The following is a 142,287-nucleotide window of genomic DNA, read 5'->3' on the forward strand; positions in this document are numbered from 1 at the left end:
TTATTTTGTTAAAACCACCAACCAATAATTTCCAAATTGCCCTTAATTATTACAGCAGCCGATTAGACTCGGCCGATGCAACAAAGAGTGAAGCATTTGCCTACCGAGACATCAACTCTAGCTTTATTGTCATAATGTCAGCAACAAATATTTATTAGTACTGTTTTGAACCTCGAAGCGTCAGAGTAAGTATAAAATGTCCAACTTTCAAGATACGTGAGGTTTAAGTGTGCTAATAATTATTTAGTGGCAAGTAATTCTACTAATGACTCTTGATTTTTTTTTTGGTAAGATTTAAGTTTTACAAGAGTTTTATAGTTCAATTGATTGACACATTTTAATATTTTTAAAACATTTAAGGTTCAAATTCTTCTCCCCATTATAACTATTGAATTATAAAACAAAAAAGATCAAGATCATGTCAATGACACTTTGTAAAGCTCAAATGTATTATTGTATTAATGAGTGATGTTAGAATATTAAAAATTGGACTATTAACTTAAACTAATGTAATTTGTGATATACATTTTATTACATATTATTGTCTTACGATTGGGGCATGTACATTTTGCACACCAACACAAAATCAGAGTATAATATATATGTGTAGTTTTCCAACTCAACAATCAAGAGTACGCCATAATTATTTTATTCAATTATAAGTATCTCAACCATTTTTTAATATGGGCAATAATATCACAATATTAAAAAATCAATATTTCAGACTTTAAGTAGGATTTGATATTTTATTTTTTATTTTTTGTCAAGGATATTTCGAAAATGAGTGAGGGTTTTTATGTTTCCCCCAAAAAAAAAAAAATAACTGAGGGTTTTTATGATTTGGGCATAGTTGGGCCCTAACTTATTAGTTTCGGACTAGCCCAGAAAACTCGACCAACTTCACCTTTACGTCCTGGAATTGGAAACCTTAATCAGACACATCTGTCTAATTCGTCACCCAAATGTCGGATTGGAAAATTATGGGGGTTGGTGTCAAATTCATATGGAATGATTGATCAATTAATATCACTCATTCCGTTTACTTTTATTGTTTTGTTGTAATTGTTTTTGTTAATGGCGTCCTTCCTCCCCCAGATTCCAACAACAATTTAATGTAGTTAATATGCTCTACATTCAGTCTATGAAAACCACTTTTCATTGACTTAATTGTTAAACAAACTATGGTTCATGTCATTGAAAATATAATTATAGTTCCCTGGACATTTCACGTAGCTTTCTAATAAGTCAAATATCCTAGAACTAAACTTATATTTTCTTTTCTTTTTTTCTTTCTTTCTTTTTTCAACTTAAGATCCTCAAGGTTAAGAATGGCAATGGGACGGATCAAATTAGGGGTGTTCGAGTTCCTTTCTCCTTTGAGATAGAGAAAACCTGCAAAGGGCGGAAGCAGGGAAGGCCAAGAACAAAATGGGTTTGAGGTATTTTGCCATCTTATGAGGTAGATTTGATATTAGGAGGTAAAGATAAAAAAGAAAAAAGAAGGGCAATTGAGAGAGTGCTTAAAGAGAGTGAAAGCAATTATTTTGAGAAATGGTTATAAGATATATAGAAAAATAAATAAATTGAACAAGATATGTATAAAATATTAAAAAATTTAAATATATATTAAATAAAAGTATATATATATATATATAAACATTTAGAATTAGGCAAGATAAGGTAGAGTAACAGTTGTACCTCTTTGTCATTTCACATTTTTTGGGTTAGGAAAAACTCATGCAGGGTGGAGAATTTTCGTCATCCCATCCCAAGGGGGGATTAAAAGGAAGGAACATCTGCATTAATTAAATTATTACAACCTTAAAGTAGTCAATTTTCCATGTAAGCATTGTTGTCTATATGGGAATATACAAATATAAGTTGTAATATATATATATATATATATATATATATATATATATATATATATATATATGAATGATCTTACTTTGGAAGCAACAGAATAAAGAGAAAAATTAAAACTAAAAAACAAGGTTTAAGTGGTTGAGGCCTGAGGCTCGCTTGGACGAGGCCACGGTGCAACTCGAAGTTTGTTACAGGAAACCAAATACATAGATTGAGAAATAGAACAGTATTATAAGGACTTTAGGGAGCCCAGTTGAGTGAGGCTTGAGCAGATAATGAGTAGACCATATGTGCCATTACGAGCCAGTGTGAGATAGTTGTATAAAAATGAAAGAAATGAGACCTGTTATTATCTCTAATGGCTAGTAACAATCAAGACAAGTGTTTTGAGGGCTTGTATTGCCCAAAGTTACTATTCATTAATGCGCTTTCAAATAGGCCTCTTTGTTATTTATTGGCTTCCACCTTTCTTTTTCTTTTTTCTTTTTACATATTTTGCACATTTGAGAAAAATTCACATAATTCTTCAAGTTTGTTGCTTAAAGAGTTATAGCTTCACTACAAAACACGCAGGTCTATAGCCACGTTTTTAAGAAATGCGGCTATAGACTTAACTTATAGCTGCTTTTTTAAAACGCGGTTATGAATTAAGTCTATAGTCACGTTTGTAAGTAGTTTTAGCCACGTTTTTAAAACGTAGCTATAGGTTAAGTCTATAGCCACGGTACAAAACATGGCTATAGGTCCAGCTAAATATATACTTTTTAAGTGAGGACCTATAGCCACATTTTTAAAAACGTGGCTATAGGTTAAGTCTATAGCCACGTTCATGAACGTGGCTATAGGTCCAGCCAAATATATATATATATATATATATATTTTAAAGGAGGACCTATAGCCACGTTTTTAAAAACATGGCTATAGGGAAAAAACCCCAAACAGGTTCACTTCAGCGTAAACAAAAATGGAATATGCCATAGAATATTCTATGACATATTCCAAAATGTTCCATAAAAAATTAAAAAAAAAAAAAACTAGCTGAATGGGTTGACTTCAGCGTAAACAAAAAATGGAATATGCCATAGAATATTCCTAAAATATTCTATGGCATTTTCCAAAATATTCCCCAAAAACAAAAATCTGAAGATTTCAAATTATGAAATCTCAGACTCTCCCTCTTGTCAAAAGAAAAAAAATGAAAGTTCTCTCAGTCACTCAAAAAATAAATGAAAAAGCTCTCTCATATTAATCTTACAACTCTCTCAATCTCTCTCTCATATGTGCATGCTATCATCGATCTATGTTGCTGGAGATCCAAAAAGTGCTGACCCACACTGTTAATCCCTCTTTCCCACTGATGTTGTATGAATGGGTTTGTGAAAATATGGGGTTTTGTTCATTGTTCTTTGAGTTTTGTTCATTTTTGTTCCCTTTAACTTTGTCTCTCTTTGCAGTAGATCTGAAGGTTGAGTCTCTCTTTACTATAGACTTGAAGATTTTAAATCAATGAAGCTAAAGTGCCTCAAAAAATTATCTCTGTTTGCTTTATTTTTCTCTAACCCGTGGCCAAAAATTATTTTCTTTTGTTTGATTGTGTTTTGATTAATTTTGGGTTTGAGCATATGGACTCTTTTTGGTTGTGTTTCTGTTATAGGGATTTTTGTATTTTTGAGCTTGTACTTTTGTTGAAGGAGATGTTCTGTTTGTGTTCTTGCACTGTTTTCTTGTATTTTAGAGCATGTTGTGTTTGTATTGTGGGCATGTTATGTTTGATTAATTTTGAAATTTTCTGGGCTTTAGTCTGAATTTGAATTTGCTGGGTTTGTATTGTTGTTTTGAATTTCTTAATTTAATTAAAATTTAAATTTTAAAGTTTGAAAGCATTAATTTTAAAAATTTTAATTTTAATTTTTTTTTAAAAATTTTGATTACCGAAAATTAATTTTTGGTAATCAAAATTAAAAAAAAAATATATATATATATATATAAGGGTCTATAGCCGCATTTTTTAAATGCGGCTGTAGGTTGAGGATCTATAGCCGCGTTTAAAAAATGTGGTTAGAGTATGTCTTATAGCCATGTTTATAAAAACGCGGCCATTGGGCCGGTCCTATAGCCGCATTTGAAAAAATGTGGCCATAAACCCCTCAAGCCTATAGTTACGGATTTGAGGCTACAGTTGAAAACGCGGCCTAAAAAAACGCAGCTATAGGCCAAATCGAACTATAGCCGCGTTTTAAAAACACGGCTATTGAACGTTTTTTTTGTAATCTAGAGACAGATTTACCCATAACTTTTCCTTTTTTTTTTTTTTTTTTAGAAAAGGTAAATCCATGAGGTTTTATTAAAACACAAACTGAAGGGATTACGAGTCTGTTTGGATACAGCTGAAAACTGAAAACTGAAAAATACTATAACAAAATAATTTTTTAATGTGTAAAAAACACTATTCACTTGAAAAATCACTATTCATTGTTCATGGCCAATGAACAATGAGAGTAGCACGTCGAGCAAAAAAAAAAATTTTGAGCTAAAATGCAAACGCTGGGCATTTCAGCCCCATACAAACATACACTACATCAATGTGAAGAGATTCCATCCACACTAAAAGAGGAAAAGATTTATTTGCTCTCCTAGCTAAGGAATGGGCAACCCCATTGCCCTTTCTTTTAACATGAGAGAAAGAACAGGTTTTCAATAAACCCATTATAGACTTACAATCTTTTATAATATGACCAAAACTTGATCGATCTAAACCTTCTCTTGATAAAGCTTTAAACACAATTTCTGAATCTCCTTCAACAACACACTGTTGAAAACCCAACTCTACTCCCAACTAGATTGCTCTTCTAGCTGCCATGGCCTCTATAGCTTCCACCCCTCCCGATGGTTTGTTCACCTTCTCAGAAAAAGATGCCATCACCTCACCCCTTTCATTTCTAATCACAACACCAATTCCTGCTTCCTCTGACTTCGAAAATATTGCGCTATCATAATTTATTTTGTAGGTATCCTTTGGTGGTGGTTGCCATTTGGGCACTGCCAGTTTCAAGTGTGTAGTACCAGCGGCTACTTGCCCTGAAACTCTGATAAGGACTTTAAGGCAGCCTTAAGAAGCTTGTCCACTGGTATGCTAGGCTGATTGAAGTGACATTTATTTCTTTTACACCAAATGAACCAAGCCATCACCGTGAATAGCTCCACGTTCCTCCCCTCTTGTCCAAGTCTGCGTATTAGGTCCATCACTGTCAATGGTTGATAGGGTAGTTTCCATAGGCTATTGAAGTTAGGGCCCCATGCTGTGTGGATTTTTTCGCACTCCCATAAAGCAAGGAACACTGTCTTGTTTGCCTTGCCACATGAAAAGCATAAAGGCAACTCCTAAATTTATCTATTGTATAGATTCTCTATTGTCAGAAGTGCCTCGTTGCAAGCTCGCCAACAAAAAAATTGCATTTTCTTTGGAATGTTGAGCTTCCAAATGCTATTCCAGAAGCTTCTCTGTGCGGACTAATCTGAAACCGAAGTTGCTTCTCTATTTTCCATCTCGCTGAGGAGCTGATACCCAATTTTCACCGTGCAGTTTCCATCACTACTTCGTGGCCATACTATACAATCATCCTGACTCGTCTTACACAGAGTTATGGCCTTTATTCTTTGCACCAGAAATGGAGAAATGAGTTTATCAATCAGCTACCCGTTCCACTCCCCTATTTCAGCATCAATGAGGCTAGAGACCATGCTATCATCTAGGAATTCTTGGCTTCTAGCTGCTTCTTTCAGTGGGAAAACTCCAGGGATCCAATTATCATGAAAAATCTTGGTTTTTTTCCATCTCTAATTCTCCATATCATCCCTTTCTCCACCACTTGTCTTGCCTTGAGGATACTTTGCCAAGCATAGGAGCCTTTGGCCATCTTTGCATCAAAAATTGAACTTGATGGGAAATATTTGGCACTAAACACCTTATACAACAATGATGTTCTAGCCATTGCTAACCTCCATACCTGCTTAGCTAGCATTGCTTCATTGAACCTCACCAAATCTTTGAATCTCATTCCTCCATTGACCTTCGTCTTGCAAAGAGTTGCCCAATTTTTCCAATAAATTTTTCTTTGACCTCTACGCTCACCCCACCAAAACTTTCGGATTTGCATCTCAATGTCTTTACAAAGACCAACTGGCAACTTGAAGCAACTCATGGCGAAAGTAGGGATAGCTTGGACTATCGCTTATAGCAAAACCTCTCTTTCGACTTAGGATAAGAGTTTTTCCTTCCATCCTTGTAGTTTGCTCCACACTCTCTCCTTTATGTAATTTAGGCTTGCCTTTTTTTTCCTCCCCACCACAGCTGGCAAACCAAGATATTTTTCATATTCCTTAATCTCCGACACTCCTGGAAAAGTAAGTATCTCTCTTTTTGTTTCTTTGGTGACTGCTTTGCCGAAAAACAAGGTGGTCTTGCCTTGGTTAATCTGTTGCCCTGATGCTTTTTCATACACCAATAGAATGTTTTGAATCATTTGTAAATCTTCCATTCTTGCTCGGCAGAATAGCAAACTATCATCTGCAAAAAAATAGGTGAGTTATTCGAGGTCCATTCTTACATAAAGAATACCCTCTTATGGAGGAATTTCTTGCTGCTTGTTGAAGCAATCTGTTCAGTCCTTTGGAGCACCAAAGAAAGAGATATGGGGAGAGAGGATCCCCTTGTTTGATTCCCCTCGTAGGGTAGATATTCCCTTTTGGTTCTCCATTTACAAGAATAGAATAGGAGACTGTGTGGACACATTCAATGGCTATCCAAGATTCACAAAAACCCATCTTTCTCATAATTTCCATCAAGAACCTCCATTCAACTTTGTCATATGCCTTTCTCATATCCAGTTTTAAGGTCATAAAGTCTGCCTTTTTTTATTTCTGAGTCTTCATCTAATGTAGCAACTCAAAAGCCACCAAGATATTATCTAAAATAGCTTTATTTGACTGAAATGCACTTTGTGATTTAGAAATAATAAAAGGTAATACTTTTTTAAGTCTATTTGCAACAACCTTAGAAATCAATTTGTAAATAATATTACAAAGAGCAATAGGACGAAAATCTAAAACTCTAGATGGATTTTTAACTTTTGAAATAAGAGTTATAAAAGTACGATTTATAGTGGATGGGATGGAACCTGAATTAAGACAAGTGAGGACTGCTTGTGACACTTCCTCCCCAATAATCAGCCAAAACTTTTGGAAGAAGAGTGGAGGAATTACATCTGGTCCGGGTGCTTTTAGAGGATCCATTTGCTTCAAAGCTTCATCAACCTCCTCCTTCATAAATTCCGCACTTAACATATTGTTTAGCTCTGGTGTGACCATTGTAGGAATAGCTAACAGAACATGCTCAATATTTTCTGGGATGGCTGAATGGAACAGTTCTTGGTAGTGGGTAATTAAAATTTGAGCAATATCCTCTTCTTCCTCGCACATCTCTCCTCTAGAATTTTGCAGCTCCTCAATCTGATTCCTCTTATACCTGTGTGATGCTTGGTTATGGAAAAAGCATGTATTTTGGTCCCCCTCATGCATCCACAAAGTCCTTGACCTTTGTCTCCACATTTTTTCTTCTTTGATCAGTAAACCATTTATCTCTCATTTCAATTTGCTCACCCTCTCCACTGAACCACCCCTAATTGCTAATTCTTCGGCTTTCCTTAGCTGCTCTTTTTTTTTTCCTTTTAACAACTGAGTAATGTTTCCAAAACTCAACTGGCTCCATTGAGTTAGTTTTGCTTGGCACTCCTAGATCTTACCCTCCACTTGCTCCATCAAACCCCCTACCATAATTCTGCCCCAAGCCGATTCAACAATCGGGTCCTCTAGCCACATTTGTTCAAATCTCAAAGGCTTCATTCATTTCTTTTGAATACCTTTTGGCATGATTATTATAGGTTTGTGATCTGACGAACCACACTCCAAATGAACAACCTTTGTAGCCGGAAAAAGCTCAATCCAATCCGTAGTGGCCATTGCTCTATCCAACCTTTCCCAAATTATATTATTCTCTCCAGAGCTTCTGCACCAAGTATATTAATCCCCTACAAAACCTAAGTCTTTGAAGCCACACTCATCCATCACATCTCTAAATGCTTCCATTTGTCTGACCGGCCTTGGCCTACCTCCCAATTTCTCATGTGCCTTGGCGATTTTATTGAAATTCCCCGCACACACCTACGGGATTGAATATTTGTTCTTCAATCTTCTCAGCTTTTCCCATGATTCATGTCGAAGGTTTGTATCTAGCTATCCATAGAAGCCTGTAAATCTCCACTCGTTTTCCTTTCCCTTATTCACAATAGCATCTATGTGATTAAAGGAGTATGTGTCAACTTCAAAATTGCACTCTGCCTTCCAAAAAACAGCCACACCCCCTCCTTTGTTTACTCTTAACACTTCAATCATTCCACCAAATTTATATCGGACCATGATAGTTTCTAGCCTAGCTTTATCGAGCTATGTTTCGGCTAAGAACATGACTGAGGGATCTTGTGCCCGGATCAAATCACCAAGCTCTTGCTCTGTCTGTGAGTTCCCAAGCCCACAACAGTTCCAACATAGAATATTCATCTTCTCTGGCAGGGCTAAACATCAACCTCTGCCAATATGATAAGAGTTTTCTGATCATCATGTGAAACTGATTTCTTCTTCTTCGGTAACTCATGATCATCAATGTCTGAACCAATCCGCTTTAATGTTGATGGTGATAGGCTTTCAAGGATTTTTGGCTTTTTTTTCCCAAGGAATTCTTTTCCATGTTGGAGCAAGGATCGTGGTACCCACTGTAGCATCTAAATTAGGGTTTATTTGTGTAAGTGGCACTTGAGACTCAACTAGCTTAGTGTTTTTGTTCAGATAGAGCACGTGATGGGTATGCTCACTTAACAGGTCATGTGATTCCAAAGCAGGTTTCACATTTTCTACTTCTAGTGCCGCCTCATTAATCCTACACCCCAAGCTCTTTAGTGCTTTAGCAGTAACGGCTTCTCCAGATAAAAATTCCTTTTACAAATCAAATTTCCTTAACTCCTGATCAATCTCATTTATCTTCTTTGTGAAATACTACCCTTGATTCTTGGCTTTGGCCCCAATTGACTGCAGGTCCAGGCTAGCATCTGTTTCCTTATTGATTTCAATAACACCCGTACTTAGTTTTTCCTTTAATGCAGGATTTTGTAACTAAAACTCCTTAATTCTGCCTCCTTGGGTCCCACCCTACGCCACCGTTGTTCTTGCTTTTGAACCAAAGCTCTCTTGCTTCCTTCCCTCCTCCTCAAGCTCCTTCTTTTTTGCTTCATAGTATCCTGGGACTATGATCATAGAGTTTTTGTGAGTGGGCAATGGAGCAGCACGTAACCATGGCCCATACTCTTGATCTTTCGGCTGCAAGGTTCCATTACTATGTATCCAACGTTCACAATCCTTGTCGAAGTGGTTCAGACAGCCACACCAGTAACACACATTAGGAAAGCGTTCATATTTGAAAGATACCCAACCCTTTACTCCATTCTTTCGTGTGAAAACTCTACCACGACATAGGGGAAGATTAACATTAACCCGAACCCTAGTTCTCATGACTTTGCCTTATTCAACTTCCTTTTGACTCACCTCCCTCTTGACTTCTCCCACAACTTCACATAGCTTCTCAGCTACATCCCGACTCAGGAATTTGATTGGTATATCATGGACTTGCACCCACAACGAGACCTTGTCAAAGACTAAATCCTTGACAGGTATGCTATGATCATTTCGTTGGATCATCACCAAGTGTTTGTCAAAACTCCATGGTTCCCCATTGAAAATTTTCTCAACTTCTTCTTCATTATCAAATACAAATAATAGTATGTGGTTTCCAATATTACGTACCTTAAACCCATTTTTTGACCTCCAAATGGGATTGAAGGTTCTAATAATAGCCTCTGTATTCAACACTCGTCTTGTGAGGAATTTTGTTGTGATAGTGCAATTTGACAAATCTGTTTCCTCCTCAAATTGAAATTCACTACCTTCCCTATCATTCAAAGACATATTCTCCCAACGTTTCGTAAGCATATCCATTATCATTCAAAAGCAAAATTTCAACAACACTCAGTAATTCTCACAACCCCAAAAAAGATTCCCAACAAACCTACAAGCAACAGTGTTACTTAAGGGACTTAAAAACCTTACACGATGGGAAACGGCTAATTCTACGAACTAGGACAAGAGAGGAGCTGCTTTCCTTTGTACCGAGAAAATTATTTACCCATAACTAATTAGCAAACTCTTTGAGTGGGAACAAATATCGTATTATCTTAAAAATAATGAATCATTTGTGTCTTTAAGTCATTCCATTGGGTTCATTACCATTATTTTACTCCTATAATTCCCAAACAAGTGTGCCATACCAACAATTAGAAAGCTCTCTCTCTCTCTCTCTCTCTCTCTCTCTCTCTCTCTCATGCCTTTTTTCATGAAACAAATCATGGTTAGTATATTTACTTATTTAGACTAAAACAACATAACAAAATACTAGTTGACCAATTATTTAATTTATAAAAAAATAAGATATCATTAAAAAAGACTCCAACTCTATTTGTTTCACTGGAAAATCTTTTGTAAAGATAGTTTTCCATATTTTCCAGTGTTTGGTAGCACAAAAAAATCTGGTCAATGGAAAACTATCTTTGGTCAACGGAAAACCCTAATAAAAATAAGGCTTAATTTCTATAGGTTTTTTTCCAAAAAAGAATTTTGGAAAACAATCTCTCTCTCACGCGTTGCATCTCCTATAAATATTATCTTCATCTATAGCCGTGGGAAACATAATTTGTTGGCCCCTTCTCTCTCTCATGGTAAGTTTTCTTACTTTTTCTCTTTTCTCTTTGCTTTTTCTCTCCTCACACCCTCATTGTCACTAACTCTAGTCTCTCCTCTTCCCATAGATCTCTCTCTCTCTCTAACTATCTCTCTTTTCTCCATGTTTCTCTTCCCCTCTGTAACACAATTCTCTGAGTAGATTTTTTTTCCCTTCACTGATCGATCAATGGCTCCAACTTGCAAAGGAGAACAAATTTGCAATGGTAATTATTTCATTCCTCTCTACCAACATCCAAATTCTTTGTTTTGAATTTCAAGTTCGATTTTCTTTTTTCTCTAAGAAATTTTCGGTTTGATGGATTCCAAGTAGAAGTTACTTCTTTTTCGTACATAAAGTGCAAAAAAATAAAATATAAAAAGAAGAAGAAGAAAGAATGAATGAAGTAAAATATGAAAATTTTAAACATAGTACCTATATTGCTCTAAATTGCTTTTACATAGGATAATCTTTACCGTGGACTAATAATATTGTTATATAATGAATGATAATTGTTTAGGAGAATTGCATTTGTTGGCAAATACTTTTTTTGTTGGTAGATGCTATGCAGTGATGATATATTATACAGTACATTATGTAAATACATAATTTAGAGTAATATTGAAGACTTTTGATTGACCATAGTAGACAATTAGTATACCAACAAAAAGAGACAATTAAAAGTTATTATTATTTATACTTATTGAAAATGTATTCCCCTGTCAAATTTATATATATAGACAAATGGTTGATATATGTGTGTGTGTATGTACGTTGCTATCTATATATATGAGCAAGATGAGTGGTCGAGATCATGAAAATTTGACAACTAATTAATTTTGATTGTATGTATTGTCAAAATTTTAGTATGAAAACCAACTTCATTCTTGGTTTTTTATTTATAATGATTACATTAGTTAGTTTACATAATATACGTGTTTTAAATTATTCAATAAATATTTGAAAGAAATTGAATGCCAAATACCAGAAAACATTCTCAAGCTAATTTTCAAGGTTGTTGCCAAACACTAGAAAATGAGACAGTTTTCTAGAAAATGCTCTTTGAAAAAAAAAACTATTTTTCAGAAAATATTAATGTTAAAACAAACAGAGCGTCCAATTATAAAGTACATGTTGTATTGCTAGGTCTTATCAAAATTGATAAAGAAGTTGCTTATGTACCAATCAATACCATCAACTTCCCATAAAATAAAAATAAAATCAATAACATCAACTTAAATCTTTTTAATTTTAATTTTAATTTTAATTTTAATGTCTGTTTCATGTGGATTGCTACATCACAAATAATAAGGTGATGCTTGCCTGAAATCATTAGGAAGCCATTTGTGGCCGAAGCTCGTGGGAGGATGTTACCAATTTTTGGGTCATTCGGTATTAATTTTAAACTGAGTAGCACTTGGAAAGTGAACCCATGCGAGTGAACCCATTGGGCAGGCCCATTAGTAGGAGTTGGGCACATATCATGCGAGTGAACCCATGGACTGCTTCATTATAGTAAACCGCAACCCAGCTTGATTGGGTTTGGACTTTGCATAATAACAAATAGATCCGGTTAACGGAGCTGGTTTTTTTTTTTTTCCTTTATTTTTAGATAACAACAAGCTTCTTCTAAGAGTTGCATAATGATTTTTTCTTTAGAAGAGAGTCACATAACATTCGGTTTATTTATGAAATATGTTAACAGGTGTACAAATGCACTCCTCTTGCTCACTGTAATGGAGGGAAGTATAAAAAGTAAATAAACAAAGAATTTTGTTAATGGGTATATTCGTGCATATGAATCAACTACAATAGAAAGCAAAAAAAGTAAGTAAATAAATAAATATTTATTATAATAAAAAAACTCAACATTAAGCACTGCCTTTAAGCATTCAATAACCCAAATCATAAACAAGTATCAATTGTGATAAGATTTTTTTTTTTTTTTTTTAAGAGATAGTTTCAATCTTTACCAACACTTCCACACTTCTTAATTGGACCCTTTTTTTATTGAGTAATGTTATCTACATAATAAATTTGACAACTTTTTTCATATATGTTTAGTCAACAAACTTTCACTGATTTTCACCCATCAAGTATAAAAAGTAAATAAACAAAGGAATTTATTAATGGATACATTCATGCATATGGGTCTACTACATTGAAAAATAACAAAAGTAAATAAACAAATACTTAATATAACAATTAATAAATAAATAAAACCCAACCTTAGTCGCTGTTTTTTAGCATTCATTAACCCGGATCATAAACAAATATCACTTGTAATAAGAAATTTTTTTTTTAGAGATAGTTTCAATTTTAACCAACACTTCCATAGTACTTAACTAGATACATAATAAATTTGGCAACTTTTTTTTTTTAAAAAACAAATTTGACAACTTTTTTCATATATGTTTATTTTTACAGAGTTTAAACTTATGACGTATACTCCTAATGATAGCTCTTTATCATCATACTTTTTTCATATATTTTGAGTTGATAAACTTTCACTGATTCTTTTATAAATCTACCAAAAATTTCATTTATTCACTAATTGTGTATCTATTGTCTTTTTTGCCAAACAACATGATTTTTTAAAATATTTAAGAAAAGAGAAGTGGATGAAACTTATTTAGTCATGTAGCATGTTTTTTGGAACTCAAGTTTGTCAAACTCGAGTTCTAAGCATCATGACAATCCAATCAAACATAATGCTTGGAACTCAAATTTGGTAAACTTGAGTTTCACTTGAAACTCGAATTTGACAAACTCAAGTTTCAAAAATATGTTACATAATTAAATAAGTTTAGCCAAATACTACTACTAAGCAAAATTTTCGAGAAAATTTTTTAAATAACTATAAAAACCAAACTATATTATTAGTTAGCTAAGGTTTGAAACTAATTTGGTATATAACAAATCGAGTCCAAATGACTCGATTTTCGAATGCTAAATCAACTACTTTGAAGTCGATTTCAACATCGTACGTAGTTGACGTGGAAAGGTGGTCCACGTAGACATAGAACTCGAGTCCATTGGACTCAAATTTTGTCAAATAGAAATCAAGTCCTTAGGACTCGATTTAATTTTGTTCATCATCTTCTCCCTTCGCTCTTTTTTCTTTTTTTTTTCTCCATTTCAGGTCCTGTTCTCTTCTTCCCTTCTTTCTCCATTTTAGGTCTTGTTCACATTTTCTTTCCTTCTGCCAAGCCTCCAAAAATCCCAAACCCATTTTTCTCAAAATCCCAAACCCATTTCTCAAAATCCAAACCCATTTCTGAAAATCCCAAACCCAAAACCCATGAACAAAACCAAATACAAAACCCAAAACAAATCAAACAAATCAACGCGTTCTTCTTCTCCACTGGAGCGGCGGCGGCAGCGAGAAACCCAATAATCACGATTTCGTACCGGAGCGCATTGGTTTATCTCTTGATTTGTTTTCTGTTTTTTCTGGGTTCGCCTGTCTCGGATGGAATATTTTCTGTTGTGGTTTTGTGTTTTTTGGGTCTGTTAGTGTTTTCTGGGTTGATTAACTGGGTTTTTTTTTTTCTTTTCTGGTTGGCCTGCTTTTCTGCATGGGTCTGTGTTGAGTTTTCTTTTCTGGGTTGTTGTAGAGTTTTCTGCGTGGGTCTGTGTTGAATTTTCTGGTTTCTGGGTTGCTGCGAATTTTCTGGTTTCTGGGTTGCTGTAGAGTTTTCTGCGTGGGTCTGTGTTGAATTTTCTGGTTTTTGGGTTACTGCGAATTTTCTGGTTTTTGGGTCGCTGCAGTTTTTCGAGTTTCTGGGTTGCTGCACATTTTCTGGTTTCGTTGCTGCATTTTCTGGTTTCTGCATTTTTTGCATTTTATGGTTGGGGAACTCAAGTCTTAGAGACTCGAGTTCCGCGTGGATTTTTTTGTCCACATCAACTACGCACCTAATAAAAAATTGAGTCTTTAAAATTCGATTTGCTACAGTAAAATCGAGTCCCATAGACTTAAATTGTTAGATACCTAAATAGTTTGAAAACGTTGCTAATTAATAAAATAGTTTAGATTTTATAGTTATTTTAAAAAAAATCCCGACTTATCTACTCTAGGGACTCTCTTTTTTTTCTTTTTTCTTTTTTTCTTTTCTTTTTATAAGTATTTATAGACTTTCTCTTGTTTATTACTTTTGGCTGGTTTTCATTTTTCAATATAGGGACTAAGGAGAGCCGTTGGATTCCTCCCTAATTAGGCACCGGTGAGTGATGTTGTAAAAATTCATTCAATTATCCTTTATTCCTCTTTACTCTTATTAACTGTCTCTGTCTTACATCATGTTACGACAGTGTTGGACTTGGACCCATCCGCTAAAAGCTGAGTTGGTGGATGCCAACTCCAATTTTAAGCTTAAATCGTGACTTTCAATAGAGTCTCATCGGATAAACATGGCATCACCGTCGGATCACAAGGCCAAAATTATCGACGGCAAAGCCATCGCTCAAACCATTCGCAATGAAATCGCCGCTGAAGTCCACCAACTATCGCAAAAACACGGCAAGGTATGCACTATGTTTTTGCCTTCAAAAATTACCTAACTTTGATTTTGGAACTATATTTCCATCTGGGATTTTGCCATTTGTGATTTTTGTCTATCAAATTAGGAACCATTTGTGCAGTTTTTTATTTCTGGGATTATTTTATTTTATTTTTTTCTTATTTTTGGTCTTATTTCCTTATGAAAATGGTGAATTAGTGCAAAAAATAATGTGCAAAGTACTTGAACTCAGGGGACAAACAAACGGGCCCTAAAGATTCTGACTTGCAAAACCCAGAATGGCTTGTATTGAAAGAGCTGAGGGAATTAGTTTAACTTTAAACTAGCCTTAATTTGTATGTGAATTGTCTAAGATCATTGATAATTGCGTATTAATCTGCTTATGGAAACATGTAGACCTGGAAGCAGAGATGAGAAAATAAGAACAAGGTCTATATTTTACAAAATTTGACAAATACATTAAAATTTAAAACCTTTTATACTATTCATGGTTGGCCCAGTTCTGTGGTTTGGCAGATACTCCGTAATGTTGTACTAGGATGAGGTTCTGTTGTAGCTCAACTAGTACTTGCTAGTGTTTCCAATTGAGACATTCAGGATTCAAATCCCGCCTCTCCAAACTATTGAATTATAAAAAGGCATTTCATGATAGATTGTAAACTGGGATTTTGATAATTGATACTTCTCTTACTTGGTATGGTCAGGTCCCTGGGCTGGCTGTAGTGATTGTGGGCAACAGGAAGGATTCTCAAAGCTATGTGAATATGAAGAGAAAGGCGTGTGCTGAAGTTGGGATTAAGTCGTTTGACATAGACCTTCCGGAGCAAGTTTCTGAAGCTGAGTTGATCGCTAAAGTTGATGAGTTAAATGCAAATCCTGATGTACATGGTTGGTCAGTTTTTAATGTACATGCATGAATTCGATGTTAAATCATCTTGAACTTTGTGAAAATTTATTATTGATTTTGTTCGAGTTAAATATATGATCAGTGAATTAGAGTCGATAGTGTATGACTGAAAACTCTGATCTGGGGACCTTTTGTGATGACAACATACAAATACACAAAACAAGGAGAGAAAACCATGTGTCCTCTGCTATAGGTTTTTTTTTTCAATTACTCTCATAGAAAAGGATATTGTAGGAAATCATAAAATAAGCTTTTATATTTGAAACTAAAAATATGATAAGTGGAATCATACAAGTGTTTCAGAAAGGTACTAAGGTATACTAAAAATTATTTTTAAATCATTACTAGATTAGTTCTTGTTTCCTACTGCACAAGAATGCATTAGGTGTTTCAACCAAACTATAAAACCAGTTGAGGATTGAATATTACTATGTATGTTGGCTCTTTGATTCATTAAATCTGCATGTTTATCCTAGATACTTGGTTTGTTACATTGTCAGGAATATTGGTTCAACTCCCATTGCCAAAGCATATAAATGAAGAGAAAGTTCTGACTGAAATCAGCATTGAGAAGGACGTAGATGGCTTTCATCCGCTGAACATTGGCAAGCTTGCAATGAAAGGCAGAGATCCCTTGTTCCTTCCTTGCACCCCTAAGGCAATATACTTAATCTGAAAAAAAAAAAAAATTAAATGTGTATACTTGATATATTTTCTTTACCTTCTATGAAAGAAGCAATACATTTGGTGAAGACATATTTTTTGAGCAGGGGTGTCTTGAACTTCTGTCACGAAGTGGTATAACTGTAAAGGGAAAGAAAGCAGTTGTGGTGGGTCGAAGTAACATAGTTGGATTGCCGGTTTCCCTGCTACTTCTGAAAGCAGATGCTACAGTTACCATAGTCCATTCACACTCTCAAGATCCTGAAAAAGTCATTCGTGAAGCAGACATCATTATTGCAGCGGCAGGGCAGGCAATGATGGTAACTAGAGACAGTTTATAGATCTGTTTTTCTTGCTTCATAATAACTTATTCCCATTTATGTGCTTGCATCATGTATAACCCTTTTCTGGTTTCCTTTGAAAGGAGAGCAACATCATAAAACTTAATATCTGGTTGTTCATGTACACTAACCGTCATAAAATCTACCAGTTGAAAGAAACATGAAGCGAATTTGAGCTAGAGGTTGTATTGTTGTAAGGACAGAGAATGTCAAAATGAATAAATCAGCATTAGCTTTTAGAAAATTGAAAACATAAATTAGAAATCCTTCCCGGGAACCTTGCTTTGTACATTAGTTGTAAGTTGTTATGCAACAGCATTAATAGTTCTGCACATTTGGTAAATTTATATGGTCTATATATTATATAGCATTCTCTAAGAAGCCATATAATTACTTCATTGGCTTAAATCAATTTGCCTGTGGTATGAACACAGTTTTTGATTTGTAAACAGTTCCTTGTATGGATTCAGATTGCCTGTTGGCCCTGTTAGGAGATATGTTTTAACTTCATTTATTTAATTAACTTCCTGTGGCCGACCCTAACTAATATTGTTAAGAATCCTTAGCTGGCCCAAAAAAATTATGATGCTAAGGCTATGTTGTTGTTATTGTATTTACTTAATTTTCAGGTCAAAGGTAGTTGGATCAAACCTGGTGCTGCAGTTATTGATGTTGGCACAAATGCTATCGATGACCCAAGTAAGAAGTCAGGCTATAGGCTAGTTGGAGATGTTCATTACCAGGAAGCATGTGAGGTAGCTGGATGGGTTACTCCAGTTCCGGGTGGTGTGGGACCAATGACTGTTGCAATGCTACTGAAGAATACTTTGGATGGTGCTAAGCGTGTAATTGAGCATTAAATCCATGTCTTTGTTCACTTTCAGAATAAGATGTTGCCTATGAGATACAGTTTTGAAACACATTTTATTCGTATCATCCAATAAGAATTTTGCTTTCCTGTTACAATTCACTGTTGAATTTTGGTTTTGCTGGTATGAATTTATAAAATCGCATAGTTTTGTAAGTGCCAATGATGCAGGAAGCATGAGTATGAGGACAAATTTATTTTAACTATTGATTTAAGAAGCAATTGTAAGACAAATTTATTCAAGTTTAGTTTTTAATTAGCTAACTAGTCCCAGACCCACTTGATGTGTGGGGATATATAATTTTTTTTTAATATGATATAATCCATAATTTATTTTCTAAAATTTATTAAAGATAATTTTCTCCTACAAAATTGAACTATTTCTAAAAGAATTTTCCAACTTTCTATCTCTACAAACATATCGTTCTATTATTTGAGGTTTTTTTTAGATATGATATTTGTAACTTAATAATGGAGGGACATGCCACCACAACCTTAAACTTCCTATTTTTCTTCCCATGATGAGATTGTATCATATTTTAATTCTTCTAAATTTTCAGGTGCAATCTTCGTACAAGTTGCTAAATTCTTAATTCCTGAAAGTGATGTCTAGTTAGTTGCCAACAGAAAAGAATAAGACGACACAAAAAAAATGTAAAGTGAAGTTTTGTAGGTTAGAATCATCATGTACAAAACATTATTTACAATAAGGCAAATAAATAAAATACATTTTAAATAAACCTTACTTCAACAAAATGATCAAATTTATTAGACCCTCACTTATACTAATTTCCATCAAAGATCAACTTGTCATATAGTAATGTGTCATTGATTCCACCCATGTCCACTACAAAAATTTATCAATGTGTCCATATATAATCACCCACTTGCCACTACATTCATTTTATCAATGTTCTGAATTTCCACAAAAAATCAAAATAGTGCATATACAAATTGTAGGTAAGTGAGTTACCTGTATTGCCAAGAAGTGGTCAAACTCTATCGGAGAATATGGCTATTAGCATTCCATGTTACGAACTTTAAATGGCTATGAGAAATTATCAGATTATATCAGTCGCTATGCCCCAAAAATAGCAATTACTTATGCCTTCGCTGGAACACATCAGCTATATCTTATTATCTTTAATAATGAAAGAAATAGTATTGTTAAGTTTTGTCTAAAACTCATGTACATAGTATTCTAGATATTCAAGAAGAGAAAATTCTAAAAAGAAAATTAGAGTGCTGAAAAAATGACATAATTCAATATTAAATCTAAAACTAAAACCCAACTATGGTTCATGTACACAATATTATAGATAGATATTTAAAAATCAAGAACCAATTAGTTTTTCCATCTACACAACAATTAGCTTAAATCTAGATACTAATGGAATTTAAAAAGAATTTAGTTCTTTGAATTTCCTCACTCCTAAAATACGAAAAAATTTCTCATAAGCTAAACAATCCCTAAAGTTATTTGTCAACCAAACAAACTAACTAAGGTCCCAAACACAAAATTCTAGCCACAACACAACAGTCTACCTTTTATTTTTTTAGGAACACACAACAGTCTACTTAAGTTGATGTACTTTGAAGAATTAGAGTTTGCTTTAAAAAATTAAGATAAAAAAATTTAAACTGTTACAACCCAAGTTCCATAAAAATTAAGATTCAAATTCTACTCTCTTTTTTCTTCTATTTTCCCATAATTTATGGGGCACCAAACTGTCAAATTATACAATAAACAAAAAAATTTTAGTATAAGGAAATGAAAATCTATTCTGTTTTCCTTCAAAAGGTTCTAAATAAAGAATGGTTATCGATTGATTGGTATGACCTTCAATAGAATAAAAAGTTTCCAGTGATTGCGAGGCTTCATCGTTGACATCTATCGGGGAATTGACAAACGAAACAGAGATAAAAATGAAATTTAGTTTAGCATATAAGAAGATAGGAAAAAGAAAACAACAACAATTTCTCCTTGATGAAAATGAATAACACTCTTATGTGGCGTTTGGTATGAGATAATGTTTTAGGATTTGCAGAAATGTTGAAAGATCTCCATGTTTGGTTGCAAATCACATCGAGGAATCAGCTGCCATGGGTCTCTAGATTCCCCCTCAACACCCTTTTCGTAAGAATGTGGATTCCCTTTAAAACATGTATGTATCTAGATTCTCAAGATTAAAGAAAATTGTATTTTGTATAAATTGACAATTTTAACCCTTTTTTCCTTATCACTTAAGCAATGGAGATAAAATATAAAACAAATCATCAATATCTTTTCCTTTATCTTTATCCCTTCCCGCCAAAACAACATAAATAGAATAGACCTGAAATTTTTTTTAAGGGAACCTTCCATTGTTTCCAAGTATTCACTTTTACTGTTGTATGTGTGTGTTGCTCAACAAATTATTAATAGATCTATTTTCATGGAAATTTGTTAATGTATCTATTTGTATCTTAGATCTTGGTTTTGTTTAGTTGCTAGAAATATAGATCCGATTGGTGGCTTCATTTTTTTTTTTTGGGATCAATGGCTTTTTTTGGTTATACTTCAGAATTTTTGAATTTGCTGTTGTCAAATGCAAGTGAGAACTTCCAAAATGCCTAATTTAGCATCTGACAATTTTTTTATAAAAAATATTAGCTACAAGTTTCACATGATTATGGTGATACAATACTCGAGATACTTTGTTTGACATTATTTATTTGGGGGAAGATTTAAAATAAAAAAGACTTGATATTGGATTTACAAATATTAAGATAGTATGGAAAAAATAAATAATTCATTTAAGATTCTTAAGAATAAATCAAATATTATTATCTCACATTCTTAGGAATCTTATTAGATTCTCAGTTACACCAAACATAAAAATAGTTACATTCCTAGGCATCTAGATTGCAAGGCATCACATTCTCAGTAATCTAGATGCTATGAGTAATGTGGATTCTCCCGTACCAAATGTCACATTACTACAAAATGAAGACCAAAACGAAAACATCACATTGAAGTTAATTATCAAACATTATAGCAAGCATATTGAGAGTAACATTCCTACGGTCTAGAGAAAGGGAACCATAAAGCAATTTATAACAAACATAATCAAATGCCCAACTCAAATCAATTTTGAAAAAGGAAAAAAAAAAATATTTTTTAATAGTTTTCAGACCATGAAAACTCAATATCGCTCATCATGAAATCCAAAAATTGAACTACGCTTTTTTTTCTAGTAATGAGATGAAAATAAATAAATAATAAGAATAATACAAATAACAAAACTCATTTTGAGTTTATACCTTTTTTTGAACCTGGGCTATGAATTTTCTTCTCTCATCTGCTTCAGTTTCGTCTACAAGCTCTAGATTCACTCTCTATCTTTTGCACTCATTTGATTGGGTTTTGGTAGACGAACTTGAGCCATGATTGAAGAACAAAAAAAAAAATACTCAAGAAACTATTCCATTGAAGGCCATTTCGATCAATTTGTGAGAGAGAACAATTAAAAATTTATAGAGGGAAAAAAAAGAGGTGAGGAGGTTGCAATCTATTAGTGATTATTAGAATTCCATATATTAAAGGTATCTGAAGAGTCTGGGTTAATAGAGAGACACATGATAGAGTTGAAGATAGAGTAACATCTGAATTTAATAAAAAACTCAATAAATGTCAATCAAGAAATTAAAAAATAAAAAAGAAAGAAAGAAAATAAATGATGATATGACGCTGATGTGGCTTAACTGGAGCGTAGCAATAATAAATGTTACACTTCAGCTTTTAGATATTATATATATATATATATATATATATATATATATATATATATATATATATATATATATATATATAGATTGGGTTATTATAATTTTATTTAATTATTTAAAGTCAAGGATATTTGTAAATTAAGTATTAGTCTTTGACCTAAGCCAATCAGGATTAGGAATATAAGCATGCTATCCACTTCTTTAGATGAAGCAGTCCTCACTTTTAATACTATTCGCTAACATTTGCATTAAGTTAGGAGTTTTACGAAGGTGGCAAATTGTTATAGATGGGAAAAAGTAACAATAGTGATATGCCCAAATTAGAACAAGGATTTGTTGTGAATTGTTAGATATAAAACATTTATCTTCATGTGCAGTATGAAAGGTGTTGACCAAAGTGGACGAAAATCGATCAAATGGATTGAATTGAACTGAATTAGATTGAATTGAATGTAGACCGAAATTGACCAAATGGACCGAACTAAACTAGAATGGACCGAGGTGGATCGAATTAGACCGAAGAGGAGCAAATGGACCAAACTTGATTGAATTGTCTGAAGAGATTAAAGTGAACCAAAATACTACATTGATGTAGCTCAATAAGAGCATAGCACTAATAAATATTACGAAATAGCATTTAGATATTATATATATTTCTTACTTTCAAAATAATAATAATAAGTTTTTGATGAACAAAATTTCAATTGGAAATTTGTTTGGCATAGATAAACACAATTTTTCAAGTTCATAAATCATACAATTAAAATTGATTCACAAATGTAAATTTATACCGATCAATGAGTGTGTAGAATTCTCTATATTTATATTTTGTTAAAAAAAGAAAAAAAAAATCCGTTCATTTGATATTCTTAACAAAGGTCTTTGAGTCAAGAATTCTGTCAATAAGCAGTGAATTGCTTATGTGATGATACGCGTCCATATTTAAAATTACATGTTCACATAAAACGGTGCCATGGAGACATTGAGAGATTAGCACCCAAAACCTAGGTTCCACATTGTTCAGGAGAAACTATATAGGTATTATGTGTTTTTTTCCCATATATAATCAAGCTTGTCAGTTTGTGGGTTGGATCTCTTTTGATTGGATAGGAATGTTAATGTCCCCCAAGCAGACCCACAAGGAAGTCTATCATCCTTTTACAAGTCTCAACTTATGTTAGAGCATCCACATCCGTCCATGGATAATCTTGCAAAATACAAAAAGTAGCTCTTTTTACACATTTTGACCAAAAAAGCACCCACATCAGTGAGGTGTAAAATTGTGCAAAATTATGTATCAATATACAAGAGCTACAGTAACCGTGCATATATACACGGTTACTATAGCTCTTCTATATATTATTTTAATAATTTCTAATTTCGCTCCTTTTTTCTCTCTCTTCTCCAACTGCAAAATCAACACCCTTATCATTTGCTTCTTCCTTTGATACACACTCCCACAGACAAAATCAAAAATCAACCACAAAAATAAAAAATCAACCACAAAATCAACAACAAAATCAACCACAAACACCACAAAACCAATCACACCCACACACGAACACACTAATGGAGACAGAGAGAGTGGATCGGTGCTTGTGGCGAATCGGCGTGCTTAGATTGGAGTTTCATATCAGCGTGCTTGGATCGGAGTGCTTGGATTGGCGTGCGTGGATCGACGTTCTTCTCGCCATGCTTGGATCGGAGTTTCAGATTGGCGTGCTTGGATCGGCGTTCTTCTCGCCGTGCTTGGATTGGAGTTTCAAATCGACGTGCTTGGATCAGCGTTCTTCTTGCCATGCTTGGATCAGAGTTCTTCTCGCTGTGCTTGGATCAGAGTTTCATATGGAAATTTCAGATCGGCGTTTGAATTTCAGATGAAAATTTCAGCTTGGATCAGAGTTTCAGATCGGCGTCATGCTCCCTACTTGGATCGAAATTTCAAAGAGGAGTTTGGAATAGAGAGGAGTTTCAGAGAGGAGTGAAAATGTTGGAATAGAGAGGAGTTCTAGAGAAGACTCTAGAATAGTCTCGTGAGTGGAGAGAGAGGGTTTGAGATAAAATAATAATAATAAAGTGAGAAAATGATTACTTAAATAAAACAGCTAATAGAAATATAGAATAGATAAACTGATGTGGGTGTTTTGTAAAAGCGAGTGTGTAAAATAGAAAAGTAAGCTTTTAGTGTAAAAATAAGTGTGTAAAATACACTAACTAATGTAATTGCTCTAAGGACTTGTAAATTGTAAGATAATATGGTTGAAATTAGACAAATTATCAGTCAATTATTCAGCCAAAACAATTATCAATCAAATTTTTCTCAGCAAATTACTTCTAACTACATTAAAACGATAAAATGTAAAAGGTAAAAATGCTTAAAAATCAAACTCTAAAAAATCAATTTTTTGCAAGTAAAAACTTGTCCTTTTTTTTCTTCTTTTATCACTTCTAAGAAGATTTGCAAGCCACAAACTTGTAGAGAAAGAAACTCAGAGTCATTGTCCACATAATTACACATTGTCTTTTATGAATCACACACATAATTGCATATCTGATCTGAAAAGCACTTTAAGACTGTATAGTGTATATAGTCCAGTCCTTTTACTCACACAATCCGTGCATAATCAATTATGAGACAACTGAGCAGTCTTAATCACAATTGTCCCATGGTGTTTCTCATGCCCATTTTTGTTTATTCATGTTTTTTCAAAAACTTCATAATGTGTGTCATGCATGTGCAGTTGTGCACAGAATGTGCCCTTCGACGTGGCTCGCAGTGAGCCTAATGCTTCTGCCGGCCAATTGAACAAGTTTTGTAAGGTCATTTTGATATAGAGTACTGTGTATGATTTGGATGTGAGTCATATGACCCATCTACTTTTTAATGCATAGCAATAGGAACTTTTTTTTAATTTTTTGGAGGGGGGATTAGAAACAGAGTTGTGAGGACATCGCCTCTCATAGTACATGTCCAAAACTAGCACAATAAAAGAAAAATACAAATGTCTTGAGGGAGTGTATCAAAAACAACAAAGTCCTGTCTAAGATGAGAGGTCATTTTCTTGTCATTGCATTTGTGCACTGATTTGTCTCGCAGATGCAGTGCTTCATCTTAACTTGCGGAATCTAACTAAGAAGGTTTCTGCGATTCGTAATAAGAGTAGCCTGATTTAAATTGTTGCTATAAGGTTTAGAAATCCAGTCAAAAACAACCTTAGCATCTATCTCAATTTATACAACCAAAAGATTTTGTTTTAAACACATTGACAAACCGTATATACGGTCAGACCTTAAGCAATTTATATCTTATTATACGGTCTGACATTGCTTAAATTGAGGTCTGACAAACCGTATATACGGACAAACCGTGTATACAACCATATCTTATTATACGGTCTGACATTGCTTAAATACAGTTGAATGTAAGCAAGAAAAAAAAAATGTTGAGACTTCACAGTTTACTTTTATTAACATATAAGAATAATGATATATAAATATATAGAGATCATCAAGTGCCACACATGTTGATCCTTATGTCTAAAATAGTTTTACAAGAAGAGAATATTAAGATTCACCAGCTATGGTTTTCAACTCGTACGTTAGGTGGGCATGATTTGAAATTATGGTATACCGATTTAATCTTTATACTATTTTTTTCAACATTTTATTATCTGTAGCTTAAGTCTAGACTCTGGAGTTAGAGTTCTCAATCAACAATCAACAATCAACACCCTTCATATCCCAAAAAAAAACAGTCAACAGCCTTCATAACCATTGCCGAAATTTCATGTAGACTAAGGCCTTTTTTAATTTTTTTTTTTTTTCATCACTCATCACTCTTCACTCAATTTTCTTCACTCATCACTCATCACTTAAAATACCTCAATTTTCTAATACCCACCCATTTAGTTTTTGTTTTCACTTCACATCACTCAAATTTTTTTACCGTTTGTGGGACCCATTGCTTGAGCACCATGTCCAAGAGTATAGTTAGCCTTCTCGCCTCCCTCAACTCTTTTCATTTCATTTTCTTCTCTTTCAGTCACCATTGCCCTGTTACTCTCTCTCCCAACACAAACCTGAACCCAACTAAGATAGAAGATGATTGGCGTAGCAGCGGCACCAATCATTGTTGATCCTTCGATGTGTAGCGGCATTGATCGGCGCCAATTTCCCACCTTCTCAACCCAGCGCCGATCTCCACGTTTTTTCGGTGTTGATTTTTGAAAACCCCAAGGTGGTGGATGGCTTTCCATGGTGGCCGCTGATTGGTGGGTTTGGTGGTGCGATGGGTTTGTGGTGTTGCTACTGAAGTGTGGCTGTAACCGACGAAGATTTAAGTTTGCTTTTGAGTTTGCAGATGGGTTTGTTGGTGCAAATGGGGTTATTGGTGCGATGGGTTTGTTCTGGAAATCTAGGTTTGCAGATTTGAGTTTGCTTTCTTTTTTTTTTTTTTATGATTGAGAACTAGGTTTTTTAATGTTGTTCTGGATTTCTTTTTCACTTCTATTGGTTTTTTTTTTAAGTTGGGGTTTTCTGTGTATTTTGAAGATCTCCATTGGTCTGCGAGAAAAACTGGGGAAAAACAAAGAGAAAAGTATGGATGAAGAGAAAAGCAGAGAAAAAAAAGGGGAAAAGGAAGGAAAAAAAGTAGAAGAAAGAAAGAACTGCAGTGAAGAGTTCATGGGTTCTGTGATGAAGAACAAAAAAAAAAAAACTAGAAACCCAAACTCACCGAACCCAGTGAAAGAAGAAGAAAAAAAAAAAGAAAAGAAAGAAAGAATTGAATGAAGTGCAGTGTAGACCAGAGAGAGAAGAGAGAAAAAAGAAAATGTCTGTGGAGAAGAAATCCGTTGAAGAGACCATCAAAAGCAGCGCCTCACGTGTGTTGCATTGATAGTGGGCCCATGCATGTGTGTTTAATTACAAAAATTCCATTGGAAACTGAAAACACCTAAAATGTGTTTTCAGCTTCCATAACTCATCACTCAAAAATCAGAGAATTGAGTAATGAAAACAATAACTGAAAACAAAATCCAAACAAGCTTCACAGTCATAGGTCCTACCATTTTTGAGTTATGGGTGATGGAAACCGAGTTATGAGTTATGGAAATATGAAATCCAAACAAGCCCTAAGCTTGGCCACATGTTGTGAATTTATAGCGTCCGTTTGGTTAGAAATTTCTAGCATTGTTGTTTAAGTGTTGTAGAAGTACGTATTTCAGTGTAGACACTAAAAACTGTTATTTAAACATTTGGTCATAATAAAAATATTTTCCCATTAAAAAAAATGATAGATATTTTACTTTGATATACTAACTGTAAGGACAGGTTTTGGGATCCCAAGCCTAACAGGTGAAAGGATTAAGGCCCAAAGAGATCAATACAAAGAATTTGTAGAGAGTGGGCTAAAAACTAGACTTCAATGAATTGAATAACGCTCATAATGGATTAAAGATGGTAAGAAAGCAAAGAAAAACAAGTTTTATGCAAAAAAATCCTTCCTCGACAAAGTCCAAGGAGAGTAGTTATTGAATATATTTCTTTTAGAATTGATTACAATTACAGTTCTCAGTGTTACAGTGTTTTCTCTATAGATTTCCAGATGATCCCCGTATAATGGTGTCTTTCTTCCTTAGATTCCCTTATTTTGCTTCATCTCCACCCTCCACGTGTAAGTCAAGTTGCTTGCTTTGATCCTTGTTCCATCAGCACATTCCTGAAGTTTTTGGGAGTAGCTGTAAGGCTGAATATCACTGTTCAAGTATCACCTCCACATTAATGCGGTCAGAGAGTTAGCTGCAGAGCATTTAATGCAGTGGTAGCAATTTTCTCTTAGATATTTCTTAGCTTCCCTTTGTCTTATTCCCTCTTGATGTTTATCCTTACCAGTAGAATTGTTCGGAGTATTGCCCTTGACAACAGATCAAACTTGTTGACCTCTGCTTTGCCAAATCGAGGATGCATTTCTCCTCGGACTACCTTCCTAAACCCTAATGGCTAGAACCTTCCATAATTCACTGATTTGTACTTATTCACTAACATCTACTTGTCTTTGGACTACTAAATGTCCTCAGACTACTAAATGTCCTCAAACAAGGCTCACGGCCCAATGTACATTCCTAGGCCCTCTATCCCTACACTAACTACTAATGTCACAAAGCAAGGAGCCAAGGACCATAATTTTTTGTTTTTTTTTTTAAGAATTAAGGACCATACATTTATTCAAACTCTGTGTTTGCAGAAGAAAGAATTTTTTTTTGAGTAAATAGTAATACTTATTAGAACACACACGAAAATAATAATACTTAGTGTTTTAAACTGGATTTATTATACATTATATAACTAGAGTACAGCTACAAAAGGGCCTAACATTTATAGTTGTAGATAGAAGAAGAATTAGTCACAATAATTTCATCACTAATCTCCCTTGTTGACATAAAGAGAATAAGGGTAAAACTTATACAAAAATTCCTTAGGTGTAATAAACTAAATTCCTTAATTAAATTTGAACAGATAGATGCATTGAATTTAATTTTCCTTAGAATTTTTATTGGTAATACAACCATGTGTTTAAATTTATTTATGGTACCTAATACATGTATTACATTTAAGGAACTATTTTTCCACTAGTTAACTCGATTAGTAAAATTTATTGTCGTCAAATAAGAGATCTGAGATTCGAGTCTCAATTACACAAAAAAATAATTGATATCTTGATTTGATGATATGAACAGTCATAAAAAACGTATGTTATAAATTAAAAATCATCTCTCCAAAAAGAAAAAAAAAAGTTATCTCTCCAATTCTTCCACTCCTAAGAGTTACTCTTTCTCCTCCTTAATTATGGTGGTGTCCCTTACTTTACAAGATTAATAATATTTCTACTATCGCTCACCTTTGGTGCGGTGGTCACTCTATAAGTATAAATGCTTGTAGGGTGTGAAGAACAAGATGTCAGGTTCAAGTCTCTAGGAGGAAACTTTACACATATACACTTAAATTAGAAATTCTATTTTGTATATATAATAATAATAATAATAATAATAATAATAATAATAATAATATTCCTCCTTAATTAATAATTATTGGTAGTAAGCACTTTACTACTTTAGCCTATGCCTTTAAGATTCCTATTATGTTTAACAGAAAAATTCGGTAATAAATAGAAAACATAAACTTTAAGAACAATGGGCCAAAACACCAACAGCTTGAAATCATCCAATCAAGATCAAACCAAAAATAGGTCGCTTTCACAACCAAAAATAAAATAATGTCGCTTTCACAATCATGGACCATTCAACAAATAGGCCGCTTTCACAACCAAAAATAAAATAATGTATTGTATGACATGACTACTACTTGTTGTGTATAACCAAATTTTAGTGTATTTATTTTGCACAACATGTGGATGGTTCAAATCTCCATTCCCCCATCTATGCTCTTATTTTAAATTCTATAAAAGCTGAGTTTATGTGATTTAATTTTTTCACACAATTTTAAAATAATTTTGGTTATTTTATTTTTTACTATATATTTTTTCAGTTTTAATTTTACTTCTGGAAAAGTTATTCAGTTTATACACAAAATTTTGATTAATCATTCCATCGCAAGAACATAATATTAAATGTAAAATAAATATTTTTTCATGATTTCCTAAGATCTTTAGACGAAGTCTCAAAAAATAACTAGGGACTCTCTTTATTTATTTATTTATTACTATTATTATTTTTATAGAGGAGACTGGTCCAGCTCTTGATTTTAATCATGAGATGGGGGAAGACAACTAGACAACTGTGATCTATGAGGCATTCGCCATGCTGCCATGTAATCTAATCTGTCCTCCATTCGATACACTTATCCAAGATTATTATTATTTTTCTTTTAGAAAAAGTAGATTTCATTTATCTATACTACATATAAGAGCTTTCTCAAAAAAAAAAAAAAATATATATATATATATATATATATATATATATATATATATATATATATAAAAGAGGATTCCCTTCTTTTAACTAGACTTTTTTGTGGTTCAAAAATACCCTCATGAATGAAGTGTAATTTCCTTTAGAAATAGAGTCACAAATGTCAAATAACAAATTTCATTTTAAATTCAAAAAAAGAATTCCCAAAATTTAGGATTTTTTTCCCTTCACGTTTAAAAAAGAGATTATAGCTTATCTTTAAAGTTTTTTTTTTTATTTGTTTGAAAAATAATATAGATATATATTTCTAAATTATGATAAATACAAATTATTAACCTTTACAAAAAAAAAAAAAGTCTCTGAGCATGAGCTCACGAGCACGCACGTAAGAACGAGCTCATGAGCACGCGCGTGAGTGCGTGCTCAGAGGTTAGTTTATTATACTATAATTGAATTGATATCATCCTGTACAAGAAAAGAGATGGCAGACAGTGTAGAATTTCTCAATACAATTTTTAAAAAAAATATAAAAGTTCATATTCTTTAATCCACAGTTCCACATTGACTTTGAGTTTTATTATTATAGGTAAGACTTAGGTACATTAAGAAACAACATCTAAGGTATTGCACCTAAGTTTTGTCTTAATATTATTGATATAACTGATTTGGAGTTTTGAGTGAACATTTTATGCACAATGTAGTCAACAAATTGTGAAATATACATAAAATTTTCATAAAATTTGATTTGTATCTAAAAATGTTATTTTCTTTATTTTATTTTATATATAAATATGAAATTTGGACATTATGATAACTTTTAGTATTAAAACACATCTATTTTAAGTTTTTAACTGTATTTTATAAGAAATATATTAAATATGAAATTTGATACTTATGAACTTACGGTACTATTTATTATTATGATTGTGTTATTATATGAAACTATTAAATATAAAATTATAGTAGTTATTAATAAATATTTATTATTATGTTTTGATATGAAATATGAAATATGAAAATTTATAATCATGGTATTTGTAAGGACACGTTTTGCACCTAAGCCCAAAATAGGAAGGGGATAGGCCCAAAAAGCCCAATAGAATGAATTTGTAGAGAGTGAGTTAGAAATCTAGGTTCTAATGAGTTTAGATAACAATGACAATGGGCCAAGATTATAGTATGATGAAGATGAAATAGTTTGTATAGTGTAAATTAAGATGGAATAGTTTGTATAGTGTAAATTATCTTCAGACTCAAGCTGAGGAGATTAATTCTTATATTTCTTTCTCTTCGGGACAGATTACAGATATTCTCCTTAAATCTACTGTGTTTCCTTTCATTTTTTCTCCTATCCCCTTTTCTGAGTGTTTCCTCTACCTCTTATATCATTCTTTCTCCTCTCTCTCTAACCTCCACGTATGGATCAGCTTGTTCATTCGGATACTTGTCCCATCAACCCCTTCCTGAAGCCTTTGGAAACAGCTGTAAGGCTGAGCCATGCTACTCAGATATCACTTCTTCATTAATGCGGCCAGAGAGTTAGTTATAAGGCATTTAATGCGGTGGTAACAACTTTCCCTTTAGATATTTCTTGGTTTTCTTTTGTCCTATACTTTGGGGGTGCATATCCTTATCAACAGAGTCCCATGAGATGTTGCCTCTAGACAACACACAATCCATTCCAACCTCCGCTTAGTTGAGCCGAGGAAGTATTCCTCCTTGGACCACATTCTCGGATGATCATGATCAGACCTTATCTCCCTATATACCAACACGGACCCTTAGTAAGATATTTATCCATCCTCGGAATGCTTAACATCCTTGGATTGGGTCTCTAGCCTAATATGTATATAAATACGTACTCCTGAACCTATCTCCCCCACAGTATTTAATAATAAGTATTTATTATGATCATGTTTTTATATAGAAATATTAAAATAATTATGGTAGTTTTTAATAGATATTTATTATAAGTATTTTCATATTTTATTTAGTCTAGTCATTAAAACTGCAACATAATGGGATTTTTTCTATCTCTTTAATTTTTATAATATAAAATTTGATAATTATAGTAGTTATGAATATGAATTTATTTGAATTGTGTTTGTATAAGATTTTATATCTATTCTAGTCATTTTATTGAACTTAACAATAGCTTTGAATTCCCTCAAAAAAAAAAAAAAGAAGCTTTGTAGACAACACTAGATGAAGTGATAAACTTGACAAATATGTTAAAGTTGAAGGACCATAATGGAAAAAAAAAAAATTTAAAGTTTAAGGTTGAAAATAAATTTCACCCAAACTGTTTTTATCAGCACACAAACTTAAAATTGTGTAATTTGAATTTTAAGATTTTTTTCCCAATAATTATTCCACCCCTGAAGGTTACTCTTTCTCCTCCTTAATTATGGTGGTGTCCTTTATTTTACAGAATTAATAATATTCCTCCTTAATTATTGGTAATGGCGACTTTAGTACTTTACCCTTTGCCTTTAGGATTCCTATTATGTTTAACAGAAAAGTCAAACTTTCATTAAACATATTTTCAAGAAGAGAAATGATATGTTCACAATATTTTCACAATATTTTTACAACAAATTCTAAGTAACAGGTTGTTACAGGTTGTTATTGTTGGAGCAAAATAGTAATCCTAGTGTTAAGTTCAAATTTAAACCAATAACAACTAACCACCTGTGATTTGTTGTAAAAATATTGTAAAAATGTCGTGAACGTAGCACCTCTTTTTCAAGAATACTTTTCCTTTAGAATTTATTAAAAAAAAATCTAATAACATTGGATAAATACTTATTATCAATAAATTAAAATTAAAATTAAAATTAAAACTAGAGTAATAAATAAAAATCATAAACTTTAAGAACAATGTGCCAAATCATAAAGTTAAGGGTGAAAATAATAATTCACTCGAACTATTTTTATCAACATACAAACTTAAAATTGTGTAATTTGAATTTTAACATTTTATTCAATAAATTTTGAGATAATATGTTGGAATATAGAAAATTAAAATAATATCACTAAAGTATGATGATACAATATAGTTGATAGATGATATGCCATTGTCTACAAGTATCTATAAGAAGGTAATGAAAAACGAGAGAATTGTCAAGATTATGTCAAGCAAAAACTCTATAATACTTAACTTAGCCAAGTTTTTTTCAAAAACTAAAAAAGAATGGCGGGGTAAGATGATAAGTTCAATAATTTTATGAAGATCTCAACTCCTGCCCCTTCCCTACTCCCTATATGCCTATTAGGGGGATGGAATTCTTCATAATTGTAGTCTAAACCTTAAATCAAAATTTGCAATATGTTTCGAATATGATCTTGAAATGGTAAAAAAGATCCAATAGAATCTTGGTGGAGATACTAGAATTAAACATGTTTTATTATGGATAATTGGTGGGCCCCAATGTTTCCTATCCAAATAAGCTTAGTCATGTCATCCTGTCGAATTATCACGTCAACATCGTTGAGCTTACTAATATAACACATCATAATTTAACCCATCAATATATTTATGAAAAAATAAATAATCCACAGTTTATCCTAAAAAACAAAAATACCACCTTAGCAAAGTTATACAAAACAAAATAAGAAAAATAAAAAAGTTGGTTCTATTTAGGACAAACTCCAATCTAACAAAGGCATAACCAATTAACCATAAAATAAGCCACCTACAGTTGTTGCTGTTATTGTTGTTGTCCATTTCCACGCGCAAGCTAGTTAGAAAGAAAACCTGGTACGCGAGTAGTAGCTGTAGTACTACTCAACAATCTCTCCGATGAGTCCGCGAGATTCATGCGGATTTTTAAAAATTTACAAAAAAAAAAAAAAAAAAGTAGAAAAAGGAGAAAAAAAACATGGCGTGAGAGAGTGAGACATACCGACTTTAGCGGTTCTCCTCTTTCACTTTTACCGGATTATTACACACACACTAAACAAATATAGAGAGCGAGAACAAAGAGATAGAGTCATAGAGAGAAAGAGACATCCTTAACCTTTTTACCAGAGATAGACACAAACACAGACACACACACACACTCTCTTTTATCAACAAAATAATAATAATAATAATTATTATTATTATTAAAAAAATATATACAATTCATTTTATTTATTGAGAAAAAAGAGAGAGCTAGAGTGGCCGTTGAAACGGCTTAGCTCCACCTCACACTTCTCGTTGGCGATCAACGTGTTCGTAGTGATCAATTCAAACCCAATTTCCCATTTTCTCCGGAAAAAAACCAAAACCCAACAATAAAAAAAAAACACAACAAAAAAAAAAAAACACAGAATCCCAGAAAATCAAATCCACCCATTTGTAATTCTCTTTTCTTAGCCTGCACCACCACCACCACCACCACCCCTTCTTCTTTTTTTTGCCTTCTTTTTCTTCACCCCATTCCCAAACGGTGGTGTCTGCACGGCTTAGGCTAACAAGGTACAAATTTTTCTTCTTTTTCTTCTATATATATATAGAATTTCATTCTCTGTATGTGTTTTTGGGTTTGAGTTTTTTTAATTTTCAAAAGGAAAAAAAAAAGGGAAATGCAACACAATATATTTACAACAATGCGTAGTTTGAAAATCATGGAAGGGTGTAAAGGCACACAAGTGTATGCGTTAAACCCATCAAATCCACCTCCTCCTGGTGTAGGAGATAAACTTTTGCACCATCTTCAAGACCATTTAAGAGCCAATTCAATTCGATCCAAATCCAATCGAAATTACCCACCACCTAATATGACAGTCCCTAATGTTGTTGTTGTGTCCGATGATCTTTTACGATGTGGGCTTCCTGGGACGGATCTACTCGAGCCCCAGATTGAGCCTTGTCTTAAATCTGTTGATTTTGTGGAAGCCCTGGCTGATGTGCATCGTAGGATTGAGAGTTGTGACCAGTTTGAGAAATCAAGGTTGTATCTTGAGCAATGCGCGATGTTTAGGGGTTTGGCTGATTTGAAGTTGTTTAGAAGGAGTCTTAGGTCGGCTAGGCAACATGCGGTGGATGTGCATAATAAGGTGGTGATCGCGGCGTGGTTGAGGTATGAGAGGAGAGAGGATGAGTTGATTGGGTACTCTGCGATGGATTGTTATGGCCGGAATGTTGAGTGTCCTAAGGCTAGTTTGGTTTCGGGGTATGATCCTGAGTCGGTGTATGATTCGTGTGATTGTTATCGGGGATGTAGGGAGGATGTTGAGAATGATGGAGTTTTGATTGAGGGCGAGGAGGAGTGTTCGACATCTGAGGAAGATGGTGATTTGTCTTTTTGTATTGGGGATGATGAGATTAGGTGTATACGGTACAAGATGGCTTTGTTATCAAGACCATTTGGTGCAATGTTGTATGGTGAATTCAAGGAATCCAGAAGGGAGAAGATAAATTTTTCACAGAATGGGATTTCTGCGGACGCAATGAGGGCTGCAGAGATTTTTAGCAGGACAAAAAGGTTAAGTTGGTTTAATGTGCATATTGTTTTGGAGCTTCTTTCTTTGGCAAACAGGTTTTGTTGTGAGGAGATGAAGCATGCTTGTGATGTTCATTTGGCGTCTTTGGTTAGTGACATGGAGGACGCGATGTTGTTGATTGAGTATGGATTGGAGGAGACCGCATATCTTCTAGTGGCAGCTTGCTTGCAGGTGTTCTTGAGAGAGCTCCCAAGTTCAATTCACAATCCTAATGTGATGAGATTTTTTTGTAGTTCAGAGGCTTGCGAAAAATTGGCTACAGTTGGGCATGCTTCTTTTGTTTTGTATTATTTCTTGAGCCAAATTGCCATGGAGGAAGACATGAAATCAAACATTACGGTGATGCTTCTGGAAAGGTTGCAAGAGTGTGCAGTTGAAGTTTGGGAGAAGCAGCTTGCATTTCACCAGTTGGGTGTTGTGATGATTGAGAGGAAAGAGTATAAAGATGCACAGTGTTGGTTTGAGGCAGCGGCTGAGGTGGGTCATATTTATTCATTAGTGGGTGTTGCAAGGGCTAAGTATAAGCGTGGCCACAAGTATTCAGCATACAAGCAGATGAACTCACTCATTGCAGATTATACACCAGTTGGATGGATGTATCAGGAGCGAGCTATGTATTGTGTTGGGAAGGAGAAGATGACTGATTTAAAAACTGCAACTGAATTGGATCCAACTCTCTCTTATCCATACAAGTATAGGGCTGCTGCACTGGCGGAGGAGAAGAAGATTGGAGCAGCAATCTCAGAAATCAATAAAATAATTGGATTTAAGGTCACACCTGATTGCCTTGAACTGCGTGCCTGGTTTTCCATTGCTCAAGAAGATTATGATGGAGCTCTAAGAGATGTCCGGGCACTTTTGACATTGGAACCAAATTATATGATGTTTCATGGGAAAATGCATGGTGACCACTTAGTAGAGCTCCTCCGCCCTCATGTTCTGCAGTGGAGTCAGGCTGATTGCTGGATGCACCTATATGACCGATGGTCCTCTGTTGATGATATCGGCTCTCTATCTGTAGTACACCATATGTTGGCAAATGACCCCGGAAAGAGTCTCCTACGCTTTCGGCAGTCACTTCTTCTATTACGGTAAGTATTAAAAGTGGTACATAAGTTTTATCTCAGTTTTATACCGCTTTTTCTTAACAACAATGTTATAGCAATGGCTCTATTAGGCCACTCAACATCCTTCTTGAGCTCTGAATTTCTGACTAGTTTACTCATTTTATAATGTTGTGTCCTATCATTAACTTTCTGCTTTAAAATCTATCCATTTGCTGTGGAGCTGTAGCAGCCAAAGTTGACATCTTGACGTCTACAGAGATGTTGATTTCAATCTTTATTTAAAGAGTAGTACATATCTTATTTATCAATCAAAAAGAAAAAGAAAAAGAGTATTAGATATCTTTCCCTACTGGTTCTTGGTTTCAATTTAGTCTTATAGAAAATGAGCCAATTTCATAACTTTATGCTGCAGTAGTTATTACTGTTAAGATGGTGCAGCATGCATCTTCATTGAAGTGAACTAGCCATTAATAGTGGGACAATTGCTAGCATTCAGCCTCATTGAAGTGAATGTCAAAACTATGATAATTACCAATGGAAAATGATTATTGGTGTGTGCATAAATGAGCTCCCTTGCCCCTCTCTGTCGTCTGTGTGCTTGTGTGTGTGTGCGTGTGTGTGTGTGTGAGAGAGAGAGAGAGAGAGAGAGAGAGAGGTGATGAGGTTATGATAAATGCTGAGAGCTCTGGGCTTAGCAAAGTCTTGTGTGTGATTTACCTAATAACTTTTAATCTCTGTTTGTCCTTCAGTCAATTAAAAACTGAGCCAGACTTCAACTTCCCAACTTTCTTCTCTTCAAGTGAGAACCCAACATGTGGGTAGTTTTGGACAACCATTTTTGTCTTTAGTCAGCTGGTGAATATTTTTGCAACTGAGGTCATCTTGAAATTTTCTTGTAATTGAGGAAAATTTTTCCCGCTTGGCATATTAGAACATTCAGTATTGGTTTGGATTCACAAGTTATTTTTATTACCATTAATGTAGGCAACTTATGACTATTTGTTGTCATGAGTTGTGATATCTATTAGGCTTTTTATATGAAATTATGAAATGCTAATTACACAATATGCTTCAGGTGCAGGTCATAGATGATGAATCTATCCACCTTACATACAGTTATTTTACTTTTAGCAGACTTGTTCTATTTGTCTAATATGAAAGTTTTATTTTTTTATTATTGTAGCCTAAATTGTCAAAAGGCAGCTATGCGTAGCCTCCGGTTGGCTAGAAATCACTCTTCTACTGAGCATGAAAGGCTTGTCTATGAAGGATGGATACTATATGATACTGGCCACCGTGAAGAAGCATTAGCTAAGGCTGAGGAGTCCATTTCTATACAGAGATCCTTTGAAGCCTTCTTTCTTAAAGCGTATGCTTTAGCAGACTCTAGTCTTGATCCCAAGTCTTCAATGTATGTGATCCAGCTTTTGGAGGAAGCTCTTAGATGCCCTTCAGATGGCCTTCGGAAAGGACAAGTAAGTTTCATCCTTAGAGTAATCCTAGTAAATTGTCTTATGCACCAAAATAAAGTATTAAATTTTGGGTGATTCTGCTATTCTGCAGGCACTAAATAATCTAGGGAGTGTCTATGTAGACTGTGATAAGCTGGATCTTGCTGCTGACTGCTACATGAGTGCACTTAACATCAAACATACACGAGCACATCAAGGTCTGGCACGTGTATATCATCTTAAAAATCAACGCAAAGCTGCTTATGATGAGATGACGAAGCTTATAGAGAAGGCCCAAAACAATGCATCAGCTTACGAGAAACGTTCAGAATACTGTGACCGTGACATGGCAAAGAGTGATCTTAGTATGGCAACACAATTAGATCCCCTGAGGACATACCCTTACAGATATAGGGCAGCGGGTAAGTTCCATAATGACGTTTCTGGTTTCTTATTACACTTTGTTTGCATTTGGAAGTCATTCTCCATTTTTACTTATAAAGAAGAAGAGCAAAAATTTCAATTTCAAATGTTTCAAAATTTTCTGCATCAAGGTGAACATTGTGTTGCACTTGTGATATTTCTGTTATTGTTAAGTTATAAAGATGTTTCAATCTGTAGACTATAAGTGGATGTTAGATCCCTGACTAGTCTGTTGAGGGTGCATAGCTGACCCCAAATTTTGAGACTAAGGCTTTACTATTGTTTTTGTTGTATAAGTGGATGTTAGATTTTGTAGGTCATTGTCAAGTTTAACTTTTGTTCAGCCCCACTTTTTGAGCTACCAATTTAGCCTTTTAACTCAAGTTAATGGAATCAACTAGCATCTTATTGATCATGGTGATCATATTACTCCTAAAACAATTTTAGTGTGGTTCCCAAAGAAAGACATGGGTATCAGTTTCTTTTATTCAAATAAATATAGGAAGAAGTCCTCTTAATTGCTGCATTTTCTTTTTCTTTAGGAGGAAAAGATTGCCTTATGGACCAAAGGGTACTTCAATGACCAGGACATCCTGATGTAGGAGGATTAGGACTTCCTCCCTTTGCTTGTTATACTAGCTTATTGCACCAAAACTCTCTTTTCAGACCTTGTTTCTACTTTTTGTAACAATTTCCCTGCCAATCCTTTATATATAGATGCTTGTATGAATTTCAACTGAAAAACTTAATCGGCACATGGGTTTCATTTACTACCCCATTTACTTGCCTCATCTTTGATCTACATCACTGATGATGTGACTGCTATAATTGTTGGGGCTGGAGCAGTTTTCTGGTGCATTATCTGTTGAGTTTAGATTCACGCTGCAAATTCTTTCACTTATTATGGTATATTGCAATTATTTTTTATATTCTTTAGTCATGAGATCATAAGTTGCACATTAAATTATGCATGTCTATTCCTTACCTTGTTGGGTAAGCCTTGTGATGTTTGTTTGTGGTAAATGAGCCACAATACTGCGTGATTGGATAGGTTGAAATTGCAATGTAGTTGACTTGAAAAGAGTCATAGACCATGGACCTTATAGCCATAGGATTAAATCCAGTCATTGGGTCTGTTTGAAATCTAAAATACATTTGATTTCTCTTTTGAAAGGTTTCATTTAAAAATGGTTTACATGTCAATTTGTGTAATAATTAATTCTGGAAACTGTTGCTTTGCAACTTTGCGTTGGTATGGATTGCTTTACAACTTTGCATTGGTAGATTGGGTTGGCAATCAAGCCATTTAAAACATAAGGTAGAGCTGCTTCTGTAAGTTGAGACTACTTGCATTGCATTACATGCATCCAATTGCAAGTCTTGCTCCTGAAGCAGAGAATGGAACCATATCTTTATCCTGTCCTTTATGGTCTAGGATTCTTGCAGAATATCGGTGATACTTACAGAAATAAGAGGAAAGACAACACCTGGATTTACAATTGACCAAACTTATAGTTAAAAGAAGGAAGTGGTTAGTTCAGTTTTCCACCCACTCCCCCATAGTTTTGATATTTTGGTGGAAATTTTCATTATGTCGTTGATTATCAGCTTCATATATACACCATGAATCATAAAAAGGAAGCGGATAGTTCAGTTTCCCCTCATCCTCCTCACATACTTTGATTCTGATGGAGTTTATCTCATTGTCAATGGCTATCAACTTCATATATATACGAAAGTGTATGCATGTGTAGACTGCTTTGTTAACTACTAACATGGGAGTTATGCTCAACCAGTTTTAATGGATGACCACAAAGAAGCTGAAGCCATATCAGAGCTTACAAGGGCCATTACTTTCAAGCCCGACTTGCAGCTGCTACATCTTCGAGCGGCATTTCATGAATCAATGGGGGATTATGTCTCCACCATCCAAGACTGTGAAGCAGCCCTGTGTCTCGATCCAAACCATTCTGAAACTCTTGAACTCTATAACAAAGCAAAGGAGCGGGTTAATGAACATTGAATAACAAAAGTGAAGATCAGAAATCTCTAATTGTGTTTCTTTTCTTCATTATATTTATGGGTGCAATCTTAGTCCTGCCACTGGTTCTTTTCTACAATAAGGCCAGTACTCTGTCCATGCAGCGCTACATATATTTTTCGATTTGTTTCAAGAAACATTCAACTACCAAATTTGGCATGGCCTTTGAGATAGAAGGAATTCAGGAGGAAAATGAGAATTTTGTTTTTTGAAAAAAAAAAAGGAACATAGAGGAGCAAGATAGTATGTAAATATGTCAACTGGGTTATGGATTGGATCAAGTGGTGATACATGTGGTGCAGACTGCTGCTGCTGTTTAGTATACCCTTTTGGTTGAAATAGTTGTAAAATTACTGACGGTGGAAACAAACTTGTACATGAAATGGCAGCTTGTGGTTTAAGTTTGTTCAGTTTAGAGGCTTTACATTCACTGTTTCTTGGCTGAGGGATGATACATATCATAACATTTTTCAGATTGTTGTCTCAAATCTTATATTAGCTTCACAGTTTTCCCTTGTGGGAAACCAAAAAAAGTGTTCATTTTTCCCACAAAAACTTACTTTCTAATTTCTTCCCTCTAAATTTTTTTTTTCAATGAAGTGCTTTAAAACCTGAACTGAAGGACCCATGAAGCAGAATTCGAAATTGCTTCTAGCCAATAGACACTCATCTGGATTTGAGGGTAGGTTTCAAGAAAGGAATTTAAGCAATGCAAGAATAATGACACAATAGAAACTGTTATTCCAACTACCATGGACTTTTTTATTTATTTATTTTGCAGGATGTACCATTGACTTTAATCGGAAAACTAGCATGGCTAAGAAAATGAAAATACACAATGACAAGTCACTATTGAAGACAGCGTGTCCTTTTGGCATCAAGTCTTTGATTCCCAGCTGCAAATAGATGATTCTCAAAATTGGCCAGTCGTTTTCAAGCCTGAAATAAATAGATGATTCTCAAATAGATGTTGCAATCTTTGTGGTTGATACCATCCTTTAAGAACTACATCATGCAAAGTCAATTGATTTCTATATTGTAATCCAAGTCAAGGGGAAATCAAAAAAGCAATTGAGTTCGGTGCACCACTTGTTTCTTCATGCATGGTTGTTGTTAGAGATAGTACAACTCCTGGGTCTTTTCACCTCACCTGTGACCATTTCTAAAGAAAAATATCGGTTTTACTTTTAATGGGTTGCACGAGAAACCCATAATTCCAACTGTTTTTAATAATTTCACCCAACTGCCTCATAACATTTCTTCCCTTATCACCACCTAAATCTCAAGTTATCTTCCATCTCCATTTGCAAGATAGTCTGTATGGAAAATTAAGAAGCTATGAATTCAAAATATCCCAGAAAGCTGAACTTTAATGCACCACTCCTTTCAACAAGGCGTACTGGTGGTTACACTGATGAAGAACAGTCTTGTACGAATTCACAAGGCGTGTTGGCGAATGCAAGTGATGATAGGATCCCATTTTCATGGGAGCAAGCTCCAGGAAAGCCTAAGGACTTGGATAGAGGTGACACATCTGAGGTGGAAACGCCACGTCCGAGGCTTCCACCATGTCTTTGGCATCCTGATATAGAAGCAATGAGTAATGATTATCCTCATGATGCTAATGATGATGATGCAGTTGATGATCTTGATGACCTTGACGACGGTTGTGATGGTGATGTTGATGATGACTACAAGGATGATGCTGCTTTCTCAGATGCTATGGATGTCTTCTCATTGTCTGAGGCAATTGACATTGTGACAAAAGCCGAGAAAGTTAAAGAATTTGATAGTTTGAAGTTAAAGCTTGCAGAGTCTAGAGGCAATGAGTCACCTAATTTCATAATTAGGCGCTTTCTTCCTGATGCCACAGCATTGGCTGCATCATCTGCTTTAGCTTTTTCCAAGAGTTTCAACAAGAGACCTCCTAGAGAGTGCAACATCCCTGGAGCTTGTGAGTTGAACCCAGTTATTGGGCAATCATATGCTTCACCAAAGGGTTGTGGCCTGGAAATTCTCTTCCCTTGGCGCATGAAGCACAAGCTTTGTGGTGTAAAGAGCCCTATCCGGCAAGACTCTCTAAATGTGCAGCCTCAATGTAGGGAAAAGCCAAAGAAACATAGTTCATCCTCTAGTAAGCCTTTACCGATGTAGATAAAGATACTTGAGACTAATGAAAATCTTTTTTTTTTTTTTTTTTTTCATTTCTCCTTCTCTTATTTTTGTTGTTTGAACTTCTTTGAGCATATACAGTAATTATGATATACAGTAATTGTGATTGGCGTCATTTAAGAATGTAATAAATAAATGTTTGAATTACTTTTTAATGATTTGTGACACTTCAACTTGTAAGGCTTATGTAGTGAAATTTATAGCATCCTAGTATCACTTTTGTTTAAATGGTATATCTGCAAGAGCTAGGATTGGAGAGAGTTTCATCTTAATAGTGCGAAATTCATAACCTATATGACTGTTGAGAATTAATAGTTGTCATGTTGGCATCTGTAGATGAATTGGTGCTTGGGCCATGAGAGATTGCAGAGGTACGATAGGCAGACATTAGAGCATGCATACTGCAGAGTTTTTGTTTTTGATGTTGTCTTTTGACCCTGATGCAACCTGGGCTAGCTGGTTTTTTGCAACCATTCCCTTTGTACTCATGCTCACACTGCTTTTCCAATTGGTAATGAAAAGATGAGTTGGAGATCCCCAAAAAAAAATATTGGTTCTTGTGCCCAAATAATGAAAACTATTTCCAAATTCATCAATTTTAGGATACAAACTGCCAATATAGAAATTTTGATTTGGTTGCTATTTACCTTACAAGGTGGAACATCAAGATTGAGAGAATCAACAAATTCAAAGTACTAATACTAACCCAAAAAAAAAAAAATCCATTGAGTCTAGGGATTTGGATTCGGTACAATACTTAGGGAATTGCACCAGGTGCAATTATCCTATTTCCAAACACATTAATTTTTACCATTCTCATTTTTTAACTCTAAGTTTTTAACTATTTTCAAATTTTCTTTATTTCAATGGTTGAGATTAAAAGTTGATTTTTTTAACTTTCAATCTTAACCATCCATTGTTATTGCATCACGTGCACTTGATCTAAATCCGCCCGGCAGCTCGTAACCACAAGTCATCGTTGGTGGGTTCATATATTTAGATATTTTACTTATTTGTCACGTTGCTTTTATGCGTGTGAATGAAATGGAAAGCTTGCTCTTCATGTTTGCCTTATTTCTTTAGGATGTTCATATATCGAGTAGCTGTCTTATAAAAACAAAATTGGTCTCAGCTTCATATAAACCACTTTATATTGGGTTTAACCTCAAATTTGATAATTATGATGACTTTGATGACCACTTTATATTGAGTTTCACCTCAAATTTGATAATTATGATTTATGACTTAGACAACTAATAGAACTTTAAAATCTAACTTCGTGGTTACCAATGGAATTTTAAATTATCATCCAAAATTTCATGTATGACTCGGGTAGCAACTAGCAGATAGAATATGGAATAACTTCTAGACCATGATTGCAGACCTAGATATATAAACTTCATTGGAGAGAACTGTTGTTCAATCCTCTCTCTCTCTCATGTTGGTTTTTATTTTATTTTTTACATGTGTGTCACATGAGTGGGCGTTAATTGATTTAACGGCATACTAACAAATGTATCAATTTTACAAATGTGTGAACTTCATAGAATAAATTGATTAAAATAAAGTTCAAGAGATGTAATAACTATTACCTCAAAATTCAGGGGGTGTCAGAGCTTCTTCTTTTTCATAAATAGAATAATTAATCTAAAAAATGAATCATCCAAATGAGAAATTATTAAGTCTATCAAGAGAAGTGCTAACGTGGTCCTCCTTGTCCTCCCAACCAATAAAATATTGTTATTTATGCAAATGTGACATCATTTGGTAATTTTTTATTTTTTATTCCCTATGCTGATTAGGAAGTTTACTCATACATTTGCATATATAACATCGTCTTATTAGTTTGGAGGACCATGCCAGTAGTCCTCTCGATAGATCTAATAATTTTTCCAAACAAAGAGCCATAATGAAAAAAAAAAATTAAATGTAAAAGCCTTATATAAAAGCAATCCCAAACTTTATGGATGAAAAATGCACTTTTATTCTTTATTTATTTTTTAGGAGATTGGTCTTTGAATTTCTAAGCATGAAAAGAATTTTTTTAATAAAAAAAGAATAAAAGTACCATAAAATGATATAAGAGTAAGAACAAACAACATTTTAGAGTAAAATACTATTTTGATCCTTAAACTTTGTAAGTAGTTTTTTCAATAGTTTAGAAACAAAAATAGGGATGAGTAAAGAATAATTTAGGGATTTAAAACAAACTTTTAGTAAAGTTTAAGGATATAAATAAAACTGGCCGGCCTATTTTTCATAGTTTTTTTTTTTTTGAGAAAAAAATTTACAATAGTTTAAGGACAAAAGATAAATTTTTCAATAATTTAGAGATAAAAAATAAACTTCTTAAAATTTAAAAATAAAAAATAAATTATTAATAAAGTTTAAAGATCAAAATAATATTTTCCCATCATTCTATCAAGGAAATGGGCCGAAGAACTCAACGGTGATATAAGGACTTTGAAGCCCAACAGTTAAAACGGATAAGGGCAAAAACCAACGGTCGGCTTCACACGTACAGAGGTTCCACACACGTGGGAGATTTCAAACTAAAAATCAACTAGGGTTTTTTCCGAGGCGGTGATCCCGGGCAGTCTCGGGCAGCCAAAAAAAGAACCCTGCCCGTTGTTTTTTACGCTTTTTTATTTTATTTCCAAATTTTAATTTAATTTCTCACAACACTCTCTCCCTCTCTCTCCCGCTTCTTTCTTAGCATTCGAAATACAGAGAGAGAGAGAGAGAGAGTCACCAAATATATAAGAACTCTCATCTCTCTTTCTATCTCTCTCTCTCTCTCTCTCTATATATAAACACCCAAACACTCACACACAAATCAAATCAAATCATTTCTCGTTTTCTCTTTCTCTCAGAGCTCAGAGTTTAAGAAGCCGATTCTCCAAGTGAGGGAGAGAGAGAGAGACAGAGAGTGTGAAACCCTAGCTTCGTATTTAGGGTTTTGGAGGCTCTCTCCGATTTTTAAGGTACTTGTACTTGCTCTCTCATCTACGGTTTACGCGAATAGATCTATGAGTTTTGTGGCTTCGTCTTTTGTGTTTTTGACTGAGTTCGGTGTTTTAGGGTTTTTTTTTCTTTTTCTTTTTTTGGATTTTGTTTTTGTGATTATGCTTTGTTTTTTAGGGTTTACTTGTTGGTTCTGCTTGGATCTAAGGTTTAATTTGTTCATACCGGTTTTAATTTTTGAATTGTGCATTGGATTGTTGCGGATTGTGTGGTTTTGGTTAGAATGTGTTTTTATTTTTTTAGGGTTTTTGAAATGATTGAGTTTGGAGGTGAACGAGTTGATTAGCAAAAGAAATTGTGTGTTTGGTTGGTAAGGAATTCTGGGAGGGCCTTGTGAGAATTCAGAAACCTGATTTTTTTTGGTTGAGAAGTGTATACAGAATGGAGTAATTTTGAATAATTTATGCATCTATGATGAAAATTTTGCATGTCAGAGTGCAAACATTTCCTTCTGAAATATTGGTACCTGATACTGTCACAAATTTTTATGGGAATTGCTGTTTGGTTCTTCAGTTTTTGGTTTCGACAAACTGGTTATTCTTTGCGTGAATTGCTGGTATTTTCATGGATATAAAACCTACCAACTAAAGTTGTTAAACATAATCCATAGCCTGCTATATGTTATGTATGGTTCAATATCAATATCGCGCATGTACGTGAAGTAATTTGTGCACGGAATAGATTGCATGCACTTATCCCCTAACCATTGTCTTGTTTATTAAGTTTTCAAAAGCCTTGTTTAATTATAATTTAACTCTGTGTAAAGGTCAACCAGTTTTTATTCAATAACTTTTTAATTTTTTAGGCATGGTTCAATATCAATATCACACATGTAGATGAAGTATTTTGTGCAAGGAATATTACATTCACTTATTCCCTAACCATTCTCTTGTTTATTAAGTTTCCAAAAGCCTTGTTTAATTACAATCTATTGGGTGTAAAGGTCAAGCAGTTTTTATTTAGTCACTTTTAAAAAAATTTAATGTGCTCTTTTATTGCAATTTGGTCAGAATGGCTTTGGAGATCACCCAGTTCCTACTGTCTGCTCAATCACCTGATGCAAATGTCCGTACTGAAGCAGAGGCCAATCTTACACGATTTCAAGAGCAGAACCTTCCTTCTTTTCTTCTCTCCTTGTCAGTTGAGCTTGCAAACGATGAGAAACCAATTGAATCCCGTAGACTTGCTGGTATTGTGCTTAAGAACTCATTAGATGCTAAAGATGCTGTTAGAAAGGAGCATCTTGTTCAAAAATGGATGGAAATTGATATTTCCATTAAATCCCAAATCAAAGATTTGCTCTTAAGAACTCTTGGGTCAGCTGCAACAGAGGCAAGGCACACTTCTGCACAAGTGATTGCTAAAATTGCTTCTATTGAAATTCCAAAGAAGCAGTGGCCCGAGCTAATTGCATCCTTGCTTACCAATATGACCCATCAAGATAGGCCGGCCAGTTTGAAACAGGCAACATTGGAAACTCTTGGATATGTGTGTGAGGAGATATCCCATGAGGATCTTGTGCAAGATGAAGTAAATTCTGTTCTCACTGCTGTAGTGCAAGGGATGAACCTTGCTGAGCACAGTCCTGAAGTCCGTCTTGCAGCGACAAAGGCTCTATATAACGCTCTAGATTTTGCGCAGACCAACTTTGAAAATGATATGGAGCGGAGTTACATCATGAAAATGGTCTGTGAGACGGCCATTTCCAAGGAGGTGGAGATCCGGCAGGTTGCTTTTGAGTGTCTTGTTTCGATAGCATCAACATACTATGAGAAGCTTGAGCCTTACATGCAGGCTCTTTTTGAGCTTACATCCAATGCAGTAAAAGGAGACGAAGAGGCTGTTGCCCTCCAAGCAATCGAGTTCTGGAGTTCCATCTGTGATGAAGAGATAGAGCTTCAAGAGTATGAGAATCCTGAGAGTGGGGACTCTGAGCCTCCTAATTCCCATTTCATTGAGAAGGCTCTGTCATCTTTAGTTCCTATGTTGTTAGAAACTTTACTGAAGCAGGAAGAAGACCAGGATCAGGATGACAGCATTTGGAATTTATCCATGGCTGGTGGGACTTGTCTTGGTCTTGTTGCGAGAACTGTTGGGGATGCTATTGTGCCCCTTGTGATGCCTTTTATTGAGGCTAACATATCAAAGCAGGATTGGCATTGTCGTGAGGCAGCTACATATGCCTTTGGCTCAATCCTTGAAGGCCCAACCATTGACAAGCTCACTCCCTTGGTCCATGCAGGTCTGGATTTTATGCTTAAGGCAATGAAGGATGAAAACAACCATGTCAGAGACACTACTGCTTGGACTCTCGGTCGTATTTTTGAGTTATTACACTGTCCAGCTAGTGGATTTTCTGTGATTTCTTCTGAAAACATTAGACAGGTTCTTTCAGTATTGATGGAAAGTATTAATGACACCCCAAATGTAGCAGAAAAGGTCTGTGGGGCAATTTATTACCTTGCCCAGGGATATGAGGATGCTGTACCAAGTTCCTCTCTTCTTACACCATTCCTTACAGAGATCATCACTTACCTTATTAGGACTGCTGATCGTACAGATGGTGGTGACTCTAAGCTCAGGTCATCTGCATATGAAACCTTGAATGAAGTGATCAGGTGTTCAAATGTTGCAGAGACATCTCGCATCATAGAACACCTGCTCCCTGTCATTATGAGTAAGTTGGAGCAGACTCTACAGCTTCAGATTGTCTCAACAGATGATAGGGAAAAGCAAGGTGACTTGCAAGCTTCTCTCTGTGGTGTTCTTCAGGTCATTATCCAGAAACTTAGCAGTACAGACGAAACCAAGCATATAATACTACAGGAAGCAGATAAGATTATGACATTGTTCCTGAGGGTGTTTGCTTGTCGTAGCTCTACAGTGCATGAGGAAGCAATGCTTGCAATTGGTGCGCTTGCTTATGCCTGTGGACCAAATTTCGAGAACTATATGCGTGAGTTCTACCCATATTTGGAGATGGGACTGCAGAATTTTGAGGAATACCAGGTTTGCTCCATCACTGTTGGGGTGGTTGGTGACATTTGTCGTGCATTGGATGACAAGGTCTTGCAGTTTTGTGATGGGATCATGAAACACCTTCTCAATGATCTCGGCAGTAATGAACTCCACCGGTCTGTCAAGCCTCCCATATTCTCTTGCTTTGGGGACATTGCACTTGCCATAGGAGAGCATTTTGAGAGATATGTCTCTTATGCAGTAACAGCGATGCAGCAAGCTTCCCAAATCTGTGCTCAGATTGATGTCAATGACGAAGAGTTTATGGAGTATGGCAACCAGCTCAGGCGTAGCATCTTTGAAGCTTACTCCGGTATTCTCCAAGGCTTTAAGAACTCAAAGCCTGAGGTGATGTCGCCATATGCTCCACATCTCTTGCAGTTTATAGAACTGGTCTTCTTAGACAGACAGAGGTATTATTTCTTTTTTTCATTCTTTTTTGTCTCTGTTCTTATCTTTGTTTCTTTAAAAGTCTCATGGTTTTGCTTTCATATTTTGCAGAGATGAGAGTGTGACAAAGGCTGCAGTTGCTGTGATGGGTGATCTTGCAGATGCACTTGGTCCGAACACAAAGCTCCTGTTTAGAAATTGCGCATTCTATATTGAATTTTTGGGCGAGTGTCTTCAATCCGATGATGAACAGCTCAAGGAGACTGCAACTTGGACCCAGGGGATGATTGGACGTGTCATGGTTTCATGAGATGAAGCCAAGCCAGCCTGCGTTTGCAAGTAGAGAGGTAGTCTGTTTAGTAGTGTCTTTAAATATTTGTCCTTCTAAACGGGCCTATTTTTTCCTAGTCTTGGGTAAAGTAAAGCTTAAGGGTATCGAGAACTTGAACGAAGTTGAGTTCATCAATGTGTCCTGTGTATTGCGGATTTGAGTTTTTGAATTGTGAGAAACTTCAAAAATCCGCTGTCAGTGGGGTTAGGGAGGGAACGTTGTTAATTCCATACTAGATGGGTAGCCTGCTACTGTGTTATTGAACTTTGGTTTAGTTCAATGCGTCCACTGATCAGTGGTTTGTTGAGTTATTTTCATGTATTTCATCCTCTCTTTTTTAGTGCTTTTCTAATTCCCCATTCAACTGCCTCATGAGTCATGGCTACACATCTTTATGACATGATAATATGCATGTATTGCTGATCTTTGTGGTCACATTTTCTTTACAACCAAAATGGGTACTTTCAGATGCATAAAAAAATTTCCAATGTCAAAGGAATATATTTACTTCAAATTTTAAATGGTCTTTTGAGTAATGAATTAATCTAATGGTGGAATTCTGTGAAGTATTTTTCGGTTCATGATTATAATAATCATCATGCAAAAAGCCAAGACTTTGTTGTACCTAGTCCAAATAATGGGGGATTAATCAAGTCGTGCGATTCGGTGAAGTTGTTTTCGGTTTCCCATTATATTTATCATCATGCATGAAGCCGAGACAAGACTTTACTGTTCTTAGTCCAAATAATTGAGAATTAACCTAATGGAGTATTTCTGTGTAGTTGTTTGATTATCATAATGCATAATGCCGAAAAAAGTACGGTTCATAGTTTAAATATTTGGGGACAGCTAATGAGCTGAGGGATTAACATAATAAAATCTATAGTTAATCGAGAATGATGACTTTTGTTACAAATGAATTTTAAACTTGGGGTTCAAGGGATATTTTAAGAGTAAAACTTAGGAAGAGTAATTAGGTGTTGTTTTTTAAGTTCTTCTCAGTACTTAGGTTTTTCTAAATTACTGTACTTAAATTTCCCCTCCACCCCCCTTCTATTTTCCTGTCTTAAAAAATAGGAAATTTCGAACATAAGCAGACTGGAAGATTTGATTACTCCAGGATGTACAAGAAAATATACCTCAAAAAATGGAAAGTTTTGAAGCTCCCTACTATCTACCAGCGTCTATAGAACTGGAAGTGATGTCTCCAATGCTTGATGAATGATACGAAGTTGTGGTCATATAACCAGAAATTACTTCTAAATTTCTCGAGTTCATTGCACTGACACTTCGAAAATCAACTGAGCCCCAGTCAACCACGGCAGGAAGTGGGTCATCCCCACTAAGATACCGAGTCACTTGTCTCATGGTAGGCCTAGCTTCTGGTTTGTGATGAGAACAAAGTAAACCCAATTCCAAAACCAACTCGGCCTCATCAACCATGTAAGTTGAGTTCAACTTTGGATCAAGTGCATCTAGAATTTGACCCAATTGATGACATTCCATAACCCAGTCAACCAAAACGAAATTGCTCGAGCCAATTGGTCTTCTCCCAGTAGCCACTTCAAGGAGTAAAATCCCATAAGCAAACACATCAGAACTTGTAGATACCTTACCCGTGCGAGCCAATTCTGGGGCAATATATCCAATTGTGCCAACAACTTTGGTGGTGTGTGACAATTTGTCATGATCAAATAGCCTGGCAAGACCAAAGTCACCTAGCCTTGCATTCAGTTCAGCATCTATCAAAACATTGCTGGACTTCACGTCTCTGTGGATCACAACTTGCTCCCATTCTTCATGCAGATACAGTAATCCTGCAGCAATGCCTTTGAGGATATTGTACCTTGCGTCCCAAGTCAACACAAAGTTGTTTTTGGGTTTGAAAATCAGGGAGTCTAGGCTACCATTTGGAATATAATCGTAGACTATAAGGAGATCATTTTTACGCTTGCACCATCCTTGGAGATTGACCAGGTTCTTGTGTCTTAACCTTCCCAAGCTTTCAATCTCTGCTTCAAATTCTCTCGTTCCTTGGGTTGAGTTACGTACTATCTTCTTTACAGCAACTTCGCTTCCAGTGGCAGGTACAATACCTGTTAGAATATGATTAAATTAGTAAATTCATATTTCTAATAGATTAAATTTTTAGAACAATTAGTAATTTATTATAATATGAGAGCAGGTGGAATCAAGTTCGATGTCTGTCTCATTTCTTCGTCCCGTTTAAAAAGTTGAAAAAATCTCATACATTGGGTCCCAATTATTAAGCAAGAGTCTGGACCAACGCATAAGGAGTGTGTGATAGTGAAAAATGAAAATTGTATATGAGATTTTATAAGTATCAATCCCAAATCCTTCTTAAGATGAACCATAAGTGTACCAAAATGGACAAGAAACAGATTGAATTGATTAAAATACTATGCTAATGTAGCTCAACAAGAACATAACAGCAATAAATGTTATACTTCGAGTATTATATATTATATAAACTGGTAATTCATTCATACCTTTGTAGACTGCACCAAAGCCTCCAACTCCAATAACTCCAGTCTCCTTGAAACCCTTTGTTGCTGCATAAAGATCCTTGTATTGAAACCTGTGAGGACAATCCAACTCCCAGTCCTCAAGACTCTCATGCTGCACCATCTTTTTGTAACATGTAAAATAGAACAGAATCCCCAACAGAATGAGGGTGATAGCAGCAGATAAACTGGCAATGACTACCTTCACTTGGGGTTTGTAAGCCGATAAACTATTTTCCATTGGAGGCAAAGGAAGTTGAGAAATATTGAGTGAAGGAGCAGTTATATTCGTTGAAAAACTCCATCCTAAAATGTAATGAAAGCTTGTTTTTTGGCCTGTTGCAGCAGAGAAGCCAACATACATATTCTTCTCAAGAAATGGTGTCAAGTCTTTCGGAAAGGAAATGAGGGGTTTAATTGGTTTGTCTTTCTCTTTCAAGAAAGGAGATATTGTAACATTCACAACTTTTTTCACACCATCATATTCAATCCAGGCACGAATAGGATCACCGCTCTCTAAAGTCAGTTCATTGAAATTTGCATCATTGTCATACTCATAATAACCAGCAGCCCAATAGTTAATTGAATTCATGCTATTGATGTTGACTCCCACATGGTTTCCTTCCCTATCTGAGTTCTCATTGAACCCTTTAACTGTATCGAACTCAACTGCAAAAACATGGTTTGAAGCATTTCCATCATTGGAGGAGTTGAAAATTCCAAGGTAATGCTCAGGCTGAGCTCCAGGGAATTGCTTGGAGGGTGACAAAGTGAAAGCAAGGCCATAGCCACCTGGGCTAGAGGTTGATGGTTTTATTGCAAAAACAAATGATGTGCTGAAAGAAGAAGCATTTGGGTACAAAGAAGAGTTACTGTACATATCAATGGGGTTTGTATAGAATGCCTGGCCTATAACATCGTTTGATGCATTAGTGAGCTTAAGTGCACCACTAGGCTTGACAATAGAGGCTCCCTCTAGGCTGATGCGAGACATTTCACTACCATTGAATCCATTAAAAATGAATTCAGTAGCTTGAGATTGAAAAACAATAGGAAAGAAGAGAAGGAAAGCAAAAGACATTGCTAAGACCATTTTTGGTATTTTTAAGAATTGACAAATTGTAATAAGATGAGCGCAAACAAGAACAAAGATAAGAGCTTTAATAAGAGAAAGTTGAGGGGCTCTTAACCGAGTGATTTTGAGATGGTAGACTTATAAAAGTCAGTCCAAAACACCTTGGTGTACTGTGGACAAGACAAAAACGACTTGGCCCTTGAGAGTTGGGAGTCACAATCCCACACCTGTCTAATATTAATATATGTCATATTCATTACAGCAAGACCATGAGAGCGAAGGAAGTGATATTTATTTAATTTTCCTCCTCATTATCTTCTTGCCGTAGTGGAGAGGAAATTTGAATTTCCAGTTCATTTCTAGAGCTATAGTTGGTTCGGTATTGACCAATTGATCATGTCGTCAAAGAACAAGAACCACAATCATTTCCCAACACTCCCCAATTTTGTGTGTGTAATGATTACTTCTGTACCTATATAAGACCGCCATTTAAAAAAAAAAAAAAAAATTTATCAGAAGACCGTAATTGGTGACTACCTTTGGAAATAAATGAGCCATTTGGCCATTTGTATGGAAAAACAACATGGCGAATTTGCAGCAAATCTTCCTCTACATGGGTTCATGCACGGAAACTTCTAATAGTAGGCCAATGATGACGAGATAATCGTCGTTTACCATTTGATCAAGAAACCAATAAAAAAAATTTTATGTAGACAAAATTTGATCACATGTCTTAACAATAAAATATGTTATTAGGTAAACTAAGCAAAACTTCGCAAGACTCCATATGACGTCATGGGAGTGCAACATAGCAGTCAAAAACTTTTGGGTCTATTTATTTCATTCTTACCATTTATTTTCTTTGTGAAAAGGTTAATGCATGTTCACAATCATCTAGCTTTTCCCTATCCAAACGTGGGGTTCCATTCTATCTCTAGATTTTTCTTCTTCTTTTGTTTTTGTGCGTCCCTAAGTTACAATCCATATAGTTATTAATTCTGAAAAATATTGTATACTTAATTTAAAAAAAAAAAAATTATTTATGAACTTAAAAGGATTGTATAATATCAACTAAAACATAAAAACAAAAAACAAAACAAACAAACATGTAGATTGGGCATTGCATCCTTAAACTTGACTACTATTGAATCCATCCTTAAATTTCTTTGTAATGGAAAACACATTATACATTGGGCATAGCATTTTTAAACAAAATGTGTTTTGAATTTGCAGGTAATAATTAAGCCTACACGTGCAACATGTGAGGACTACATTCTACAGTGATAACCTACACTTGCAATACTTTGGTAATAATCATCAGTGGCAGAGCCGCAAAGGATTTTGTGAAAGTGAAATAAATAAGGTGAAAATGATGTGTAGAATTTTAATCTTCATAAGACCTGATCAAAATAACAAATTAAAAAAAATTGACCAAAAAAAAATCTGATCACCAAATTTTTTTTTTTTATTAAAATGATGGACTTATTGACCGAAAGAGAAAAATCCATACCCAATAAATAAAATAGTACAAGGCTGGTAGACCAATTTATTTTTATTTGGTTTTATCTACCATTATATGTGGGGGTGTATATATATATATATATCATCATTTATTGGCCATTATTGACTTTGACCCAGAGAACAATCAATTAAATTTAGGTCTTGTGAGGAAGCTCAATGGTAGAGGGACTCAACAAAATTTCAAAAATAATTTCACAACATTTAAATTATCATTTTGACTCATACATGGGCTCACCACAACTCCTAATTTAAAATTTCTGATATGCTAATTTAAAAATGTTGTGAAAATAATGATTCAATAATAAAAAACAACACCAACAACAACATTTTTAAAAAAAATCAACAACAACTAATTTAAGATTCAGTTATGAATTCAATAGACTAATCAAAGTCGATTGCGCACCCCTATATTATTCTATCATATCTAAAATAAAGAAAATTAAATAATACTATATATAAAAAGTCACTTATTTTGCAGTTTTATTTTATGTCTGTATGTCAACATTTTCTAGATTGATCCTCTCAATTCAATAATACTAATGCTTGCCTGCCTATATCTTTTTTCTCAACTTCCTTATAAATTCTCTTATACTTTATAGTTTCATTGTTTGAAATTTGTCTATAAAATGATGTTCATAGAACCTGTTTAATGGTCATTATTTCAATTTCCACAACAATTGAGTTAACATAATTGTTATTTAAGTCAATTTTGAAATTACGAAAGAAAAACAAAAGCATTATTTAATATTGAAATTGGAAAAAAGGAAAACAGACATTTGGGCCTCTGGCTGCCCTATCATTTAAGTCAATATTGAAATTAACAAGAAACATTTGGGCCTTTAATGGCTCGAGATAAAAGATTTTGCAATATTATTACTGTGGGTGTCAAAAAATAAACACTGAGGCCAATTGCAATGACTAAGTAACTGATTTGTACAATTTATTTATAAGAAATACAAGGTAAAATTTTCATAATCGGAGATCTAAACAACTAATTAAGAAGAAAGGAAGGATGATAAGATTATCCTTTGATATATAAACTGCTCTCCTGAGATACAAAGAATTGCATAAAAAGCTAATAAAAATCTTATCTCTCTTCAACTGGAGCAATTTTCTCTCTCTCGTTCTTCGTTACACTTTTCTCTTAATATCTCTTAACCCCTTCTCTGTTTCACCCTCCTCCCTTTTTATAGACATTTTTCCTTCTCCTAACTCCCTAACTAGCCTGCCTCCAGTTGGATTTTTAGGATACTTGTCACATCATTCCTCTGTTTTGCCCCCCTTTTCATCATGAAATAGGACTTTTGGGGCTGTTTGCACTGTTCAGACTAATCTATATGCATTTAATGTGGAAGAGATTAGGTAGAGAACCTCTTATTAATGCGGAGATGACTACCTCTGTAATTCTTATCCTTTCAGAGTGTTTCCCGAGGCAAATCTGATGGCGATGGCATCTTAGATCAAAAAGGGAATCGACTGCTTGTGGTCCCCTACGTATCCGTTGAAGGACAAGCCATGCATGTTACCTCGGATGTGTACATATAAGATTCGTAAAAGATAAATCACACGATCACGAAATAGTGTAACAAATTATCAATTTATATTGATTTGTATATATGTGAGTACAATCCTCTGTATAACTTTTTACAATGAAAGAATACAATAGAACTCCTCTGATTCGATCTCCAAAGAACTTTACGATCCGAAGGGCTATGAAGCTTGATCTTGAATTGTACTTTGATGTCTCCAAGTTGGATGTGTGGTTGGATGTATTTTAGTTCTGATTTGAAGTTGAGGCCCGTTGGCTTGATCTCGATTTAAATTGAAGGAAAATCCCTACTTTGATTTGAAGAAGTAGGAATGAGCTTGATTTTTCAAGGAGCAAGGGGATTCTTTTGGACTTAGAGATGACTCTCTATTTTGACAAAATGTCAGTAGGGTTTTTCTCTCTAAATTTCTCGCTTTTTCACATTTGAAAAGCCTTTATTTATAGGCAACTCAATAGCATTTGATTTGGAATATTCTCTCAACATTTATTGAGAGTTAATTACAAATTTGAATTTGAATTTAATTTGGCTTTTCATTTAATACGAACTTTCCATGTGAGTCTTTTATTTTGGCGTTGCCACATGGCTTTCTTCATTTAATGCTGCCACGTGGCTTGGACACGTGTCATTTATATGTGAGTCATGGTAACTCAAAAACTTGACATATGGCTTGATTTCATTTGCTGATTGTCCACTGTTGACACGTCATCAAATGCAAACTAATTTGACCACAAGTATTTGATCATGATCAATCAAACGACTGTAAATACATCATAAAATTTTGATGTCTACAGTGGCTAACTCAAATCTCCGCGGGACCTGTTTTGGGGAATTGCCCTTTATTCCTTGGGCAGTCTTGCTCCTATCCACATTTTTGGGCTTGGTCTATCTCTTAAAGTATGACTTTCTGGGTCTTTGGGCCTTAGCCCAGAATCAAGCTCAACCCCCCCCCCCCCCCCAAATTACTATTATTTAATTTTTAGAAAAAGGATTAGGATGTTTTTGAGCCTCAGGTTTGAAGCCTGTGTTAGGAAAAAAAAAAGGTTTCAAGCATGTTTAGGGATGCGTTATCTTAGGTGAAAACAATAACAAATTTGTGCTTGTAGCCCCTTCTCAAAATGTGGTTGGTTGTAAGTGGGTGTTTAAACTCAAAAGAAATAGTGATGGTTCTATCAACAGGTATAAGGCCAGACTTGTTGCCAAGGGGTTTCATCAATAGTTTGGAGTGAATTTTGAGGAGACTTTCAGCCCAGTCATTAAACCTCCCACTGTGAGGATTATTCTTTCTCTTGTTGTGCAATTTAATTGGCCACTTAGACAACTTGATATCAGTAATGCCTTCATACATGGCTATCTTCAAGAGGAAGTTTACATGGTTCAGCCCCTAGGGTATGTTGACCCAGCTCATCCCACTCATGTGTGCAAGCTTCTTTAGTCTCTTTATGGTCTCAAACAAGCCCCTAGAGCTTGGTTTGAGAGGTTCTCCACTGAATTGTTGCATCTGGGGTTTCATGCTTCCCTCTCAGATTCATCTTTGTTCATTTTCAGACAAGGTTCTTTGGTTGTCTACCTTCTAGTTTATGTTGATGATATGGTCATGACTGGTAACAATCCTCAATTTTTATCCTCCTTGATTGCCCAACTCAGTTTAGCCTTTGAGCTTAAGGATTTAGGTCCTCTTCATTATTTCCTTGGACTTCATATTACTAGGTCTTCAAAAGGCTTATTTTTTACTCGGACTAAGTATGCTCAAGATTTACTTCTCAAGGCTAATATGCTGAATTCCAAGCCTACTTGTACTCCTTGTGCACCTAATGCTAGGTTGACTCCTACTAATGGTACATTGCTTTCCAACCCTCATGAGTTCAGGAGTATGGTTGGATCTCTTCATTATTTAACCTTCAAAAGACCTGATCTGAGTTTTGCAGTACATTAGGTTTGCCAATTTATGTCTCACCCTACTGATGCTCACTTAATTGCAGCCAAGAGAATTCTTAGGTATGTGAATGGTACCTTGCATTATGGTGTTTTTCTTCAGCCTGGAACTTTCTCTTTGTCTGCCTTCTCTAATTCAGATTGGGCAAGGGATCCCTTTGATAGGCACTCCATTACTGGTTACATTGTTTATCTTGGTTACAATCCCATCACTTGGAGTGCTAAGAAGCAAGATACAGTCTCTCGTTCCTCCACTGAATCTGAGCATAGAGCTCTAGCCACCACTGCTGCTGAACACTATTGGCTTCGCCAAGTTTTGAGAGATCTTGGCATTTTTCTTCCTGTTCCTCCTAAGATCTGATGTGACAATGTTGTAGCCCTCGCTATTGCCTCTAACCCTATCTTCCATGCCCGCACCAAACATATTGAGGTGGATTACCATTTTGTTCGTGAGAAGGTGTTGTGCAAGGATTTTCAGATTAAATACATTGCCATGGGTGATCAGCTTGTTGATGTGTTCACCAAGAGTCTATCCACTTCTTGGTTTGCTTTCCTACGCTCCAAAATCATGGTGTCTCTTGACCCCATGGTTTTGAGGGGGGATGTTAAAGTAAGTAATGAAGAGGACACTCAACAATCCAAGTCCTCTGTGCAAATAACAGAAGTAGTCTTCAACGACTAGTTTCTTATTGAAAACAATGTGGTATAACTTAGCCTATTTTAAATGAAATGGATCGTTTTGGTCTTAGTCTATTTAAGCTTAAATGAAACGGATCGTTTTGTGGTTGGTGTCTTCTGTTTCGTCTTGCAATGCTCTGCCTCTCCTAGAGTTTGAGTTCAAAGATGGCTTCAGTGCACAGTTGAGTTGATTGAGCTATAACTACCTTCTAGTTGTAATAACTACCTTCCAGCTGTAATCCCTGGAATTACGAAGCATAATTTGGAGATTAGTTATATTCAGTTAGGGAGGTTTTGCTTTTGGAATGATCTCAATGTAATTATGCTATATAAACTGCTAGTGGCTATTGTATTGATTAAGCTTAGTGAAATACATTTTCATTTTGTATTCTCTCTAGAAATTTCTCTCTCTCTCTCTCATATTTTATTGTTTGCTCTTATTTCCGCCATTGTTGTACACAATCACAAGCTTCAAAATCTTTCAATTTCATTAAGAAGGTATTCTCCCAAGTTTGTGCTAAGCTTAACTTTTCATCCATAAAAAAATTAGAAAATTTGATAGCTAATCTACGTGTATTATGACCATCACACCAATCTTCACAACAAAGTTTCATGAAAGTTTATTAACTCTTTTGGTTTGTCCCTTTCTAAATAGAAAATATTACTGTAACCACAAAACCGGCTAACTAGAGGTCAATTTTGTTTTAATTATTTTTATTTTTAAATAATATTTATACAGATAAGTGTAATTGAATTAACGGGTCGCAAGGGGTTAGTCTTTTTCTACCATTGAAAACTTTTGGCACGTAGAAGACCAAATTGATAGACATATAATTTTTTTTTAAGTAATGTTAGGGATATTATAAGTGTATAGACTTTACAAATTAATATTACATCTTTTAAAAAATGCAACATAAAAAAAAAATACTAAACTTATAAATTTAGTACTTTTTTTTATAATTATTGATGAGGTACCAATCACATTGATTACCATGATAATCTATAAATCTTTTATAATAAAATTCTTAAGTTTTTAATATATTCATTTAATGTTAAATTTCTTAGGAAATGAAAGGTAATTACAGTGAAATGACATGAAAGTTTATTCAACGAATCTCTTGATTAAGATATGCATGAAAATAGTGATTGCATGCATGATGCAACATAAACCAGCTCCAACCAAGAAGCTGCCAAGAAAAGAATTAGAGATCAAATGGGAAACTTGCCGGAAATAAACTCTGTAGGTGAGAGTGATTGGTTATAAATCATTAAAAAAGAAAAGGATAGGGGTTTATACCATTTGGTACCTTTTTATATTCTGTTTTCACTAATCTATCTATACATTGTTCAACTTCTATATATATACATTTATATGTTTAGGCTTGCCATAAAACTAAACACTCCCAACACAAAGTTTCCTTATTGGCCTGTAGAAATCATCAAAAAGATGTTGCAGTCTGAGCTAATCATGGATTCAATTTTTGACCAGGTTGAACACCCTGACTTCAACATGGATTGCCTTGTTGATTTCTATGACTCTGATCAGATCCCTACATTTTTCACCGCAACAGATGACTATCCGGGGCTATTTTCACTCCAATTTTCACCACCCAGGTTCACTACAGGGCCAACTTAAGGTATTGTGGGGCCTAAAACAACAACTTTAAATGAGATCTATTATTATATTTTGAATATTATTAGAATATTTATTTAAAAAGCGACAACTTTAAGTGAGATCTATTTTAATATTTTGAATATTAATAAAATATTTATTTAAAAATTGATTTTTTTTATTTAAAATCTATTTTTTAAGAAAAAAAATTACAAATTAAAACAAACCTATGGCATTACTCAATGACTATAGAACTAAAATAAACACTAGTTATTGAATGAAGTAACTAAATACTAAAAAAATATGATTGAAAAGTTTAATAAAGTTATATATTTGTAATTTCTAAATAGAATTTGAGTATAAATTTATTTACTTTTGTAAGATTGATGAGTTCTTTTAATATTTATGTGTGAGAGATTAAATGATTGATCCATCCAATGAAAATATTTTTCTTTAACTGGTTTTTCTTTGATAAAAAACTATTTTTTATTTATTGGTGAATATTTAAGACTTAATTAATACTTCTATTGGTATAAGAACATCTCTATTGGTAAAAATTTAGGGGCTTTTTTTCATTGGGGGCCTTAGGCGGTTGCCTATTTGGCTCAATGGTTGAGCCGGCACTGGCTTCAATTGTGATGACTTCATAATCACAACCGAGGAATCTGAATTTTCTTCAATCCCATGTCCCACTTATGATGTTTCCCAGCAAATCTTTTTGAATGATGAGATAGAGAGTATGTATGGAGGTTTGGAAGACATTTTCCCCACAGAAGTGGGAATTTTGTTCACTGGACAAGACCCTTATTATAATTGAGGAACCCTTTGCAATCCTTGCCCAGTGAAGGAGAAGATAGTTTCAGTCCTATCCAGTCCATGAATTCTGAATCATTATTAACAGATGTAGTGTCTGTTCAATCATCTCTAACATTGCCAGGAGAAGACATGGAAATAGATAACCAATTGGGCCTTTTTCATCTACTTAAGGCTTATGGTGAAGTCTTTGAGAAGGATCAAAGAGAGCTTGGGCAAGTTATTTTGAGACGCATCAGTGTGAAAGGTAGCCCAGTTGGCAAAACATTGGAGCACCTTGCTTTCTATTTATCTAAAGACTCTGAGATTAATCAAGGTGAGAATTTGAAACAAGAGTCCTTGAAGAACTACAAAGCTGCATTTCAGGCACTCTACCAGGCCTTACCTGATGGGAAGTTTGCTCACTTCGCAGCAAACTCTGCGATTCTTGAAGCTATCCCAGATGATGTAGAGACAATACACATATTGGACTTTGACATGGGAGAAGGTGTTCAATGGCCTCCAATGACTGAGGCCATTGCACACCAACACAAAACATTAAAATTGACATCAATAAAATGGGAAGAGGAGGATTGTAATGGTGCTCCGTTGTGGAGGTTTGAGGAGACGAAAAGGCGGCTCTATGATCAAGCAAGAGCTTTTGGCCTAAAGTTGAAAGTGGAAGAGATGGGAATTGATGATTTGGTAAGTGAACTAAAGGCGAAAAGGGGTGGAAGGAGAGAATGGTTGGTCTTTAATTGTATGGTTGGGCTTCCACACATGGGGAGGGGAAGAAGTAGAAGCCTTGCCATGGATTTTCTAAGGGCGGCTGAGGAATTGATCGCTATTTCTGCCAATTGTAGCACTATTCACAAAGGTATTATAACCTTTGGTGATGGAGAAGCTTGTGAAAAACTGAAAAATTGCTCAGATTTTGGGTCATTCTTTGAGGGATATTTGGTGCATTACAAAGCCTTGTTAGAATCTTTGGAAATGAATTTTCCACTTCATTTTACAGAAGCAAGAATAGCCCTGGAATGCCACTTTGTGGCACCTTATATCTCTTCTCTTGCTTGGTTCCAAGGATGGAAGGAGATAAGGGGAGGTTGTCATCTTGAGGCGGGACTCGGGTTGGTGGGTAAGAGACTGAGCAAAGAAACATTCATGGAAGCAAGAGAAATGGTAGAAGAAGGGGAAAATAAATATAGGATAAAGATTGAGGGACATATTGGAAATGAGATGGTCTTAGAATGGAAACGAAACACAACAGTGAGAATTTCAAACTGGACAAATCATAGCTAAGGGGAAGACACTCAACTCTTAAGAGTCTTTTTTTTTTTTTCTCCGGTCCACATAACTGTAATTGTATAAGATTATTTTTGCCAATATAGCAAAAAAAGAATATTGGATCCTAGCTATCTCGGTCCTTCTAACGTCCAAAGCAGATGAGTTAGTTTGGGTGCTAGACTCGAAGGGAGTTTTCTCAGTAAAATCAGCTTACCTTGCTTCAAAGCCCCAGTTCAACACGCCAGTAAGCCCATATGTGAACTGGAAGAAGCTTTGGAGCATAAAAGCCCCAGAAAGGTTAAAAATGTTCCTTTGGAGGTTATATGTCAATGCCCTCCCCACCAGAGATAACCTTATCAAGCGTATGAATATTGCTGATACAACTTGCTTGCTCTGTAACGAGTCTGAAGAGAACCCTTGTCACCTCTTCCTTCGCTGTCCTGTTGCCAAAGCCCTATGGTTTTCTGCGTGTTGGGTTTTTAAAGCCGAGGATGTCACTGCAGTGTCATCAGAAGACGTGGTCAACATTGTACTCAACCCACCTAATGCTCTCTACAATGCCGGAGAACAATGGAAGGTCTCTCTAACCATGGCCGCAACCTTAGAGGAAATCTGGTATCTCCGAAACTCTGTGCTGCACTCAAATTCTCCCTTGGACCTGCATGTTTCTGTTCAACTGATTCAGAGAAGATGCCAAGAATATATGGCGGTGTGCCCCATATCCCCTACCCAACCGGTGCCTCAAGATCCTTCACGATGGACTCCACCACCACCGGGATGCATAAAACTCAATGTTGATGCGGCCTTATCCAGCTCCAAGGCAGCCGTAGCAGTTGTTGCAAGGGAGTGTTCTGGCCACATTTGTGGTGTTTGGGCCAAAACAATCTCCCTCCGTTCACCACTCCAAGCTGAAGCTGAAGCGATCCTGTGGGCTGTCCAGATTGCTTTAAAGGAAGGTTAGACCTATGTTTCTATTGAAGGGGATTCTAAGACCTATATGGACTCTCTTTCTCCTCTTAAGGTTCAGCTAGAGTGGTCCATTCGAACCACCATTTCCAACGTGGCTGAGTTAGCAAAGTCTTTGGCTAGTTGTTCATTTGTTTGGGTTAGGAGGTGTTGTAATGCTGCAGCACATGTAGCTGCTAAATTTGCTTTAAGTTCTTATTTGTCTTTCCTTTTCTTCAAGGATTATCTTCCCCCAGCGATTTCTGCTGTTTGTAAGGAAGAGTCCCAACTTTGTTCCTCGTTTTTTTTCCAGCAATAGATTGAAGCTTATCAAAAAAAAAAAATATATATATATATATATATATATATATATATTATACCATGTTCCGAGAGTTACATTACATAGCAGTTGCTATCACTATTATGTTTTACGTAATTGTCCCAAGTCCCAACTCCTAGGTCATTGTCTTAAAACTTAGAAGTCAACTAACATTGCTCCCACTTTGCATTACTTGCACATGAATTTCTATTGGTTCCAATAGCAAGAATTTAATTCAGGAACCCACTGATTTAACTTGCCTCCATTCAGAGATTGACTGGCGAAGCGACCAATAAGTTGATTGCCACGAACCCCTATGATTAGTCTTTTATAATCATTCAACCATTGTCTCTATTTGGTTCATTGTTATCATAGTGCAATATTTGTAGAATATGAAATGATTAAAGGAGAGAAAATGGTCGTTCTCGCGGCTTAAATGGGATCACATTTCAAGCATGAGCTCTAGTACAAATGTTTTCTGAGCCAAAAATAAATCCAGAAATGGGGCTAGTATTCTGCCCCAAATGCTTGACACTAATAAGTGATTGGATAAGGCAGTCCTGAGAGGATTCGTACCAAGCGGTAAACATGGTCAAGAACAATATAAAGCGGTGAAAACAGGAATCACATTCACCTAGAAATGTTAAAATTATTATTTAACCAAAATTCTAACATTGTTTATCCCTAAATAAACTCCCCTTAATAAATTATACTTATTAAATTACCAATTGTCCTCAAAGTTTAAACTATTAAAAAGTTTTGAATTTAATAATTTAATCACAATTCTAACAATAATTAAGGAATTAAATTCCCCAGGTTAATCCCTAATTAGCATAAAACGTGACCTCCAAAGCAGAAAGTATCACTTGCAATCTCATGAGGCCATGACTAGCCCATCCCATTTTTCTTTGAAAGCACCATGCATCTCATGAAACTCGCCAATTTGATTTGGATATCAGAGAGAAATTGCAATTATTTTTCTATCTCATGAAAGTCGCAAAATTTGAATGAGATCCCAGATCAAATTTGCAATTAGTTTTTTCTTTAAGTTGTTTTTTTCCTGCTCTTGTTTTTTTATGTCGATTGCCATGCCAGTGGCCAAGTACATGGCGACTATTTAACTGTAACAATCCAGACACCTAACCACAAGAATTTGCTATCAATTAGAAAGAATGTCCCACTAATGCATCTAGAAAACTCGTTTTCTGGTCTACCTTCCTCTCGAAAATCAATCTTTCCAGTTAGATTAATGACACTAGGAATCAACCACAAACCATGGCTCAACCTAAAAAGCAAAGCAACGCCAATATTGGTATTGAACAATAATTGATACTTAACACCATCGGTATATATGCAGAAAAGGAGTTACTATAACATACATCCCATGCATTAAACTGGAGTTCTAATTAAGATAGGGTCCCATCATAAGACAGCATTCTCTTTTTTTTTCTTTTTCTTTTTCTTTTTCTTTTTTTACTGTCAAAATGCCTACCTGAAGTAAACCGAAACCTGCGGGATATCGATATCATTGTCATCGTCATCCTCACAAGCCACTACCACATCAAGGTGACGTCGATATGGAGGTAGATCTGCCTTGGCCACTTCCCTAGCCAAATCCACTAACTTCTTATCCATGCGCTCTCGATGCTTTGGGAAGATGCTATTATAAAGTAGGCAACTCCCATAAGAGATGCTGTAAGCATTCAAGTCCTTGTCTTTCAGCCATTGAAGAAGCTCCCTCAATGTTGGATTGTCCTTCAAAATCCATCTGTCCCACACAGTCCAGCTCAAGTCTTTGTGCTTAATCAATTTAGGAGGAACTGGCTCAGCTATTGAGAAAAGAGGGAGTGCTAAGTTCGCAAAGGTGTTTCGGTAGTCCTCTAATTTATGCCCTCCATCTATAACCTTGTAAAGCTCCAAGCAGACAAGACCTGTCGCCATGGCAGTGGCGGTTGCAATTGCCGGGATGATCCTCCCTGCAATGAACTTGGCCTTAAGCTTATCAACTTCAGGGATACCATAATTCCTTGCCCTCATGTTTGCAAGTCCAGCTATTAGGTCCATATGATAGTTTGTGTCATCATCCTGGGCATAAAGAAAACATGTAAAAAAAAAAGTCTTAGTCCCAAAATTTTGGGATCAGCTATGGATCCTTAACAGACTAGTTATGGTCAGCCATCTAGAAAATATGTTAAGTGCACTAAAAACTTCTCCCTCCCCTTCGGGCCAATAGTTATAAAAATAATAATAATAATAATAATAAATGGTAGATGCATGATTCTAGAATAGAATCTAACTTAACACCAATTAACAGAATTCTGTATTTGAGATTTCAAATGAAGCACGAACTGAAATGAGATTGTCTCATGCGTGGAGTGAATTCTATAAGAATAACAAAGGTGTCAGTGTCATATGTTTTCAGAAGCAACACTAGTTTGGGATGAACAAGTATAAATATAGCAATCTATTTATTAACAATGTTGAAGAATATAAAAGAAGTCTATTTCCTGATTTTGGAGATATAGAAATAGTTTGGCAAAAGGTCCCTATCATCATGTGAACCAGCACCATGCCAATCTTCTCATAGGCCACTCACGGATACAATTTTAGAGAACACTCAAAAGACCTTGACCTAACTTTGGGAAGATTTGAAAGGTATGAGCTACCTCCTTTCATCCATATCCAAACATATGACCCAACCCACCATAAAAATGAACCTCCAGAAGAAGGTGGAAAAGCCACAACATAAAAATCAATTATTTAGAGCTAACTATAACAAATGATAGTAAAGTCCAAAACGATTTACTACATGGAAAAGGGAAAGAGTACGGATGAGAGAATAAGAAGAGAAAACAGGAGACTAACCTTTTCAAACTGAATTGGATTCATCTTGAAACCTTGGGGCAACTGACTCTGGCATTCTTCTAACTTCGTGATCAACTCATCAATAACAGCAGCATCATCAATCGATGAAGCAGAAAGGGTGCTAGCTTTTTCATCTGTCTCAATTTTAACACCTTTCCTGGGCTGGAAATCAGGGACTATCACTTTGTTAACAGCATCAGCCATCTTGCTAGGGGACTTGACCCAGTCAGGAATTGGGATGCCAAATGTCTCTGCACGTAGTACAGATGCTGCCATAATAAAATAAAGGTGACTGAGATCATCAACTGAGAACTGCAGTGGGCGAGGGAAGCGCTTGGGAGCAGACCAGAACGGCGTCCCATTACTGGTTGTGGCATCCTCGGGAAAAGTGTATGTTAACTGCTTCACACGGTTGGCAAAGTAATCTTCGAACCTGGTTCCATTAATACAAGCCATTAGACACTGAGTTAAAAATGTGATCAATCCTATATTGTAAACTAAATAAATGTAATTATTAAATAAAATAAGTACTTCAAACGAGCCCATTTTATGCAATCTTGGAATGCTTCACATTTCTCCTTGTCAAGGCATTCAAGAACACGTTCCAAGTTGTCCCTGGCCTGAGCATCGCCAGCATTCTTCATTGCAGATGTGTATTCATTTGGGTTGATTAGATAAGCATTCACTTCAGCCGGTGTCTTCTCAAGCAAACCCTCAAACTCAGATCGAGCCCATGTCAAGCAGTGGTCAATATTGTGAGGGAATGAATGAACTGTGCACATGGGTGCTTGCTTTTCAGGTGGATCACGAGAGGCACCATAATTTTCGGTAAGATGAGGAATAACCATCTGAGTGTTGCACTTGGTACCTAGGGTCCCTGATTCCAATAATGGCTGCTGGAAATATAAGCATCTCTGATCAATGTAAAGCCTAGCATTCACATTGTCCAGAGCATTGATTACAACATTCAGGTTTTCCCAGAATGTGTCATCAAATACATTCTCTGTCTCAGGGGATGCGCGGTTCTGCAGTGCTTCAATGTTGAGGCGAGGGTTTATCAAACCAGCAGCTGAAGCAGCGACTGTTGACTTAGCTTGCCCAATGTTCCAGTCCCGGAAGAGAAACTGCCTGCTGAGGTTACTTTTCTCAATAACATCATCATCTGTAATTGTTAATTTCCCTTGTTTATTACAAGAAACCCCCATCAGCGCTAAATTCTTCAAGAACTCACACCCCAGTGCACCAGATCCCACAATAAATATTTTTGCATCCTCAAGGTTCTTCTGGAGTTTGGATCCAAACACTGAAATTTGTGCATCATAACGACTGTTTAAGGGTTTCAGATCACTAGGATGCAAGGGTTCCGTGGGAAGGGACTCAACTGAGTCGAAGTAGAAAAACTGTGCCAAAAAAGAAACATATAAAATATCAGAACTTCAACAACATTGGATAAAATTTCATAATATTTGAGTTGATGGGAAACTCAAGACAGCAGAAAAACACTGGAGTTCACTCAATCAGTTGAGCAACCCCAACCATAGTCTAGACAAAGCAAAGCTTCAACTAGACCAAATTATCAATCTATCAAGTTTCCAGATCCACTCAGAACTGATCCCTGACTAATGTGACTGACCTGGAAAAGAGGATTAAACTTCCCAGAGCAAGCCTTCACAACTTCCTGTCCAACAATACCACCAAACATTGCAGCCATGGGATTCAGCACAGCCCTAGCACCAGATGCAAAATGACGAAGAAGGTTTTGGTCAATTGCCTCAAGCCTCCCATCTGATAAGGTATCATTGATGCCAATGACCAGAGAAATGAACTTCTGAGCATCATCCTCTGATCCAGCAACTGGAAAGCGTCCAAACTCCAATATAAATTTATCAAGCGCTTGAAATGCCAGGTGTAGGAGGGGTGGACGGTCAAACTTGGAGAAGTCACTTAGAAGGAAATCACCAGGATCCCTTAGTGCTTCTCGCAACGGCTTAAAGTTTAAAACCTTAGGTTGCTTCACCTGTGTGACAATACCACCTTTCACATATGCAGCATACTGTGTGGTGTCCTCCTCAATAGCAAATGAGTATGGTCTTGCATTCTTAACCTTCCTTGGCTTTCCATCGTTCAGTTCTGTCATTCCATGGACTTCAGAGAACACAACCAGGTCCCCATCCTGAAACTCAAGCCTCTCATCATCAACGCAGGATACAAGTGCGGGGTTGTCATTGCTAATAGACGCAATTATGCCTGTATGTGGATCCTCACCATCCACGTCAAATACTGTAAACTCAGGACCAAAGTCACAAAACACGCTACCAAAAAGGCCTCGTACTTCAGATTTTATAAAGGATATTGGAGGTTGATGATTACTGCAGTAATCATCAAACTCAATTGCTTTCTCCAAGCTAATATCTGTAAAAACTACCACCTGTAGAAATTCAAATGCCAAAGACAGGCATAGTATTTGTCAGAAACAAAATCAGAATCAAAGCACATACATCTCTCTTAAGATTCAAATTACTTTTTGTTAAAGTCATGTTGAAAAAAAAAATGCAGCTATTACGTCCATCTAGTAGTTAAAGAACAAACATAATTTCATTTCACAAACTCATAAGCAAACACACTAACACAACTATTACAAGTAGCACTAACCTGATGAAAGAATAATCTCAGATGCCACAGATAACAAGCAGAATTTTACAAGCTTGAACATTTATCTGGCTGATATAAATATCTAGAGAGAGCTGAAACACTACTTGACATGTCCACATTTCCCCCTTTAACTGTGGTCTGTCATTCCCAACTTAATTGACTCCAAGAATCATTGAACTTATAGTTTTTAAAACCAGACTAGACATCACCTTGGACAAGGACCAAGGAAATAGCTGACCAGTTCTACCGCTCAGTTGTTTGGCCAATGGTTCATGTATTCTAAACATTTATTCAATGACAGTTATTTATTGGAGAATTTTAAATCCATTTATCCATGTGCCCAACCCTAAAAATTTGGGACTAAGGCTTTGTTGCTGTTGTTGGAGCCATTACCACTTGCAGCTTAGTGGTAGCAGTTTCATACATATGATGTATGTGTAATTGGTTTAAACTCTGCTGCCCTTGCTGTTTACATCTCATAACTAGAAAGAGATGTTCAAGAGAAGTTATTTTTCTCACCAGGGCTGGGTCAAGTTTAGTAGCGCCTATTAAGTCGCCAACTCTATTTGTCTATAATCCTCTTTGAATTCATTGACCTTATTTTCAAGACACTTTATGTTGACTTATGTTACAAATAATACATATTGAAAAATTAAACGACAAAGACTGAAATATGGACATGTCAAAAAATGGTTAATTCCTATCGATCTTGGCTGAACTCTCTTTCTTCTATCCACCCATCTACATGCACATATAATTCTGTAAGGAATGGCTTTAATTTTTAAGAGGTACCAACCCAAGGGTGGAACAATAAAAGAATTTGCACCCAGTGCTCAACATTCTCACTTCTGCAGGATCTAGGAAACATGGCTTTTAGGTACCCACAATACATCAATTGAACAGAGGGCATTTGCCATCACACTTAGGTCCAACCTCTCTGAGGATGGTACAATATTAAGAGAAATAAGCTATGACTATAATGAATTAAATGTCTTACCAAGTTCCATACTCTGCAATGTTAGCATACTATGTGGTGTGATTTCTCTTGGCATGATTTTTTATTAATCAATACTATAATTTTAAATATAATTTTCTTGTTTCCTAACATTTTAACTTAATTTTCTTTACTGCATCAACGCATACCACTAAACCATTTTTTATAATGTTCCAGACATGAGGTACTAGCAATGAAAGCTAAGCATTCAACTCATACGCAATTTCCTAAACCAACAAGTGTTTAAATAACTCAAATGCATTACCTGAAAATCCGAAAGTTGTTCCTTAGTCAATTCACTTGTCAAAGTCGAAATGACCACTGCGTTATTCAACTCTTGCAATTTCTGGACAGAAGCAAGGGCACGATTCTTCCCCACATCATCCTCAGTAAAAATGAAATTTCCAGACAAATCCCACAACTCCACAACACCATCATCATGCAACGTCACAGACTTCACACCAGCAAGAACAAGGTTCTTTGCTGCAACATTCATAAACCCCAATTTTTATAATGCCCACACAATATCATAACTACTATTGTCATTTAAATATATATAGTTTACAACTTTACATCATTGTAACATAGTCAAAAACTAACACTACTAATAAGCATCCTCAACCGTGAACTCAAAGATTGAGAGTAAACTAAACCCCATTATTTTACATACCAATCTCAGCACGGAGAACCTGCATCCTGGAAAACAAGGTTCCTTGCTGCAACATTCATAAACCCCATTTTTTTATGATTAACATGCAATATCACAACCATTATTATCATTGTATGTTATTTTGATAATTTGATAGTTCAGGGAGGGGGATTTGAACCCTGAATGTATCCCTTGAAAACATAAGGAGGTGTCAACCAATTGTATGTCATTGAAATATAGAGAACACTATTAATAATATCAGCTACCGCATATTTAAAGATGGATTTTAAACTAAAAATTGTTAATTTTTCATGCCAATCACAGCACCAAGACCCTGCATCCATCCCAAAAAAACAAATTTCGTTTTTATGATGACCACATAATATCACAACTATCACTGTTGTTGTATGCCAATCAAATATACTTTGTCATTGTAAAATAGCCTAGTACTAACACAAAGCATCAGCAACAATGATTTGAAAGATCGATATTAAACTAAACTCCATCAATTTTACATACCAATCTTGACACAGAGACACTGCATCCCAGAACAAGTTTCTTTGCAGCAACATTCATAAACCTCAGTTTTCATGATAGTAATAAGCACTGGCAACCATGAATTTAAAGATTGAGATTCAACTCAAAGTCTCCAACCCGTTATTTTGTACATACCAGTTTCTATGAAGGCTATGCAATATCACAACTATTATTGTAATTTGTGTGTGGTAAGATAGCCTAATACTGACACTACAAAGCACTAGCAACCATTGAGATTAAACTAAAAATATAATCCGTCAACTGTTACATACCAATCTCGGCGCCGAGGCCCTGCATCCCGGAAACAAGAACATTAGATGCAAATAGCCGCCGCATCGTCTCGCGTCCATAAACCGCGAGCTGGCGACTGTGGAGATCTTCATCGATATCAGTCGAAGCTCCATTGCCTAAAGCCATGATGGAAGGTTCTTCCGCAGCCGATGTCGATGCCGATGTGTCGCCGCTGTCGCTGATCGCTTTGCTGTTGTTGTTGTTGTTGTTGTTGTCGTTTCCCTTAGTGTTGTTCCTCTCTGTGGTGGTGGTGGTGGTGGTGGTGGTGGTGGTGGCCGCAACAGCGCAATGCTTCTTCGGCAAGGTCGTCTCGATGGAAATGATCTGATGAGACGTCGTCGTTTCAACTCCTTCTCCTTCTTGCTTCGTTTCGACCTCTCCTCCCACACCTCTCTTTCTAGGAAGCATATAGTTTGAACTGCCCGCACAAAATTTCATATTCATTATAACAAAAAAAACAAATCAAATTTTCTCGGGAAAATCGTCGATTTTTCTCGGAAAATACACACAGAACCTTGATCTAATAGCCAAACACGTTAAAAACTATTTAAACATTTCTTTTTTGAAAAGAAAATTAATAAATAAAAGAAGAAAGATAGAGAAGGAAGCAAAGAAGATACCTAGTGGACTGTGAGGTAGCGATCGTTGAGGGATTCTTTTGCGTGCAGCGTTGGATTTTGGGCTTGGTTAGGGTTTCACGGCTCTCTGGATTCTGAGCTAAGATGCGATGGTGTTGTTCAGTTCCGTTTTCATTTCTCTTTGGTGTGAGAGAGAAAGAAAGTTTGAGATATATAAGGGAGAGAGAGAAAGTTCAGTGGGGCGGTGAAAAAAAGTGATGATATTCCTTGGAAGTGTTTGGGTGTTTGGAGCATTTCAGTCTAGTTGTGGATGGGGTTAGTGGGTGTTTGTTGAAAATTAAAAATTTATTGTTAAAAATACTATAGTAAAATATTTTTTATTGTTCCAAATTAAAGTTTACCTATTTTTAGCATTTGACTGGTTCATGAACAGTATCATTTATATGCCAAAAAACGCAACTTAGGAAAACGCAATAAGCATTACACAAACGCACCCTAAGTCTAGCATGATTGTGTTGGTTTTTTTTTTTTGGTAAATTGCAAATTACTACTTGAAATTTGAGGTTGACTATATTTTACACTTTGAAATTTGGTTTTGTTAACAATTCACTCTCCACAGCTATTTTTTGTCGTTAAGTGACATCACCATGCTGATGTGTTTATTTTTGACAAATCAAACTTAAAACTACGTCGTTTTAGTGATGACTAAGCAAAGAGTTGGCATGCATCAAAACTACGTAGTTTCAAAGTTAAACTTAAAACAAAAACCTCCCCTTAAATGGCACAGTTTCAGCCAAAATCCTAAAATCTAAAAACAAAAACTCACAACAAAAAACTCAGTTACCACAAAGTATGTTTCTTTGAATCTTGTCAACAGGAAAATTCATTCATTAAAAACCCAGTTAGAAGCTGCAAAGTATGATGTGATCAAATATTGCACAGGTACCTTCATCTCAATATCTGCTATTGGTCTTGTTGTACTCCGCATCTCGATGTAGAGGGATAATTGTTACTTTGGCAGTTACAGATACAGATGAAAATTTTGAATTCATTCTTTTCATGGAAATTGTGTGTTGGGGAAATTCAAGTTGTACTTCTTGTAATTTTTCCCCAAAACAAAGTTAATCCTAGGTGGTTGGAATAGTTTTCATAGTTCCTTGCAGGATAAAGCTAAACGTCCAAACTTGTAGTTCCCATTTTGAAGTGGTTGAATATTTGTGGAAACTTAGGGTATGTTTGGTAACCGTTTTTTTTTTCTCAATTTTCTGTTTTCAAAAATAATTTTTTGTTTCCTAAGGCAAAAAACTTGTTTGGTAACCATTTTTAAACAAAAAAACAAAAACTATTTTCAATTTCCAAATTGTGAAGGAAACTGAAAACTGGTCTTCACCTGTTTTTATTTTTTAGTTTTCACTGACCACAGAAAACACGGAGAAACACGCTGAAACCACAGCTGATTAATGAACCAGCGCACTGGTTCGATCCACATGACTGACTTTTTTTTTTCCCGCGCTTCCTTTTTTTTTTTCACTCAATAGTAGCGCCTAACGTATCTGATACCCTTTATATCAACATATGCACCTCCAATGCCTCCATCTTTCTCACAAAGAAAACCTTGATTGAGAGAATCAGTTGTAAGGTAAGTGATTGGTCTTCACCGGATGAAAAACATGACTCCCTCTTGTTTTTCATTAGATTCTATGATTCCTTTTCTATTCATTATCTCACTCTCTTTTTCTTTTTCTTTTTTCTTTTTTTTGTTTGTTTGTGTGTGTGTGTGTGTGATGTAGCAGGTCTGTGCGAATCTGTCAAATTTGGAGAAACATTTCATAATTTTAGGGACCTAATCACTCAAAGGTACGGGTCTTTTATCCCCTGTTTGAGTGCTACCTCCCCTATTTTCTTGGGCATTACCCTTTGTTTCTTTAGCTGTTTAATATGCTTTGTTTCTGTGCCCTATTGATAGTTGAAAAGGAACAAAGTTTTGGTTAGACTGTGAACTAAAATTGGAAAAGAAAGAAAAATGAGAGTAAGAATAGAGTGAGTAAGAATTAGTTTTTTGTAGTGAGTTTTTGTTTTTAGATTTTATAATTTTGGCTGAAATTGTGTCGTTTAGGGGGAGGTTTTTGTTTTAAGTTTAGCTTTCAAACTACGTAGTTTTGATGCATGTCAGCTCTTTGCTTGGTCATCACTAAAATAACGTAGTTTTATGGCTGATTTGTCAAAAATAAAACACATTATCATAACGATGTGTCACTTAACGGCATAAATTAATCGTGGGGGGTGAATTGCTAACACAACCAAAGTTCAAGGTGTAAAATCAAGTTTTCAAAACTTTGAAATGTAAAATCCAGTCAATCCCAAACTTTAGGGATGTAATTTGTAATTTACCCTTTTTTTTAAGGCTAAAATCCAAATTTCACATATTAAGTTTAATTAAATTTTATTTCAGTTCTTTAATTTTACTTTTCTTTAATGGAGTGTTTTAAGTTTCAAATTTATTTTTTCTTTAAAAAATTTCAAATTTATTCAATTCAAATAAATTTCATTATAAAATTACTATTAAATTTTTTTTTTTCACATGAAAAAACTCTATAAATTTATAAAAATATTATATATTTTTTTATGTGAGACTTTTCTTTTCAAATTTTTTTTCATTAGTTAATTATATACTTAGTGGCAATTTTTTTAATATAATTGGACAAAATGTCTAAATTGAATCAATTTAAAATTTAGATAATTCAATTGAACAAAAGTAAAGTTAATACCTGAGTTACTTGCTATTTAATTTAACTTTCTTTTTGTGAGTTACTTTATAAAAAAAAAAAAACTGAGGTACTTACTATTTAACTTAACTTTATTTTTCTTGAAAAATTGATGTCAATGCTCAATATTAACTTATTCTTTTTCTTAATCCGATGGGGACATTTTCCTAACATTGTGTTTGGGCCTGAGGAAAAGGAGGAGGGACAATTGACATCTTCCTTTTACTTGTTGGATAAAAAATTGAAGAGTGAGGTAGTCATTTTCCCTCTAGGTTCACCGTTTTGTTTCGTCTTTAGATTGATAGCAATTTTTTTTTTTTTTTTTTGAGAAACAAGAGCAAGTTGAATAATGATTAGAGATAATAATTGTGTTTAGGTCTTTTACTTTTTAAATGTTGTAAAGCCCACCATGAAGACTTTTTTTTTTGGCTATGATTTCCTCCAAACAATTAAATATCTTTAAAGAAAAATATGTTTCTTTCTTCCTATTCCTCTTTCATTTTCTATTTTTCCCTTCCTCATGAAATCAATCATAGTTAGAACCTATGGAGTACTAAAGAAAAGGATGCTCAATTTGATGTACATTAAGATGTAATGTACATGTTCATAACATTTGAGATTTTGTTTTTTGTTATTTGTAAATAATCTATGCATCCCGTGGATTTTAAAGTGAATACTTTACCCCTCACCTTCCTCTTATAAAATGGCATATATTACCGCTCAGTTTGTTTCGACGGAAAACTTTGTGTAAAGATAATTTTTTGTATTTTTTAGTGTTTGGTAACACAAAAAAAAAAAAAAAATCAAAGGAAAACTATTTTTAGTCAATATAAAAAATATGACTTATTTTTAAAGATTATTTTCCACTATTTTTTTTTTTTTTTGGTTGGAAAACAACTTATCTCATAGTAAGCTAATTTTTTTTTTTAATTTTTATACAAGATAGAATTTATACTCTAGCCTAATCTAAGTGTATATGTGTGTGAAATTCCCTCCTGCAGACTTGAACCCCGGCCCTTGCCCCCTCCCCCCACACTCTACAATAAGCTAAATTAATAAGGGAAGTTAGGAGATTGTTTTTCAATTCATTTATGGTTGCTATCAAACATAGAAAAGTATAGATTAAATAAGATGAGTTTTCTAAATGATATTTTCAGTTTAAAATATTATTTTCTTTCTTCCTATTCCGTGTTTAATCTATGCATCCCGTGGATTTGTAAATAATCATTATTTAAAAATATCATTTTCTTTCTTCCTATTCCTCTTAATATGTATTATAAATTAAATAAGATTGTTTACCACTTAAATTGTATTTATATATATATATATATATATATATATATATATATATATATAAATGATATTCTAGCATAAATTTATACATTCACAATTATAAACACTTAAATGCCTATGTCAAAAATAGGAATGAATAAGAGTATTTAATTTGAGATGAATTCGGAGTAATACTTGTAAACTCTATTTATTATTTGAGTCTGAATTTAATGAGGATATAGTGTAAAATTCGTGGAATACAACATCCAATCATGTAATGCCAAATCAATTTTTTTTTTTTGCAATAACAAGCATAAGCCTCGTTACAAACAATTCAAACCTCATTAAAACCCTCGAATTAAATTTTGAGTTAAAGAAGAGATTTTAGAAAAAAGTAGTCACAGACCACATCGTAACAGTCACAATACTATTATCAACCTCACCCCCAATCACCATATACATTGCAACTTTATTAGCATTTTTTTATACACAGAGTGCTTGAAAGTGAGGGGAAAAGAGTTCAAACTAACAATCTGGATAAAATAAGATAAAACCACACCCAATCTGTACCAGGTTCCAACAAGGCAACAACTATCACTGACCACCCTCCACCATACCCTATCATGAAACAAACCCAATAGTCTCGACCATTGTGCATGCTGGATGAATCACTTTTGCCCACCTAAAACCCCCCACAACTGTTGCTTGGGACATGACATGAGAGGTTGAGGTTAACTAGAGAGAAAGGGATTCGCAGCAAATGAGAGAAGAAAAAACAAACGTGATTATGAATAGTGTGATTCTTGTTTCTTGGGAACTTGGAAGAATAGGGGGTGTTGAAGAATGCTATTGAGAGGAACAATGTGATTCTAATTTTGATGAGGCTCTCGTGGATGAGAAAAAGTAGAGTCTACAGTGGTTGATTGGAGCAGGGAGTCGGCACTAATTTTATTTTAATGCTTTGTTTGTTTTCTTATACCACTCTTGTTTCAGTAGAAAACCTGATCTGAATATAGGTTTTTGTGTTTTCCTATATTTGGTAGTATAAAAAAATGTCAAATGAAAACTATTTATATATTTCTTAACTTTCTTTATTTAACTTGACATAAAAATTAGTTGTTTTTAGTTAAAATTTTATGGGAAACAACCATATCTCATGCTAAGTTAAATAAGAAAAACAATTATATCTCATGTGAAGTTAAATAAGGAAAGTCAATAAATAGTTTTTCAACTCATTTTAAGGTGGCTACTAAACATAAGGAAATAAAATAGTTTTCTAGAAATGCTTTAAAAAAAAAAAAATCATTTTTCATAAAATTTTAATGTTGAAACAAAATGATCATTAATATAATATTTGTTTATACTTTAGACCACTATTTTAAAATTGGACCAGACCGAACTAGGAACCGGATCGAGAATCGGTCCGGTCAAAATCACGAAAACCAATAAAAAATCGAGAAAAATTGGTCAAGAACCAGATTAAATTGGGAATTGGCTTCTTTTTTGGTTCTTTGACCGGTTCAGTTCTTAAAACCATGCTTTAGACTATTAGTTTTTAATTAGTTGTTATCATGTGTCTTGGTCACTAGGCTGTCATTTGAAAAAAAAAATCATATCAATGTTTTTTAGAGAGCGTAAATAGGGTATTTTATACTATATTCTTATTAAATTTAATCTCTTATTGTTTTTGTGGGAGGCAATAAAGATTAGCCCTATTGGGCAAGATCTAAGGAGTTCGAAGGCCCAATCATCAACCCCTTGATTCCAAGTGGGCCTAAGAAAAACCAAAAAAAGATATGTGGCTGAGGAAGTAGTTTTCCCGATGAGGGTGCTTGGACAAGAATAGCTTGAGGAAAGTTAGAGAGAATTTGCACAAGGCCAAAGGTCGTGATTTGAGGAAGGTAGCGTTAGCCAGTGTGGATAAGAAGAAGAAGAAGAAACTTTCTAGAAAGGCAGTCATCACCTTTGCATTGAATGCACTGCACCAATCATGCCAGTCATGTTAATAGTTGAACCACACCTGAACAGTATTAGCATAGCCTATAACTTGCTCAGCATGACCTCAAAAGGAGGAATGAGACAAGTATCTTGATGGAGAATCAACAATCTTACATGTGGAGGGTCAGGGTTAAAGTAAGAGCACTATAAAAGGGAAAAGATCCCTTATGAATCGGATTCAGATATTAGAAAACATAACACTCACATCTATATCTTCTTGAGTGTAAAAAGTTTCCATGACCATTATGAGGACTATAAGCTGGACATTTTCATCCTTAATAAACAATCTATATGCTAATCTCTTACCATATTTTTCATATTTGGGTTAGGATTATCGTAAAACAATCTAACTATTGGTTTAAAGTAAGAGCACTATAAAAGGGAAAAGATCCCTTATGAATCGGATTCAGATATTAGAAAACATAATACTCACATCTATATCTTCTTGAGTGTAAAAAGTTTCCATGACCATTATGAGGACTATAAGCTGGACATTTTTTTCCTTAATAAACAATCTATATGCTAATCTCTTACCATATTTTTCATATTTGGGTTAGGATTATCGTAAAACAATCTAACATTGGTTTGAACGTCCATCTTTATAAATTAATTGTGGTGAGCCTTGACCCAAGCTCAACTATCTTTTGGGCCTCGAAACTTTAGCCCATATAGTTTCCTTCATCTAATTAGTAAAACAAGAGAGATAAAATCAATCAACAAATATATGTTAGAGATTAATTTGAATAAAATATAATGCAAATATGATAAAGATGAGAAATACACTTGAAGGACATCAGATGATGGGTACGGTTTATTTATTTATACAAATTACCAAAAAAAAAAAAAAAAAAAGGAAAAGCATTAATGCCAATGTTGCACTAAATTTGCAGATAAACAAATCAAAGCAAAAAAACATAGCTGAGAAGCGTCGACAGCAGGATTCGAACCTGCGCAGGCATAGCCCAACAGATTTCGAGTCTGTCTCCTTAACCACTCGGACATATCGACCCTCACGAATAGAATTAAACAACTTAAATTATCTAACCGTAAACCCAATGGCTTCATTTTAAATCACACTTATCATTTTCGTTGGCAATTAATATTCCATTTTTTTTTTTTTCATTCAAATCATTTTCCTCAAATTCCTTCCCTCTCATTTCCTCGCTTTCCCGCAAAAAAACGATTTCAATTTCCACCCCAAAATCCAAATCCAAAAGAGCAAACCCATTTTTTTTTTTTTCACTTTACTCGAACAAAAAAAACCCATAACTTTACCTTTCTTTTATCTTTGAAATTCAATTTAAACTCGGAAAAGAAAATTCTAAAACCCTAGGCAGTCACATTCTAAGAAGAGAAAATGGGCGATTCTTCAAAAAACGTGGACGTGGAGCAGCTGATCGCGTACAGTGACGACCTCGTTCGAGTTCTGAAGGACAAGAGAGACATCAACAGCTTCACGCAGTGTCTAGAACATTCCAAGTCCCTTCGCTCTTCTTGTGACTCTGATTTCAATCAGCTCCAAAGCTCACTCCAAGGTCCAGTTCTTCAACTTTCATTCTATTTTATTTATTATTATTATTCTTTTTAATGAAAAATGTCGTTTTGTATTCTGTTTTTCCTTTGTGATTATATTTTAGAAATCAATAATAAGTATAGTGAAACAATAATTTTCATAAATGCTGAGGTGTCATGAAGGGATTGGTGCTAATAAAAGCAGTGTTAGTAATGGGTCCACGTGAAAGTAATGGAATATAAATATGAGTTGATAAAGGGAGATGTGTTTGCCAAGAGCGTTGCAACTTAACTGATACCTTTTAGCGTTTTCAATTTTGAATTATCACCCAACCAAAAAATAAAAATGAAAGGGAGATGGGTTTGAGGGAATAATGTATCGCATTACGGAGGAGCATGGGGATTTATCTTTGCCATGGTTGGGTTGTTGGGCTTGCCTAGTACACTACAATTCCTAGTTAAGCTTTACATGGTTATTGTTAGAATTATGGTTAAATGATTAAATTCACAATTTCCTAACAATTTAAGCTTTTGGGAGAATTTGGTAGTTTAACAGTTGTAATGTTAGAAGAAGAATTGAGACTTCTTTGTATTCAATTCGAGTTGCTACGCACTATCATAGTGTGTACTGTCAGTAGAGGACTAACGGAAATTTCAGAAAGATGGATTTTTGTGATAGTATGCGCATATGGAGCTCACTTTGATATGATTCATAGCAAAAGAGGAATTAACAGATTGCTCCATAGTAAGATATAGGACAGAAGGTTCCCCATTTTTTTCCCTGGGGGGGTGGGGGTGGGGGTGGGATTTGTTGACTCTTTTTGTTTTGTTGTTCCAAGGCAGTTGAATTGGTTTCCTTTATCCTTTGAAGCTCGTGGGCCGTGATAAACTCTTTCTTATTTTATTGAAGATCTTCCTTTATATCTGTTTCTCGTTATCTTTTCTCAATTGGTGAGTCACACACACACACACCTGTTGGGACACCCTCCGCTATGTTCTATATCTTTTTCTCATAAAAGTTTTCATCCTAACCTCCAAAGCTTGTAAATATTTTTGATTGCACCCTTTGTTCTGACTTGACAGAATTGGAAATTGTAATGAATTGTTCAACTTGGGCTCATATTATTTTAATTTTTGATCCAGGGGTTTAGAAAAGATGTAGTAGAGTATAAGATGTTAGTGTGGAGTTTAGTTTGCTTTAAAAATGCTTTTAAGATGAATAAGTTGAAGGTATGATGGGCTTTCAAGCAATAAGCATTTTGACAATTGTTTTGTTTCATGCTAGTCAACATCATGTGCTGAGGTATAGGTTTTCACTCTAGCTAACAGGATGGATCTCAATTGCTTGTATACAAGTCTTGTTCATTTGAATTCAGATCCTGTTGTTGCTATATCATACAGTAACCTTTTCTTATATGAAGCAGATTATCAGAAAAAGATTAATGTATGTAAGAAGAAGACAGAGGAGGCAAAATCTGAGGTTGCTGCAGATGCAGAAATTGACCTCCTTCAGAAAGAATTGGAAGTGGAAATCGAGAAAGAACATTTGCTTATGGATGAGCTTAGATAAGTATATTGTCAATATGAACTGTAAGTTTTTTCAGATAATTGGTTTTATTTTGATGGCGTTGATTGTTGAGTCTTTGTTTTCCATACAACACAAGGATAAACAATGAGATTAATGATCTGGAACTCCAAAGTATTCCAATTCAAGAACGAAGGCAAGCTCTGAAGAAACTTGAGCAGGATGAGATGAGGGCGGAGTAAGTATAAGTTTCTTGTTTTATGGCATCATGAGAATTTCATACATGTAGCTATTCTTACTCAGAATGATAAGAGTAACTGAGAATCTAGCAAAAATAAAAATTAAACTAACTAATTCTTGAGTGCTTATTTGTTTAAGTATCTAACATTAATGTCTTGAGAAAGAAATTGTGTTCATTTATCAGTGTCAAGTTCTGTAGGCCATCATTGCTATGGCTTTCTGAATCTCTAACAATTGCTGTCACATCTTTATATGTAAGCATTTGTTTGGATGAGCTTATTTTCACTTTTAAAACAAAATGTACTGCCTTTTAAAGCATTGCCTTTTTCAATGCACAACTGTGCTTTTGCAAATGGAACAAGATAGACAGATAAAATCATCCAAACACACTAACATACAAGTCAGCAAGGTTGGTTTAACTACTGCAAGCTTGACCAATATTGGAACCTTATAAAGTGAATTAAGTTTGTGAGATATTCTTGTCTTTATGAATTTTTTTATTTTACACCCTAATTTAGGTTCATGAACTTTACTTTTTGAATATGTTATTTGGTTCAAGGCAGTCCATGCTCTTACAACAAACCACACAGGAGTTGGCAATTGGGTTTTTGTGCGGTTGGATCTTCTTGTCTTTTAGAAAGACAGTGATAACTTCTAGTCATAATTATAAGCCTATACTAGTTATGTTGTTTGTTTCATGAATCTTCATGTTTAAGTCAATGGTTTTGTTCTGTCTTTTTATGTTCATTTTTAGATATGACATCTGTCCATATTTAGAAAACATTTTGGGGCTTGAATGATCAATGCAAGCAAAAGAGCAACTGTGATGGAATAGAAAAGGCTTTTTCAAAGCCCAATTCCCTTTTAAAAAAAAAGAATCCAAGGCAGACTTTTCATTTAAATATCTTTTTAGGAACTCTTACTTGTGTGGTTCTTGACAAACTAAGTTTATCCCACTAGGAGATGTTTCAGATTCACAAAATATTGCTCAAATTAACTCATATGAAAGATGAAACACAGCTTAGATGCTCTCTAGTTTTTGACAATGCTAGAAGACAGCTGGCCTAGTGTTACTTAGTACCACTGGTGCACCCTTAGAAGTTTTCTGGGTGAGGAATATTGGGATCTTTTGCAGCACTCAACAAGTTATTATTCTTATAATACCAAAATTGAGGGTTGTATCACATTGCCCATGAAAATACTGTCCTGAATCTTTTGTTGCATTTTTTTGATGATCTCTGTGTGTGTGTGTGTGTGCAAATAAGAGACTAACAGTTAGAGTTCCAGAAATCCAAAAATGAAACATTTTTGTGTTGTCTTGCAGGAGGATGCTTTCATTGTATGCTTCTGTCACAAATATTATTCCAAACTTAGATGATCAGTCCAAAATTTCAGGCCGTATCCTTTTATCGTGGTTTGCCATTATTTTTTTCATTTGATCGAGTTTCTTTTGCATGGGCTATTTTCAGATTCAAGGCTGGCTAATATTGTAACAACTGTGTTCTCCTTAAACCTTTTTAATTGCAGATATTGTGGATAGGGAGAAAAAGGTGGTTGAAAGGTTTGAATTTGACCTGACAAAGATAGATCCTGTTGATGCATGTAATGGCATTTGGAAAATGATAAGTTCATGATAGATATTGGACATTCTCCCTTTCAGACAGTTTGTGTAATATAGTGTGCTAACTACTTTTAGAACTTTTTGTCTGGTATTTTTAGGGACTGCATTTTGCATATTTCAAATCTGTAATCTTTAGTTAGGTTTGTGTTTGTAATAAGTTATTGTAGAGCCATATTTTCCAGTGTTTATTCTAGAATGGTTCTGGTGCCTGCAGGAGGAATTTTAGTTTCGGTTTCCACTTGTATTTTGTTGAAGAAATGTAGTCATGTTTTGTGGAAATGTATTTTTCTAGTTTTTAGTGCTATAGACAATTTTGATTAAGAATAAAATAAAGTGAGATTAGCCATACTTATGATACACTATTTTTTGGTGTTAAGGTTGTCACTTCTAATTTGAAATTTCCACAACAACAAGCGTTGTCTAGTTACCATCATTACAATCCCACCATAACCATAGCTTGCATCTCTATTGTATTGTGATTGGATGAGAATGAATTAGTATTCTCTAGAGTCATCAGGGCAACACTACTAAGGAATCTTAAAATTATATCCATTTATCTGGAAAACATAGGATTGGATTTTGTCACATCATCAATAATTATAATAGCAACTCACCTTGATGTTTTCTTAAATGTTGAAGACATGGTAACATCTAATACATTTATTTCCAAACCAATGGATAGGATTTTAAGAACTTTATGGTGGAGTAATCCTAGGCATTTTAAAGGATCTTATTATGACAATTTCAATATGCTGACTGACAAGATTTGTAGCAAACTTGCTAGAATTCTCCAAGCAAGGTGTTTACATGACATATCAAGCTAGCAAAGATATAAATGGCATGTTGCTTGACGACATGTTTGTAAAAAAAAAAATTTTGTTGTTTGATGTCTTTGGTTTGTAGGGTATGTTGTTCAATTGATTAATTAGTTTTCTCCTCATTTGAAGTTAGGCATGTAATTTAAATATGAGTAATGTTAGGGTGACAACTTTCTTCACAATTGTTAAGGTAGTAAGTTGTGACTAGAGCAACATCATTTTCACATGGATATATCTTTGATATCAAATTATTACGCATCAGTTATGATAGGTCATGTGAAAAATTGTCCCTAGATTTATAGTTTCAATTTAGTGAGTTCTGTAACTGAAGATTATATTATAACTATCAATTAGTACGGGGATAAGGCTTACCAAAGTTACATATAACCGACATAAATTTCTAGTAGAGCCATAAGTACATCCACTATGACATACAAACAGTAGTTCCCTCCATCTAAACACCATAAACAAGCTGGCAAGTTATTATTATAATAGTAGCAGACCAGCCATGATGGACAGAGCCGAAGGAGATGTAGAACCATATCTGAATTAGGCGAGAGGTTCCATCTTCATATGTTGCATCCATGAAGCTGTTTGTGACCCATGCATGGATTGAATGGCATTGCAAGCTATTCGAAGGTGGCCTTTGTAAGCCTTGCAAACGTAGGTGACAAAGTTTTTGAAGTCCTGCATCGAGAAGTAAAGAATTAGCATGAATGCGTGCACGTGTGACAGAGAGATTAAAAGCTAACCTTTTACAATGGTTGGTTATCCAAGATCAACCATGGTACAAATGTATGAGGCGGATTAAGATGATTTGTTTCATCAGCGTGACGTAGTAAAAGCTGCATATCGATTCATTACACAAATAGATTAGAGGTTTCTCACTAATGATTCTAATTCAATAAACCATAACATAATCTGATAACCTGATGATACTTTACCTCTCTCCCAAGGCCACTATTGTAGCAATCTGAAACAGGCTTTGGACTCAAACTCAATTTTTGACAACAAGATTTCCATGTGTTTTCTTCCTATTTGCCTCCCTTCAGAGGCTTGACTCTCAACACACTCGATGAACCTGAAATGTTGCTTCTGCATTAGAGTTACATTTCATTTTATCTGAGTAGTTCATATTATTTGCAACAATTTAGGCTAGTTATACATGTTATGCTAGCAATTTATTGACTAAAACTTGATAACAGTGCAACTATAGGTTGTAACTTGTATGATGTATTTTTAAGAGAATTGAGGAAGACTGAAAGAGAGCAGGTTTTACCACATCTGGCCAGATGTTAATGGCACAGGCCTCTATAGCATTCAGGTTGTATTCATCTGGGCCCTGCTGCAAAACATTAATACCAAAAACACATAGGCTTAAATGCTTGAGAAAGTGTCCTAATCATTAATCTTAAGTAGATTATTAAATGCATGAGGAAAAAAAATGAATGAATGAAAATGAAGATCAAAATGTGACCTGGCAAATTATGTTATTGTTGGGTTCTACAATAAGAGCATTGCCCCATGGGACAAGCCGGAGGTTGACAATGCTGATTAGGTCCTCCATAAATATTTTCACTAGGTCCTTTATGATGAAATCCCTGCTAGATGGACACAGTAAATCATAGTACAAAGTCAGATTGAATTTTGGAGTTTTGCTTAGAGACAACTTAGCATTTGGAGGTTGGGGTGGAGCTTGATCTCGGTTGCTATGATAGTCAGCAGAACAGAATGGAGGAATTGACATGAACATCAGAGAAGTTAGAACAATGAAGGAGAAGATTTTAAGATGAGCCATTTTGTAGAGCCTAGCACATTTATACCTAGCTCTCATGTAGCATGGACATATATATAGCAGCTTGAAGTACCCACTTATGCTATAATTCCTCTTAATTATGAAAGTGCCTTCCACTTTTTCACAGTTTAATTGAGCTAATCAAGTTATAAAATTATATCCATAAAAAAAAAAATTATAAAATTATAATATGTACGGTTGTGAGAGTGATTACTAATAGTGATGCTCTCTATTTATTGTTTTTAGTTGGTAATTTTTGAGTTTATGGTTGTCCATGATCCATCTACTTCTACTACCTTAATTAAAGCAAAGGGTGCAAATGCACCTTAAAAATGAATTAACCCCTTCATTAATTATGAGGTTGCTAGACAACTAATGCACTAACCAAATCAGGTGACTAGACAACTAATGCACTAATGCAATAGCTTTAGACTGCCCATTGTTTCCCATGAAATACTATCTCTCTGCAGTTTCAATTGACAAGCTATGCTTCTATTAAGCCACATCAGTTTAGCATTTTGGTCAATTCCAATCTATTTCAGTCCATTCAGTCCACTTCAATTAATTTTGATCCAATTTTGTCCGTTTGGTCCATTCAATCTAGTTTGGTCCATTTTGGTCCACTTTGATCCATTTTTGTCTTTTTTTTTTCTCTCTCTCTCATAGAGTAGAAGAGATTGCCTCTATAAATTGTTAAATTATAAAGTCTTAATGGTAAGATCAAATTTATAAAGCTAAAATTTCATGTCCTTAAAATCCTCAACAAAAGGATGCTATAAAGTAATTTTCATATTTCTTCCTTGTATTTCGTATTTAATTTTTTCACCAAAAGTTGAAGACATAGCATTTGTTTGTTTTTGTGAATTCCATTTGCAGAAACATTTTTTTTTTTGGTGAAAGCCCTGACAATGTTATTTTAATTTACTAACGCCACCACTTCTGGGATCAAGTTTTAATCTTTTAGTAAACAGGTTTATCTTTAGCCTTGGAATTACTATTGTAACTTTATAGCTAACATCTTTCTTGAAAGGTAAGTGTCTGGCACAACTGTGGCTATAGTTTTAAAAAAAAAGTGTGACTGCGACTAACAGGTTCAATTAGAACTATGTTAAGTGGCTATGTTAGATGAGGGAGGGAGTGGCACAGAACTAAAAGAGATGGATACTCAAACAACTAACTTCTTCTTGATAAAGTATAGTCTCAAGTCAATTATAACATTTGAACTTAGTAAACTATTCTGATGAATCTGATCAAACTGAAACTTAAATTATAATTTGATGATTAGGTAATTCCTCTTGGTCAGCCTCTGGATTTTTCTTTCATATTAAAATTGGAAATCATTTTGAAGCTTCCATCACAAAGGTTTACACATGAAATTTTTTGTTGCCTTTAGAAATTGTTAAGAACATCTGCTATTCTTATTTTACATATAAGGCAAACTTATTTAATAGGATATGCCCTCTAATCTAGTTAGTTGATCTTCTTATGTACAAGTGATTTGCAGGCCTGAGGTGCTCCACTGCCTTTGAATGCCTTGCAGACATAGGTAGCATAATTTTTATAGTCCTGCATTAAGAACAGCCATATATCAATGAGAGAAAGAAAGAGATGAGGAATGCTAAAAAATTAGATAGGACTACCTCTTGGAGTGGTTGATTATTGACAACCAGCCATGGCACAAATCTATGAGGTGGATTTAAATGGCCAGTTTCATCAGCATACTTTTGTAGAAGCTGCATAGGAAAGCAGTATATCTCATGGCCTAACGTATATTTATTCAATAAGGAAAGATAAAAATAACAAATATCCAAAAATCAAGTTGCAAGCACCAGAAGCCAAGAAAAAAGAAAAGAAAAGAAGAAGACCACTTTAAAGATGAACAGTCATTTACATGTTTTTGGAGTCTAAATAAAGAGACAATTCAAGTAAATCACGGGGGTCCTTTCACTATTTAGAGAATAACTCTGTGGGTCATATCATTGATTTCTTATTCTAAAGCTAATAAATGCAATTCAAGTAGTGGTCATAGTAATAATGCTGACAAATAAGTATAATCAGCATTTAGAAGCATAGATAATAAAGACAACCATAATGAATGGAAGAGTTGAAATTTACCTTTGATCCATTGCCACTGATATAGCAGTCCAAAACGGATGTCTTATTCAACCCCAGCGTGTCGAAACAACTTTTCCAGTCTCTGTGTTTTCCCTCAATGGCCAGAAACTGAAAGCAGTAAATCACAGCATAATGTTTGTTCTGCAAAACAATATGTACCATCTGTAAATTTGGTTACATGCTCTACAGACACTTTGTAACTGTACTCCACATTGGTACTAATATGAACATTAGGTTTCACTAGAAAATGTCTTTTCAATTCATCAAAAGTTTGTACTAGGATTTACTTTTGTGTAATTAGGGGTAAAAAGCAGTCTTACCGCATCGGGCCACACGTTGATAGCACAAGCTTCCAAAGTGTTTAGTAAGCATTCATCAGGTCCATGCTGCAATTTTTTTTGTTAAAAGTCGAGACAGACGAGCAGCAATCATGTTGAAAAATTGAACAAGATTTAGTCCATGCCACAAACACTATGTGGGGCATGATGACATCTGCCTGGCTGGAATTATATGATTCCAAAATTTTGTCATAAGCAGAATGAATTACATTCCAAAGGTTAATTAACAAAAAATAAAGGAGGGCCCATATATTGCTAATGAATAAAGTATGGAACTTTGTCTAAGAGACTTCAGATTGGAGCTTTATGAACCAGTTTTCTCAGTTTGATTTGCTGAGAATCCATTCAACTGATTATAACACTATAACATGTAAAGGTTCAAGTCTCTATTTTTATAAATTTTATTCATACAGACTTTTCAGAACCAAATGGAAGTCAAAATTTTGAACCTCCAACCTCCAACTAATGCCAAGTGAACTCTACTAGGTACATGGAATCAAATATGACTACATTGTGGTAAAATGGCCATGCACGTATCACAAAAATGCTTGTAAAAAATAACAAAAAGCCAAATGGAGATGAAAATGTTACCTGACAAACAATGGCATTGTTTGTTTTATTAATGTAAGCATTGCCCCAGGGGACTAGCCTGAGATTGATGACAGTGATGAGATCATTGTTGAAGACTTCTGTCAGATTTGTCACGATGAAAGTGGAGCAATTTTGACACAAAGTATCATAGTAGAGAGACAGATTAACCTTTGGAGAATCATTGGCAGAGACCTTGAGACCATCACCATTTGTAGGAAAAAACCAATAGGAATGAGAAGGGGATATGAAAAAGGACAACAAGAAAGCTATTACAAGCGTGAAAATTAATTTAGTAGAAGCCATTTTGTTTTGAGACCATAGTAATATCGTCTCTAGAAGGGTACGTGTGGGTATATATAATTTGAGCAAGTTGTTGCTTTTGAATGTGTAATATGACATCAATGACTTTATTTTCATATTCAATGACTAAAAGGCCAGCAGAAACTGACTGCAATAGCTTAACAATTTGATTTTTGGTCAATTTCTTTAACAATTACACTATACATTTTGCAGATTTCTGTCCCTTTCCACTATAATTCTCCAGCTAAAGTCAGCTCTGCGTTTAATGGTCATTATCTTTTACATTCTCAAATGATACTTATCCTACACATTCTATTTGTACAGCTTGTAAATCTTATTAATTGGTCTCTTTAAAATGTTAAGTCCAGTTTGTTGTTTCAACACCACGTGTGAAATGATCTCAGCCATGAACTACTTTGGTCATACTGAATTTTGCAGCCATTCTAGAGTGACGATCTTCTTACCATTCATGTGAACTCGTTTAATATGGTCCAACATAAGAATTAAGAGGAGTTCGAGTTGAAGAAACTTCCTATTCCTATATTCATATATGACAGAAGGATTGATGGTGAGTGCTTCTTTTACATGTTTCAACAAAAAGAAAAGATATGCAGGCTTAGGTATGGACTATAATTCCTTGCAGACAAAACTTACAGGAATGACATGTTAGGTCAAAATTTTCTATTAATGTTATGCCTTTTTGGAAGGTAGTTCAAACCTTTTTTTTTTTCTAATTTTCTTGTATAAAAGGTTTATTTCTATTTCTTACTGAGAAATTAAGACTTGCACAATGAAGATGCTAGCTAAACTTGATATATTTTTACTAAATTAAGATGTGTGATGACAAACTTTACAAAGAAGTCATCAATGCCACAACTTTTCATTTTCCTTATAATGAATGAAACATTCTCTGCATTTATGTTCAATGGACATAATCATACTAAGAGTCATGGTAGAAAATTCGAGAGGAAATTAATGTTCCATCCCTCTTATCTATTAGATAATAATAAATAATGAAATAAAATATTATAGTGGGTTTCAATTAGCCCAATTGGTAAAGTCTCTTGTCATCAAATAAGGTATTGAGATTGAATCCCACAAACCAAATAAAAACTATTAGTATCTTGGTTTGATGATAAAGAGTAATTGCCATAAAGTAAACGCCATAGCTCAAAATCCTTGTATATCTTTGAAAAAAATTATAATTTCCTTCTCAAATTACATATAATAAAATTTAAGAGAGAGGCCAGATCAAATCCATCTGATTGCATTTGGGTTGGTAATTACCTCCAACCAAGTGTGACTTATGTTCTAGGCTGTGCCAAGTAAGGTTTTCAACCTTATATGGGTCTTTAGACTGAGATTCTTGCAGACCACTCATTAGTAGTCACATGCATAACAATTCATCAGCTAATCCTTCGCAGTCATTGGCCCTTTACAGAAGATGACAACTGACAACTGACAACTGACAAACCATAGGCCTTTTTATCATTCTTCATCTTTTTGTCTCATTCTTTATGCAGGAATCATGCCAATTTGAAACAACTTTGCTAAATGTCAATTTTGAAGAGTCATGAATCAGTCTTCAAAAAGCTTAATCATCAATAGTCCTATGTTGGTGTTTAAACTTTAGGGGCTGTTGTTTTTTTATTTTTTGAATGCTCACAACAAGGAGAGGAAATATTTAAAGCCAAGTTCTACGCTAAGGGATAACCAAGTACCAAGCAATGCTAATGAGCTACAAGGCTCTTGATAACTTTAGGCTGTTCTCTAGAAACCATAGTTATAAACAAAAATACATGTTGGGACATTCATAAATAACCTAAATCAAGAAGGGGAAAAAAAAGTACTACAACCCAGGTTACTTGTTTTTCATAGCATGCCAATCTGCCAATAAATTACCGTCATATTAACATTAGTGAACCACACCATGATGCTGTAAAGTTTTGTATTGATGTAGAATTATATAAATCATGTCTCAGAGTCACACTGAAAGCTCCTCCTTCATCCTTGGTTTGTCAGAGAATCTTTCACCAAACTTGGGATCTTATTTGCTATTGTTAATGATGTCAAGTTCTTTCTTCATCCACATAGCATACTGGCTGGATAGAATTTGATTTCTCAACCGAGTCAACCATAGGTGAAAGTGATCTACAGGCCTCAGGTTTAGGACCTTTGTAAGCCTTGCAAATATAGGCCACAAAATTTCCGTAGTCCTACATCAAGAAAGATTTTGTTAAGAAAGTAAAGGAAGGAAAAGCCTAAAGACTAATGTCGGACCAAAGGCTTTGGTATCTTATGTAACAGTTATATGCAATATCGCTCCTATATAATAGAGTTCCCAATGTGTGTCGGTCCATACATGTGAGAAAAATGTTGCATGATGAAATAATTTTTTGTGTAATTGATTATTCATCAAAAAAGAAAAAAGTGACCAACCTCTTGGATTGGTTGATTATTCACAACCACCCATGGTACAAATCTATGTGGTGGATTGAGCTGAGCTGTTTCCTTGGCATATTTTCGTTCAATCTGTGTATCAATATGAATATGGAATTTAACTAATGAAGAAAGTTCGTGAATTTGAACAATAAAGTAACCAAAAGAAATGATGAAGAGAGCACATGGCACTGGACCAATTAGAGAACTAGCAAATGAAACTAACCACATTCCCATAACCACTATTGTAGCAATCGATGGGTACAGTACCCAATCCTGACTTCTGAAAGCAATTGATCCACTGTGTGTGCTTGCCCTCCAAGGTGAGACGCTCAACGCAGTGGATAAATCTAAAATGCCGGACCTGAATCAGACTCAAATTGTACAAAATTTTGAAGTTAGGGACATGCTTTCATGACACGAGTCTTGTAATTCAATGATATTGTTTAATTTTCTCGTGTTTTTAGGAGAATTTAAATTCAAATCTCTCTCTCCCACTTTGTTCTCGAAAGCAAAAACATGTTTTGTACAATATTTTAAACCATAATAACAAGCTTATTTTTTCTTATTATATACCGTTCTTTAAAATCTCACATTTTTTAATGTATATTAAAAGCAAAAAGTTAATCTAAACATAGGTCAAAATTGCAAATAAGCAAAGTTCACTACAAAAAGTTAAGGAAAACACAATCTCTCACAAATGCATATATCAATTAACCCATTCCTCCACTTTGCAAACAAGAGAATTAGCATCACAAGCCTGATATGCTCACTATAATATAATCAAAAGGTTGAATATTGAAAATATGAGTGTTGTTAAAAAATTTATTTTTATTTTTATAAAGATATTGGGGGCCTTACCACATCAGGATAGACAATAATAGTGCAAGCTTCAATAGTGTTGAGCAAGCATTCATCTGACCCATGCTGCAAATATGGTAAAATGAAGATTAGTTAAAACAATTCTTCTTTAAGGGGTATAATATGTACAATAAATCTAATTTCATGTTATACATACATTTTTTTTATTTTTTTAAATCACTAGCTAGCATCAGGGCTTTACCTAGAAATTCTTGCGCGCGCGGACAAATCAAAACAAAGATTCCAGCCCAGAGTACTTACTAAAATCGGCACCCACGGACCTAACAGCTTAAGGCCTCTTTATAGACTGGCTCACCATGTACTCAATGCATGTAGTTATTATTTATTATTATTGTTAGTCGACAACTGAAAATTTTCATTAAAGTTAAACTCGTTGCATAGGCTTATTTTTCAATCCCTAGTCTTATTTTTCATTAATTATTATTATTATTATTAAAAGGGGTTTTCTACTCAAAAATCAAACTTGTTGGGTTGAGAAATTCCTAACTAAACCCTATTTACATCTCTAATGCCTTATATAAATTGGATTTTTATTAATTATTTAATAAATTGTTTTTTAATAAATTATTTTTTAATAAATTATTACAACCCTCCTAATATACCTAACTTATATTGCAATTTTCAAATTTATTAAAAATAATTCATAAAAGTCTAAAATAAATAAACTTTCATAGATGGTGGGTTCAAATTAGATTATATGGGTTGAAAAAACTATCAACTTGAACCCACCCCAGCCCAATCTACTAACTCATGAAAATCAACTCAAGACACAAAATAGGTTGGATTGAATTGGTTTCGTGGTGGTCCGTTTGATGCACACTCCTACAAGTGACTTGAAAAGATTTTGACACTAGGAAATGAAAGGTGACCAAAAACTAATTAAAAGTAAGTAGATCAGGAAAGGTACATTGGAATTTGGAACAACTAAATCCTTATTACTCTTCAACACAAGGGAAAGAAAAAAAAAAAAAAAAATCCATGACTCTCATTTCCCACGTCTATCAATTATCAATTATCTCAATTTGTTCTTTTACCAGTCAATTATTGGACTACAGACTACTAATTAAAAATGCGTAAATAAACAAAACCCAAATGGGAAACTCAAGTTTGAATAGTAGGTGCACCGTGCATGACCCACTGATTTAAGTACTATTGTATCCCGTGCTTAAAATCACTAGTTTTCTAGGAGGGGTTGATGTGACATGTGATATCAGCGGTGAATCTACGTAAAAGTGATATTCCCACACAATTTGCGTTGCCATTGGTTTTGAAAAAGATTGTTGTGAAATAAAAAATAAGAAAAAGAAAGAAAGAAAGTTGAAGAAGATGGAGAAGTGACCTGGCAAATGAAGGAGCCGTCCGATTTGTTGATCCAAGCGTTGCCCCATGGGACCATCCTGAGATTGACAATGGAGATAAGACCGTTCTGGAAGATCTTCACCAGATAGTTCACTATGAAATTCGCACAGTACGGACACAGAGTTTCATAGTACAGCGTCACAGTAACATTCTCGGACTTAGAAGAAGAACAGTGAGTTGGGCTAATGAAAGAGAGCAATGTGTTTGTGAGAATCAAAATAATGAGTATTTGGCGAGAACCCATTTGTGGCCGCAAAAAGAAAAAAACGATGAAGCTCACTCACTTCAGTCGGTGTGGTTTTTGTGTGGTTATATATGGTTATGAGATTTACTGTGTGTACCTGTTTGTGAAAGTAATGGTGGATCGATTAGAATACTGAATGCTATCTTTATTTGCAGTGAAATTACCATAAAGTGTGAGAGTAACCGCTAGTTTTTAATGTGGGCAAGTGAGCGTCAGTGTGACTTCAATTCCTTATCTTTATTAACTTTAGGCTCTGATTGAGTTTTGGACTTTTTCTTTTTCAGCTTCTTTTTCTTTGTCAGAACTGGTGTTTATGCTCTAAAGAACATGGTTAGTTATAATCATCATGGTTCCCTTATTCAGCAAAAAAGAAATCATCATGGTTACCTTACCCTGGAGTATAAGAACTTTTTTTTTTTTAATATACAAATATTTTCTCAAGTGAGTAGTCGAGTGAAATTAAGTTGTTTATTTAGATTAATTAACTTATGTATAATTTTCTAAGGTTTTGATTTGTTTAGACAACTTTATTTTGAAGAGCCTTGGCACCTTTTAAATTATGTAATTGAATGAGTGGACCCTTGGACTAAGATAATTGTTTCACCCAATGCACATGGAGGTTGTAAATGAACTAAGTTGTTTATAAACAATTTGGATTTAGTTCAATAAAGAGCTCATTCATGTTGGTTTGTTTGTAAACAAGTTAAGTTTGAGCCTTAATTTTAGGTTTGTTTAATAAACGAGCTGAGCCCAAGTAAAAAAAAAAAGGTTCATGAGCAAGTTCATAAATGATAGGGTTTGATAAAGAAAACAAGTCAAGCCTAGACTTGCTTTTAAACTTTGTAATAAGCTTTATATGGGCTTGAAAAATAAACTCATATCTTACTAGGCCTTTAATTAATTAGGAGTTTGAACCCCTCATCCAAACCAAATGAGCTTGATGATATGCTTAAAATTGACTTGATAATGTACTTATGTTGGATCTTGAACTCAAGAGCTTGATAGTGAGCTTGACCTTGACCTTGACTTGACTAATGAATCAAATTGAGCCAATTCGAGCTCGAGCTCAAACATTTTATGTAAGCTTGGATCAAGTTTGATGTTGTCAAGCCAAACTCAAACATTCAATATTGGAAAAAATAAAAAAATTAGCTCAATTACAGCCCAAAATTATGCACTTTATAATTCTTGGATTTTAGAAACAATATATTGGAGTTACCACATAAATTGTAGTGTTAAGAAACTTAACCAAAAATCTAAAGCTAATCGTAGGTTTTATTTAGCTTAATTGGTAAAGTTTTTTTTGTTGTCTCTGCTAATTAAAAAGAAAAAAAGAAAAAGAAAATTTAAACCTAACCTCCCCCACTTTTTCTTAGAATATTTTCAAATGCCAATTATTTTATATTTATGGACATTTATTATTTTATATTAGGTTTCATAATATTTATGTAGTTTAATCTTTAATGCGACCCACCATCAATGAGTGTGGCTAAACAGTCAAAAACCTTCAAAAGCCCCCTTTGCTCAAAGGTTAGAGTCTTAGCTCTTGCAACTTTGTGTTGTGAGCTATTTTGGCATTTGGCCCAAGTTGGCTCAACCTTAAAGCGTGAGGCGATAATTATACATGTGAGCTCCTTTTTTTTTTTTTTTTTTCAATAATGCAACTCACTTGGTGGCTTGTTGTATTTTTTTTTTAATTTTTAATAATATAGCAGATATCGGAGTAGGACTCTTCATAGCATCGAGTGACCAAGTATACAATCTATTCGTGTAGATTTCTCACAATACTGTTTGGGAATATATAAATAGATAATATAAAGTGTACACTCCCTTTTATATTTAATACTATTTTTTTAGAAGAATATTTAAAACCATTTGTTATATAAGTTATGTGTAAAAAATTATTAACATGATAAAAAATATATAAACACTTTAATATTATCAGAGGTATGCACTTAATTAATAGGCAACTTTTTACTTTTTATAATTTTAAAATTATTAATTAAATTATTTATCACAGTGTGGTTTGACTATCGATTTAGCCCAATGGATTCACAGGCTAATAATTGAATTCCATCGGTCCAAACATCATACGGCCCAACAACTCTTTATGATTCTATCCGCTGAGTTCCCTAGTAAGCTCAGCTCAGTCAGCTCAGTCCTCCAGTTCACCCCCCCATTGCTCTCTATCTCTCGCAATTCTAAACCCTTTCATTTCTCTTCTAAAACCCTCTCTCTCTTTCTCTGGAAATGGCATCGATCAACTTCAACAACCCCTTCGAAAACTGGTTCAACAAACCCCAAAATCCAATCTCTCCAATCAACCTCCTCTCACTCACCCAATCAATCTCACCCAAACAAACCCCTCCAAACTTCGCTTCCATCTCCAACCCCTTCAAATCCAAAAAACCCAAACCCCAACCCCGAAACCCGGACGAACCCGGCCCAATGCGCCAAATGGTGGACCAATTCTTCTGGGAATGCGAAAACATCCCCGATTACCGTCACACCCCAGAAGTCGAAAAGATCCTAAACTCCGACCCGATTTTCGAACACAAAGAAAACCCGACCCCGGAAGAGATCCGAGAAAACGAGGAGTTCTGGGCTCGGTTCCGGGCTAGCCCGGTGGTCCAATTCTTAGCCCGAGCCGAGGAGATAGCCGATAAGATAAACGAGATGGAGTTGGAGGAAAACGACACGCCGTATAGGAGAGAGGATAAGAAGCTTTGGCAAGCGGTACCGCACGTGATAGGTTTGGATGGAAGGCCTATGGTGAGGAAAGCTATTAAGACGAAGAAGGAATCAGATGACAAGTTTTGGGATTTTGCTAGACAGTTCTTTTTTGGGCTTTGGGGTTTTAGACAAAGGCCTTACCCACCGGGTCGGCCCATTGATGTTGCTCAGGCTGTTGGGTATAAGAGGCTTGAGAAGCGTTACTATGATTGTAAGTGTTTGAATTTTTGATTTATTAGTATTGTAAGTTCATACATTGAATTCAGTTATCATTTCCTTATATAGTAATGTTAGACACGACATGACATTTTTCACCCCGAGTAATTCTTAGGAACTCCGGAGCACGGAGAATGATGCGCTCTTCTCTCACATTCATTCATGTTGGGGTCTGCTCATTAAATTTATGGTGGGGTCTACTATGAATGTGAGAGGAGGAGCACCATTTCACTATACTCCGCGACTAATTAAGAATTTTCCTTTCACAACTGCTGACGTGACCTGTACGTTATTGATATCACTTTTATTATGCATGGATTACAACCGAGTTGTGATGCAACATCGCTATTAATGACACCATTTTTAATCATGGAGTCTTTTCGTAATTTCTGAGGTGGCAAATTGTTAGTAGTAGAAGATAAAGTGGTTGTAGTGGCGGATACATATGAGAATCTATAACAATTTGCCAACTTAGAAGTTGTGAAAAATGTTGTGAATGTAGACAAAACTAGTGAAATTTTTTGTTGCACTTGAATTACTGTTCCTTATTTGGTGGAATGGAGTTTTAGATGATGTGGCATTATGTACCCCATGTAAAGACTAAATCTTTACAATGAAATGAATTGGACTCTCTTTGTATCAAAGAGAGGGGAATGATCATGATAAAATTATTTTGGATCTTTTGGTCCTGTGTGTTTTTCATTTATGTTGTTGTTGTTGGTTGATGAAGTTATCATGAGGAGTGGAGGATGGTGGTACAAGGATCGGTTGGGGCGGACTCGGGGTCCATGCGAGTTAATAACACTTAAAACGGCATGGGGTGGTGGGATTATTGATAAGCACACTTTCATTTGGGGTGATGACATGGATGAGTGGGCACCAATTCACATGGTTTATGGCTTGGAACGTGCAATTGCTACTTGGGAAGGTTTGTTGTTGAACTTAAAACTTTTTCTATGTCTGTTATCTTTTAGTAGTTTCTTACTTTCTTGATCACTTAGTAGTGGCAATGATTTTATAATTTGCCAATTTGTTAAGAAAAGGTGGCTGGCAAGGTTTGATACTGGCAATGATCTTGTGATCTTGATTGGATGAAAATATGCTTAGACTATATGTCCAGAATTAGAAAATGGTCGTGGAAGGAAGAAGTGATGATTTCTTTCAAATAAAATTTATAGCGGACAATTACCTTTTGTTAAACTCTCCTGATTAATATCAAGTTACTCCATGATTTCCTTGGAGATGTTATTAAAATTATATTAAGAGCTTTTCTGTGATGGGTACAGTTTTGGAGGTACAGAAAAAGTTTATCATAACCAGTGTAACTACTTAGTTGTGCCACCTAATTAGGCTACTAGAAGATATTTGGATGGTCCAACCCTTGATGTTGTTAACGATTATTATATGTTATATTTATTTGATCTTAATTGATTCTTGGTTTACTATTTGGTGATCTTCAGTTAGACTTGGTGCTGCTGCAACAGCTTTTATTCACAAACTACAGAAAGGAATACCTCCATGGGTTCCACTAAAAGGACATGAGAAGAAAACCTATAAGCAGCTCCAACAAGAGGCTGTAGAGAGCAAGAGACGTGATTTAGCAGTACTGGAAGCTAATGACGGTGTTTGGCCAGGGGTTAGAATTCCTAGTCATGCCCTATTTCTTTGGGCTAGTGGCTCTGAACTAACTACAATTTTGGAAGAGGATGACCACATGCCAAACAAATACATACCAAAAGATGTTAGGTATGTTTATGCAGCTGGTATATTACCTTTCTTTTCTCTTTTGCATCTGTTTGATAGAAATTTAAAGGTATGCATTTTTGCAAAGAGGAAGCAACTTCTGGAGGTTGTATGTCAAGGTTCACATTCTGTCCTAGAAAAGGATTCTATCATATTCTGTTAGAAGGAAAGATAGGCAGATTGGAGATATAGGCATTAATGCTTTATTAATTAGGGATTGAAGTAAGTCATAGTTAGAGGAAAATTAGAAGAAAAAAATTGCAAATATGTTTTTTTTTTTTATTATTATTTTTTTATAACTAAATCTTTTTATTATGATAATGACGTCTTCCCATTGCCGAGGATCACTGTTTTGTTAATTCCCTTACATTTTATCACGTGTCCATTGGGGATGTCATTGCATGTCAAGAACTGGCAATCAAACTAATATTTTGTTTGTGTATGTGAGCAGAAAACAATTACAAAAAATTATCCCTGGGTTAAGGCCTTGGGAGGTTTTAAGCATAGAACAAGCAATGGATCAGATTACATATGGTGGGGAGTGGTATCGTGAACCTCTTGGTTCATACACAACCGGTCCACCATACATCAGGCATTGGAATAAGGACGTCAAGGTAAATACTGCTTCCTACTTCAGGTTTTGGATCATTGTTATTAGCTTCCTTGAGCTCTATGGTTATGTTCAACTCTTGAAACAAAACAAAATTTTAGTTCATTACTTTGACGATTTCTGCTTGCTTAATGGACCACCTGATTTGTATCTTTGTATGCTTCTCCCCTTTGCAAAATTTTCATTCATGTATGATATTGGCATATTGTAGATCATGGTAAATAGTAATTATAAGTTATAACTGAAATATTCTCTTAGGGAGAAACAAGAAGAAAAGAGAAAAGGGTGCATGTTTTGTAAAACGTCCTGTCCAATATGTAATATTTGTATGTTAGTTGCTGAACTTTTTGGAATTTAAGTAAATCCTTTCCTATAAGGTTCTCTATATAAAACTATGTGTCTAGTTAGTGCATGTACCTCTATCATCTATATATTCATTTATGGTTTCTTTCTTACAGAGGTTGTTTAAGATTTTCTCCGACCTTAGCAACGAAGTGTACAGCAAATTGGAGGAGACAATTCCTGGTTTCGATAAAGTAATGGAGAAGGTCCAGGCTGATGTTGATGCGAGACAAGCCAGAAGAAAAGAGAGGAGGGAGGCACAGAAGAAAGCTGAGAAGATGGACTTGTATGGTCGACCTCGGATCCCATAGCATCATGATGATCTCATAATTCTGCAGATTTTATGGTAATGCCCTTACAATCCCACCTGCCCTTCATTTGGCAACTTACGTACTGACCAATCTTCTTTTTGCTGTAAAACTAATGTTTTGTCGCTTCAAAATAGATGTGTTTAATGTACTTCATGGGGGACACTTGGACTGCTGATGATATTAATTCAAGGTTATACTTCTGTTTTGCATGGGATAGTGTCAATGTCACGTGTGTGTTTGGTATTATCTTTTTGTTGAAAGTGTGCTAAATTATATTTGTACTTTGAAAAAATGAGGTTTTGAAAAGCTGTACATAAAAGCTAAAAACTGAAGGAAAAAGCAAAATTATCTCCCCCCCCCCCCCCCCCTTTTTTTTACCGTGAATCCCTGATGAGGGCTGCATTATAAGCAATTTTCATTTTCTTGTCTGTTTTTAAGAAAGCCGAAAAGAGAAGGTAAGAGGGTTAATGAAAAAGATTGCATTTCATTTGCTTTGGAAAAAGAGGTGGGTGCATTCGCTTTCTTTTGATGATTGTGATTATGTTGCATGCTAGTTTGGGCGAGGGTTGTTGTTTTTTTTTTAAAAAAATTTTTTTTTTATAAAATTACGCACAATCTAAATCACCTGAAAATGAGATCTCCAGGAGTATCAATAATAGATATTTCATGCTATCTACTGCTATACGTTGCCCGAATTAACGGCCTTCACCAGTTTCAAGGGTATCAATAATAGGTAAAGAAATCAAAGACCATTGTTTCTTCTTCTTCTTCTTTCTCTTCATATATATATATATATATATATGAAAGATAGCTATAATGTTTGTATAACTTGGGCAATCAAATGCTAAGTAAACGTGGATAGGTTTCCTCCAATCGATATAGACTAGTTACAACCCTTGTGGCAACAATTACCAAGCCAAGTGAAGCCCTAAAAATAAGTACTTTTCACACAATTTTTCCTCTCAATACTATTGCTATCATGAAGCTCCAAAAATTGGATTGCAAAATCGATTGTTTTCAAGCCAAGCATCTAGGGAAGAACACAGTTCGATCTTCAAAGTCCCAGGCATGTCTCGTTTCTTTGGTTCCATAGGAGCCAACTGGTGGTGCAGAAGATTTCGCATGGTCCAGTCTGGTGGTCTATTATACGACTAGTAACATCAAAGTTTTAAAGACACATATTGGCTAATTAGAGTAGTTATTGGGTATCGGCAGCATTACTCCTTCATTTCACATTAGGGATGGGCCAATATCTAATAAATTTCTGGGTCATTTCACATTAGGGATGGGTCCAATATCTAATAAATTTCTGGGTAATTATAAGGGGAATCCTTGAAGATAGTTTTAGGGTTCGGTTGGAAGAGTGGGAGGATGAAAAATATTTAGTTTTTCCTTTTGTGTGTTCGGTTGGAGGGGTGAAAAAATGAGAGGGTGGAAAACTCTTTTGTTCGGTTGGAGTGAAAATGAGAAAGATGAAAAATGTAATCAATATATATATAAAAGCAGTGACCTCATGTGAGAGTGCATGAGGTCCTGCCACATGGCACTCTAATATTGCATTTAATCTTTTTTACCTTTTTTCAGTAAGTTTTTTTTAACTGTTACCCAATAGATCATAGTAACTCATTTTTACTATTATATAAATTTAATATTTTTTACCTCTTTTTGATTATGTTTTTTTTATTGTTGCCTAATAGATCATAGTAACTTCTTTTTATTGTCCCGCCACGTGGCACTCTAATATTGCATTTAACATTTTTTACCTTTTTTCATTAAGTTTTTTTAACCGTTACCCAATAGATTATAGTAACTTATTTTTACTATTATATAAATTTAGCATTTTTTACCTTATTTTATTAAGTTTTTTTTACTGTTACCCAATAGATCATGGTAACCTCTTTTTACTATTATATAAAATATGGGCTGTTCTTGACAATTAGACCCATTAGACAAAAATTAATTCATTATAAAATAAATTCCCTTTTAAAAGTAGACAAAACCTTATGAAAAACTCAAGCCAGTTCTTACCTTACATATTATGACCCAAGTTTGATCATTCCCACGTGTAAATCAAAGCAAAAACTCTTACCCTCTTACAAACTCTCTTTTTCCTCCCCCACATATAGGTGATACCTCTAGAAAATCTCATCCTCATGAAATCATATCTTCATTTTTCCTCAATTTCAATTCAATATGCTTTTGTCTATTAATAATGTTCTATGCAATTTATGCAAATAAATTCTTTGTCATCGACTAGTGCAACAAATCTTAAGATCCTTGAGGTTGCTGAAATAATTGACAAATGCATATTTCTAAAATTTATAATAACAAAAAAGTCTAATAAATATCATATACTATCTCACAAAATGCCGTTAACTTAATATTTTCTTTAAAAAAATTCAATGATAGGAATGGTAAAAAATATGATCCTATACAAGAAATACCAAAAATACGTGCAAAAAAATTTTCATAGGAGGATTTATCTTTAAATATTATGAAAACAATAGTAAAAATAAAATGCATTGAATGAGATCCTACGAAACAAGTTTGTTAATCATTTCAATTTATACTCATCATTTACGTAAAAAAATAATCATACATCATATTATTTACATTAAAAAAATAATACATATTAATTTCAAAGTTCATTGCAAGATGTGAACTGCTAGGGTATTGCAATAATAAGTAATATTGATACAACAATAAGTTGGTATTACATTTTATGCGTACTTTGTGAAAGGAATGTCAAACCACAAGCAAAATCATTTTGGTATGCAAAATGTGAAACAAAAGTAAATCTTTCTATCCCAAAGTTAGAGGCATTTACATTAACTACATACTCTCCAAATATTTATAATATATTTATCTCACTATAACTACTATATATATACAATTGCAAACTACTTCAGATACATTATTCAAATTGAAGTTTTTTATGCAACTATCAAAACAAATTTTTTGATATTTGATTGAGATGCCGAGAAAATCCTAATTAAATCTACAAGATATTTTGCTGAAAAATAAACTGGTACACCTTATTTAAATTATTGTAAAAATATTGATATTGGAGAACGAATTCCATGTGATTTGAAAAACAAATTAGGAAAAAAAATGGATTTCTCTACTTCATTTGAATGAATTCAATCTAAAGGATGGTTTTGAAAATTACATAATTGCTAAGATTTTTAACGCACCTTCAAATGATAAAAAGGTATAGAAGAAAAAAAAAAATACACAATTCAATATGCTATATTAATTCTTTTTGCTGCACTATTCCAAAATTAACAAAAATTAAAAATAAAAATATTTTCAAAAAACTATAACATCATTGAAATTTAACACAAATGATGCAACAAAAGGGAAAAAATGATGAAAGCTCAAAAATTGAACAAATATGGACGGACTAAATTTCAAATGTTGAAGATAGAGAAACTGATGATGATAATAAGCATCACCATACCTTAATAACAAAGATTGAAGAAAAAAAAAAGATTTCGTAATGAAGCTTTTTATTACATTATATAATAAAAATCAATAATATATGGATTAATATGCTTTTATCAACTTTTATTATACAATATTACTCCAAGTGGTTTTAATTATTACTCATTACTTGAACAAAATAATTATAATAGATATATGTGAGCAATTTATAATTGTTACTTTTTATGATGAACTCATTACTAACAAAATTTTATAATAAATATGCTATAATATATGTATAATATTTTCCAAAAACAAATTTACATAAAACATTACAACAGATTATTTGTACCCTTGTTACATAATATGTAAGAAATAGATTTATTTGTACTCATTACATAATATAAAATTTATCACATCATATATATAAATTTATATTATTTTTATTTTTATTATTATAGATCAAGTCACGTTAAAAAATAAAAAAAAAAATGTTGAAAAAAAAATCCCAGATCATGTTAAAAAAAAAAAAAAAAACTAGAGAAGAGAATGTTGAAAAAAAATATGTGGGAACTTTTCTCCCTAGATTTTCTTTCCAATTTAGAAAGAAAAAAATAGAGAAAAAAGTGGACTTGGAGAGAAAACTTTCTCCCTGATTTTCTTTCCTTCCTATTTTTCTTCTCCAAACGAACAATAACAAATAACATATTTCACCTTATTTTTTTCTTCCTATTTTTCATCTACCTTATTTTCCACCCAAACCGACGTCCCATTCGGTTTTGGGTAGAAAACTTAATCCAAAATCTCAAAAATCATATCAGCCTTGAAAAACATTATACCAATCTCTTGGTTTTTTTTTTTTTTTTTTTTTTTTTTTGTAATTGCTTTTGGTTATAGGACCAATGAAATTCCAACAGCTAGTTCAACTGGCTAATCAGTGCTCAAAAGCTGTTCCTAGGAGACATTTCTACCGACTTTGTTCTCGGACAAGGATACTCTTATTTAATTCAATCTGTGTCTCGTGTCACCTTATAATAGGCAAAAAGACTGCCATGAGACAGCAGCTACGAAATGCGTGTTACAATCACAGCTACACTGTGAAATAACTCTCTGGACGAGGACGTTTGTCTCATTTGCATCGGACAAAAGAGATAAATACATAGGAAGCCAAAGGAGCAAAGAGAGAAAAATTCTAGAACCCAAAAGAAAGAGACTGAACTTGCAAAAAAAAGGAAAAAGAAATCCAAAAGAGAGATGGAAGATAGTATTATAGAAACTGAAAACTTGGTGCATCCCACGAATCTCAGTCCAAAGGGAGGTTCCAAAGTGAGAGAAGATCATGAAGAAGAAGATGATGATAAGAAAGATCATGAAGCTAAAGGAGGAGAAGAAAGGCAAGCTGGATTCATAAACAATCTTCTCTCTAAAATAGTGCCCGGAGGGGAAGCTGAGGAAGAAAAAGAGCATGATGAAGATAGGAGAGGTAGTTTTGGTGAGGATAAATATGAAGATAAGGGAGTTGGGCTTATAAGCCATTATATATCCAACTTGGTCTCTCCCCTTAGTCCAAAAGCAGGGAAATTTACTGGACAAAGAGTGGAAGATTTTGAAGCTGGAAATGGTGGGAGCTCTAAAGTGGAGGAAGATGTAGGTGGTGGCAGAAGTGGTGGCCAGCTTAAGCAAGGGAAGATAGAAGAGGAGGAGGGTGGTGGTGGTGGTGGTAAAGGAGGCATCATTGACAACCTTGTCTCCCACTTGCCTGCATCACTTGCAGGTAAATTTCTTTAGCCCTTCAAGAGCATTGTAGGCAAATTTTACTATTTTGAGAAAGAAATAACTTAATTGCTATATTTGTTTCTCCAATAAATTCATTCAGCTATGTGAGTGTATTAACCATTGCATCATAAAAATGGTTATTTTCTTCTAAATACAATATAGTTCAGCTATGTAATTTAATGGAGAAAATTGTTACATATGAAAATTGATAAGGGAGATAATAGCAGTTAACCTTTCTCTGAGACTTGGGAATGGTTTTGATCTTTGTCTGAGACTTGAGTCATCATGAGAATATTAGGGAATTTCGTTGGGTTTATGTAATTTTTGCATCGAGCATAATTGAATGAGTTTTGGGCATAGGTTGACATTGTGATATCACTCTTCTTGACCAGATAATGCGGCTCCCACGGCTGACGAGGCCTCCATTCTAATACACTCCATCATTCATGACTAAGAAAATTACATTGTGTTTTGTGTCATTGATTGTAAGAAAGAAGTGCGAAACAGAGAGGCTAGAGAATTGACATTCGATGTGATTTCTTTTTCAATTGTTTGGTGTGTTGAATTCTTATTTTAAATGTTAATTGTTTGAAAGTCATTTTGAATTTCTGAGGTATCTTTTTCCCTTTATTTGTTGTTACTTGTTAGTGTAAATGGCGCTTGAGAGTACGAGATACCTGTTATTGACAGTTATGGTACTTCATTTGTATCTTATGTTTTTGACAAATACTTGTGGAATTTGACAATACTTATTGACAGTTATGGTACTTCATCTAATATCTAATGTTTTTGACGACACTTTCTAGCTAGAAGAATTGTGATTGATATGTTCTCTAGGAAAACTTATATCTACGCATCTTTCACTTACAAAATGGTCATATGACAACCAGTCAACCACAACTTATAAAAGAGTAATGGTAACTTACAAAAAAAAAAAAAAAAAATTATAATCCATTATAGTTTAAATTCAAATTACTCAAATTCTATTATTCAAAGAGTAATAAGATTCACCAAGTTGGTTTTTACGGTTCCAGTTAGCTCAATTAGTAAAGTTTTTTATAGTTGTATGAGAGATCTGGGGTTCAATTTTTGCTTACACCAAGAGCTATCATCAAGAGCGGACGTTATAAGTTAAAATTCTCTAAAAGAAAATTGATTTTTACGTGTAACATATATATATATATATATATATATATATATATATATATGTGTGTGTGTGTATAGTATGCGGACGTACGAAACAACAAGAAATAAATAAACATTTGCCATTTGCTGTTCAATTGTCTGGCAAAGTACGAGTTTTGTTGGATTGAAGAGTTTCATTAGCATTTGTCAAGGAAAAACCAAAAAAGTCATAATTGGCAATTACATACGGTGTTTAAATAAGGATAAAATTTTAAAGAGATTGTGGTGCTTACAATAAGGACAACCAGAATTCAAACCCTTCTCCCCCTTTGTAAGTTTGTAACAACTAGCTGGTGGCCTGCAATAAATTGCAATTAGGCCTTACAATTATAGAGAGATACAAATTCTTTGAACTTTATAAATACATTGAAATAAATGTATTTGTCATTAATTAATACTTTTACATAAATGCTAAACTTTAATGAGATGGAAGCCTAAAATGTCATAGAATGTACCAGCAGAACCTCATGCCCTTCCATGAGGTCTTTGCTTTTATGTAGCACTCCCATCAAATCTCCGTCTTTATGTATATATAGATTGTATTATCATAAAATAAAAAGTTCAATCTTCTCCATGTGTTTGAGATAGGATATTACTGATAAAACCTTCAAAAAAATAATATATATATATATATATTAAGGTTTTTTAAGATATTAAAAGTTGTGAACTTACAAAGAAACATCAAAATCAAAAAACAAGTTAAGAAATTTAATGAATATTAGGCTTACTATGTTATATTAACTACTTAGTATTCTTATTAGTATCTAATGCAGGACAACTTCACTACTTAACAACTATATCACTCATATATATATATATATCCTTTTTTTTTTTTTTGCTGAATAAAATTTAAAGCTAATTGTGTACAAAAAGAGCTTCATTTTATATAATCTTACAAAGTTACAATAATGTTTAGCAAGAATGTGAAATATTTACGAATATCTTACCTGAAAAATCTCGTATCTAATTGTTGTATTGTTCTTCATAACAATCATTAGTGCCTTTGCATCTGATTCCTATGTACTTGTACTTGTCGGTATATTTTTCCCCCAAGGTACAATTGAGGAAAGATCCTGAAAAATATGTCATCAACGTGTTTGTAATACCATATCCTCCACCTCTTCAAAAACATAAGAGGCATAATCACCGTCCCAAATCCAAAAGCAAATCCCAATTCTACGCTTAGGAAATTCCAATCAATCGAAGGCCTAGAACTTGGATGAGCATCTTCAAATGTAGGAGGTGGTGAATGTGGCTCAACAGATCCACATTTTGTCTTCAATTGGGGGCCACATAATCCTTTGTTCCCTTCATAAGAAGCTTCCAAAAATGTAGCAAATTGCTTGACAAATGGAGTCGGCCCAACCAATTGATTAAACGATAGGTTTAGCACTGACAAGAAAGTAAGACCATCTGCAAGTTGCATAGGGATCTCACCGTTAAGCTTGTTGCTTGATAGGTCCAGTGACTCAAGTTCACTCAATTTTCCCAAAGATGGTGGGATTGGGTCTGTGAATGCATTGAATGATAAGTTGAGAATATGCAATGCTTTGAGTACACCTAAATCTTTTGGTATTGGCCCGTCAAGATTGTTGCATGAAAGGTCAATTGAAGTGAAAAGAGTCAGAATCTTCACCAACTCGATCTGCAGACCTTTGCTGACAACAGTTATTGTATTTTGATAATAAGAAGGAAAGCCTAGTCCAGCATTATAATGGAGGTATTTGAGCTCTGAATAGGCCTTATTATCAGCCATCATTGTCTTTGAGTTAGCCAAGGCCTTTATTGATAGCCTACCACTAAAGTTGTTTGAAGCTAGGTCTACAATTTGAAGCACTGGCCAAGTATCATTTGGTCCCTCACAACCAATAGTTCCATAAAATTTGTTAGATCTCAAGACAAGGATGCGCAAATTGGATATTTTTTTCAAGTGACATGGGAAGGCATCATGTATCTGGTTGTTCCCAATGTCAAATACCTCCAAATTTGTGCAATTGGCAAGAGACTTTGGTATCACTCCTTCTAGTAGGTTTTCGTTGAGATTCAGAGTTTGTAAGTGACAATACTTTGAAAACTTATCAAATATTGTGCCAATGAGGTTGTTTCTTCTTAGATTGAGAACCCCTAGAGTTCTACTCAGTGTAGAGAAGCATTGGGGTAATGTGCCACTCAAGGAATTATGAGACAAATCTAGAACTTGAAGAGATTTAGCGTTGCATATTGATTCAGGGATATGCCCATGGAATTTATTGCTTGAAAGAGATAAGAAGCTGGCGGAAATAATGGAGCTACCAATGCTAGCTGGTATAACAGAGTTGAAATTATTTTTTGACAAATCCAAATGCATAACAGATGGTAAGGGAGTGGATAGTTGCCCCTGGAGTTGGTTGGAGGAAAGGTCTAGGACTATCATTGTAGAAGAATTCAGATTGAGTAAAGGTCCTTCTAGATAGTTATGAGAGAGATTTAGGTAAAGAAGATGAGTAAATTTCCAAATCCATTTGGGTATCTTTCCATGAATTTGGTTATCTGAAAGGTCTAGAATGACTAAATTGGATTGGTTTCTCAAGAAATCAGGAACTGTTTTCAACTTGGTAGAAGCCAAGCCCAATGACTCAAGTTTGGGAAAGGATGAAGAATTAGCTCCATTATATTCAATCAACAAGCTATTATGTGAAAGACCAAGATTTGAAAGATTTCTCAACTGCTGAAATGCATTAAGCTGCCAAGAACCGCTAAAATTGTTTGAAGAAAGTAGGAGATTCTGGAGGCCTCGGAGTTCAAAGATAGACATTGGTATTGGCCCTTCAAGGTTGTTGCTAATCAAATCAAGAGTGTCTAGTTGGTAAGAAGAAACATTGAAAAATTCAGGGAGTTGACCAGAAAAATGGTTGTAGGAAAGTTGCAATTTTTGCAATAATGGAAGGGAAAAAAGGGACATTGGAATACTTCCCTCAAGAGAATTGTAACGCAAATCAAGATTCACTAGACTTCGAAGCTCTTTCCAGTAATTGAAAGTGATCTGACCTGTTAAATTATTATTTGAAAGGTTTATCTCTGTAAGATTCTTTGCCATGATGAATGATGGAACTGGTCCGCTGAAGTTATTGAACGACATGTCCAAATGAACCAAATGAGTAAGATTTTCCATGGAGATTGGGATTGATCCATTAAAATTGCAACCTGAAAGATCTAGTTTCGACAACTTTTTAAGGTTACCAATAGAAGTTGGTAGTGTCCCTGAAAATTTTGTCCTACTAAGCAGTAGTGATTGAAGAGCACCATTTGGATGAAATTCTGGCAGAGAACCGTTAAGTTCATTCTTTGATAAATCAAGCAACTGTAGTGTTGGAACCTGGAGGATCTTTCTTGGTAATGTTCCAATCAATCTGGAAGAACTGAGTTTCAAGGAAGACAAATTTGTGAAATCTGCAAAAAATTCTGGAATCGTAACATAAAAACGATTATTATTAAGATGAATTACTGAGAGAGACTGAAGCTTCTGTAAGGAAGAATGAAGAGGCCCTGAAAGAAAACAATATGACATGCTCAACACACTTAGATTTGGTAGTGAAGATGATAAGGCCTGACACCACTCATTCCCTGGTGCTGATAGATTTACACCATCAAGATAAAGTTCTGTAAGGTGTGAAAGGTTCTGAACTAGAGTAGCAAAATCTGGGCTTTCAAGGCTTAGTGAAGAAATACTCAAGAGGGTAGACAGATCAAGAGTAACCAACCTTGTGAGGCGTGAAATCTGAGTGGGAATTGGGCCTGAAAAGCCAGCATTTGATAGGTTTAAGTAACTCAAATTCGTCAGATTTCCAAATTCGGGTGGAATCCGAGAATGGTTGAAGTTGTTTGAAGCCAACCTCAGGTTCTGGAGATACTGGAGACGAAAAAGGCTACTTGAATTGTCGAGGCCACCATAAATTGATTCACTGTCTAAGTTAAGACCAACAATACGTCCCTTACTGCAGGTTACACCTTCCCATGAACAGCAATCAGTACTTACATTCCAATGCACCAGTTTTGTGGACAAAGTACTGTTGAATTTGAGACTGTTCTTCAAATCAAGCAACAATGATTGCTGCTCTCCTAGACATTGGCCAGACACCACAAAGACAAGGAAGCTGAGAAAAAGTGAGCATACGGGTATCAAGGAAAGCCAAGAAAGGAGTGAAATTCTCATTGTAGGCTGTAAAAAGAAACAGTACTAATACAGTAAAGAACTTTAAAGGGTTTGAAACTAATGATATTACTCAAATTAGTGTTGGGTTGATGGTGAAAGACTCATTAACATTATCCTTTTTAAGCTGGGTTAAAAGTGTTAGTGGACCTAATACTACCACTCGTCAACCAAAAGTGTAGAATGGAATGAATGGATTGTAAGAAGATGTAGCACTTCTTTTCCAAGTGGAGCAATAATATATCTTAAATGAATAAGAAGAAGAGGGCAGTTAGCCAGTAATAGACTGGTAAACATCTGAAGTCTGAAGATATGATTCGACCAGTGGACTGGTATTTGAGGAAAAAAAAAATTTTGTTTTTAACGAGTTGCATTGTCAATTTTATGCACTAGCCGAGAAGCCATTATAACCCAACATTTGTGCTTCACACTAATGCTAAGTGCTAAACTTAGACAAAATTGTAAACGTGGGAATGTGGAGGTTCCCCAATATTTGTTCTTTTTAAGTCCATCCAATTGCCATTTTCCAACAAGTCCTTTTTTGGAGCTGTTAGTGATAAATTAACTACCAACAATTCAAACAATCAATCATAGTAGGAGGCGATCCATACCCAATTTTACTTTATTATTATTATTATTATAAACATGTATTTTGGTAAAAAATAAACATGTAATATATGCTTGAAAATAAATCACCGTCCAAATTGAGTCAATATGAATCTTACAATACTATTTACACACATATTTCAATTGCATAATGGTCATATCACATATGAAAATCACAAACTTAAAAAGAACCTATAATATTCAGCAACAAAGAGGCATCATGTTTAGCAATGGCTTTGGTACTTGTCCTTTTAAATGTGGATATATCGAAATTCAACTTGCAAGAGTTGCTATCATATAAATTGGAGTACCAAATGGCAATATAGTGTGTGTTTGGATTAGCATATTTTCTTCTTTTGCTTAACAAATATGAGCTGTACCTAGAAAAGTGAATAAACTAAAATTTAAACTCATCTAAACAAGGCTTATAAAATAAATTGAGCTACGTCAAGATAAACTAGATATTATGGAAAGTACAGTCGAGGGGATTCTAAATCGGGCCTTACTTCAAATCAGGCCTTGTAGAAGTAACATTGCCTCTACAAGTTACCCAACTAAACTCGCAGTTCAAATCGGGCTCTTTAGAGCAACCACATCAGTGGTTGCATAATCTTGCAAAATAGAAAAAGTAAGTCATTTTACACATTTTGATAAATAAATAAAAAAAAACCCACATCAGTGAGTGTAAAATTGTGCATAAATGCACAAGTAGCAACCATGCATATATATACGGTTATTGTAGCTCTTGCATTTGATATTTTATTAATTTTTCCTCTCTTCACCCTACTCTCTCTTTTTCTCTCTGGTTTGACTCTCACCTCTTGCTCTCTTCCTCCACTGATCTCCACTGCTCTCTCAAGTCTTGCCACAGGTGTGCCACCGTTGATCACCTCACTCACTGCTGCTCACACCGATTGTCTCCGCTTTCGCCAATCGCCGTTGCCATCTTTTTTCTTAGTTTGATGGTTTTGGGATTTTGATTAGTGGGTTTTGATGGTTCGCTGCTCCGTTGCTCTCTCAAGTCTCTCCACAACTGTGCCACCATCGATCACCTCACTCGCCGTTGCTCTCGCCAATTGTCGTTGCTATCTTTTTTCTTTGTTTGATGGTTTTGAGATTTTGATCAATGGATTTTGATGGTTTTGATTATTGGGTTTGATGATTTTGATTAGTGTGTTTTGATGATTTTGATTAGTGGTTTTGGGATTTTGATGGGTGGGTTGATGATGGAGGCCGGTTTGATGATGGTGGTTGTGTGGATTGATGATGGAGGCTGGGTTGATGATCGTCGTTGCTCTCTTTTTTCTTTGTTTGATCGTTGATGGTGACTGGGTATTGAGTCAAGAATGAATATTTTATTGAATAAATGTGTAGAATGGACAAATTGACGTGAGCGTTTTGTAATTGTAAAAGTGGGTGTGTAAAATAGAAAAAACATGTTTTTTCTTGCAAAATGGACAAAAATTATGCATCTACTAATGCGGATGCTCTTAGCTGGGACTTGCTTGGAATTGGGCCATTTACGCGTTTAATTCTAAAACTAACAATTGCTTGGCAAGGGGGGGGGGGGGGGGGGGGGTTAACCAAGCACAGCTACGTCAGCTTAGCATTTTGGTCTACTGTAGTCCATTTTAGCCTACTTCGGTCCATTTGAGTCTATTTGGTCCAGTTTGGTCCTATTCAGTCCATTTGGTTTGTTTTAGAGAATGACTATTTGTATGAAGTATTAGAAAAAAAATTCAATCACACCTTACATTATTTACAAAATATCTCGCCTTATATAATAATTTAATGTATAATGTATTATATTTCTTTAAAAAAAAACGTTCAAAATTTAAAACACTTTAAAATAACAAATATAGATAACTTAATTTAGAAAATTTAGTATATTGTATCAACTATACTTTGTTAGAAAATAATCTCAATATTTTTTTTTTATTTTTTTTTAAAATGGTTTGAAACTAACACTTTTAAGTCTCATATACCATTTTCATTTTCTATTTAACAAAAGCACAAATCATCAAATTTTTTTGTCCATCACACGAGCCTGAGTTGTAATTTTAATTCAAGAAACCCATCAAACAATATGTAATATATTTGATTTTTTTGTGCAACTTCCAAAGTTCTAATCCGGATAGACTCGTTTAAATTAGCGAAAAGAGAATGTCATAATGTTGGTATTTTGTGTTTGTCATCGTTCTGGGTACTGGATATCCTTTGCATTTGCCTATGTAACTATGCTATCTTGTGTCACGTTACAAATTTATTTCTACCATCATTTCATAAGAAAGTGATGCGCGACTGAACGACAATAAAGTCTATGAAATTCAACATATTAGACCATAATGTTACTTATTATGATAGCAGACACCGTTGCTAGTTGTTTTTCATGTTGCTTCCCCGCCCCCTCCCCCCCCCCCCCTTGTTATTAGTTATTTCTGTTATTTGCATGATCAAAATAATATTAGAATAAGTTGGCAATTAATTTCAGTTTCTTTGTTATCATATAATTGAAAAAAAGAATACTTGTAATTTTGATTAATCAATTGAGATTCATAGCTAACCTTAAAGTTTTGGGACTGAAACTTGATTGTTGTTGTTCAGGTCACATTCTATATTTTTCTACAGATAAAAAGAGGATTGAAGAAACATTTGATGAGCTTTTGTATTTCAATAAACTTGATGAGCTTTTGCATCTCAATAATTCTAGAAACACTATTTTTCACAACTAATCACATACCTTATCATGATTGACACATAATAAAGATGGTGTCAATGGTAGATCCACATAAAAGTGATGTTGTACCAATCACACCCAACCATGTAAGCAGTCGCATTGCTTTTGAATTTAAGCTAATACAATTGTGTCCCTACTAAGTTCAATGTTGACAAACATTATTTACCAAAAAAAAAAAAAAAAATGTTGACAAACATTGTATGTTGACAAACTTGGTCTGTGCTTGCTCTTATTATGTCTTGTTAATGTTCTGGTGTGCAGGCTCCAAAGCCATCATCCAGGCCCCATAAATCCAGAAAATGCTTGCATTGATCCTTATCCTTCGAAACAGGTTAATATATGTTCTCACTTATCGTGAAGTATTTGCCACTTTGATGCAACGACAAGTTCTTGTCGATGGGAAGGCTAGGACTGATTAGACATATCCTTCTGGTAAGGGCGGCTTGATGCATTTTGGAGCCTAATGCAAAAATTGATTATCTTGTTTTAGATGCAAAATTACTACTAATTAACATGAATTACATTGAATTTTTTTTCTTTTTTTTGAAATTTTATAGTCAAAAAAAAAAAAATTGACAATTTTTCATACTTATTGATATGGTAGATTGATAGTGGTAAGTAAAAGAGTAATGTTAGTGATAGACTTAGATAAGAACTAGTAAAAGTTTGCTAACTAAACTCTTATTATTATTCTTTTTTTTAGAAGTGCAACGTTCACAATATTTTTTACAACAAATCTTAAGTTTTAAGTTGCTTTTTGTTTTTTATTTGAAAATATTATTATAATTATTTTTTTTAATCAATAAGAGGCTATAACAACCTGCTACTTAGCATTAGTTGTAAAAGTATTGTGAAAAATATTGTGAAAAATATTGTGGACGTTGCATTTTTCTCTATTTTTATTTGTTTTTCATCTGGTAAAAAAAAATTATTTTATTTATTGATTATAAACAACCCTATTGGTTAAAATTTGAGAGTCTTTTTTTTACTTGGGGCCTTAGAAGACCAAATCTATTACTCAACCATTCAGCCGGCCCTGCCTTCTGGTTTCATGGGTATGTGCACTTCAACCATTTCTCTGTGAACTTTTAGTGAATTAGTGTATTCTGTCTAAGTGACTCAGCCAAATCCTAAAGACAAACTCTATCATAGGTTGCTAAATTGGTGTAGGTTGTTCTTCACTTTATTGAATGGCTATTGTTAGAATTGTTGTTGTGAGGTTGAGAATGATTAAGAAAAGAGAGTAAACATAGATAAGAATAAATGTGGTTTAGCCTGGTGGTCTACGTCTACAACAAAGACCTCTTGGAGATTACATCCTTAATATTAAATTGTTGTGTTTAATACATACATACATACATACATACATATATATATATATATACACATATATATATATATATATATATATATATATATATATATATATATGTGTGTGTGTATATATATATATATATATATAAGCTAATCCTAAGATTATGCAACTTACCCTACAAATAGGATTGTGGTTACTTTGCTTGCTTTACAAGTAATTATTTACCTACAATGAATGCGAACATGGCCGGCCCTAGGCTTAGGCTATTGCCTAGGGCCCCCTTGCTAGAGAAGGCCCCAAATTTGGGGGAAATTTTTTTATTTTTTATTTATTTTTTTATATAAATAATTTTGGGAGATATTAAAATATTTTAATTTACATTTTTTTTTTACTATTAAGAAGGCTCAAAGAATTAAGTAATGCTAGAAATAAAGATAAGACAAATTTAAATGATTAGGTCTTCCAAATAAACGTGTTACTAATCATAAGTAATTCAAATAGGAAAATGTTAAAAATACTATAAATTTTACTACATAACTTTTATTTATTTAATTATTTTTATACAAGATAAAAATTTCACTCTAGTTAAATTTAAGTGTATATGTGTGCGAAACTCTCTTCTAGAGGCTTAAATCTCGGCCATTGCCCCCCCCACATTCCACAAGAACTTATACTTGTGAAGTGATCATTGCACCAAGGGTGCGTGGTGGTCTCTATAACTTTTATAACTAGTAAGTTGCCCGTGTGATGCACGGATAATATTATAATGTTTTATGTAAGATAAGTTTGGAGAATGTTGTACATATATTATACCATAATTGTCATAGAACTTTGTTAGTAATGAGTTTATTATAAAAAAGTAACAAAAGCTAAACAAAATAATGAAATAAAGATGAAATTTAGAATTTAAAAAAAAAAAAAAAAACCTTAATGAACCAAATGCTAAAATCCTCAATTGATACATTATTGAAATTCATAGAAAAGAAAGCACAAACAACATATAGAATTATACAATCATCATTAAACCAAAACTCCAAAAAAAAAAAAAACCATAAACCCAAAACTCAATTCATTGTAGGTAAAAAGTCAATTTGTATTGCTTTATTGAAATATCAAGAAATGTACTTGAGAAAGAAGCTTTGGAGTCTAATGCGGATTGAATAGTCGTATTGTTTTTCCTCTGCAAATTCAGTTGCCATTGACTAAATCCCCTCCACCCTACCACCGCACACCTTTGGTATGATGGTTACTCCACAAGTATAAGTGCTTGTGAGGTATGGGGTATAGGAGGGCAATGGTTGGGGTTCAAGTCTCCAAAAAAGAGCTTCACACACATATACACTTAGATTTGGCTAGAGTAGAATTTTTATTTTGTATATAAAAAAATAAATAAAAACCCTCCACCCTAGATGATAACTGCTTGATCCCCATAATCCAATTTATGATTTACAACATGTTTAGCTTTTGTTTATTTTGAAAAGACCAGCCTACTCAAGTCATATGCTAAGATTAAACAATCTTGAAATGACAATGACAATGCAACTTTTACACTAAATAAACAATTATCAACTTCTCAGTTCTAGATTTCAAGCATCTTTTGGAAATCGATATACACAATAACACAACCTATAAAAAAAAAAAGCAAAACACAGAATCTCACGATCTTAACCCTACCGATTGTAAGTGAAGAAATGAATTTATGAAAGTAACAAAAGATAGCTTGAACTCATACATGTCAAGGCCACTTAATATGCGATGGATAGCCACTGGCTACAACAAAAGATCACACGAGCAATAGGTTTCTTCCATTGGCCTGGTGTTTTAAAAAATTATGAGTATGGAAACAAAATTTGAGAGTGGCAGTAGTTTAGGAAATTTAACTATTAAATGTTTTTTTTTTTTTTGAAGAGAAAGAAAGTTTTTTTTTTTAAGAGAGAAAGAAAGAGAATGGAGGCATATGGTCAAAGTTGAGAGGGGAAGGCAAAGCGTGAGAGAGGTTGGAGAGTCAAAGGTTTAGAAAATCCTACATTAACCATTATAGTAGAGTTTTGATAATATACATAATGTGAAAACAACAAGGCAAAAACCAAAACGTCATTTTGGAGGCAAGTTGTGATTAATGCATCTACACAATCATAAAGACTAAAACTTTTTATATGACTAACGTAAAAACTTGCAATACCAAAAAAAAAAAAAAAAACTTACAGAGGAGGGAGACTTTGTTGATGAGATGTTTGTATGTAAATTCATCACCATAAAATAATAAGGATTCCCATAGAATGAAATAAATAATAATGATTATAATAAATAAAATATATGGATTTGTGTAATTTAGGCAACAAAAATGCTAGAAGATTATCTATCTTGATCTCATTAGTTATTAGTATCTCTTTTTATTAAAAAAAAAAAAAAAAAAAACTGAAACATTTGGTACACTAAAAGACATGAAGAAGAGAGAGTTGTGGTGTATACTTAGTCAATTAATGGGAGAGTTTGATGATTGTAGAGAAATTTCATAGGATGTGCCACTTGGTAAAAACTTAGACCCTCACACAATGAGGTCTCTGCTTTTATATATATATTGATTTGATGTGACAATAAATATGATTGGTAAATTTCAACAAACTATTGAATGGATTTTTGAATGAATATTTGTGATTGATGATATATCTTTGTAATTCTCATGCTGTAAATTTTATAATATTTCTAGTATTTTTGTAAGCCTCATGTTATTGATCACATTCATTACAACACCAGTTTGTAATAAAATTTGTTATAATTTTAGCATTTTCTCAAAAAAATCATTTAGAAAGTAAAAAGAATAGATTTTAAAAAAATTATTATATAAAATGCTAATTAAATATTATTTAAGTGATAACATAAAGGTATCATTTGAAGATCTCGTCTTAGGCCTCTAAAATGCTTGGATCAGCCCTGAATGTGAACATCTTTGACTTTGAGTCATGATATCTCTAATAGCCCTGATTGGGAAAGTTGGGGCTGACCAAAAAAAGATTTCTGCTGTCTGAAATATTTTGTACCTCTATACTTAGACGGATAATAAATTTAATAATCCACCATAATGTAATTTCTATTCTGTTATATAGGAGGCAAGGAAGAGACTTGCTGGTCAAGCTGCTGCAACTGCATAAATTTTATGATAGAACTTGGAGATGCACAAGCTTTGAGACTGTCCTCGTTCAATATGCCTTGGTCATGAGTTTTTAACGGGCCTCAGAAATGTTCCACCACTGGAAAAGGGACAAAGCAGCGGGTCTATTCCCTGGGGCAGAATCAAGTTGTTTATCATCAACAAGGCAAAGAAAAGGCTTGCGACCCAAGCTGCTGCAACTGTGTAAACCTTGTGATGAACATTCTGGATGTATTTTACTATTAGATTTTCATATGTTGGAAAAATATTGATTGGTAATCATTCAGATGCAATAGGATTAGAAATTAGGAGATTCATTGAACCCTTTATATTTGTAAATTTGAGTGATGTTTTTGGGCATCTCTGCTTGAAGGTATTAGTACCCATAGCTGGGAAACTTCAATGGAATGAGTATTTATATATATATATATAGCAGAGACTTTATGAGAGAGTGCATAAGGTCCTGCCAAGTGAAGCTCTAACATTTTCCCATTAACTCTTTTTTACTGTTACCCAAAAGATCATGTTAAATTTTTTTACTGTTATCTAAAATATGGGCTGCTGAAAATTAGACCAAGCCTCATGAAAAGCTCAATCCCATTTATTCCTTTACATATTATGACTCAAACATGATCCTTTCCCACGTGTAGAAAGCCAAGACTCTAACTCACTTACAAAATCTCTTTCTCTTCCCTCACGTGTAAATGAAACTTGAAAGCCAAGATCATGACTCACATAAAAGCTCTCTTCCTCCGTACAAGCTTTCCTTTAGATTACACACACTCTTCAGCTTCTTTAAAAATAACGATTTGCAATCTGGATTCAGTGCTCCCATTTGACAAAACCAACATTCCTACTCATTTTTCAAGTCTTAATTCAATCTTCCTGTGTAAAACAATGGAGATGTATAGTTATGGAAAATATACAATCACTCTAAAAAAAAAAAAGGAAATGTATAATCTAACCTCAACAGTCTTACCACTCTATTCTCTCTCTTTCTCTCTCTCTCTCTCTCTCTCTCTCTCTCATTTTGAGTGGTATATTAGGATTCCCCAAATTGAAGATAACATTCAATCTTACCAAGATAATGAGTACTTCTCTTGCTATGTTACAGAAAATTTCAAATGGTATGCTATATGACATAGTCACTAATAGTCATTTTGCATTCAACTATGTTCATATTAAATTTTGAGTTGTCAACGATGCCATAGTGCTAGGTATGAAAACCAATTTGTTGATATGACTTTTGATATGCTCCTACAGATGATTAAGAAATTCACAAGTTGGATCAAACTGTTCGTGATGCCTTTGAATTGCAGTTTATTTATTTATTTATTTTTAAATTTTTTTATAAGCAAATGCATGAAAGTGGTATGTCCATCATAAGTATAAAGAAGACCATAAGTTCAGATTTTTACAAACAATTGAGATATTGGGGCCATAGATATTGATAGCGTTTGTCCATTTTGAAAACTTAAATAAATTATAGAATTCTAGCCAAAAATATTTGGCATATAATCTATGATGCAAAAGTAATTTTGGTATACCATATGGTAGAAACTAAAGAGAACTACAAAAATTTTTAGTTAGATGCATACCATTGTTTTTAAAGTCTTCCTATAGTATTTACATGGTTTGGCTTAAAGCAGAATTTCATTTGCAAAATCAGTGATATGTTCATTCAATCAAATCCATGAGCATCAAGGGTATGCCATTTGTAATAAATGTTACTTCATTCAATTATTTAATTATATACGCACTACTTTTTGTTATTGTTAGTTCCAAATTTATATTGTTTTTAAAATAAAAAATATTGTCGCTAAAAATATGTACTTATTTTACTTATTATACCAAATCTATGTTGATTTAGATGTTCATTTCTATGAATTCTCATCAAGCTCTTCTTGGTTACTCAATTCCTATTGATATAAACAGTGAAGATCAGAATCCTATAGAAATCAAGTTTATTGTTTTAGTTTGAGAATAACATAATTTAATTATACTTTTTATGTAAAACTTGAGACCAATATACTTTTAGGCGAGGTTTTCCCGTGCTTCGCATGGATTTTCAACTAGTTTAGACCAACAGATAATATAGGCTAACACAATTATCTTAAGGACCAAACCTCATGAAGTGAGGATTGCTAGTTCAAATATCCCAGTTTCCTGGGACACAATTAAGATTTTATATCCAATACGTGTTTATGTACATACAATTCAAATAATATAGTTCTTAATATATCTTTAGATTTATAATATTTTATTTTGAACGATGAAATGGAGTTAAGAGTGTCAGTAAAATGTGGTTCTAGTGGGTTGCGAGACATGACGTGATATAACATTAAATGGGCTATTTTGTTGAATCTTTTGGAGAATCTGGTAGTTTTGGAAACAATGTATTTATCCATAATCTATAAAAAGCAAGTAGCATTTATTATTTTCCTTTATAAATATCCAGTTGCTGTCTCCAACTCTTACATGTCTTTATGTCCTTAGAAATATTTTAGTCATATATTATATGATACATTGGCGAAGATGAGAAAATCCAACCAGAATTCCCACATTTGGGTCATAGTTAACCACACATATTGTTTATTCAAGTTCAATAATGGAAACTAACATTTGAAACCACAGTAATATAACTAGCAGCAGTAAGTGCACTGTTGTGTATAATATACAAAATAATGAGTTGGGGTTGGAAGAACTTAGAGCTGGTGAGACGTCATTGGAAGCAGTTGAAGATTTCACCAGAAGCAGTTGTGTTAGGGCATGCTTCAATGCTCATTGTTTAGATGTGGCGGTCAAATGATTATTAAGCACGCTTTGGAATTGAAAATGATACCAAGAGAATCCAGTTACTGTCTATGTCTTTCTTTTTTCTTTTTTGAGGCGAATCTATGTCTTTCTTTTTGATTTGATGAAAATACATTAATTTTATATAAAGTAATGTTAGAAACTCAAAATTTTTAATAATCATTGAGCTGATGTTTATGTTGTGATTGAAGTAACATAACTTTTGTATAAGCTCATCAATGACACCACTATTTTTATTTGCACCAATCAAATTCCTGAAAAAAAATTGTATCCATAGAGTTAATGATTTTGAGTAAACATTAACAATTTAATTTAATTTGAATTTATATCATTACCAATGGACAAAGAGAGAGGAACAGACAATCAAGAAGGTACTGAAAGAAAAAGCAACCAACCGTTTGACTAGAGGCCCCATAACTCCTACCCTCAATGCCTAAAAAAATGAGAATTCTTTGTTAAAGGGGATAATTGGGAAAGGCTAAGGGACTAAGTCCAAATGACCTTTCCTACTCAATGTCCATTTCTAACTAATAAGCTCTTTTAATTCTACTATAAACTTAGTTTATTTTGTCCTATCATTTGACTACACGAGGCTTTCTGTCCTTACAAATGTTGCTTTGCTCCATGGAGGATTCATTTTGTTGTTTTGCTTTTAGCATTAGTTTATTGGTTGGGGAAGTTGAAGTGTACTTAGTAAAAAATGAAGATATATAATGGAAAAGTGGAAGAAAAAGAGAAGCAACTTTGTGAAGATGGCAAACTGGAGGGAGTGGCTATGCTCCAAGCGCTCACTTCTCTTCCCAACTAAGTGTATACTTCTGAAAGTCACCTCACTCCTTAGACACAAAGCCAGAGGTAAGACACATACAAGATAACTTTTTTATTTTATCAAACGATAGGATTTGAACTCGTTCAATCATTAGTTTCCATTAATTCAAGCCACCAATAGTTTTGTTGCGGGATTTGATCTCAAACCCCTTATTAGAGTTACACACTCACACATAACAATAACTTTGTTGATTGAGTTCACTAGAACTCACAAGATAATTAAAAAGAACAATTTGGGTTATGGGAGATCTTGAAGGTGATCTTGCTTTATGCTGCTGTTGTTAATGTTTATGAAAGCTATCTAACAAGTACTACATTTCTTGAAAGGAGTTAAAATCTTTTTAGTTTAGAGTGCTTCATTGAAGCTAGGTACAGACAGTGTGTCATCTCGTATACTATAAAAGTCATTTGTCCCACTTTTAGTGTTTTATTTTATGTTTCACAAACTTCAATATGTCATGTGTGTGATTTCCCCCCCCCCCCAATTAAACTGTGTCTCGCATGGTAATAATGGCAGGGAATAGGCAAGGGCTTGTAAGTCTCTACAAAGACATGGAGTCTTGCGGGGGGTATGCAGATATACAAGTGATGTGGAAGATGCTTCACTCTTCTTGTCCTGCAAATGCCTGCAAGACCAATAGAAGCAAGAGGTCTTATTGGAGCTTCTGTTTTCGGCCAACTTGAACAATGTCATTAGTCTTCAGAAAACTAGTCTTGAGGTGAATTTGATTGAAAAGTCCTTTTGTTTCATTACCGCTTCATCTAGATCCTAGAGGTTAAGCTTTCACTCTTTGAAGGAAATTGAAAATCACAGGACAAGAAAATCCATCCCATTATTATGTGACTTATGTAAATACCAGCATCTGAGCATAGACTATAATTTTCTCTCGGCTTACATTGTTGAAACAAACTGCTTAATTCTCCATCATGTGCATTCTTCGTCTTCTAAAATGTCTTAGATTAAAGAAAGTGAAGTACAATTTCTAAATATTAAATATGACCCTGTTAAAATATCTAGTTCAGAAGATTACACAGTTCGCAACTGATATATTAGTATACAATATAAAATATGATCCATAGGGTAACAAAGACTTAAAAAATTATAAATGCCATCTTGGAATTGGCATCCTTGTATGTCATTAATAAAAGTTGAATCATTAGGCAAAACGCCAATGACATATATATAGGTTTAAGGGCATTTCCTATGTCCCACAATGAGGTGATCAGGATTCAGGAGTCAAGTCCTACAAGGACACTGTTGCAATAAGAAAAGGGAAATTAGGCATCATAGTTATGGCGGGAATTTTTTTTTACTTATACCAAAGTAAAAAAATAAAAAAACATTGGCCTAAGAAGAAATTTATTCCATTACGTGAATATAAGACAGGTCGCAGTCTTCTATGTACTAATAAGTTTCAAGTCTTCTACATTAAACAAATTCTTATTCTCTCTGTTTTGGAACTCTAATCATCTTTACCTAAGTAGCCAGACATTTTTTCAGCAAATAAAACCACCCCAGAACTTCAACAGCAAAGAGCAGACTAGAACCTAGAACTAAAACAGCACCACAATTCTTCATAAAGCAGCATCACCTTCATGGAGGAGCATCTGATCAAAGTGCCACACTCCTGCAAGCCACCAATTAACAAACACTTAAGCCCAAAAGGTAGCAATAAAGGTTAAAAACAACAGCAACAACTTGACAGTGATAGTCAATTTCTGAAATCTGAATCATACCGTGGCCTTTGCCAACCATCCTTAATTGAGCAACATATTCTGCAATCTTCTTAATGGCTTCAACCTGTAAAAGTAACATAGTCAATTAGTAATTAATTAAGCTACAATTAAAAAAATCCCAACAGCAAGTACTTGGTCCAAGTGTATATAAAGATGCTTTTCTTCCTCCTTTTTTTTTATATTTGTTTTTGTATTGTTTTTTTAATTGTAAAAGACAAGATACAACATACAAATATTGTTTTTGGCCAAAAAAGAAAAGGAAATTAAAACAAAAAAGCAGCAAAACTTTAGGTATCATTCTGTAGGCAGGTTCTCTAATTAGATTCAACAATGAGTTTACATTGGCCACTATGTCACATAATTGAATTTAATTGTCCTTGGAAATGATAACATTGGTTGAATTTAATTGGGGAAACCTAGGATGCAACATCTAAGAAACTGTATTTAAATTTTTCCAAAAACAGAAAAGATAAATCAAAGATAAAGGATGCATGTTCCTAAAAGTCACCATTTAAACAAAGTCTATTTGCTTCTTAATACAAACCTCCCCATACTAATAATTAAAGTAAAAATTACATGTATGTAAAGGATTAAAAACATGAGGTTAAGGTTCACCTGCTCTGTTAAAAACTCGCTCTCAATGAAGTCTGCCATTTGGGGATCATTGTTACATTCTGCCACCTGTTGTTCATCAAAGAACAGAGTGAATATTGCATAGGAACTAGGAAGACCAAATCACAGATGTAAACAACCCCGAGTTAACATTAAGCAGGGGTATTATGACTCAGAAGTTTGAAGGAAAAGATGTATTTACACTGTGCAAGCTCAGCAGTTTCTCGTTTGTTAGCTTCTCCAAAGACAACGCTAATTCCATAGCTGAACCAAGAACCAAGAAGCCACCAAAGTTAATGGAACGAGTAAGTTATGTATTACTTGGAATATAAACAGAGCTTTACACCTCTATGCAACACAAAGTTGAACAAACAAATGAAAGCTAAAAAAGAAGAAGCTGGTTTGGCAAGTTCTTCAGGAATTGGCTGAAGAAAGTACACAAAAGATTGGGCAGCCACATACATTTATTTTATTCAACCAAGATACTGAAGCCCTATAATGTAAACAAGATACTGCACCAAATTGCACTGCTAAAACCTTATTTCTTACACATCTATCTTCATATTAATCTACCTATACTGCAAAACAGTCATAATTTGTCAAAATTATAGAGATGTTGGCAAGACAACATTTAAGTAAACGAGAGTGATCACACCATAATTTAGTGCACCCTCATGTACATCATTTTCCCCTATAAAGAAAGGTTTGGTTCATAATATGGTTGTATTTTTGGTTGTGTGTTGTGGTCCGAGACAACATGAAGGCTTATATACTTATTTATCTATAAATAAGATCAACGTGGGATAATAAAGACATTCAATCCCCTCTTCAAACAATCAATCTATATGTGATCACTACACTCATGAGATTGCCATGATGCCTTCATCCTCTAGGACTAAAACAACATAGAGACGAGAAAAAACTTACCATACAATGCATCTCCCTTCTCTGCATGTGCAAACTCTGATGGGGGAAAAATTATGGAGTGTAGTTTTACATTTCCTCCACGTATGTTCTAATTATAAATTGGAGTACTATTAGAAACATTTCAACCAAATACAAAATCACATAGAAAATTTAAAGTCTTTCTTTCTGATGAGAACTAAAAGACATTTGGGAAAAACCTGATATTTGATCAGTTTTTCAGCATGCCCTCTTTCTTCTTCACTTGACTCCCTGAAAAACCTGATTGCAACATAACCATACATTAATTAGTACTATTAATGGTAACAATCAATCTTAATTAAGTCCAGCTAGGACATAGTTTTTTGTTTGGTTACTTGGCAAGGCCCTTGAGAGCAATGTTGTCCCTGTCGAAGTATGCAAACATGGCATGATACACATAAGACACATTGTATTCCACACTGCAAGACAAAAGAACACAAACGATGTGAGAACATGAGTCATTTGAAAAATGAAATCCACTAAAGAATAAGGAAGAAAAGAAACTACTAATGATAACGAAATTGGGAAACACAGGTATAACAAACTCATATAGGATTCTCACTCTTAAAGACCACATTTTTGTTTTGATTTTTAAACATTTTTCTCACATTCCTCTATAAAATTAATAGCTTCATAATTGGATTAATTAAATTTACATATTTTATACCCTTTTATTATTGTTTTCTTTTTTTTTTACACATTTATTTCTACTGTAACAAAGCAGAGAAAAACAAGAAATGTTGAGTTTAATCAATGTACATAGTCTTTGTTATTTATACATTTTCTCTGTTTCATTGCTGACCACAAAAATAGAAACAACAATAGAAATGGACATAGGTATCAAATTGAAATAATTATTTAAACTTAGAACTTTATTTAACAAATTAGAAACTTAGGGTCTAATAATTCTAATCTAAAATATGGTATCTTTTTATATAAATTTCCCTTATTAAAGTATACATATCATATCATATCATAAATTTTCAATACAAGATTCTCAACAAAAAAAATTCAATACAATAAAATATGGTATCTTTTTATATAAATTTCCCTTATTAAACAGTACAGATCATATCATATCATAAATTTTTAATCCAAGATTCTCAAAAAAAAAAAAAAAAAAATTAAATACAATAAAAACGTGTTACTCTATTAATCTTATAACCTATACCTATCTAGTATCCATATAAGTGTTTCTTGATATATCATTTAAAAGAGTAATTATCATAGAACCGCTCCAATAATACAAATCTTATCATATCTTTAAAGAGAGAGAGAAAGAAAGCAAAAAAGAAACACTTAAAGTTCAAGAGGAGTAATTATCATAGAACGGATATTATTATAAGGAAAATAAAAAAAAGCACACATATAGTAGGAAAAACTATAAAGAAAATATGGTACCTAGAGAACCAATCATCATAGAATGGATGTTAATCATAAAGAGAAACAAAGAAAACAACACATAGAGTTTGAAAAACCATATAAAGATACGTAAAGAAAGAATAAAAAGAAGAGCATACGCACTTGATTTGCTCATTGATCGCGGTTTCACACTTGTCTGAATACCTCTGGCGAGCGAGAGAGACATGAGGGGCAACTGGGACAACAAAAGCATCATTCTTGAGCTCTTCAAATGGCTCAAACACCACTCCACTTTTAGGTGCATTAACTATCTCATTGGATGCAAAAACAGTGAATTTTTTGTCACTCTTTCTTTGAGAAGAGAAAGAATGGTTCAAGCTAGAAGAATATGATGATAAGGCAGCTGTAGTTGTAGTTGGGCACGTAAATGAGCTTTTATTATTATGACTATGACTATGACTATGGAAATTCACTCTCATGGGTGAGAGAAAAATGGTTGAAATGGGTGTCGCAGACATTGTTAACACCAAACACAAAGCTTAAGAACTGAGAAGAAAATGAAGAACAAGAAGATGATGAATCAAGAATTGAGTGTGTGAGGATTTGTTTGTATGGGATGAGACTTAAAAGGAGTTCTAGTTCGACGGGGCTTGTTGTGGACCGTCGGATCAATGACACGTGGATGGTCAGAGGATGAACACGCATAAGGGCGTGTGCTTAACTCATGGTCTATCCGTTAAAGTCTGAAAATCTTGCAAAATATCCGGTCCACGTTGTAACGTATTAACTTATCAAATCAAAGTCTGGCTGGCTTTGTTATTTAGGGAGAAAAAGTCTCTCTCTTTTTTTTCTTTTTTCTTTTTTTAATTTCTCATGGAGCATACTTGGAAAAATAATGTAACAAACTCTTTTTTTTTTTTTTTTGGCATAAATAATGTAAACTAAGTTTGTTGATAATTTATAACCATTTTTTTAAAAAATTTTGTTAAAAGATAGAATCCAACTTCATAACTTCATAACTTTAAAATAAAGCCTTTTTGTCTTGTAGTATTTTAGGGAAACCATATGATTAATTTTCAACAACAAAAAAAACCCATATGATAAAAAGATCGAGAAATATTATTCTTAAATCTTACTTCTATTTTCTATATTTATGATATAGCTATTTGCTTCGCTGTTAAGCTTGTTTAGATGAGAGTTGTTGTCTATTGGAATAATTCACAATAGCCAAAAAAAGAAAAGAAACAAAAAAAAAACCTTGATTTGATGAGAGTAATATTAGAATGGAAGATTTCTTAGGAAGCTCTTATATGTTTTATTATGCATAAAAAAAAATATTACTTACTCAGATAGCTTAATCACGTTTACATGAATATAAAATACAAATTCTTTTTGATGTACATGAAAATAGGCACTCGTATCTATTAGCCTAATTTGAATTTACTTAATTTCTTACAATTCTAATGTATTGCTTAAAATTATAGGATAAAAATTTTGTGCCATAATAACAATATTAATATGATTCATTTAATTTTAATGTATATCGAATCTATTACATTCATATAGGCTTTATAATATAAATGGTCTAACTAACAGTATAATATATTGAATGAGTGTAAGACTATTTCTCAAAAAAGAAAAAGATATTCCTCTCCAAAAAAAAAAAAAAAGGATAAAAGAAGAATTTGTTAGACTAAAGGTATATGCTTTATGATTTATTTTAAATCACTTATTTTTTAATAAAGTCCAAGTCTTTTTGTCTTGCTATATCACAATCTGCCAGTTTTTTTTTTTTGATATCACACAATCTGCCAGTTAATTATTGAATTGGAACATTAATTTTTGTCTTTAAAGAGACTAAACACATGAAAATAACACTTTCGTTTAGGTCCACATTCTCTGCCGCCTTAGTTTACTAGAAGTTTTGCTGGTCCTCCTTTCTAGAGAATTCCAAAGAAATGGGCTGTTTATTTGTCCATCCACCCAAAATTTGAAATGATTGGGCCCAGTCCGGGCCAGGTTAAGCTAGCCCAAAGAGAAATAAGAGAAACAAGATGGCTAACTTGGTTTGTCCCTCTTTGAAATCAATTGGAATTCGGACCTATTCTCCTGTTATTAAACTGACAAATTATTCATGATTAGGATAATTTTTGATTGATGAACACGGGTGCTGGACCTTTCTCGTCCAATCATCAGCCTTATAGCTAAACTGATTCTAAAGGGATGATTGACCTCATGGGCCGTTGGATCAAGGTGACAATCCAACCCTCAATCTCGACGACCCATCACCTTGGGGTTTCCCGTGGAACTCACATGGGGTCCACTTATATGTCCCTACGTGGAAATAACTTGCACATCACGACCAAAGATCCTACCCTATATATGGGAAAGTGATCCCAAATATCTTGGGATCCTTCTCTCTATAAGGAAATCCTCCCGTATCAAGGGATTCGAGTAAGTTGTCCACTACTATATAAACTACAAACCTTAACCTTCTTGAGGTACATGAATTCTCCATATGTCTTACACTCTTGAGTTCTTGGAGATTCTGCTATCATTGAATTAACTTTTGGAGGGTCTTTGGCCGGCACTACACCGGTACTCTTTGTTTGGTTCTTTTCTTTTGTTCTTCAGTTACACCTATTGGCACGAGCGTAGACAATCAACTCATTGATGATTTCTATGCATCATCAATTCACTCTTATGGGACAGCCATGTGATTCCTCCTCATCAATAAAAAGAAATGATTCTTATCAATTTCTAAGTTTAAGAGTCCCTTATAGTGATAAAGCCTACTTCTTATCAATTTCTAAATTTAAAGAGTCTGCATAGTTATGAAATCTATAATAGCTTACTTGTATTGGTTAGGAGGACAATGTGTATAATACAATAGAAATGAATGAATAGATTGGTTGCAACTTTACTTTACATCTTATTTCTATTGCTATATGAGGTTTAGGGTTATGCAACATATGTTGAAGTTCATCTTAAGCAGTTAGCCACCAGCAATATAACCTTGAAAATTGAAAATGATTTGTTATATTCAAATGTGCCTCCTATGTTATTGGGAGACACAGAACATCTCTTCTTAATTTGTCAAAAGTCTTTTAACTCAATTGGTTAGTTAATACCTCGTAGTATTATTTCCAATAGAAACATTTAGGGTTCAAATTCCTAAAGTAACTTCATTGTAGTTAATTTATCCACATAACAGTACTCAATTATATATTCTAAATTATCTCCAATATCTACAAACTCTCCCATTTTTCTCCCCTTTATCTCTTATATACAAGGAGACATAAAAACATTGTATATGTACAAAAACTATAGTGAAGAGAATTAAAGAAAAGGAGTCTCATATAGCCTTAGAGCTTCATGAATTTAGGCACATTGTCGAACCACTTTAAATTCCGTCTTCTTCCTTCACATGATAGTTTACATACATGATCTAGTTGTAAGATTTTTTTCCATATGCAAAAGGTAATGTGTTTTGAACCATATATGAAGGTATTCTTTCATAGTATTAGTGACTGATAATTTTGGTCCAGAATGCAATTAAAAAGGCCTGACCTTAGGGCACCATCAGAAAGCAAGTGAAGAAGATATATCACTAGCAGGACCGTAAAACCCATTACGAAAGGAATCGAACGCATTACGAGGATAGTGTGTGCTTGAAGTCGATCATATTTTGTCTGATATCAAAACAAAGTTGATGGAGGACCCTTCATTTTCTACATCAAGACAGTGCTCTCATTATCAATTACTTGCTGATAAGCAATGAACCAAGCCTCTCTTTCTATGATGTCGACACTATAAAAGCAAAAAAAAAAAAACCAATTAGATGCTCCTGTATCTGTATGGGACTTGTGGTCACCATGCTTTCATATACGTGTCCACATGAGATTGAGAAGGCATCCTCATCAACTCAGATATTATTTTGCTTTTGTGTTGAATTGAAGAGCTAAGATTGTGATACTGATGGAACATTGGGAATTATCTTCATTATATCGACACCGCATGCGCTATAAGACTTGTGAATAGCACACGGCCTTTCAAACCAAGAATAGTTGAGCATATTCGAATTGTCATTGCTATGAAAGAGTTTGTTCAGTAAGATCTAGGGAGAAAAATTCAAGCCAACTCTTTTTTTCTTTTTCTTTTTTTACTCAATAAAAATAGGAACTTAGGTGTAGACTCATCACATGTACTACTGGATCTTAATGGGCTATTACTGTAGGCATAATATATTCATTGAAACACCACTATTGAAACCGGTAATCAATTTCTATCAAACATTAAGTAAAGTTATAGGAGAACTCTTACCACTAAACCACAACTCATGGTGGTTCAAGATAACTCATTTAGGAATGTAAAAGAAGCCGTCTTTAATTTAATTGCTTCTTTAATTTTTTTTCTGAATTTAATTTAATTGCTTTTGATATGGTTTATAATCTTAGTTCGTACCAATATTCCCATCGCCATTCTTGAAAAATATTGTAAGCAATGGAATATTAAAAAGTGTGCCACATCCAAATAATATTGCTACATTCCAAGACTGCCCATCACCATGACAACCAATTGTGGTGGCTGTGAATGATAATATGGTTGAGGATTCTTTGGCTTCATGTAGAACCCTTGATGCGATGTCAACCAAGTGTTGTGTGCACGCTTTTTTCTTTCTTTCTTGAAGGTAATTAAGCTCACCTAAAAGATCTTAAAGTCTAAAAGTCCAATTCTAGCCTCAAAATATAATCCTGAGGTATCAAAAACACAAATGCACAACAAAAGAAAAATAAAAAATATGGACCATCAAATGGTCGATTCTGGTTCTTTTTTTAGTATATACTTAATTTCCTTTTCTTCCTTTTATAGCCAAGTTACCAAAATAATATTTTTAAACCAGCAGTGCAATCAATCCATTATTTACGTCAGAGTTTTCGATAAATTAAAAAAAAGAAGAAGATAACAACAGAGCCAAAATGGCAACATATTCAAAAATATAATGACGAAAATGAAAATAATGAACCAAATTATACCAAAAAGGTGTGTTTCAAGCAAAACGATAAATAAATTTTATTGAATACCTTTATATTCAATGGGAAAGAAACAAGAGATGACATTTTTTAACTAGACAAGAGTCTCTTTCCCTTTAATAAACCTCGCTAATGCTTGGGTTGAACCACAACAATTTTTTTTTCTCCATAATTTGATAGTTGGGTTGGGAGAATTTGAAACTTAGATGTCTAAATTAGAAATACGAAGTGAAGTCAATTAATGAATTAAAATACAAGACTCTTGATGAACTATTACAACTTAAATGTGAAAAAGAGAAACAAAAACCAAAAGCGCATGTACGATTTTATATATTAATCGATGCTTAATGTCATTAATTAAAAAAAAAAATCCACTACAAGAAATTTGTACTATTGCAGTGAGTTTTTTACAGCGGCTGCAAAAACTACTGCTATATGTCGCATATGGTGCCATTTTTTCTAACCGCCGCTATACGTGGGGTCTCTTGCGGCGTTTCAATGGACCGCCGCAGTATCTCTAGTCTTTTGCGGCGCCCTACAGCAACGGGACATAGAACCACCACAGTATATATGTTTTAGCGGTGTTTATGTATATATAGTGGCGCTTCAAAATCCCAATGCAATAAACATATCATTTTGCTTAAATACTATAGCGACGGTTGAGACCACCGCAATAGACCTTTAATTCCCCGCCTCCTCAATTTTTCCCTCTGTTTTTTTGGCTTTTCATTTTAGCGCATTTTCATTTCACTCCCAAAAACAAAGCACTCTTTGTATTCACTCTCTCTCTCTCTCTCTCTCTCTCTCTCTCTCTATTTAGAGACCCAAACACCTTGCTCTCTCTCTTTCTCTCCCACTCTGCCTCTCGATCTCTAACTCGCAGACCCAATCCTCAGACCACCACCGTCGCCGCCGCCTCCACAACAACTCCACTACCACCACCAAACCGTCAACTCAGTGGCCCAATCCACCTCGTTGCCGCCACCTAGCAACCCCAATCCACTTTGTCGCCACCACCTAGCAACCCCAATCCAGTAAGTTCTCTCAAACCCATTTTTACTTTCCTTTTTCTTTTTCTTTTTTAAAAAGATTTTTTACATTTGTTTTATTTTTTATCTGATGATGAGAAACAAAGTTCAATGTGCGTTGGTATTTTTTTATTATGTATCCAAAAGGTGTTTGTCTCTCAAACCCTTTGTTTGATTATTGATTATGTTCAAAAGTAGTTTGGGTTTGATTAAAAATTGAATCTTTGCTAAGAATTCTTTTAAAGTTTGTTTGTTTGCTTAGAATTTTGTCTGGGTTTTGGATGAAGTTTGGTTTTTGTTGGGTTTAATTTATATCTGAATCTTTGTTAAGTTTCTGATTTTTTGTTAAAGAAAAATTTGCTATCCTCTGAGGTGAACTAGTTGGTGCTGTTGGGTTATTTGCTGCATTGTGAATTTTGATGTTGTTACTTCTTTTTGGTTATTGCTTCTCAATTTAATTTAATAATTTATTTCTTATTGACTATAATTTAATAAATTATTTCTATCAAAGTCTCATTTGGGTCATCTTGACATTGTGATGTCTAGGAGGGAACTACTGGGTTGGGTTTTTTGGTACATACATTTTGTATTAGGACATTGGATTGTGTGTGTGTCTTGCTTAAGTCAGAGTTGGTTTGACTTTTTAATTTTATGGAGAACCAAAGTGATATACTCCTATTTTGGTCAATTTGGTAAAAAGGTCTGGTGTGCAACTTAATTAAAGTTAAAAAAAAAATGGAGAAAATATTATTAGGGTAAGTTCCACTTTTTTGAACAAAAGAAAGCTTTTATAGGACAAAAACTTATTAGTTTGCTAGCAACAGATATGACACTTTTTTGGATCTACCAACAAAAGAATTCTTGTAGAATGATGCTGCTTTTTTGAATATGACATTTTTTGAATGATGCTGCTAGAATAAGACACTTCATAGTTGTCTTTGGCATTTTGATCAATAAATGGATTCAATTGACTTTGACAGTGGAAATGGCAAGGCGAAAAGCAAATTTGTGCGCGCGTTCCAAGAGCGCAACCTTGGAAGGAGCTTCTACACAACTTCCGGATCAAGAAATGAACGAAGAAATGCATGAAGTTTCTACAGAAGGTATAGGCTTACATGAACATTTTGCTATTAGTTTGGTAACTTAAAGATTATTTTAGGAATATGTGTTGAATATACTTGTTCAAATTGAAATTTTACTTCTGACTTCTTTTAGAAATAAGCATAAAAGTGATGAGAGTTGGGTTTACATGATGAATTGGGTTTACATGGTGATCATGCAAACCTATGAAAATTCCTTACTCCTCATAATACATCTACATTATTAGTAGTATTTTTAAATGTGGAATGTCGCAAGAGTAGAATGAATCATATTTTTTTCCCTAAATTTTATTTTTAAGAGTTAATATTTGCTTTTGCATGACTATGAACATTGAAGGTATTTTTTCCCCCAAATTTTATTTTCAAGAGTTAATATTTTTTCATATATATTTACTTACTTTAAAGATATTGTCTCTTTTAAATTTCAAATGTGCAGCCACCTGTACGTGTCACTTGCGGGCCAAGCAAGTACTTGGATGTTTGGGATCTTCCCGACGACCTAGTAATTGAGTTGCCGCTAAATAGTATGCATCAACTAGTTTATGAAGGGGCGAGGGCTTTCACTGGTTTCTTGGGGACGATTGCATGGAAACTCTACATGTGCCCGATTAGATATTTGAGTTGGAAGGACATGCCAGAAGAACTTAAAGAAGAGTGTTGGCGTCTTGTAGAGTTATTAAAGAACTTATACCACTTGTAATTATGACATTTTGTATTAGGTTATACATAAGCATTTGAGCATGAAAAAATTTGTAATTTTCTAACTCAACTATTTGATTGTAGCGAAAATACATCATCCCTACTAATCCTACTGCATATGCGGCTTTAAAGACATTTACCTTACAGAAGATTGGGAAGGCTTAGAGGGATCACAAGTGCAGGATGAAAACATCTCACTACATACCGTATCCAAGAAACAAAGCACGGGTGAAGAACAACCGATCCAAGGGATGCATACCATAAGATTGGGATGTTCTTGTTGACCATTGGTATACTGATGATGCAATTGTATGTTTGTTTTCTCTCTCTCTCTCTCTCTCTCTCTCTCTCTTTTCATTTTTTAATATTATGGTTATGTTTTTTTTTTCAAGCACAAGATAATTTTCAAATTTATTACATTGTTATTTTTAAAATTACATTCTCTGTTTTAATATTGATGAGTTTCCTAAATGAAAACTAGGGTGATAAAACTTGCAAGTTGCAAAAAACTTTGGTTGAATATAATGTAAAATAAGGGGTTTTAGTGAAGACAACCATTTTTGGATTATATAGTCTGCCACAATTGCATCTCTATCTCCTATAATAGGAAAAAGTGTTCAGGATATGTCTTTGAGTAATGAATCATCACACCGAAGATTATGCCAAAACCGAATTCTAGTGCCATCTCCTGCCTCTAACAAATAACTTTAGAAATAATGGCCCATCCACTTTAATATTTTTCCATAATCTAACAACATTATAACACCACCCTCCCAAGCTGTCCCATCTTTCTACTTATCACCTTATATATTATCCCTGCCCCACCATATAACACCAGGTTTCTCAATTTAATAAGATATCATACTACCTTTCAAAAAACAAAAAGAAAGTAAAAAGAAAAGAAAAAGAATAGAACTAATCACTTGAATAATAAATGCAATTGCTTGTACTAATAGCAGACATTTTGTACTAATAGCATTTTTTCTTATGAGCAATGTTAATGGTATATATGTTATATGTAAGGTAAAGAGGATATTTTAATAATATAATTGAAAATGAACAAAAAATAGAAATTAAAAAAAAAAATTCATCACAAACTTGTCTTCATGTAATAAGTAGTTCATAAGCTACAAGTAGTTTTCAGTATAGTATTTTCACTTGGACCCCAAAGATGGGAATTTTCAAAGTGAAACCTCATTTCTAAACAAAGTTCCATTAGTGTTTACAGATCATGGAGAAATCCCAAAATTGGCCCTTGTCCTCAATAATGTGCATTCTCCATTATATATTGCACCTTACTCCATTTCTTTCATAGTACTTCCCAACTTTGATGCTCCTACTTGTGCATAATTTTCTTTTCACTTTTGACTCAAGCTCTGTTTGGATTGCGTTCCACGTTCACACGTCTAGCGTTTTTTCCTTTTTTTTTTTTTTTTTACTAGCGCCTCTTGCACTATTCATGGGACATGAATAGTGTATTAAGGCAAATGAACAGTGGTGAACAGTAACCCAGAATTTATTTTTTTATATTGTTTTTAGCAATAAGTTTTCAGTAAAATAAGCAATATCCAAATACACACTCAAAGCTTTTGTTTCTGATGTCTTTAGTGTAAGTAATAGTCGCTTCAATAAGAAATTTCTGATGTAATAAGATACTATTCATAAATTAGTAGATTTATAATCTTATTATTTTTTAATCAAAGTCCTAAGTTTTTGTAATATCTCTCATTTAAATTTCTGCTTGCTAGTTTGTGTCATATCCTCAATCTTAACCTTTTATTCTTGTGATTATTTTTCCCTTTTAGCTCAAATTCTCATTTAAAATGACATTCTTATCACAGATACTTAGGAATTGTCAAAATGCTGTGAATACCAATCTTTTGCTATCATTTTTATTTAATACCTGGACTTGTTATGCCCATATAATTACAAGTAGTTCTTGTGTTGGTAGGCTAATCTGTTTTATGTTAACATTACTATTAGTTAGTTAAGTTTGTTATAGCTGGTACTAGCTTTTGGGTTTATGTATATAAACTTAATTATCAATAATAATCATTATGCAATATTCTTCAACATCAATTAGTTTCTCCTTTGTTTTTCAATAATAACAAAATGATATAACCATAAGTCCATCCCAACTCTTATTAGTTTCTCCTTTGTTTTTTTTCTCCCATCAATTCTACTCATATGCAAAAAAGGAATGGATTCCTAAATATAAATTAGCCATCATTTTATAGATAGAGTCCAAGAAGAATAGGGACCGTCATTCTAAACAGGAGGACTTACATACTGCTGGTTCATGCAGTTTTGCCGTGCATGTTGCGAAGAAGATAATAAGTATTATGACTAATTTTTAAATGATTTCACTTATCTTAAATTTATGTGGAACCGTCACTTCATAAATATGTTGTTCATATTGTAGGCAAAAGCGGATGGACGTCTTGTAGAGTGTGCAACATTATATTCAATACTGCATATTCGTAAAGATGGATCTGCAGTTAATCCTATAGTGCAAGTAAAAAATGGTGAGTAATCCATTTGTGGTTTCATCTTCATTGTCAATCATTGCATTTGCTTCAATAGAGTGGTTTCACAATAACCATATTGTTTAGCATGCTTGTTCCAGTTCTAATTCTATGGAGTAAATGCCTATGAATGACCATAGTTAAGGATATGTATTGTTGCTTCAATATGTAAAGAAACTACTAAAGTTGGTTATTGTGAAATAATGAACCCAATTAGCTTTTATATCAAGACTGTAACTCAATACTTCTAAGTTGCAATAATGACACATATAATCAGCTCCAAGAATTTTATAATTTATCATAATATTAGTAAACTCTATCTATGTTTCTTTTAGTGTTGAATATTTGTTCATAGCTGGTCCCAAACCTAAAAAATTTTAGTCACCCTTATTGTGAATGGATCCACTAGAATTTCAATTATGGGGGCAACAAAGAGTATGATTTTTTGTAGTTTTCTTATTGGGACTAAGGCTTGGTTGTCATTTTTGAGTTATTATAGTACAAGTAGGTTTAAAATGCATTTGGAGGCATTTTAAAGATATTATAATGTGGTTTTGTTCTGTAATTCAAGATCATGAATTTGATGGACTGAAAATTCATGGGTTCTTGAAAAAAAAAAGGTCTTTCTTTGATTGCTGGTTGGATAATCATATAGCCTTTGGATTGGTTGACTTTGTTGCTAAACTGGTTTAAAATGATCACCTATGAAAATTATGGTTACCTAGTTGCTTTTTTGGCGTAATTTTGACATGAATATGATTTAGAGTGATAAAAAGACATTGGGTTTTAGATATGGGGCTATGCAATCTGAGTTTGTTTGGTTGGCAGTGTTTTGTCATGGTATTGAATTTTATTGGGTTATTAGATGATAAGCTGAATTGGGTTTCACATTTTTTATGTGTAACCTTCCCAAAAAAAAAAACAAAAACAAAAACAAAAAGGGATGCTTATCATGCTTTTCAATTTTAACATGATATTTTTTCTGATGACTTGTAGTGAGGAAAGTAAATTATAAGAATTTAGTGTAGTTTGCCCATGTATATCCCTCGGTGCATTGCATAGTATGATGTTAACATGTTAAGGTGTCAAGCCATTAAAAAAAGAAGAAGAAGTTCTAATCTTGTTTACCTTTATCTTGTTTGTCCATGTATACCCCTCAGTGCATTGCATAGTAAGTTCCACTTTAGTGATTAATTTGGCTGTTGTAATGATGTGTTTGGTTAATTAGTGTTCCTCTTACATTGGGCTGGTATCTTGATTCTATTACCAATAGATTGTGGTGATTTGTAGTAAGCCTCCATTAGTTGGCGTATGCTTTCACTCATTTATATTTTTATTGGTAAGTTACTCATGCACCTAGCTTACTATTTGTTAGGATTAGTGCTCTTAAATCCTATTGCATGATGTTATGTATGTTATTATGTATGACATTGTAGACGCTCATTTTTTGACAAGCCCAGAAGAGAGGAAGGCCCAAAGTCATGGGCTAAAGAAAGTATTGTAGAAGTACCATTAAGCGAGTGGCAGGAACAATGAATAATGGGTCTAACAGACAAATAAATGGATCCTGAGGAAGTAAGTGGGCCTAAAAAGGCCCAGAAGAAAGTAACCACGAACCCATGGGCTGTATAGATGTGGAAAAGTGAGAATGGGTCATAGCTGCTACGGCAGGCCCAAAGTAGTGCAAGTAAAGAAAGTAGGGGACTGTTGAAAACCCATAAGCCCCAAAGGAAAGGTGAGAAATGCTTGGGCCGAGGAAGCCCAAGAAGTTAGTAAAAGCCCATGGGAGACGTAGAATTGAAAAAGGGCCAAGGACGCTCGAGAGAGTAAGTGGGCCAAGGATGCTCAAATGGAAGTAGGTGGAAAAATAGGAGTCCGCAAGTAGCAAAAGGGCCCAGAGGGATCATTGGGCCTTCGGAGAAAGAATGAACAGAAAAGGTCCAGAGTAGCCCAGCAGGCTTGGGGTCAAGAAGGCCTTATGGCAGGCACGACAGAACTGTGTGGCAGGAAGCAAGTAACAGGGGCCAGGAATAAAAGGCTTGGAACGGCCCACGCACAAACATGGCTCAGTCCTTAGAAGATGCAAGCCACAAAAGAAAGGTTGGGCGAAATAACCCACGCCAAAAGAAGCCAAAAATGAGCAGCAGGCTGAGCAGTTTGACGTTCAGACCGCGGAAGACAGATGAGCAGCATGCAGAATTTAAACAAGCACGAAGGTAAGGCATGTGCAAAGCCCAGGCACCACTAGCCTGTATCCAGCCAATACAGGAAATGGTCAGGTCGTGGGTCAGAGGTAAGGGGGTATGGTCTAGTGGTGGGAAGGGAGAAAAATCCATTTTGGTGTTTCCTGCTCAAGTCCTTTTGGAAGCAATGCCTTGTTGGGGAGACATGCAAACCAAAAGAGGCAAGGGTGAGTGGGAACCACCAGGTGCATGCCGTGAGGGGTAAAGGGAAGGAGAGTATTCATCCCGTGGCAGGTAGGAATGCCGCAAGGAGTGAGCAAAACAAAAAAAACTCTTCTCTAACTAAGGCAGGGTAGCACTGGCTGGGTGATTGACCAGTCAGTAACGGTCGGCAAGGGAGCCCATGCCAAACAAAAACAGTTAAAGGCTAAAAGGGTAAAAAGTCAAGCGTGGCTAATCCTATATAAGAAGTCCTACAGTGAACGGCTAGAGAGGGGGACGAAAAAATGGGTGGAGAGGGAACTTCTGTAAAATAGTAGCAAGAATTATAGGGGGATTAGAGGACGCAGAGGAGAAAGGAGAGAAAAGACCAAAGAAAAAAAAAAGAGTAAAAGAAAAAGAAAACAGAAGCAAGAAAGAAACAGAGTAATTGGTATGCACCGAATGGATTAATCTCCCTCTCCCCTTCCAACTCATGCTCTCTGTTAACCAAAATAAAGAATCTCAATCAGCCAAAGTCACTTAGGCCCGTTCCTTCAAGGCAGCTAATTTCCCCTCAGAGAAATTAATCGCGTTGAGGGAGTGGTTCTCTTTCCTGACGCAAGCTCTGTAAAGCAGCCCATCGCGGCAGGCTAACGTTTGTTTCCTTAATACGCTCTTGACTCTGCATCTGACATTTATTATTCTGATATTATATTGTAAAACGGCCACCCTTCATTAAGGCCTATTGACTATATTGCTTAAATCTCTATTATTTCCTGTCATCTTTTATCATATCTGCCTACTGTAGCTAACGTGACAGTTTTGTCTGCCGTAAAGATCTGATTACCAAAAGGCATTGTTTGTGCACAAGCCGAACCAGGAAGGTTTGTTCTTGGACTGGTCCCAACTCTCCAACTCAGAAGAAAATCTTGGGCCCAGTATAGCAGCAGGCGGCCCAGCCTGACATTGCAAAAAAGGCACACACAGACATCATGTATGACTTAATGTTGTATTTAATAAAGTTTTTTTATTATTATCTAAAATAATGGTAACATGAATATTAGGACATTATCATATAGTCCATGAGATGCATATATGTGATTTTTGTGAAAAGTCACAGAAGATATAAATCACAAGTTCTTTGTAAATTCAGAATTGTAGTATGTAGTCGATGATGAAATTGGGTTTTTCATCTGCGAAGACTATAACATATCAACTAAGATGATTTGTCTTGATCATGAAAATGGAGATTTCTAGTTGGGATGTTGATATGTTTTAAGAGTTAAAACATATTTAACTAAACCGGTGTGAGATTTATTATTCTCCTAACGACTGTCAAATGAATAATAAACCCACGACTCATATTTGCATGAACTCTTAATCCTGAGAGAATAATAGACTTGATCATGAAGTGTGAGTTGCTTTAATATATTAAGAGTGGGGTCTAAAGAAACAATCAAAATTTCAGTATGTTGGGCAACCACATTTAGTGTTGATGGAATATATATTCTCAAGATAGAATTCATAGTCTCTTAACGGACATACAAAATATTTCCTTGAGATAAGTTTAATGGTTTTGTTATTCAGAATGTTAGGCCTAACTACTTTAGTAAATTGTTGTTAGAGTATATATTTATGAAATTGGATGTCATAAAAATATGATGAATAACTTAAAGGATTAATTCGGGTACTCAAGGATAAGATGTAGTAATTTACAAAGTAGCAGTCTACATTCATGACTTTGTATTACTACGAATATTTTATGAAGGGGTTACATGTACAATAAAGTCTTGGGATATAATTTATAGATAAGACCTAGAATGCAACTATTTTTATATAGTGGTATTAAATATAGTTAATGGTAACTTCGGACTTGTCAAGAGTTGACAAAGAAGTCCAAGACCTATTGGAGCTAGTGTCTTATTAGTCCCTTTTGGTCCCACTGCAAGTCACATACGAAAACCCAATTGGAAAGGCCCAAAAGACCAGTCCAATTAGATAATCATTTAGATACAAAGGGAGAAACATACAGAAATTTTTAGAGAGAATTGAAAAAACACTATTGTGAAGTGATGTAAGAAGTGTTAGACATTTTGACATTCTCCCTTTGTAACTGATTGAGAGACCACACATTTTGGGCGTAAAGTGGAATTGGAGTGAAGATTGAAAGTGTTCCCGAGAACTTCTGATTTTTGGTTTTGAATTTCATCGCTCCAATGTACGCTCTCTTGTTCTTGAATTCTGAAATTTACATAGTGCATGCTATCAATTGTGAATGAAGTAGATTCGTTAATTTTCTGCTGCATATGTTTTTTATGAGATACAAACCATGTTTAATCCTATAATCCTACACTATTGATGCATTTTATAACCACCAATGTTTATATGCATGATGGGCCTTTATATACATGGTCATCATTACCATCACCAAGCACTATGGAGGCAATACCAAAACAACAAGTATTAATTTAGTTCCTCTCTCATCTTTTCTCATAACATATAATTAAAAAAAAAAAAACTATAGAAGCACAACGCTGTCATTACAAGGCTACCTAAAGTTTCATTTAATGATAAACATGCAGCCATCTTGGCCCTCTAATTGCCTTCCAACATAAATAGTTTCTATTGTCTCAAGACATAGAAAGAAATAAGAAGAAAGTTGGCTTAAGTAAACTAGCTTAAGAAGAAAGTTGGCTTAAGAAAGTTTGGCAATTATTAGTTAGTTTGTTAATAGTATCTTGTATTGCTATAGAAATGACAGATTCTGGCTGCATCTTATTGTATTAATTATATTGTGTATGCTTCTCAATATAATTTTTGTTGTCTTGAATCAAATGATGTTGCTAATTCCTAATTATTTTGTTTTGTTCAAACCTAACTATCTGGATAAAATGAAGGAATTGTTGGTTGAACCTTCGAATCAATTGCAATCATTTGACACAAGTGGTAGTATTTGCATGGGCACCAAATGATGTGTTTGCCAAAGTGATGGGTAAGGAGCGCAAATGTCGTATTTGTGGGGTAGGATTTGGTCCAAGCCCAAGTGGCCGAAGTAGTAAGAGTGCTCTCACGGACCTTCAAATACAATCAAGTCAAGCAAGGGACGACAATGTTG

At 34.4% G+C, this 142,287-nt stretch overlaps 15 protein-coding genes, 1 non-coding gene and 2 pseudogenes across 16 annotated transcripts; 9 read left to right on the plus strand and 9 right to left on the minus strand.

Annotated features, from left to right (window-relative positions):
• Positions 1–5,645: 5,645 nt before the first annotated feature.
• LOC142608830 (putative mitochondrial protein AtMg00310) lies at positions 5,646–6,068 on the minus strand. The gene has a single exon (XM_075780496.1). The coding sequence runs from the start codon at positions 6,066–6,068 to the stop codon at positions 5,646–5,648; it is 423 nt and encodes a 140-aa protein (XP_075636611.1).
• Positions 6,069–15,066: 8,998 nt separating this feature from the next.
• Positions 15,067–18,147, plus strand: LOC142610741 (bifunctional protein FolD 2-like). The gene is made up of 5 exons (XM_075782667.1): positions 15,067–15,274; positions 15,975–16,158; positions 16,678–16,835; positions 16,948–17,160; positions 17,811–18,147. Exons 1-5 carry the CDS (start codon positions 15,161–15,163, stop codon positions 18,039–18,041), a joined length of 900 nt encoding a protein of 299 aa, XP_075638782.1. The 5' UTR covers positions 15,067–15,160; the 3' UTR covers positions 18,042–18,147.
• Positions 18,148–33,711: 15,564 nt separating this feature from the next.
• Positions 33,712–40,705, plus strand: LOC142610262 (ethylene-overproduction protein 1). Its single transcript, XM_075782031.1, has 4 exons — positions 33,712–36,326; positions 37,486–37,777; positions 37,866–38,175; positions 39,973–40,705. The coding sequence occupies exons 1-4, from the start codon at positions 34,315–34,317 to the stop codon at positions 40,197–40,199; spliced, it is 2,841 nt and encodes a 946-aa protein (XP_075638146.1). The 5' UTR covers positions 33,712–34,314; the 3' UTR covers positions 40,200–40,705.
• A 131-nt stretch (positions 40,706–40,836) lies between these two features.
• Positions 40,837–42,777, plus strand: LOC142610263 (uncharacterized). Its single transcript, XM_075782032.1, has 2 exons — positions 40,837–42,351; positions 42,726–42,777. The coding sequence occupies exons 1-2, from the start codon at positions 41,556–41,558 to the stop codon at positions 42,746–42,748; spliced, it is 819 nt and encodes a 272-aa protein (XP_075638147.1). The 5' UTR covers positions 40,837–41,555; the 3' UTR covers positions 42,749–42,777.
• Positions 42,778–45,180: 2,403 nt separating this feature from the next.
• Positions 45,181–49,516, plus strand: LOC142610249 (importin subunit beta-1). The gene is made up of 3 exons (XM_075782013.1): positions 45,181–45,373; positions 46,424–48,844; positions 48,933–49,516. The coding sequence occupies exons 2-3, from the start codon at positions 46,425–46,427 to the stop codon at positions 49,129–49,131; spliced, it is 2,619 nt and encodes an 872-aa protein (XP_075638128.1). The 5' UTR covers positions 45,181–45,373; position 46,424; the 3' UTR covers positions 49,132–49,516.
• A 716-nt stretch (positions 49,517–50,232) lies between these two features.
• Positions 50,233–52,847, minus strand: LOC142610250 (lectin-domain containing receptor kinase VI.3). Its single transcript, XM_075782014.1, has 2 exons — positions 51,663–52,847; positions 50,233–51,248 (listed from the first exon to the last, which is right to left on the minus strand). The coding sequence occupies exons 1-2, from the start codon at positions 52,768–52,770 to the stop codon at positions 50,323–50,325; spliced, it is 2,034 nt and encodes a 677-aa protein (XP_075638129.1). The 5' UTR covers positions 52,771–52,847; the 3' UTR covers positions 50,233–50,322.
• A 4,570-nt stretch (positions 52,848–57,417) lies between these two features.
• On the plus strand, positions 57,418–62,139 carry LOC142608831 (uncharacterized). The gene is made up of 5 exons (XM_075780497.1): positions 57,418–57,691; positions 57,803–58,084; positions 58,133–58,365; positions 59,923–60,047; positions 60,888–62,139. The coding sequence occupies exons 1-5, from the start codon at positions 57,418–57,420 to the stop codon at positions 62,137–62,139; spliced, it is 2,166 nt and encodes a 721-aa protein (XP_075636612.1).
• A 289-nt stretch (positions 62,140–62,428) lies between these two features.
• Positions 62,429–63,085, plus strand: LOC142608832 (uncharacterized). Its single transcript, XM_075780498.1, has one exon. It carries the CDS (start codon positions 62,429–62,431, stop codon positions 63,083–63,085), a length of 657 nt encoding a protein of 218 aa, XP_075636613.1.
• A 1,589-nt stretch (positions 63,086–64,674) lies between these two features.
• On the minus strand, positions 64,675–72,223 carry LOC142609872 (ubiquitin-activating enzyme E1 1-like). The gene is made up of 7 exons (XM_075781595.1): positions 71,997–72,223; positions 71,358–71,794; positions 70,165–70,382; positions 67,887–68,681; positions 66,785–67,653; positions 66,254–66,686; positions 64,675–65,473 (listed from the first exon to the last, which is right to left on the minus strand). Exons 2-7 carry the CDS (start codon positions 71,782–71,784, stop codon positions 64,877–64,879), a joined length of 3,339 nt encoding a protein of 1,112 aa, XP_075637710.1. The 5' UTR covers positions 71,785–71,794; positions 71,997–72,223; the 3' UTR covers positions 64,675–64,876.
• Positions 72,224–78,915: 6,692 nt separating this feature from the next.
• On the minus strand, positions 78,916–78,997 carry TRNAS-CGA (transfer RNA serine (anticodon CGA)). Its single transcript has one exon. It is a non-coding gene; the product is annotated as a tRNA-Ser (tRNA).
• A 95-nt stretch (positions 78,998–79,092) lies between these two features.
• On the plus strand, positions 79,093–83,215 carry LOC142610026 (kinetochore protein SPC24 homolog). Its single transcript, XM_075781741.1, has 5 exons — positions 79,093–79,524; positions 80,926–81,067; positions 81,163–81,264; positions 82,591–82,664; positions 82,794–83,215. The coding sequence occupies exons 1-5, from the start codon at positions 79,347–79,349 to the stop codon at positions 82,898–82,900; spliced, it is 603 nt and encodes a 200-aa protein (XP_075637856.1). The 5' UTR covers positions 79,093–79,346; the 3' UTR covers positions 82,901–83,215.
• A 1,039-nt stretch (positions 83,216–84,254) lies between these two features.
• Positions 84,255–85,503, minus strand: LOC142608833 (gamma-interferon-responsive lysosomal thiol protein-like; annotated as a pseudogene).
• A 1,174-nt stretch (positions 85,504–86,677) lies between these two features.
• Positions 86,678–88,847, minus strand: LOC142609421 (gamma-interferon-responsive lysosomal thiol protein-like). Its single transcript, XM_075781004.1, has 5 exons — positions 88,545–88,847; positions 87,936–88,001; positions 87,616–87,756; positions 87,141–87,233; positions 86,678–87,066 (listed from the first exon to the last, which is right to left on the minus strand). Exons 1-5 carry the CDS (start codon positions 88,845–88,847, stop codon positions 86,971–86,973), a joined length of 699 nt encoding a protein of 232 aa, XP_075637119.1. The 3' UTR covers positions 86,678–86,970.
• Positions 88,848–90,672: 1,825 nt separating this feature from the next.
• On the minus strand, positions 90,673–93,877 carry LOC142610042 (gamma-interferon-responsive lysosomal thiol protein-like; annotated as a pseudogene).
• A 2,029-nt stretch (positions 93,878–95,906) lies between these two features.
• LOC142611317 (protein TIC 56, chloroplastic) lies at positions 95,907–99,932 on the plus strand. The gene is made up of 5 exons (XM_075783428.1): positions 95,907–96,712; positions 97,448–97,645; positions 98,178–98,463; positions 98,912–99,074; positions 99,529–99,932. The coding sequence occupies exons 1-5, from the start codon at positions 96,019–96,021 to the stop codon at positions 99,721–99,723; spliced, it is 1,536 nt and encodes a 511-aa protein (XP_075639543.1). The 5' UTR covers positions 95,907–96,018; the 3' UTR covers positions 99,724–99,932.
• Positions 99,933–104,273: 4,341 nt separating this feature from the next.
• LOC142610919 (uncharacterized) lies at positions 104,274–105,529 on the plus strand. Its single transcript, XM_075782905.1, has 2 exons — positions 104,274–104,920; positions 105,315–105,529. Exons 1-2 carry the CDS (start codon positions 104,401–104,403, stop codon positions 105,374–105,376), a joined length of 582 nt encoding a protein of 193 aa, XP_075639020.1. The 5' UTR covers positions 104,274–104,400; the 3' UTR covers positions 105,377–105,529.
• A 747-nt stretch (positions 105,530–106,276) lies between these two features.
• Positions 106,277–110,355, minus strand: LOC142611071 (receptor-like protein 7). Its single transcript, XM_075783098.1, has 2 exons — positions 107,055–110,355; positions 106,277–106,405 (listed from the first exon to the last, which is right to left on the minus strand). The coding sequence occupies exon 1, from the start codon at positions 110,297–110,299 to the stop codon at positions 107,102–107,104; it is 3,198 nt and encodes a 1,065-aa protein (XP_075639213.1). The 5' UTR covers positions 110,300–110,355; the 3' UTR covers positions 106,277–106,405; positions 107,055–107,101.
• Positions 110,356–123,090: 12,735 nt separating this feature from the next.
• LOC142609759 (ferritin-3, chloroplastic-like) lies at positions 123,091–127,002 on the minus strand. The gene is made up of 8 exons (XM_075781470.1): positions 126,566–127,002; positions 125,377–125,460; positions 125,221–125,281; positions 125,024–125,111; positions 124,299–124,360; positions 124,100–124,165; positions 123,485–123,548; positions 123,091–123,375 (listed from the first exon to the last, which is right to left on the minus strand). The coding sequence occupies exons 1-8, from the start codon at positions 126,919–126,921 to the stop codon at positions 123,323–123,325; spliced, it is 834 nt and encodes a 277-aa protein (XP_075637585.1). The 5' UTR covers positions 126,922–127,002; the 3' UTR covers positions 123,091–123,322.
• Positions 127,003–142,287: the final 15,285 nt, after the last annotated feature.

Source organism: Castanea sativa, chromosome 9, assembly GCF_040712315.1.
Source record: "Castanea sativa cultivar Marrone di Chiusa Pesio chromosome 9, ASM4071231v1".
NCBI classification, from domain to species: domain Eukaryota; kingdom Viridiplantae; phylum Streptophyta; class Magnoliopsida; order Fagales; family Fagaceae; genus Castanea; species Castanea sativa.

Bases quoted from the DNA above. Each gene is read 5' to 3' on its own strand.
- LOC142608830 (XM_075780496.1), bottom strand. From the start codon at position 6,068: ATGAGTTGCTTCAAGTTGCCAGTTGGTCTTTGTAAAGACATTGAGATG.
- LOC142610741 (XM_075782667.1), top strand. From the start codon at position 15,161: ATGGCATCACCGTCGGATCACAAGGCCAAAATTATCGACGGCAAAGCC. The intron at 16,159-16,677 runs GTTGGTCAGTTT...TTACATTGTCAG, and splicing joins TGCAAATCCTGATGTACATG to GAATATTGGTTCAACTCCCA. The intron at 16,836-16,947 runs GCAATATACTTA...TTTTTTGAGCAG, and splicing joins TCCTTCCTTGCACCCCTAAG to GGGTGTCTTGAACTTCTGTC.
- LOC142610262 (XM_075782031.1), top strand. From the start codon at position 34,315: ATGCAACACAATATATTTACAACAATGCGTAGTTTGAAAATCATGGAA. The intron at 37,778-37,865 runs GTAAGTTTCATC...GCTATTCTGCAG, and splicing joins ATGGCCTTCGGAAAGGACAA to GCACTAAATAATCTAGGGAG. The intron at 38,176-39,972 runs GTAAGTTCCATA...ATGCTCAACCAG, and splicing joins TTACAGATATAGGGCAGCGG to TTTTAATGGATGACCACAAA.
- LOC142610263 (XM_075782032.1), top strand. From the start codon at position 41,556: ATGAATTCAAAATATCCCAGAAAGCTGAACTTTAATGCACCACTCCTT. The intron at 42,352-42,725 runs GTAAGCCTTTAC...TGGCATCTGTAG, and splicing joins GAAACATAGTTCATCCTCTA to ATGAATTGGTGCTTGGGCCA.
- LOC142610249 (XM_075782013.1), top strand. From the start codon at position 46,425: ATGGCTTTGGAGATCACCCAGTTCCTACTGTCTGCTCAATCACCTGAT. The intron at 48,845-48,932 runs GTATTATTTCTT...CATATTTTGCAG, and splicing joins GTCTTCTTAGACAGACAGAG to AGATGAGAGTGTGACAAAGG.
- LOC142610250 (XM_075782014.1), bottom strand. From the start codon at position 52,770: ATGGTCTTAGCAATGTCTTTTGCTTTCCTTCTCTTCTTTCCTATTGTT. The intron at 51,249-51,662 runs GTATGAATGAAT...ATATTCTAACAG, and splicing joins CTTTGGTGCAGTCTACAAAG to GTATTGTACCTGCCACTGGA.
- LOC142608831 (XM_075780497.1), top strand. From the start codon at position 57,418: ATGACTGGTAACAATCCTCAATTTTTATCCTCCTTGATTGCCCAACTC. The intron at 58,085-58,132 runs GCATTTTTCTTC...ACAATGTTGTAG, and splicing joins CCAAGTTTTGAGAGATCTTG to CCCTCGCTATTGCCTCTAAC. The intron at 60,048-60,887 runs GTTCACTACAGG...ATCCTTGCCCAG, and splicing joins CTCCAATTTTCACCACCCAG to TGAAGGAGAAGATAGTTTCA.
- LOC142608832 (XM_075780498.1), top strand. From the start codon at position 62,429: ATGTTCCTTTGGAGGTTATATGTCAATGCCCTCCCCACCAGAGATAAC.
- LOC142609872 (XM_075781595.1), bottom strand. From the start codon at position 71,784: ATGCTTCCTAGAAAGAGAGGTGTGGGAGGAGAGGTCGAAACGAAGCAA. The intron at 70,383-71,357 runs GTATGTAACAGT...TGAATGTTGCAG, and splicing joins GGGCCTCGGCGCCGAGATTG to CAAAGAACCTTGTTCTTGCT. The intron at 66,687-66,784 runs GTACTTATTTTA...TAATGGAACCAG, and splicing joins ATAAAATGGGCTCGTTTGAA to GTTCGAAGATTACTTTGCCA.
- LOC142610026 (XM_075781741.1), top strand. From the start codon at position 79,347: ATGGGCGATTCTTCAAAAAACGTGGACGTGGAGCAGCTGATCGCGTAC. The intron at 79,525-80,925 runs GTCCAGTTCTTC...TATATGAAGCAG, and splicing joins GCTCCAAAGCTCACTCCAAG to ATTATCAGAAAAAGATTAAT. The intron at 81,068-81,162 runs ATAAGTATATTG...TCCATACAACAC, and splicing joins TTGCTTATGGATGAGCTTAG to AAGGATAAACAATGAGATTA.
- LOC142609421 (XM_075781004.1), bottom strand. From the start codon at position 88,847: ATGGCTTCTACTAAATTAATTTTCACGCTTGTAATAGCTTTCTTGTTG. The intron at 88,002-88,544 runs GTAACATTTTCA...AAAAAATTGCAG, and splicing joins ACAATGCCATTGTTTGTCAG to CATGGACCTGATGAATGCTT. The intron at 87,067-87,140 runs GTAGTCCTATCT...TTCTTAATGCAG, and splicing joins ATAATCAACCACTCCAAGAG to GACTATAAAAATTATGCTAC.
- LOC142611317 (XM_075783428.1), top strand. From the start codon at position 96,019: ATGGCATCGATCAACTTCAACAACCCCTTCGAAAACTGGTTCAACAAA. The intron at 98,464-98,911 runs GTATGTTTATGC...GTATGTGAGCAG, and splicing joins TACATACCAAAAGATGTTAG to AAAACAATTACAAAAAATTA. The intron at 99,075-99,528 runs GTAAATACTGCT...TCTTTCTTACAG, and splicing joins ATTGGAATAAGGACGTCAAG to AGGTTGTTTAAGATTTTCTC.
- LOC142610919 (XM_075782905.1), top strand. From the start codon at position 104,401: ATGGAAGATAGTATTATAGAAACTGAAAACTTGGTGCATCCCACGAAT. The intron at 104,921-105,314 runs GTAAATTTCTTT...CTTCTTGACCAG, and splicing joins CTTGCCTGCATCACTTGCAG to ATAATGCGGCTCCCACGGCT.
- LOC142611071 (XM_075783098.1), bottom strand. From the start codon at position 110,299: ATGAGAATTTCACTCCTTTCTTGGCTTTCCTTGATACCCGTATGCTCA.
- LOC142609759 (XM_075781470.1), bottom strand. From the start codon at position 126,921: ATGTCTGCGACACCCATTTCAACCATTTTTCTCTCACCCATGAGAGTG. The intron at 125,461-126,565 runs GTGCGTATGCTC...TTTGTCTTGCAG, and splicing joins GCGATCAATGAGCAAATCAA to TGTGGAATACAATGTGTCTT. The intron at 123,376-123,484 runs GTATGATTCAGA...GGTGGCTTGCAG, and splicing joins GATGGTTGGCAAAGGCCACG to GAGTGTGGCACTTTGATCAG.